This window comes from Chroicocephalus ridibundus, chromosome 4 (assembly GCF_963924245.1).
Source record: "Chroicocephalus ridibundus chromosome 4, bChrRid1.1, whole genome shotgun sequence".
In the NCBI taxonomy this organism is placed as follows: Eukaryota; Metazoa; Chordata; class Aves; order Charadriiformes; family Laridae; genus Chroicocephalus; species Chroicocephalus ridibundus.
In genome coordinates, this window is record NC_086287.1 from 73,601,267 (window position 1) to 73,732,242 (window position 130,976).

At 51.3% G+C, this 130,976-nt stretch overlaps 2 protein-coding genes across 11 annotated transcripts in view; both read right to left on the reverse strand.

Moving 5' to 3' along the window:
- Positions 1-12,671: 12,671 nt before the first annotated feature.
- On the reverse strand, positions 12,672-104,826 carry PLEKHG4 (pleckstrin homology and RhoGEF domain containing G4). 8 transcript variants are annotated; one of them, XM_063334090.1, is made up of 24 exons: positions 104,121-104,826; positions 87,984-88,181; positions 78,813-80,979; positions 73,396-73,602; positions 69,299-69,422; positions 68,104-68,197; positions 62,921-63,007; positions 60,999-61,115; positions 58,681-58,779; positions 57,464-57,612; positions 43,535-43,673; positions 40,390-40,512; positions 39,666-39,857; positions 23,072-24,021; positions 21,193-21,442; positions 20,394-20,483; positions 19,832-20,056; positions 18,751-18,921; positions 18,048-18,261; positions 17,358-17,474; positions 17,012-17,275; positions 16,215-16,411; positions 15,614-15,697; positions 12,672-14,431 (listed from the first exon to the last, which is right to left on the reverse strand). In XM_063334090.1, exons 1-23 carry the CDS (start codon positions 104,121-104,123, stop codon positions 15,656-15,658), a joined length of 6,219 nt encoding a protein of 2,072 aa, XP_063190160.1. In that variant the 5' UTR covers positions 104,124-104,826; the 3' UTR covers positions 12,672-14,431; positions 15,614-15,655. The 8 variants fall into 8 exon arrangements, with proteins under 8 accessions (XP_063190160.1, XP_063190162.1, XP_063190159.1 ...); XM_063334092.1 differs by having other exon boundaries at positions 12,672-14,536; XM_063334093.1 differs by having other exon boundaries at positions 12,851-12,964.
- A 13,274-nt stretch (positions 104,827-118,100) lies between these two features.
- The window catches only part of SLC9A5 (solute carrier family 9 member A5), a 13,486-nt gene continuing 610 nt past the window's right edge, over positions 118,101-130,976 (reverse strand). Inside the window, exons 2-16 of one of the 3 annotated variants that reach the window (XM_063334096.1) lie at positions 126,264-126,566; positions 125,482-125,645; positions 125,106-125,184; positions 124,631-124,808; positions 124,278-124,498; positions 123,902-124,104; positions 123,263-123,352; positions 123,062-123,132; positions 122,215-122,344; positions 121,936-122,024; positions 121,657-121,783; positions 121,357-121,527; positions 120,706-120,775; positions 120,367-120,498; positions 118,101-120,064 (exon numbers count right to left, since the gene is read on the reverse strand). In XM_063334096.1, the coding sequence (XP_063190166.1) occupies positions 119,598-120,064; positions 120,367-120,498; positions 120,706-120,775; positions 121,357-121,527; positions 121,657-121,783; positions 121,936-122,024; positions 122,215-122,344; positions 123,062-123,132; positions 123,263-123,352; positions 123,902-124,104; positions 124,278-124,498; positions 124,631-124,808; positions 125,106-125,184; positions 125,482-125,645; positions 126,264-126,566 (2,495 nt within the window). In that variant the 3' untranslated portion in view covers positions 118,101-119,597. Of the gene's footprint in view, positions 120,065-120,366; positions 120,499-120,705; positions 120,776-121,356; positions 121,528-121,656; positions 121,784-121,935; positions 122,025-122,214; positions 122,345-123,061; positions 123,133-123,262; positions 123,353-123,901; positions 124,105-124,277; positions 124,499-124,630; positions 124,809-125,105; positions 125,185-125,481; positions 125,649-126,263; positions 126,567-130,976 lie in introns of those variants that run through there. The other 2 variants (XM_063334095.1, XM_063334097.1) reach the window with 2 other exon arrangements.

Here is a 130,976-nt window from a genome sequence, read left to right on the forward strand (position 1 = left end):
GCCGCAGGGGTTATTTGGCAGGCGCCTCAGCCGCGGCGCCGGCACTGCCCACGCCAGGAGTGATGTGCCGGGGGCACGCGTGTGGGCTCGCTCCCTGCTGATGCGCAGCCCTGCACCTTCTGCATCCTCGCCACCTGCTTTGTAAAACGCAGGAGAAGGAAGAGGTCATCTTCTCCTGGGCTGGTTTCAGCCCCACCTTTAGTGAGGGTCCACCAGTAAGCGTCTACCAGTGGGAAGCAGGGGGTGAGGGCTTGGGGGGCAAAGGGGGGGCTGGCGTTAGCCCTCCGCTGGGCAGGTCAGGGTGAGCTGGTGGCTGGCTGTGCCTCTGAATGCTCTTCCTGAGATCAAATGTTCCTCCTGTCAAAAAGTCGCTGCCGGGGAGGGGGCTTTAACCCTTCGCCGACTCCGCTGCCCAGCTGCAAAAATGAGGTGCGGAATTCCCAGGGCCGGGGTGCCCTGCAGCGCCCCGTGGTCCATGGGGGTGCCATCCGCAGCCCTGCCCTGGTGCGTGCTTGGGGGCTTTGCCAAGGAAGAAGGTTTTGTGGAGAGGTGGGCAGGCCAGGCCCCGGGGGACGCATCCCCTGCCAGTACGTGGCTCTGGTCAGGACCTGGTGGTGGAGCAAAGCGGGGCGCCCGTGTCGGGGCAGCTCTGGAGGGGAGTTGTGGGTGCTGACGTGCTTTCGATCCCAGGAAATGAAGGCTGGGAAGGGGATTTCTGCCTGGTTTTAAGCTTGCACGTGGTGAGAGCAGCAGCTCCGGGGGCCTCAGCATCTCAGCTGCCCACCTAGCAGCTGCTGGACATCTATGGTTTGTGAGCCTGCAGGGAGGGCGGATGGGTCCTCCCTTGGAGTTACCTCCCTAAGTTCATCCAGAAGCACGTGGAGCTGAGCTGCTGCTGCTCAGGTGATGGAGCAGCCGTCAGGGCAGGTGCGGCAGGACCTCTGGCTGGACAGCCAACTCGGCCAAGCCTTGCCATCAGTGGGTTACATCCTTCTCTGTATCCTGAACAGAAGCAGCTTCTCTGCAGACTGCGAACCCACGGTGGAGGTCAGGGGGTGGCCACCACTGCCAAACCACCCAGCCTAAAGGTGCTCCTTACCCGCTCCAGCTCCTCTTCAAGTTCTCTACCGCTCGCTCCACAGCTTACACGGGAATTTCCCCTCGGACCTTCTCCTTGTTCCCAGGCAGCTCCAGCGTATGCTGTTCCCTGCATGGGGACAGGGCTGGGTGGAGAGGGTAGCAATGGCCGCACCACTCTGGCCGGGCTGGTTGGCATCATCTAGTCTGGTATCTCAGTCCTACCAAACCATCCCCAGGAGAATTCGGGCACGTGAAGACCCAACCGGGTCTAACGGTTCCAAAGTGCCTAAGATCAATCTGAACAGAAGTCACTTCTCCTGAAGTGGTGGGAACAGCTTTCTGGGAACAACGAGACGTTGGTTTGGGTCTTCACCAAAACCGGAAAACTTTCTAATTAGCAGTGTAGTGATCTCCTGGGCGGCTGCGGGCTCCCTGTGTGTGTGCGAGGCTCCCCCCGTCCATCCTTGCAGAAGGGTGCGAAGGCCCTTTAGAAAAAACACATGGGGAAACCGCAGCTGTGATCTCTGTTATGGACACATCACGCAACCCCGTGCATGGTCAAAGCCCAGTGGAGACACGGCTTCACGGGGAGGTCAGTGCAAGGAACGTGGCCTTTAAATATCAGCCTTCAGGACTAATGTGGACAGGGAAGCGGAGGTCCCCAGGACGGTTGGCACCGGAGCACAGGATGGACTAGAAGAAGCCAAGTTGGGGCGCTCAGCCCTCAAGAAGACTATAACCTGAAGGAACTCCCACGGGACAAGCAGCTCCGGCCATTTTCCCAGTGAAGCCTGAAGCGGTGCCACAGGCTGCTGAGACAGCAGAGACCTCCAAATATTAGTTGCAAAGCCGCTTTCTGTGATGAAAAGTGACACAGCCCAAACAAAAGGGCTCGCGGCCGTCTCCCCGGCGCTAATGGCTGTGCTCTGGCCAAGCGTTTGCTCTGAGGTTGGCTCCACACCAGGTCAAGAAAGACATTTTGCAGCAGAGGAGCCGGCGGGCGGATGGTGTCTCAGCCAGTATTTATGTTGTTTGCATTCATCCAGGCCCTGGACACGAAGCTTTTTTTTACTCCTTTCCATTTGTTTCATCCCGTTGGCCGCTCTCCGGCCCGGCTCCTGCAGCGGAGGAGCACTCCAGACCTCACACCCAACCCTGCCACCGCTGGCACTCACCTGCTCCACCATTTTGGACCAGCCCAGACACTCCTACGGGCTGATCTCCCAGCCTGCCTGAGACGTGCAGCCCAGAAGGCTCAGCTGAGTGGTTATGATGAATTTAGCTGTCAAATACGTTCTCTGCCCCCAAGGTCACTTCCCTAGGGAGTTTCTAAAATCATCCCAGGATCAAGTCCGTACTGAAAGAAGTCCTTCTCCCTTTGACAGCAAGTTGTGTGCCTGGGACTTGGGATCTGGCTCCTCTGAGAGGTCATTTTTCTCTGGGCTGAGTGGCTTGTCCAGAGATACTGATGAGGACTGATCACTCTGTTCCTCAAGGACGTAGATTCATTCCTAGAAGAGTGAGACAATGGATGCTGGAGCAGAGCGTCTGCGTCTTCTCTTCAGCCTGGGGGAGAGAAGGCTCTGGGGAGACCTTAGAGCAGCTTTCCAGGATCTGAAGGGGGCCTACAAGAAAGCTGGGGGGGGACTTTTTACAAGGGCATAGAGCGATAGGATGAGGGGTGATGGCTTCAAACTGGAAGAGGGGAGATTTAGGTGAGATCTGAGGAAGAAATTTTTTACTGTGAGGGTGGTGAGCCCCTGGCCCAGGTTGCCCAGAGAAGCTGTGGCTGCCCCATCCCTGGAGGGGTTCAAGGCCAGGCTGGACGGGGCTTGGAGCAACGTGGTGTGGTGGGAGGTGTCCCTGCCCAGGGCAGGGGGTGGCACTGGGTGGGCTTTAAGGTCCCTTCCAACCCAAACCATTCTGTGATTCTATGCCAATAAGCCCAGCGGGATTTTATCCTTTCTGTCCCTGTGTAGGAGCACCAGGAAGAGCTCACAGATGTTGCTCTTCCAAAGAACTGCTCCCTTGGCGAGCATCCCTCCATGGAGCATATCGCGCCGGGACAGTGCAGATCCTTGGTCCCAGGCCAGGCAAAACAGCTTCCCCGCCGCCTTCCTCAGTACTTTTCCATTTCACCGCTAGTCTGACGGACAACAGTCGGCGGAACACACAGCCTAGGCTGTAAATCGTGTTCAGATGAGATTCAGAGAGCAGATATCCCGGGTAGGGCGGGCAGTTTCTCAGCGATTTACATCTAAAGCCGGGACTAGAACTTCAAATCCTCGCAGCCAGTGCCCCGAGACAGCGGTCTGACTGGGAAGGTCACACGCAAGACTTCACCGCCAGCTACGTGCTGCCAGCGCTGTGCTGGAATACTGATTCAGTGCCGTTTTAGAGGGAATTCAATTAACTAAATTACCGTCTTCCCAGCACGGCATGGTTTCAAGATAAAATTTTATTATACTGGAGTCATGCCCACCCTTTGTTAACGTCATGGCTGTGGCAGAAGTGTCAGGATGCAGGGGGGGGATAGGAGCAGGAAGATGCTGAGAAATATATTTAAAAAAAAAAAAAAAAGAAAAAAAAGCAGGGCTTAGATTCACCAGCATTAAATACAGCACGAGGTTTTGTACGCGCTAAAACCGAAGGCAGCCCATATTTAATGTCCGTTTTGCTCCCGGTACAGCGGACGATGGGGGGATTGCTGTGACCTGCGGTACCGAGCGGAGCCGTGTGCTGGCGGCCCTGACACAGCTCTTTCTCGCGGGGACGATGTCTCCGGACTGGTGCGTTTTGTTGGGTTTTTGGTGGTTTTTTTTTTGAGCTGGAAAAGATGTTTTGTGAAGAGCGTGGCTGCTCCCTTTAGCCCATTGCTGCCGCAGGAGGGTTTGTGGACACTAAAGAACCGTTATGGGAGGAATGTCTGAGTTTTGGATCCTCCTAATTTTTTGGGTCTCCTGAAGAAACCAAGCTGCTGAGAAATGTCACGTGCTTTTGCGCTCAGACGGCTGGAAGCGTCGCAATGGAGTGCTGTGATTGCAAAAGGCCAAGAAGCCTCCTCTCTCATCCTTTTCACCTGAGACACTTTTTCTAAAAGAAGCCGTTTCCTCAGACCCGGAATATTCCTGACTTTCCGCTCACCGAACTGGCCTTTTCGTACCTTGGCTTAAAAGTCCGTGACCGGTTCCAGCCTCCTGAAGCGTACAATGTGCGCTAGCGATCACTGAAATAGCTCGGGCGTGTGTCAAAGCCCTGAATTCATCCGTTCGCCACCGGCGCAGGGGTGTCACAAGGAATGCACACGCCTGGGTACCACCTCCTGCTGGGACAGGCGAGCGGCGTGCCCTGCCCGAGACCGGCCCGTACCTCTGGCCGTCCTGCGGAACAGCCCCTGTCTCCTGAAGCCTGGTAAATTGTTTCCCTTCCAGTCTTAGAAATTCCACCTGGGAACTCAGCTGGTCATTTTTCCAAAGCAAGTCCTCTAAAGGAAACACAGGGAGAAGGCTGAGCTCACAAATACTGCTGTGCTGAGCGTCTTTCTAACACGCGAGGCTGCCCTGAGAGACACAAGGGGACTGTGGGATCCAGAGGCGGGAGGTTACGCTCCAAAAAAACTCTCCAGAGCAGCCTGTGAGGGGCTGTGGGACATTTTTTGTAACCCAAACTCTTTAAAAACTCAGGGCTGTTGGAGTGGCTAAATCGCATCCCGCAGTTCAGTGCCACCTTCCTGACCCTCTGGGCACAGAACGGTGTGGCATCCGCTCCGGGGCGCGGCAGAGGAGATGCTCAACCCTCCTTGGCCACCAAACCTCTGAGTTGGCTATCTCAGATTGCACAGCGCCTGTGAGCATTGATACCGGCCACTGAGGTGTGCTGGACAAATGGGGATGGAGGTCTGGACTGCTGTTTCCTTATTACATTACAGTCAACGCACGAGTCGACGAGCTGAGGTACGGTTGACACGCTGGAGGGAAGGGATGTCATCCAGAGGGACCTGGACAGGCTGGAGAGGTGGAACTGTGCAAACCTCATGAAGTTCAACCAGGCCAAGTGCAAGGTCCTGCAGGGGGTCGGGGCAAACCCAGGCACAAATACAGGTTGGGCAGAGAATGGCTGGAGAGCAGCCCTGAGGAGAAGGACTTGGGGGTGATGGTGGATGAGAAGCTCAACATGAGCCATCAACGTGCGCTTGCAGCCCAGAAAGACAAACGCGTCCTGGGCTGCATCAAAAGCAGCGTGGGCAGCAGGGCGAGGGAGGGGATTCTGTCCCTCTGCTCCGCTCTGTGAGACCCCACCTGGAGTACTGCGTCCAGCTCTGGAGCCCTCAGCACAAGAAGGACACGAAGCTGTTGGAGCGGGGCCAGAGGAGGCCCTGGAGATGCTGGGAGGGCTGGAGCCCCTCTGCTGGGAGGACAGGCTGAGAGAGCTGGGGGGGTTCAGCCTGGAGAAGAGAAGGCTCCGGGGAGACCTTCCAGCCCCTGCCAGGCCCTAAAGGGGCTCCAGGAAAGCTGAGAAGGGACTCTGGATCAGGGAGGGGAGCCACAGGACAAGGGGGAAGGGGTTTACACTGAAAGAGGGGAGTTTTAGATGAGATATTGGGAAGGAATTGTTTGCTGTGAGGGTGGTGAGCCCCTGGCCCAGGTTGCCCAGAGAAGCTGTGGCTGCCCCATCCCTGGAGGGGTTCAAGGCCAGGCTGGACGGGGCTTGGAGCAACGTGGTGTGGTGGGAGGTGTCCCTGCCCAGGGCAGGGGGTGGCACTGGGTGGGCTTTAAGTTCCCTTCCAACCCGAACCATTCCATGATTCTGTGATACAGAAATCTCGTTCTTCTTGTACAGTCAATCAAATCTCCCAGAGAAGGCGCGTATGGCACAGCTGGTGCTGGCACAGCGTATGGTCCCACTGCACCCGTTTTGTGAGCCTTATAACATTTACTTGACGTACCGTAGCCCATGAGGCTATCAAGGAATCCTTCCATTTTGCCCTGCCGCACTTGGGTGTTTGCTTTCTCGCCATACGATAACTAGAAGCAGCAGCCCGCTCCGTCTCCTGTAACGTAGAAGCTGACACCCGGCTCTCCTCCAGCCGCTGCACCAGATAACCCATTTGTGCTGAGACAGGACAAAAGAAAAGAAAAAAAATAATAATAAAAATCCCCCAAATCACAAAGGGTCCCAACCGTTAAGAGAAATGAAACACTTTTCTACCATTTTGCCGGTGCCTGGTAAGTCCCCGGGATCTTCTCCCCCGGTGCTGGCGAGGCCTCTGAGGAGCGATAGGTGACGATGAGCGTACGGTGGTGTGAGTTTGAGCGAACCCTTACGTCACTGCTTTGAAGGATCTGTTTGAACCGCGCTTCTAAAGAAAACAGGGGTTTTCAAAGCATTCCTGCATAGGTGTGCAAAAAAAAAAACCAAAAAAACCCCACAAAAAACCTAAACAAACAGTAAAATCCGAAACACAAAAAAGATATTCAGGCATTTTTTGGCAGGGAGCTCCGGTGATGTCAGAAAACAAATCTAAACAGAAATGTTTCTATGGAATATTTTTTTTCCTTTTTTTTTTTTTTTTTTTTGGAGACCTAATTGAAAACAGGTTTTTCGCTTTGGATTTAAACATTTCCCTGCAGCATCTGCAACGCTATCCCTACTTTAGGCATTTATTTTGGCCTCCAGGAGCAGAGGAGGGGGAGAACCCAGCACCCTCCTGCTCCCGTTATTGGCACGGGTTCAGCCAGCGGTCTGGGCAAAATCACGCAACCCGGTTCTCCTGGGGTTTTTAGCCAGTAGACCTCAAGGTAAATAACAAAAATTGAAAGAGTCCCCCTACCCACTGAGTTCTGCCTTTCTGCCCTCATAAATCCAGCGTTCCTTGCCCCGCTGAGACAGAGCTTTGAGCGCAGTGAGGAGCTCAGGGCGGGTTAACATCACACCCGGATGAGCTTGGGCTCTTCTCCAGGTGGACCACCTCGGGGACGGTACCTTGCTGAGCCCAGGCATCTCATTTCCTGATTCGGGGTGGTAGAGTAAGATCCACCGAGAAAAAAAAAAGTCCACTGGATCAAGAATCTGCCGTGTTTTGATACACCCCGCAGCCACGTGTGTGTTAAACCCAAGCTGAGGAAGGGAGCAGGAGCGCAGCTGGAGGCAACGAAGGGGAGCAGGACCTGTGACAGGCCGCGATCGCACCGAGTAAAACACCAAACCACAGCCCAAACACATGTGCAACATCTGGGAAACGCAGAGATTTGAACAATTTGGCCATGAAGGTGGCCCTGAAGATCATCCAGAGGATAAGTGTTGCTAGAAGTTTTGCTGATGAGTTGATGGACCCAGAATCTTTCCAGGGTTGGACACGAGACAAAAATGAGTCTGAACGTGCCGGCGGAGGCGGGCAGAGGAGTGTTTGCTCTTTGCTGCTTCTCCCCGGGAGCGGGAGAGGCCGCTGACAGCTGACGAGCTCCTCTGCGCGGCCAGCACGGACGGGCAACGGGGGATTTCGATGGATGAAGTTCCACAGGACCATCTAAGGATGGGACCTATCAGACAGCAAAGCTTTTGAACTGTCAACAGGTTCGTGCCGTGCAGAAGGGAGAGGACAACGGCGACCAGCCAGTTGTTTGTACGCTCTTCATTTATCAATACTATAATAAAATTATCCTTACTTTATGTTTCAGAAAACAAACTCTCCCCTTTCCCCCCTCCTCATGCCCAAACACAGCCTTGGCGGCCTTTCCTTCGCCCTCCCCAATGGATGGAGAAGCGACCGACAAAACTCTTGGGACTCTTCTGGCAGGCAAGAAAAGATGCCTGCGAAGAAGAGACGGCAGAGAACCCGGCAACCCCAAAATCAGAACCCCGACGCAACAACCTGCCTCGGCAGCAGCCTCCGAATCGCCGTCTGGGGAGATCATGAATAAAGCAAGGGAACAAAATTGTCTTCGCCCGGAATGCCGTTATTATTTTACACCTTGTTTATACAGGAATATTTGATATATAAATTATTCGTATGACAGAATCGTGTACGTACACGTGATTTATACCTTAACGCGTGGAGCCAGCCTGCGTTTGTATCGGCGCGCTTTTTTTTTTTTTAATGCCGACCTTGTCCCTAGAGAAAGCTTAAAAATATCCATGAGCGCTCCCATATCTTTATCTGAAGTCCTCGTTATGCTACTTTTTTAAAAAAAACCCCTAAAATTCCTGCATGCTAACAACGATCAGGCAAATAACGAGCTCTCATATTCCGGATTTCCTTGGCTTTTTTTTAATTCCTTGGGTCTTGCTTTTCACCCATTTCCCATTTTACCAAAGAGAAACAACACAAGCAGCAGCTAATCAACAAACTCTGTCACGTCACCGTTGTGCCGATTGGCTTTTAAAATAAATCGCGGCCCAGCCCCTGCCTCTGCGGCTTTTGGAGGCTCAGCCCCTGCAGCAGGATGGTCCCTTCCCTTGGAAGGATCCTCATTTGGGAGCTCCCTGGTCCTGGGGTTGCTGCAGAGGTGACGAAACGCTCATGGGCAGGTAAAATAGGTAAGGAAGTAACTCACGCTGGAGGGATTTTAAAACCCAGCCTCTCTACAGCACCGCTGGCCTTGTATGACAAGAGCAGCAGCGTGCTGTTCTCGACCAAAAAGCGTGGATTGAAATGGGGTCTGATCCCCAGGTGTACAACCACCTTTGGGGGGGGCTGTGCTTTCAATCCCTTGAAAGCTGGCGAGGGGCTTTTTAGGATGTCGGGTAATGGTAGGACCAGAGGGAACGGATTAAAACTAGAGCTGGGTCGATTCAGACTGGATGTTAGGAAGAAGTTCTTCACCATGAGGGTGGTGAGACGCTGGAACTAGTTGCCCAGAGAGGTGGTGGAAGCCCCATCCCCGGAGGTGTTCAAGGCCAGGCTGGACGGGGCTCTGAGCAACCTGGGCTGGTGGGAGGTGTCCCTGCCCAGGGCAGGGGGTTAGAACTAGGTGATCTTCAAGGTCCCTCCCAACCCAAACAATTCTATGCTTCTATGACTTCTGAAATTGGAATTTGCGTTTTTTTTGGTGTGTGCTCCTCCTCCTCATCCTGCCCGGAGGTACCTGCCCGTCCCAGCACCCAGGGCGGGAACGTGAGCCGAAACTGGCCACTCTGGACCAGACAGACCATCTTCATGGAATCGGCTCGCGAAGACAAGCACGGGGAGAAGTTGTAACCCCTTTTCACCTCCCGTTGTGCCTACAGCCTGCAAAGCAATAAGCTCAGGAGGAAAGGCTTAATGAAAAAAGCCCTGCTGTTCCCGTCGTTATTCTCAGCAGTAAGAGAAGAAACGAAAAGCCAAACTGGGGTGCAGCTCCCTTCAGATCCCTTCGTTATATTTCACAGCTTCAAACCCGGCTCTGTGGGCAACGGGTCTGTGGGCAACCTTGGCCTGCCGGTGCGCCCACCATCACCACAACCCCCTCAGATGCCCGCCACCCCCTTACCCCAACCACCGGGCCCCCGTCCCCCCGCTCCGTCCCCTGGCCCTGCCACCCTCACCACCACACCGGGGTGTCCCCCTGGGCCTGTCACCCGGCGGCACGACTGTGTTGGGACAGGCAGGAGGGAAGGGGCCTCCCCAGGCAGCACCCAGAGGGTTGTCCAACGACAAGGAAGGCTGTCGGCTCGCATGTGGCCAAGGATTTCCAATCCCTGGAGGTAGGCAAATGTTTCGGCACGTTCTCAACTTTATAATGCTACGGGAGCTGGTGGTACGGTAGCCTCGAACAGCACGAAACGCCGGGGTGGAAGCCCCCTCGGGCCTTACCGATACCCAGTTGAAAAGAACATCTGGTTCCCTCCTTACTGCAATAACGTAGCTCACTTTGAAATGCTTTGTAAGGGGATGGGTTAGACACCCGCTGGGGTTAGTTGGATAAAAGGAAGTCTGGAGGTGTTGTATCCTGGAGTAGAGTAGATATGGAGAGATGCTAGAACAAGCTGGTTTGGTGAAAACAAGAGTTGCAAACTAAACCGAAAGAGGAACTGAGCATGCGCGAAGATGGAGTTCAACCAGCGGACACGGTGGGGGAGGCTGTCGACCGCCACCTGAGGACCCTGCCAGACCACCAATGGACAGGGACCCGCCTGCCTCGAGGACATTTACATACATTAATAAGTTCTAGGCGATAGTACGAATACGTTAATCATTTCTGGGAAATTTAATGAATACGTATATTCTGACGGCTTATAACCTTTGCAGTTGAGCAACTCGGCGCGCGCAGCAGGTGAAGTGATCCCCTGCGCGCCCAGCGCTGCAATAAGGAACGCCTGCTCTCTAACACTCCAAACTGGAGTCTTAGAGAGCCCTCAATCGCCGGCTTACGGTAACAGTAAGACTTGGGAAAATTTGTTTTTGCCAGCTGGACTCCAGCGAGCAGAGGGCATGTGCTTCTTCGATGTCACTAGATGGCTGGAGGGGAAAGCAAGAATGGGGATTTGGGTTCTGATTGCCATAGAAATACTATCCGAAAGAATTAAGACTTTTCCTTTTAGTCCTGAAGTAAACCATTCTATCTAAATATAAATTATGGGGATTTAGTGATTGAGATATGTTTTTGTTTCAGTGTGGATGGCTTTATTTTAACGATCAATATGCCAGACACCTGTACTGCAGGGTACACAACAGCTGGGTGCACTGTGTGCGCACCTCTAGTCGAAAGGAAAATGTTTTTATTGTTGAGATCATGGCATCCCTCTTCTGATTTTTTTTTTTTTTTTCTCGGTCACTTTTTTTAATGGCAGGGCCGGCTAAATCTGGCTAATCCAGCTGAAAAATATTCCACCTGCCCCCTCTACTGGTGTTTCTGTTCTAATGCTGAAAAATATCTCTTCCAAACATTCTCCTTGCATACACGTCACTGTATTACCTCTCTCAACTTTATCAGACACCAGAGATTGAGATGGCTTAAAACCTCGGTCTCCTCGGGATGTCCCTAGGCTAGTCCAGCGTGTTTCGCTTGCCCCTGAGACTGCCCAGAAGTGACCCCTTGGTGTTACGTCTTGTAGCCATTTCCCACGGAACGATGCTTCTGCCACCACTACGTATTAGAATCATTCGCTTTCAGCAGCGAAGGCCTGCCTGGCTTCAGAAGATCTCCTGAACTGTGCCCAGCGCTGGGCCCCGCAGTTCAAGAAGGACAAGAAGCTACTGGAGAGAGTCCAGCAGAGGCTACGAAGACGTTGAGGGGCCTGGAGCATCTTTGTGCTGAGGAAAGGCTGAAAGCCCTGGGGCCGTTCAGCTGGAGAAGAGCAGGCCGAGAGGGGATCTCATCAATGCTCAGCAATATCTGAAGGGTGGGCGTCAGGAGGATGGGGCCAGGCTCTTCTCAGTGGTGCCCAGGGACAGGACAAGGGGCGACGGGCACAAACTTGACCATAGGAAGTTCCATCTCAACATGAGGAAGAACTTCTTTCCTTTGAGGGTAGCAGAGCCCTGGCACAGGCTGCGCAGACAGCACGTTCACGCTTGCGCAGAAGCGTTTTGCCGACACGGCAAAAAGGGTATTTGGTCATCCTAACGCACCTGTAAGCCTGGGTGGAGTTATGGATTCGGTAGGCGGAATTATGAGAATCTTCTGTGTATCAGTAATGGGTGAGCATCCCGGTGAGGTGTGCTAGACTTGCGGGTCTTCCTCCTGGCGCCCGAGGTCAAATAAAGCGATATCTCCTCTCTAAACTGCTTTAGGTTTTGAGGGCTTTTATTTCAGGTGACGCTGCTGCCGTCCTTGTGGCAGTGGACGAGTTACTGCCGGGCTCAGCTTTGAGCTTTCCCAGTTTTCAGTGGACGTACAGCCCCCGCTGCGCCTGCCCACCCGCAGAGGGTTTCCTAGAGCGGGCTCCTCTTTCGCTTCGGAAATGTTAAGTTCACAGAACCTTAATAAAAATTTGACCCAGCTACTTTTTGAAATGTTTTTTTATTGGTGAGAGGGGTTCACCCCTCACCTGCCCGGACAAGAAACAGCCTTTGTTTGCCCACCTTTAGCTTTGAACAGTGACTTTAGTCAGGACGTGTTGTAGCAGGCCCCTGCTTTAGGTAACGAAGGAGACAGCTCATCCTTTATCGGTGACCCAGGGTTCATCCCCCTCCTGCCGGTGCTGCAGGTTAGTTGTCACACTCAGATGACTCCCCATACCACAAAACGCTGAGCCTTATTTTGCCAAAATCCCCTCTTTATCAGGCAAATAACCAAGAGGTCTAGAGCAGTTACTTCACGTTTTATTTGAAGCACGTTGTGCAGACGTGGCACTCCGCTAGTCCTGTTTTAAAACCTCGGCAGCTCCGGGAAGCTGACGCTTCCTGTGGTGTGAACGCGAGCGAGGCGCTCTCGCTTTCGCCCTGTCTCACCACCTGAGATAAAAATAAAATAAAAAAAAAAACAACAAAAAAACCCAACCCAAACCAACCTCATTTCCATCTCCCACCGGTATTTTGAGAGAGTTTTGAGATGCCTCAGGGAAAAGCGCTTTTCTCAATGCTCACCTGCGTCCTCTTCTGCAGCCCAGCTTCCCCTGCCGAAATGAAAGCACAGTGCAAACAAGATTCATATAAAGAAAATAACCTTTATTAGACAAATCAATCAAACCCTGAAAAAACAGTGTCAGGTAAACATTACTAAAGGTTTTTCCAGCAATGCAGAAACCTTTGAAACTGAGAAATTCAGGAAGTTTCACGTTCCTCTTGTTGCATTAGTAAATTCTCTCCCTCTTGTGACACGAGCTAGTGCTGTCCCAACAGCCCATACATTTTGCATTAACTCAGCATTTATTTTAAAAGAGTGACTTCTAAAATCTTCCCTGTGCAACTGTTTCCCCACACAATTTTGTACAAAGGTGTCAAACTGTGTTCTCTTTGCTGTCTCTACAAAAAAAAAAAGAACAAGGTTTATAAAACATCCAGCTTATGAAAAATAACCAAGTGGTTTATGCACAGTACGGGGATTTCCCAGCTGGAAGGGAGATGGTCTGTACGTTGAGAGCAACTCGGGTGGGCTTAACATTCGAGATTCCATGGCAGCTCCGAGGAGGAAAACTGCAGATAAAGAAAGGACTGCTCCGTCTTCTTCCTCAGGCTGAACGGGACACCACTGCCCTCCCAGCTGGGGGAGCCCCATTTACAGCGCTCCGTAAAACCTGGAGTAAACAGGAGCTTGGCAGCAAGTAACCACAGTTTCCAAAATTGCTCATTTTTCTTTCCTGTCAGAAGAGGGTGAGGGTGTCCCAGACGCGCAGGGAGCTTTGGTGTTACTCAGGAACAGGCCAAGTTTGCCCTGCTGTTACACGGTGCCACCTCGCCCAACGCGTGGCTAAGCTTCAGCATTATAATCAAACCCCCTGCAGTGGTCTCAGGTGCCACCACCACCCAAAACTCCTCAAACAAGGCACGACGGTGGGACTGGGGTACCCGGAGAGGGGCTGAGGCAAAGCCAGCAGCCAGTCCCTGTCACCCCGGGGCCGCCGGGACAAGGACCCTGCCCCAGCGGGGAGAGCGAGACTTACAGCTTAAATTAGTTTAAATTACAGCCAGGAAATGAGGCGATTTGCACCTCCTGACCTCCAGCAGACAGCCCTGCTGGCTGCTCTGACCTCCCTGGGATGTCCCCCCCCCTCTCCTGGGACACTGCTGAGGTGTGACAGGGTGCAGGTGGCAGCTGGTGAGCGCAGAGGTTGCACAGGGAAGAGCTGGCAGCTGGTTAAGGCAGAGATAAGCTCAGCACCCGAGGCACTGCACGAACCATCTGCAGAAACAATTCACCGTAACAATGAAACTGCTTTTATTAAAACAGAAGTGTTAAGCCAAGAAAATAAATTATCGCTATGACAGAAATATTTAGAACATAAAGGAAGGACGTTAAATCTTGAGCTCCAGGTCAATACAACCCTGAAACAGTTAAGCTACTTTTCTTAAATACCTCAGTTTTAATTCATGCCCTTCCAAAAAACTTTATAAAATGTGCAGCTTACAGAACAAATAGTAACAGAGTCACTCATAACAAAAATCTGTACAGCTCATAGCTTTAAAAATAATACTTTTTTTTTTTTCTTTTTTTTTCCCCCTCCAAACTGCTATGTTACTTGTTACTCATTAAATATAGGGCTAACAAGTTTTGAACGCCCAAGGTCCCATCCAACACCAAAGCTATTACGTGTAGCTGACAGAAACCTTCTCGGCACTTCCCCCCAGCCAGAGGTCAGGGTTTGGACTGTTTAAAGAGCCTGATTATGTGTAAAAAAACCCCAACAACCCCATATCTTCATAGGTGAAGACTGTCTCCTCCTGCTGGTCAGAGGCCTGGGGTCTTCAGTGAGTTTGAAATGGCAATCAAACCTGGAACACAGCACCGTGCAATGGGTTAGACCGGCTGCACTCCCCTGATGTGGCAGGGTCCCCCAGGTCCCTCTCTGCCCCGGCCAGCGGCGATTTTCCAAAACACTTGGAAAAAAAAACATTGGTTTGTCAGAGCCGCATTTTGGTGGGGAAAGAACATTTTACTGGGAGAGCCTCGCAGGAGAAGCGCGGCTCTTCCCCCCTACCCCCGGGGAGGGCTGTTCCTGCGCCTCAGGACTCACCCAAGGCTACACGCTGCTGTCAAACCCTGCTGCTTCGTGGCCACTTCAAAGCTCTTGTCTGTGAGCCACCACCCCCCCGCCCTCTCCCCGAGAAGGGGCTCTGGATCTTAAATTTGAACCGTGGCTGGTTCTGAACTCCTGCACCTGCAGACGACAAGCCGTGGGCCTGCTTCTAACAGCCCCACGGCACCAAACCTACGAGCCATCTACCACCCTGTGCCTTGACCACGGACGGCCTAACCTGCCTCCCTCGTGCTCACCCGCCTCTGCTCAGTCCCAAGGACGGGGAGGAAAGAGCGGAGCCAGAGGCAGGCGGGTTTGAGGGGGCGTGATGTGGCTTTCCAAGGGCTCCCCCCTCCTCAGATCAGACAAGGCATCCTCCAGAAATCAGGAAATACAGGAGCAACATCTGGCAGCTCCCTCGGGACATCCTGACCATAACCCTAGCAGGTTCCTCTGCCTGGTGATGTGCAGTTTCCTTCGGAGGTTCAAAGGAAACTGTGGGATAAATCCAGCCTGGGGAGAATACCATGGATTCCCTAAGGCAAAGTTCAGAGGGACTAAGGAAGAGCAGGATTTCGGCAAACAGCTACAGGAAACAGATTAGTGGTTAGACAGCTGGGCAGCATCCAGAGAGAAGCAGCTCATCTGAAGACTGATGAGTAGGTGGTGCTCAGCCCTCTGCTACCTGAAAGGGATTTTGCTTGTTTTGCTTCTGCTCCTCCAAACCCGGAGGCATCAGAGCGGCTGTTTAAGGCGAGGGCTCTAGGGGAGCTGGTCTTCTCTAATCAGATGAATGGGAGCCTCAGAGATCAGTCAGGAACGTGTGTGGAAAACTTCTCATTGAGAAGCAGAGGGTGAGGTTCTCCTGACTCAGAGCTACTGACAAACCTGACTAACACTCAGAGCTGCTGGAAAATCCCCTTCAGGGGCTACTTACAACAACTCCACTTCCTTAGGCGGAATACGTGTGCAGAGGGGCTCACACTATTGTCGAGGGACTTATGGTGACCTGGCCTGCTTTCTGCAGAGGAGAGAAGCCAGCATTAGTACAGGGTTAGAGGACAACAGCATCAGGACACGATCTAGTAGGAAGGGAAGCAACTGAGAACTCTCAGGAACATAAGTGGAGACACACTGACATCTTAGAGCGACAGGGTCCCGCTCTTCCACCTCATTGCTCCCCGAAAAAGGCCCAAACCTTCCAGGAAAGGAGCTCAGCAGCATCTGCAGCAGAGCTCCCTCCATCCCAGGAGGTTTCGTCTGTGCCCCAGCCCAAGACAGCATTACAGCTCCTGCATGTAGCCTCTAGCACTGCAGGTCCTTTCCAGTGCATCTCCTCAGGGATCTTGGCCACCGCAGAGGCGGCCCTCACAACAGAGGAGGCCAAGTCTCTGCAAGAGGACAGGTCACTTCCCCACAGTGACTCCTAGCCCAAAAGCAGCATCTTCAGCCCCACCGTGAGAGGCAGCAGCTTGAACCGGGGAGGCAGTTGCAGGAACAGGCAAAGTGAAGAGAGTACTTTGGCTGCTTGCACTTACTGCAGAAATGTACTGGCTGTTTGCGAACCGGGGTTTCTCCTCCATGGCAGAGCTGTGTTGTGAGCCCAGAGGCATGTAGGAGGGTGAGCCCACGTCTTCACAGAAGCTTTCTTGTGGGATGCTGGAGACACAGCCACTGTCGGAGCCACTGGAGACGCTGCCTGACATGCAGTGCGATGACTCTGAGCTCTCTGTTGCTGGGAGAGGAGAGGATGGTCACTCTGATGACCACGAGTTTGGCCTATATGACCTGTGCCACACACGCTTAAGGTATCTGTTTGCAGAGGCACTGGCCACACAAGCCCACAGATAAGCCACACTCCTGTCTGGGCCTCTTTAAAGCCACCAGCAACAAAATAACCCAAGGAAGTGCAGCAAATGATGCTGGTGATTGGCACAGACTGGCCAGGGAAGCTCACAAAGGGGAAGCCAAGGTGTCACTGGACGTGGCTGGCCAGAGCAAGGGACAGAGCGCCTCGCACGAGAGGGGCAGGCAGAGACACGAGCACTGGTCTCCAAGGCCATGGCAGCCCCAGTGTGCGGCACCAAGCCTGCCACGGGGATGGCGGCAGGTGGGTGGGCACTTTATTAATCCCTGTCTCTGAGCTAACTCGCCCCATGAGAGCTGAGGCAGAACTGGCACAGAATGCCAGGGCCCTCCTTGCCCCACTTTGGCTATGGGGAAGGGATTGCCATGACCCCAGTGAGCCTGGTCCAACCGCACAAGCAGGGAACAAGGTGTGGGGACGAGCCCAAACATGCCGGGGCGCATTGCGGAGCAGCGGGCTCATACGTACTCAGTGATGGCTGGCTGCTCGTCTCGTGCTCCAGCTCGTCTTCCTCGATGCAGGTGCCAATGTCAAAGGGGCGGCCGGGGGCCAGGACGCCAGGCAGCAGGGCCTGGTCCAGGTACATGTGGAGGTTGAGGGGTCCCAGCAGGGAGGAGGAGGAAGGGCTGTAGGCAGTGGGGGTGCTGCCAGCGGAGAGCTGCGCCTGTGTCCTCTTGTACGGGTTGGAATGGTCAAACAGAGACACCGCAATTGATGCTCTGGTCCTGGCACCTGCCAGAAAACACACCAAAAAAGCCCTGAGCACCAGTCCTGCTCCACACGGAGCAAGGGGGCAGGCACGGCTGGCACTGACCTCTGCCTTTCATGATGTAATCGATAGCACGATCATTGATAGCTGCCTCACTGGGTTTGATATCCAGGAACGGCTTGTTGCCCACACCCATGGAGACCATCTCCTGCATGCGGATTTCTGGAGAGGAAGAGACCCACAGCCACATCGTGAGGTTGCTCCAACCCGCCCCACAGGCGCTATGCAGCCCCAGGCCAGAGCACGCTCCTGAAGTACTGGGATTAGATCTGTTCTCCCCTTGCTCCCCAGCCTGAGGAGTCTCCACAGACAAGCAATCATGCCCTGCTCTGGCCAAGTAGCTCAGTGCCATGCCACATACAGAAGTCCTGCCAAGCGGGAAGCCTGGGGCAGAGAGGAGGGACTCAGCCAGACAACTGCCACGCCAGCAGTGGCCTAAGACTGTGGGGAGAACAGGCAGCTATTCAGGAGCACAGCCCATGCTCACAGGGCAGGGAACCCTGTGCTAGTATCTCCCGTTTCTCTCATGGAGTCCAGGTGGGTGTCTACAGCCACAGAGAGCTTGGACTGGTCAAGTGGCCTGGGGATGAGGGGCAGGGAAGGGACATGCCCAGCCAAGCCCAGCGCATGCTCCTGAGGCTGCATGCTGGCACACAGCTGCTCGCTGCACAGAGCTGCCAGGTAACAGGCTCCAAACCTACTCAGGACAGCACGAGCTGAACCGGGCTCCCGCACCTTTTGCGGCACAGACGCCCCGGGAAGGAATCACACCTTTATTGCGGGCTGCCTGCTGCCACAGGATCTTGGCAATGTCACTGGTCCAGGCCTGCTTAGTCTCGGCTGAGCTGGCCTGGAGGATGTAGGTGTCGCTGGACTTTCGCCTTCGGAACCAGATCTCAAAGCGCAGGCCACTGTCTCCAGAGTTCTCCGTCAGACCAATGTCTGCAGTCTGCCAGCAAAAGGAAGAGCAAAGCATCAAATGGGGTTCCACCAGGAGCAGGAAGGGTAAACTCTGTCTGCACCCTGTGCCAGAGCTACCCCCAGCTCGGCAGACCCAATGGGAAGGAGCCTGAGGGTCTGTACAGGAGCAGGTACGATATGGACACAGCTGAGCAGAGACAGTCCAGGCAATTCCCAGTGCTTCATCCAGAGTCAGCACCATCTCCCTGCCACACACACACTGCCTTTCCCTCATACTCAGCATCCCTTAGAAGACCTTGGCCCCACATCTCACAGCACAGAGGGGGCCCAGGCATCAATGCGTGAAGTATTCCCTTCTAGCTTCACTCCACGGCCTGGAGAAAGCATAGCAGTGGTGGGAATAGCACTTCTCCTGAAGGTGCTCCTGCTCCCGCTCCCCATTTCAGAGCCATGTGTCCATGGGAAAACCAGCCATGGACACCTCCTGCTCAAGAGGGAGCTGCGGGGCTGCCCTTACCTTGAAGGAGCGCTTGTAGATATACACATCAAAGCCACCCTCAATCCTCTTGGGTTTGCTGAACAGGATGAGGTCCTCAAAGAGGAAGACGTGTCGCTGGCACTTCCTACGGCCCAGCCAGATGGTGAACTCGTCCTGCCGCACCAGCTGCCCCTGCTCCTTCAGGTTCACCTGGACACAGGGAACATTCTGGTAAGACCCCAGCAGGATCAGCTCCAGGCAACCCCAAGGTTGACATGGAGAGCGTGGTCCCATATGGCTGTGGTCCAGGTAGCAAAGAATTGGCAGCTACCTGTCATGTCAGAAGGGCTCTTGAAGATATAGGGCTATGTGGGACTGCCAGAGGCCACATCAGGCTGAAACAACTGGCTCAGACCTCAGGGGAGAGCTGCACCTTTCTCCTAGACATAACCCACAGATGACCCTCTCCTGCCACCCTGTGCAGATCTGAGACAAACCTCTGGGGTGCCACCTAGAGGCAGCAGCCAGAGCTTTCTCCTGGGGGAAAGAAGAGAACTGAAGAGGAAAGGAGTCCCACCACACTGCCAAGAGCACATCTGGGTCAGAAGCCCAGGCCCTCAGTTCTTCCCGCCCCAGAACCATCTTCCTCCACCCTGAGCCCTGTGGCTTCTCCTCCTCCAGTGCTAGACTTTGCATGCCTCTCCTTCAAGTCCCACCTAGCAGATTTTGGCTTACCCTTGACATCAGCTTCAGCCTGAATTCATTCTTGTAAACTGACTGTCTCATCAACAGCTCAAGACAGATGGAAGGGCTCAAGGCAGCCTGCAGGACACCATCTGCAAGGGCTGCCAGGCTGCCTCACATCAGCAGTAAGCACCTGGGAGCATGTTCATGACAAGCAGCTCACCCAGCTCAAGTAACAGCATCCAGGCTGTCCGTCCTAGCGGATCAAGGAGACCTTGCTCTGTGCCTCAGTAGTTCTGCTACTGGTAGACAGCCCCCTGATCACTGTGGGAATTTGAGGGGAGGCTCACCATATGATCCAAAGACCCCAAGTCTAGAGAAGGGGAAAAAGCGTGGCTCTGACCCACCCCAGGCAGGGGAGGACACTGGAACGTACGTCACAGTCACGGATGGCATCCATGGCCAGCAGGTCATTTCCATGCCGGAGCTGAAACTTCACCATCTCCTCAGCTGCACGGAGGTAACCCAGCTCCTGCTCTTGCGCCTCACTGCACTCCTTGATCAGGTCCTTCAGGAGCAGGGCATATTTGCTCATCCGCTGGATGGGTTTCAGCAGGTAGGAGGCCAGGTCCATCTTATCCCCAAGCTGCACCTGCTTGAACTGAGAAAGGCAGCAGAGAGTGAAAGCAGCAGGTTCCCACAGAGAGCCCTGTGCCCCCAGGCAGGCACTAACACCCACAGCTTTCCTGACTGGGTTGGCTCTCTTCGCTCTGCGGGGAAATGCAAGGCTACAGGACCAATGCTGCTGTGTGCTGGGCTCCTTTCCAAAGCGCTCACTGCACCTCTGCCCGTCTTCCCCCACATATACTTGTGCAAAGAGCTGTGCCAGGAAAGCAGAGGTAGCGCTGAGCACACCTCAAGCAGGAAAGCTGGGCTTGTTTAAACAGATTGGTGACCCAAACACCAAGAGTAACCAGGATGCAGGCAACGGAATTTACCTTGAAGAAGGTATTCCCATGGCTGGCCAGCAGTGAGTCCGACTTCGGCTTGTTCTTGCTATACAATGCATACATCCCGAACTGGTCTTTCTGCAAAAGAGATCCCCACGTGAGACCAGCGCACACCCTGGATGCAGTGATGGGCACGCCCCTGGGTTGGTTACTCCAGTACTTCTGCCTCCCCCAGGCTGCACCAGAGCCTCCTAGGATAGGAATGACTTTGCTTCAAGTTCATTAAGAGCCAGGAATGTTCTTGTCTTCCTACTCCTACAATAGCTAGGACTTTTTAACCCACAGTCCTGCTACCGCTTGCCCCTTATATACCCCAACAGATACCAGCAGCAGCAAACATGCATGGACTGCTGAGCTTAAGACCAGTGCCCCCTGCTTCTCCCTAGCAGCCCTTTTCAAGAAGAGCAGCAGGTCTGCACCTCTCGCTCACTGAAGTCATTCCACATTGACACCACCGACAGAAGACAGGGTAAGGGATGCCCCTGCAGAAGCAGGTGGGCTTTAAGGAGCAGACATTTTGCTTCCCTGGCAGCATCTCTTGGTAGCAAAGAGCAACAGGAAAGGCCAAGAGCATCTGCTGCTGCCTGGGCTCACCCTCACAGAACCATCCCAGTCCAACCTAGCATTTGAGCCGGCAGGGGACAAACCAAGCCAGCACAGGGTAGTTCTCTCCCTCCCGAAAAGAGCCACAGCCCACTAACACACAGGTGAGCAGCCAAACTGGGCAGAGGCTCCAAGCATGTGTCCAGAGGAGTCCGACCCCGGGGGGAAGGTGCTGATGCCTTACGTGTCGGAGGAAGCAGTGGCTGACCCGCAGCGGGTGGTTGCAGCAGCTCTCGAGCTCTCGCAGGAAGTACTGGCTGTGGAAGTCGTAGAGTTTCTCCAGGTTCCCAAAAATGACACTGCGCTTCCCACGCAGGTCCTGGGGGAGGTCGAGGCGCTCCATCTCGGGGAAGTAGCTATCGATGATGTAGCAAAGCGACCTCACATATTCCCGCTCTGTGGTTACCATCTCATCAATGATGTGCCGCAGCTTGCTGCAATAGGAAACACTCAGCCTTGAAGGGACCCAGAATGCAGCAGGGCAACAGCAGTCAGAGTACCTGCAAAGCTCTAGACTATCCCCATGGAAGTTCTCCCCAAGACCCAACACAGAGATGAGATGATCCCTCAGCACCAGCCAAGCTCAAGTTCACAATTGTCCTTGATAGCTCGGACCCTGAGCACTGACAAAGCTCATGGCTGATCCAAGGAACACTGTCAGCCTTTCTGTTCAGGAAGGGTGAGCCCCAGGTTAGCTGTGGTCCTGACCCAACCTCCGCAGGACACACACCCCTGGGCCCATCCAGCCCCTGCTCTGGCTGCCCGGCGAACGGCTGCGCTCCTGAAACAACAGGGACAGAAGAGGCCACAATAACTTCTGTGAGGAGGAGTCAGCCTGATGACTGGATGCTGTGGGAGGCAATGTTAACCCTGGGAAAACACCAGCTCTGGACCCAGGTGCTGTTGGGCTTGTCCCAGTAAAAAATGAGAGTGGGAAACAAACCTCGTATCACTTCATCAGCAAACAGACGTTCCTAGCACGGGTTGCTCCACATGCCTCTGAAAGGATTGCTCTTAGGTACTCAAGGTTTCCACTGTGAGGCAGTGCAACACCAAACATAACTACTCCAGCGTGTGCCTGCCTTCCCTGCCTCTCAGCTCTCCCCCAAGCCAACTCCTCTGGCCGGGCAGAAGACAGAACAGCCGGACTGCCTGAGTGCCCATGGACAGGAGGACTGCTGCATCGCTCCCTGGAAAAGCAAAGCAGTTGGCTTCCTATCTGCTGGGGTTCATCCCCTGCCATGAGCTTTCCTGACACACACTAGGCTATCAGAGGCCCCTTTCAGAGGATTTCACTGTCTCCAGCCATCCCATCCAGAGCAGAAGCAGTGGAGGGGCTCTGTGATCCCCCTGCCTTCAGCACTAAGTTTCTCACCTCTACCACTGCTACTTTTTAATATTTTTTTAAAATCTTTTCCAATGAGAGCAGCTGAAAGACCTGCCCTTTCAAGAACAGCTCTCCATAGCCTAGGCATTTTGCAGTATGACAACAAAGCTAAATTGAAAACCTCAAGGACAAAGAAGGAAGAGAACAAAAGCCAGCTGTTGGCTACCCAAACAGAGATCTCAGCCCCAAAGGGCAAAGACAAACACCTTCTGACCTGTGAAGCTGCTGCCACAGGTTACTGGAAGTGTGTCCCTACCAGTCTGGGTACAGTACCCCCCAAAAGCGTGTGGGATGATGCACTACGCTTCTGCTCTCCCACTGCACCTGTACTACTGGTTTGCTAGGTTCCCCAGTACTACATTTTTGCAGATCCTCATCCTCCACTGCCAGCAACGTTCAGAGACTCCCTGTCCCGCCTGGGAACTGTTCTTTCCCCTCCGACGGAAGAACCGTGCTGCGGGGGAGGAATAAGAGATCCCATTTCCCTGCCTCTCCCCAGAGGCAGCTGCCAGGCTGTGTGGGGACATCCCCGTGGCAGAAAAGCTGGAGCTACATCTCTATCTATCCACCCTGTACCCACTGTCAAAGTAACTGTCACCGCAGAGCTCTTCACACCTTTGCTGGCTGCCTTTTCACCACCCTGAGGACCAGAACACCGAGTGTCACAGCCACTTACCTGCCCCAGCTCTTGGATTCCGACACGGAGAGGCAGCCCCTCTGTCCCTCCGGCAGGCAGTCTGCAGCCCAGCTGTGACCAGCTTGCTGCCGCAGCGCAAAAGTCCTGTCCACCAGCTCAGTGCTGCTCACCTCCAGGCCCTTAATAAAGACACCGGTGTTGCCGTATCTTGCCGGCTCACTCAGCGTCCTCTGGCAGCCTGACCACAGGCTCTCACCGCAGGGGAGGTCAAAGCTTTGGGCCTTCCGGAGCATCCTCCTGGGAGGCAGCTTCCCAGAGGCTGGAGTGGATGTGCAGGATGGCTTCACCTCCAGGTTTTCTAATATGCTCTCCAGGTTTGGCTTTTCTTCAGGCAGTTTTGGAGACTTGGAGGCCCCGTTGGCAAAAGAAACTCTGCTCGAGTGAGAACCGGGGCTGAGAGCAGCTTGGCAGGCAAATTCCTCCCCAGCACTGCCATCGCCAGGGCAGCTCAGGGAGGGCGAGGGAGCCTTCTCCTTAGTCCACCCCGGAGAGCAGTTGGGCCTGTTGTAGCAGTGGGATGCGCTGTATGTCCTGTCCCAGTGGGACCCGGGGGTGGCCCCCTCCGAGTGCCTCCGGTGGGACAGACTGCCAGCCTCACTGCCAGCCCGGGGCTGCTCCCCCGCAGCTGGTTTGCGGTCTGACAGCAGAGACCTCCGTGTTCTCAAGGCTGCTTCGAGTTTCTTTTCAAAAACCAGCTTGGTCTCCTGGCATTTGGACCAGGCAAATTTCCACTGCTTGAGTCCCTTGTCACTCTTCAGCTCACAGGCCAGCTCCTTCATCTCCTGGAACCGGGCATCGCTGATGTCTGGGTGCTGCCCCTTGTAACTCTCCAGACACTTGATGACACCTGCACAGTGCTCGGCAGAGCTGCAGTCCTCCATGCTGATGCAGGCAAGGTGTCGCATCCCTTCCAAGGCCCACTCGTATGCCTGCAGAGAGCGAGAGCAAAAGTCAACAGCCAGTCAGAAGGATTCGGGGAAGAATAACCCTAATTTGGTGCCTAAAGCGCAAGACAAGAGAAAGGATCAGTGTGTGGCCACCACAGTTCCTCGAGTGTGAGAGGAGGGGGGGCCGCTATTGTCAATGGGGCTTAACAATTCAGTAAAACAAACAGCTCCTTATGCAGAGGGTTTCAGCTGTGCTGGCTGCTCTGCCACAGCTCCACCTCCCCACCAGGTCCCTGTGACGCTGGGCACCCACGCTGCTGGGCATATCTGTCCTCTCAGGACAGGGGGGGCCCAGGGGAACCTGTTGCCAAGAGTGCAGGAATTCACACCTCAGTGTGGCCCTGCTCAGCACAAGACCTAGAACTCGCCCTCCTCCTTTGCCCAGCTATTCTCACCACTGCCAGGCAGGACGAGGTCTAGGAGCATCAATGAACTGCAGAGAATGGAATTGCTGCTCCACATGCCGTTTCCCTGGAGCTGATGGCACACAGACGCCTGGAGCTCAATCAGAGCTGGGCTCTGTGGATCCCCGAGTGCTCTGACCTATCCTTGCAGCAAGTAGGAATCTGAGACCATATAAGCCCCGTTGCAGCTTGTGCACCTTCCATGCCTGTTGGCACCCGAGCGGTGTGCTGTGCGCTGCCTACCTGCCTGGCCCAACTCGCTACTGCACTACATGCTTATGCTGGTTAGCCAAATATCAAGCTCAGCAGATTATTTCTAATACTCCAGGAATGCTGGAAGCAGTTTCATGGGGCTTAACTCTATCAGTGGTGCTTGTGCTGGCCTTGCTAAAACAGCTCTGCCATATCGGTCGAACAAAAGGAGGGGGACAAAATGTGGTGCAATGTGACAGACGCAAGGTAAGAGTGCCTTACCAGCAGGGCAGGAAAGGGGCTAAGGAAGTACCATGCACCAAGACCTGACTTTGGTAAAAGCGAGAGGAAAGGCAAACATCTGAATTAGTCAGGCTCATAAGCCACCACTTTCTCTATAAAGCAGGGAAGATGACAAGGTTTAACTACAGAGTGAATAAGATGTGACCAGCTGCCATAAGCCTGTCCAGGAAACTTTAGTGCTCATCACTGAAAACACTGTTAAAAATCAGATGCACAAGGCAGGGAAAACGTGCAGTACAGGCCTGCCTGGCACCTTCCACTAACTGCCCAAGATCAGTGGATGTGCGGAAACACCACAGGCTGCCCTTGAAGTAAGTCAGACCCTCTCTAGCACCTGACCTCTCAGGCCCTGCGTACCTGCTGTTTCTGCACAGAAGGAACACTCATGCTTAGTGCCAGGAACTGAGTGACCAGCCTTGGACCTTTTCCCACCTGCTGAACAGCCTTACTGTGACAGCCTTCACTCAGAGAACTTAAAGCACTTATTTTTATGCAGAATAGAGCCTTAGACACCAAAAAAATCCACCCAAGCTTTATGCGGACATGGAGCAGACACTGTGTCCCCATCAGGGACACGGTGCTCAAACAGATCAGGTGCCAGGTTCACTCTCTGCTGGTGACAGAGGTAGGCAGGGCAGGAGGTGCTTCATTCACATGGTGCCTAGTCCCTGGATGGGCACGGCAATGAGAGCCAAGTGCTGCTGTTGGTACGAGAGCTGAACGCCAGCACACGAGGGGCAGCCTGCAGGCTGAGCAGAGTCACTCCAGGGACAGACGCCACAGGAGCTCCCACAGCCGTCCAACATTGCTCTTTTGAGCTGCAGCTGCACGGCGTGCGTGCAGCCAGCCCCATTACTCACATGGAGCAAGGAGCTGCTTCAGAAACACCAGCAGCTGCTCGGGGAAAACACTTCTCAAACAGCCCCATGCAACCACAGCACAGGACAATCAAAAGAGCAGCAGCCCCCGCTCCTCCCATCACCCTGCCTAGTGCACAACAGGCCCCTGACCTGCCTCTCTCTTGATCCGGGCTTTATGCTCTGGACTTGCCCACTGCTGGGGGCCGGGAGGCGCGTGCAGAGGCAGAGGACATGCCAGACCCCAGTGAGAATCTGCATTTATCTGTGATGCGGAGGGTCTTTTATTCCTTGGAGGCAGAAGCACATTAAGGTGAGGTGAAATGCTGAGTGAAGCGGAGCCCAGCAGATCTGCACAGCGGCGACAGATGGCCTATTTTGCGATGGCTTTTCGAGCTGCTCCCTCCAGCCATACACAAACCAACACCAGCCCCTTCCAGCTCTGCCTTGAGCAAGGGCTGGTCATCAGCGTGGGCTAAGGGCACGTCTCACCTCTCTGGCTGTAGTTATCCTGACCCAGGGTTGGATGTGGGTTCCCTCTCACTCACTGATGGGAAAAGCTGAGCTCAAAAGGCACACTGGGCTCTGAAGGAGGGTGCAGAGAGCAACACACAGGAGAGGCACAGCCAGCAGGGCAGCCTGGCCTTTACAGCAGCCAGTCAGGAAGGCAGCAGCCCTGTGAAGGACTTCTCCAAGGCTGGGGACCTCACTTCCACGCACAAATGGGAGAGAGAGAAGAGAGGCTCCTTTTATTTCTAGGAAGCTCCACAGATCTGCATGGGGCCACAGCGAGGAGGAATCAGGGCTGCAAACCACACAGGGAGGCAGCCCCGCCACCTCTCATCTTCATATGGTATCTGTCTGTTCTTGGCAAGGACCTCCAAGGGCTGTGCAGAAACGACTCTAAATCTTGATGGCATTTCTTCCATCCCCAGTGCCTGTCACAGGCCAGTGAATAGCTCAGCTTTGTTCCCTGCACAATGGGAGCAGCCCTCCACACCCTGCAGCTTGCCTGGAAATACGCTAAGTGGCCACCAAGGCTTTCTCCAGTCGCATCATCCGCTCCAACTGCCCCTTTTAGCACACAAAATGGCAGCCCTCTCCAGGGGCCAAGTGTGCCCTGGCACCCAGGAGGGAACATCCTCATGCAGGCAAGGGTACTGTGGTAATCTCTGTCCTGGAAAGGTTACAAATGACACTCAGCCAAGTCAGGACACTGCCCTCCAGCCGTGGAGCATTCAGGGAGAAGGCAGCCCTACAGCTTCTCTGCAAAGAATACAGGAGGAGGTACTTGTGTGCAGGGAAGCTGAATCTTTCAAGCCATGTCTGGAACCAGGCAGGAAGTAGCCTGTACCTCAGCTTTTGATCTTTACAGACAAGTTGTTACCGAAACACTCAATTACAGGATTAAAGACAAATGTGCTTCTCTGCATACACAGTGCTGACCTATCCAGCAGCTGTGTAAGGAGTCAGCAGCAGGTTGGTCATGCCAGGCTGCCCGGGGGAGGTGGGGGCTCTCGGACCCGCTGTGCCGTGAGGAAGAGCCAGGGACTTCACCGGAGCACCAGTGACCTCAAGCCCATCACCCTGTTTTGGTCCCCACTCATTTTTACATGGGCAAGGCTTGCAGTGCATTGAGGACAGAAGCTCCTGGAGTCTGTTGTCTTTGGCACCGCGGAAGTGCCATCTGCAAGTACAGGCCAAGAGAAGCTGCGCAGGACACACTGCCAGCACTGCACAGAAAGCCTTGCAGGGGTCCTGGATCCCCACCTAAGCCACCATATTACACCTCTCCAACCCAAACCTTTCACAAACCCATCAGATTCCTCTCAAGCTCCAAGACACCATCTGGGTAGCCCAAGACAGGAGACAATCACTGTGCATCTACCAGAAGGGGCAATTTCAATGGGGGCTGCCTTTGTCCAAACCTTGTTCTTCATGCCTTCCTGCAGGGAGATGATGACTACAGCTGTATTTTTCTTGTCACATAGGAAACTGGGTGTCTGAATAGGCAGCAGTGGGTGGAGTAGGCACATCACAAACCCTCCAACTTTCTGCAGAAGAAAAATGCACCTAGGTGGGTGACTAACTGCTGCTAGAAGGTTCTCTTCTGAATCCAAAGTGACTGCACAGGGGAGCTGAGATAGGGGTGATGAAAAGCCAAGACTGATCCTGATGGGAGCAACAATACAGGCAAGGATACAATATAGCTGTGAGTATGATGATTGAAGCACGGCAACATGACAGACCAATCCCCCATCCTTCTGCGGCGATGTCCCAGGACTGCAAGCCCCCAACTCCCTCGCTTTCTACAATGCGGAGAGAGGGAACAGCACAACGGCTGGGAACATCGCCAAGGGCAGGGAAAAAGAAACCGACATAATCAAACAAGCCCTGATCCAGCTTGCGTGCAGCTCCTGTATGCAAGCTGTGCTCCGCTCTGCTGTTTGTTAGTGAGACACAATTAATCGCACATCTCTGTGGCAAGAAACAACTGCACAACTCCCCATTTAACAAGACCTCCTCTCACCACCACTTCAAGTGCCCTTAACTTCAGCTGTGAGTTCAAAGAGCAAGACGAGGTTGGCTTGCAGCAAAGGAGACAGAACTGGTGCAGCCAGAAAAGGTCAAAGCAACACAGGTACCGTCGTGAGCAGAGCCAAGCACTTCCCAAAAGCTACACGTGGTGCCAATACAGGCACTGACTCCCACAGCTGCCCGGCTCTACCGGCAGCCTGAGGTCTTGGCCCTGAACCCTGCAAAGCAGAGACGCCGGTCACAGCACTCCCAGCACAAGAGCAAAGAGTGACAGGGCACTTACCAGAACACAAGTTCAAAGTAAATGCTGCTCTCTTGCACAAAAATGCCTGCTCCCAGGTGTGTTCCTCTCATCACAGATTCCCATTTGGGCTTATTCCCTCTAAAGTCCAACACAGCTTTAAGGCTGCTTTGAGAACTGACTGCTGCTCCCAACACTGACGTGTCCCTTGTCACAGGCTGCTACACGCACACTATTAAGCAGGGACCTGTGGCTGGAGACTGCCTTGTGTGCCAACAGTTCAGAAGGACCACAGTTAAAAAGCCACGTTACATCAAAATATGTTGAAAGCAAAATTATCCAGGCTAAAACCTTACTGTCAGAAGAGCTGTCAGCTGGCCTGTTTCTCTGCTAACTCGGAGACCAAGCAGCTATAGCAGAAAGTGGTCAACTCACCCCTCGCTTGGATCTGCTTTGGGCTTTCCTCAGGCTCCCACCCACCCATACTAGTAGCACCCATGGACTACTAGTAGCACTTCAGGACCTGCAGATGTCTCCCTGATAAGTCGATTAATTGGTTAAAAATAGACCTCATCCTACCTTCCCATCGGTACAGAGGGGGTCCATATCCTGGCTGCGCCCAGCTCTGTGTTGTACATTACCATCCCCTGTGGCTGGACCGAGCATCATCTCAGCTCTGGCTATTCACAAGCAAATGCTGCTAGCCTAAATGCCAGATTGAGGAGCCCTGGTAACCAGAGACAAGGCGGAGGGGGAAGGGGCTGCGCTTCACACGAGAACTACTGAAGTGTGCGGAGAACACTCCGACTGGGCGCATGCCAGATCTTTCACACAGGGCAAAAAAACAGGGAGAGAAAACATCCCAACTGACCCCAAGTTCAAGCAAAATTCAAAGCAAGCCACCACTGACACACAAGAGCTTTGGAGAAAACAGTGATCCCTCCTAGACACGGCACCTCTAAAAGCCAAAGCCCCTGCTCACTTCTAGCAAGATTTGCGTCTCTACGAGCACACAGCTACACTTAGATGCACAAGAAACCACATAATTTCAGAGCACAAGCATTTCAGCAAAGCCACCAAGTTAGGAGTCATCTCCTCTCTACGAGGTTTGCTGTTACTCTCTTCCCTACCCTGTAGCATTTGATTATTTCAAACTGCATCTGAAGCCCTGCCTGGGATTCATTAGCAGCAGAAACCAAAGTAATCAAAACCGTGTCCTACATGGGACGTAGCTGGTAAAAGCTCAGCTTTAAACACCAAGGAAAGGACTCACTCCGTTGAAATAAAAAGCTAAACCCTTTCTCAGTTGCTTTGTAGCTCACAGAGCCTCCCCTCCTCTCTCCAAGGGAGGAAAGACCACTAAAATCACCAGTTTGCCTAAAATTAGCTGCTAAGGAAAGCAAACGGTAAGTCCTGTATTTGCATTTCTGCCTGTTACCGAGTGCCAGATGCTGTACAAACACTGTGGGAGGGCAAAGGAGGAGCGACAAGCGCAGGCTACAAACTCCTTGGATTTAAGCGTAAGGCAGGAGAACAGGTAGATACCCACAGCTGGGCAGGGGAGAAGAACAAGGGGTCAGGGAAGCAACACCGGTCAGGGTTGGTCTCAGCACGCCAAAGCCATCAAAGGCGCTCATTAGAGCAACATGCTTGGAAATCCTTTTGCAGCAGCGCTCTGGGTGAACATGAACAGAGCTCAAAAAAAAAATCCCTTCGTTTTCCCTCTGGGCAGCCAGGCTTGACAAGTCCAGGAAAGTCTAATTACAGGAGAATATAATTGGATAAAATAGGATTGCACATGATTTCTGCTCTCTTGACGACAGCACGAGGACCCAAAGGGCAAATGTAGCTGGTTGTGCCGGAGCTGGCGTGCGGGACGCGTGCTTGCCCTTCTTTTCCAGAACTGCTGCAACTGCCAAGCAACACCTAAGGTAGCTCCATTAGGAGCAGGCTGACTCAACCGATGAATCACAGCAAGGCACAATAACCCCTGCTTCAGTACAATTCAGAGCTTCCACAGAGCAGCCTGGGCCAGTTTCACTATGTATCTATATACAGACACACACCTACGCATATAAGACACACACAGGTATATATTTATATGTGTATGTATGTATGTATAAAATGACTTCCGTCTGAGATTTGTCCCTCTCTGCGCTCCTCCCCACCCGCAGCTTCCACTGCTCTGCAGCTGCAGGAAACCTTCCAACAGCCACCAATGTGCAGTTTTCCCCTCAGTTTTTCCTTTTTGCTCCACAGTCGCTCACGTCTTTGCACCCCTGGTACATTCTGTACTGATTTTTCTCCCCCTATTTTTCTGTCCCACCAAGGGGATTTTTTCAACATTTAAAAGCTCCTGAGCCCGGAGGACCAGGGGTTGAGTTTGCTCCCAGTAAAATCAGAACCTTTTGCCTTTGCTGCAAACCAGCCTCCTCACATTTGAGGCACTGCCCATCCTTTCATCAGCTTTGTGCACTCATCACAAAGCTTTTTTTTGTCAATGAAATTCTGCTCACCACCCCTTCTTACCAGAATGAGAGCAGATGCTGTTTTCGCTGCTTTGGTGAGTATTATCCTCCCTCCTTTCTGATGCTTTACCAGTCACAAACCCAAACTGCATGCCGAAGTCTGCTTCGGCCACTGTCCTTCTCTCCGGCTGCCCCTGACAACTGGAATCAGGTCCTTCCTTTGGCTACAGCCTACAGCAGTATATGTCACGAAACCACCTGAAGTTTGACTTGAAAGAAGTTACACATGTTGAGTGTAACTCATTGCTGGCTGAGGAAGCAGAAGGCATGAAGGAGTGAGCATATGTATTTGTGGATGTATGACTACTGCCTAGAGGAGGAGGAGGAAGGCAGCACGTTTTCTGGCTTCTTAGAACCTCACATTACCAGCCAGATGCAAGATCAAGCCACAGCAAGATGAGTGAGTCACCAAAGCTGGCAACTTGCACAACGGCAACAAATCACTCTGTTCAGAGCTTGATGGCACCTCCAGAGGTTTTTTTGCACGCTTCACTTTTACATCTGTCCCGACAGCCACATCATTACGCTGTACAAATACCCTGTTCTAACAGTGCACCGCAGGCCAGTGAGGACAGACTGGATTGGGGTAGGTGTCTCCTGTCTGCTCTGCACTGGCTCCCTTTTAATGAGGTCCTCCATGCCCAGCTGGGGATTGCGAAACCACCAGTATGCCCTTGGGCCTGGATGGGGAAGCGTGGATGCTTTCTCTGTAGTCTTCAATTCACAACCTTCCCCCGGTGACAAGCTGAGCCAAACTCTGCTGAATTATTCAGTGACGTGCTGGGATCTCTCTGCACTGCACTGTGGGTGCTTGTGCCCTGGGAGGTGGGGAGTGGAAACTGAACCCAGACACCCAGCGTGTCTGTTGGACCTCTGTTCTTCAGAGCAGCTGAAAAGGCTAGAAATAGCCCCCCCAGTTTAAGAGCACATTAAGATATACTCATAGGATGTGAGGCCCTGTGGAGCAGCCAAAGGAGCCTGGTCGGAGGCAGCGGGTGCTGGGGAGAACCCTGTCCATATGTCCACGGCTTTGATATGCAGATGGAAGCCATTGTGAGCTTCAGCTCCATCTGTACGCTGAGGGGAGCTTCATGTCCAGATTGCTTGAACAGATCTATTTAACTCCCGTGACTAAAGAGAATTCCAGCCTCCAGGACGATCCGAGTATCCAGATGGATGCCAGCACACAAACATTCAGAAAATCTGTCACCTTGCGCAGCTCCTATCCCAAGCTCAGAGTGGGAAAAAACCACCCAAACCCAACACTTTGCACACGTGCACAAGGCTGAGGAAAGACCCCTCAGCATCAGATCTTACACCTCAAGTGCAATGCGCTCCCCTTGCAGCTCAGCTGCAACATGAGCTGGGAAATCCCTAAATCGGCTGGGAGGAAATGCTGCTTCCCTGCCATTAGCGACTGGCTGCTGGTGCTGTGATCCTACAGGAGACTTGATCCCACTCGACTCAGAGAAGGGGGAGCCCAGACGTTCAGACAACTGTCGGTTTATGCTCATGGGCAGCCAAGGGCTCAGAGGAATATTTACTCAGAGGTGTTCTGGTGATCAAGAATGAAGGCAGCAGACGCTTTCAACACATCAGGCATTGCCCCCCCTGCAAAAACAGCAGTGGCAGAACGTGCTGGCAGTCCTGGGATCAGGGAAGGCAGTTGAGGGGTGAGCGGCATCCCAGAAAGATGCCATGCACTGGCCTGGTGTCGTACCCCTCAGCTTCTCCTTCCTGCCATGCCCTCCAGCGAGGAGGAGGATTCAGCCAGCACAGTTAGAGGGAGAAGGACCCCAGACAGGGAGATGAAGGCTTTTCCCCCCTGCAAACACAACAAACACATCACACAGACCCCGTGCTGTGCTGAAGCAGAGCCTGAGGTGCTGGGGGAGGTAATCAAAAGCATCTCAACCCAAGAACCTCTCACCTTCAACTGCAAATTGTGCTTGAATTTAGCACATGAAAACCCCTAATTAATTCACTGCTGCCCTGTAACACCAAGGGACAAACTTACACACCAGTCTCACACCTTCGTTGTGCAACCAGAAAGGTACCACTTACCATTCATCTGCTGTCAGAGAGCTTGCTGGGAGCTAGGGGCACTGCTGTAATGCCAATTTGGCAATAGAGTCATCGATGAAACACAAAAGAAAACAGCCTGGGCACCAGTAGATGTAGCAGCGAATTACTGGAGAAGTCATAAAACAGAACAGTTTCCAAATAACTAATTTTGCAAGACAGAAAAATACGGGAGAGCAGACCAGATGTAAACAGTCAAGACTTTGTTTGTGCAAGAGGGCTATCTCAAACTCTGAGGCAAAGCAGAAACTTTCTGATACACGAATACCCTTTGATGGGAAAGTAAATATTAGAGACTTATTTACCTTGCAAGAAGATTTCTCCAGCAAAAACCTGTCGGGAAGGAGAAGGGAGAGATTTCATGCATTAACCTTGCACGAACTCTGCCAGAGGATCGATTTTCCAACCTCTAGGCTCGCTCCCCCAGCTGCTTCAGGCTGCGCATGAAAAAGGACACCCCTGAAAGGGGAGAGCAAACCAGACTAGCTGTCTGTCCGGGGGCATGGCTTTGCAAGCCTAACTGAGGAAGGAGAGGGATAAGAGAGAAAGAGCGATGAGACAGCTGCTGTCAGACAATGTTGAAGCCAGAGAACAGTGGCTTCCCCCAGCACAGTTTTACAGCATCAGGAAGGCACAGCGTATATTCCTTTCTGTTGTGCTACTCGGCTCTTCCTTCATCATCTTGAGAACTTGCCCCAGTAACCAAATGAAAGCTGTTATTTGGAAACGTTGCACAGCCCATGCCCAGAAAAGTAAAGCTGATCTCTGCGCAGAGGCAGAGAGAGAACAGTGCGTGCTAAATCTCTCCCAGAGACTTTATTATAAGGCACAGCAAAAACCTCATTTGCTCAGAGGTGCTGGGGGGCAAAGCCGTGTTCTGACCTGCGCAGGAGTGCTAGCAAGAGACAAGCATCGCGGCACGGTGACCTGCATCTCTGTTCATAGTTAAGTATGCTCCAGTAAGGACACATCAAATGCCTCATTTTCCACTTTGGTGCTATGTTCTACTCTCCAAATCTCCTCCAAGCACATTCCCAGAGCAGAGAATTGTAACGTCCTTTCAGTAAAATTAACTCTCAGACTGCGCCAAACAAACTGCGATAGAAAAATCGCACTTTTAGGTCACAGCCACCAGGATCCTTTCCAGCTTCCCATTCAAAACACTTCTTTCCTCAAAGGCTAAGCAAAAAGAAACATCAGCAATTTATTGCCTGAATGGGACTCTATTTCTTTTTTTCCTCAAAACCATCATCTGCAACATGATATCTGGTACATCATCAAAAACCAAGCAGAGCAGAAGACAAGATATCAGCAGGTCACTGTTCTGAATCTTTTGGGGACAAGTGGGAGATAATGACATCTGGAAGTCAGTTAATTTGTCATGCTCTGGATTTCTGCTGTCACATCTGGGATCAGACCCACCTCTCGAAGCTTGCGAACACTGTGCCAGCGGGTCCCAGGCACCCACAGGACAGGAGCCCAATAAACTCTAGGGCAGGCTCAGAGAGCAGCCCCCTCTTGGGCTGTCCACAACCTTTAACAAAAAGAAGTCCCAGCAGATGGGAAGGTACCACCTGCCCTGTGTGTACATCCAGCTAGTCTGAAGGCATGCGATCCCAGCAACAACTTCTAGCTGCAGTTAAATTATGTCCACTGAAATGATAATGAAAAAATCCTCTAATAAAGAGAACAAGGGACGGGCACTGCTGTGTTACAGCCAGCACAGCCCTGGCGTTCGGAGGGACCACGCAAAGATGCACAGAGCTCCCAGGGCTCTGTCTGAGCACACAAAAGATGCACACAAAGCACTCTGATTCATGCTGGATGCATACAGACGCACACAAGCAACCGAGTGAAAAGCCTTCTCTACATTGTTTCCAAACAATCTCAATACAACTCACACATAAGCCAGAGTGCCGGATACTTGGTACTTACAAGAGGGTTTGCTGTGGCTGTCGGCTGCCGGAGACAGGATGGGGTGGATGCGACGCAGATGAAGGTGCATGGAGATGTGCAGAGAGACTCTCCTGCCAGCAGGGCCTGGAGGGATGGGAAGAAGGGCCCCAGCCCCTCTTTGGGCCCCAGAGGCAGCAACACTTGTTCAGGAGATGGAGCGTAAAAAGGCTGGCATTCCTACAGCAGCAAGGACAATGGGGAGGGATGAGGAGGCGCTGCCATAATCAAATGCAGGCCAGCTGGCCCTCCCCCAGGAAGGGCAGGCACCTCCTTCACTTGCCAAAGGCTTTGTTTTCTAAGCCACAAAGAACAAAGTGGTTGAGGAGGAGGAGGAGGAGAGCAGAGGCGAACGGCTGTGGGGGCAGACCCACACGTGAGCACAGGTAACCCACACCAGGAGAGATGTCAACACAGGTGGAGAGGGGTTGGGCAAGACTCTGCCCACTCCAACAGAGCTCAGAGGCAGCAGCTCCTTGTGGGCAGCAGAAAGAAGCCAGGGATGGCTGGAGATCAGGAATCAGAGGAACCAGAATCAACACAGGCTAATGACCAGGGGTCCTTTGAGGGGAAGGATTCCAAGGGTGGCAGACAGAGAACACCACTGAAGGAATGGCTCATGGAGCAGAGCCCAAAGAAATCCCAACAAGGGAAACACGACTGTTTCTCACCCCAGCAATCCTGAGCAGTGGGACTCTGAACAGGTTCCCGCAGAACACAAACACAAGGCAAGGGCCCAGGCTGCAAGAGGCTCCCAGGGCTGGGCAGAGCAATGCCCATACTTTCCCTGAGCACCAAAAGAAGCAGTGTCTTGCACAACATCCTGACAAGCAGGAAAAAGCCCCTGGGGCCGCCTCAGGCCATCCTGTAATGACAGAGGCAGTTCAGCTGGGAGGCTCTGGGCACCCCAGCACCGCAGGGTATGGAGGTGCTGAGCCAGTGTGATGGGACTCTGTCCTTTCTGGTTGGGTCAGTGCCTTCTTCCAACAGAGTGACTTTTGCCAGCAAGTATCACACGCCTTCGCTACTGACCTTCTGCAGGACTAGCCGTCATCCCAGGGCTGGCAGAAATCATGCTGCGTGTGGCGGCTCATTGGACATGCCACTGCAAGTTAGGTGGCTGCAGTGCTGACAGAGCACACAGCTCTCACAGAGGCCATTTCAAGCCCATGGACACAGGGAGCTGGGCGCTTCGCTCTTCACAGAATGGTAGGGGTTGGAAGGGACCTTCAGAGATCATCTCGTCCAACCCTCATGGTAAAGCCAAGAGCACGTAGAGACCTGGGGATGTAAGAGTGACCTGGGAAATAATTTCACCCAGAGAAAGCTCAAGAGAGGAAAGAAAGTGAAGGCTAACAGGGTAAGTAAGGAGAGGGAGACTTCTCTAGCTCTTCCTGGTAATGGTGGTGTGTCTATGGCAGCATTACTGCGAGGTTAGGACAGGCAGCAGGAGAGAAGGGCAGCGGTGACCACCCTTGCAGGCACCCCAGAACAAAGCAGACATGAGTGCTTTTGGTACAACATACACCCTTGCTTGCTCAGCTTCCCAGTTCTCCCCCAAAGCACTGTGTGATGCCAGATCCCAACACAGTCTTGGAACTGAGTAAACAAGGAACAGCGGCCAGACCAGGCTTGACGCCACAGGAAGATGGCAGGTCCCCGAGTATGCCCGCGCTGAGTTTGTGCTACTGAAAAACAATCCCCTGCCCGCAGTCAGAGACGGGGAAGGCAGCTTCCTTCACCACTCCTCCTGCCTCAGCCGAGCCACCATCCAGCCCTCATCAGGCACCAAGAGCTCCTGCCGCAAAGGAAGTGGGGACAAATAGAAACATCCAGCTTGGCACCAGTCATGGCTTTGGGGAGGGAACCCTGCCAGCCCATGTGCAAGCTCCATGTGGTCTGGCCCAGCTCAGCCTGCCTCCTCACGGAGAGCTCTGACAGGCCATCAGGAGCCGCCAAGCACTGAAAAACAGAGTACGGTGTATTGATGGACCATATAGGGTTGTGCTGTCCTGTCCTGTGGCCTGTCTGGCAGCCACAGGCAGCACCCTAAGAAATAAGTCCACCACATGCAGAAGAAGGACCAGGAGAACAGAGCCTCCTATTCCCAGTAGGCAGCAAGGTACGCGAGGGATGAATACCATGATCCCCGTGGTGGGCGCTCCACTCCCTTGGCGCATGCTGAGATGTTTGGAGAGAGTGGAGCTTGCCAGCTCATTACCATAGCGTACATTGCTTACGCATCCTCAGGCTCCTTCCCCAAATCCTGGGGTCTGGCATGCTACAGGCTCTTTACAAGAAGGAAAATCAAGGACATTGCTTAGTTTAGACTCCTGCTGTTAATGCCCTCAGACATTAGGGAAGAGAGAAGGGGGTTAGGCAAGCACTGACAAGATCAGTACAGGAAGGTCAAAGCAGCTCAGCATCAGAAGAGAGTGAAATCAGTTTAGATAAAATCTGCTTTCCCCCACCTCCCAGACCACACCACTGACTTTGCTTTGGGAAGGCAGAAAGCACTCTGGAGATCAAAATCAAAGCAATCGGCACTGAAAGAACTTTCGTGCTGCGCAGCGATTTCTGCGCTCATCCTACAGCTGCGGGATGTATCCCCTCTACACCCCTGGTTTCGGTTGGCCACCGGTTCGCAATACACAGGTGTTATATTTACACCACCAGCACTGTTTATAGTTCTACTGAAACCAGTGAGATCAAAATCCTCCTCCCTCACTAAGCGAGATGCCTCTCCTCTACACCAAAGCAGTGTGCAACCACGCTGTGCCACGATCACTCAGTTTTCACTGGGGCTACACGGCACAAAAGACACAACCAAGAGAGATGCTCTCGCTGCTGCCGCCACCAAGGACTGCATCCTCAAATATCATCCACCAAAAAGACGGCGTATGAGGGGTGCTATGAAAAAGAAAAGAAATGGGCCTTCTTTGGGGTCTGTGTAACATTTGTGCCCCTAAGAACAGCCCAGGCTTTGAAAGGCTTTGAAGCTGCGGAAGGACATCCATTGCTGTTGAGTCATGTCCGACCACCCTGGCAGCCCAAGAGCTACTGCCATGATGTGGTTTCCATGCCTTGAACAGAAAACAGAGCAGCCATTAGATTCCACATCTGTGCTCCAGAGATCTCCAACTGTGGCTGGGTAGGTTCATGCAGGACCGATGCTTGGCTTGGCCACAGACTTGCCAAGATATCGAGCACGGCTTGGCACCTTTGTGTCCCTCAGCTTATCTGAGGAAATATGACAAATCGCATCCTGCCCAGGATCCCCATGATAGCAAGGGGTGTTCAAGAACCAGAGCAGCCCCTGAACATCTGTGCTCAGTGAGTGAGCAGAGCACAGGTTCTTGCCTTTCTCCTACGGCACAGAGGGCACTCGTCGCTCCCCTGGGGAAAAAACATAATGACACATTCCCACAGGAAGAGGGTCCTGCACAGCAAACTGCACACATGAGCTAGAGCAGACCTGCCGAGCATCGCCAGACTCAATCCTCCCATGTCCCGACAGCAATGTTCTGGGCTGCCTTCTCCACTTTCCTCCCTTACACAGGATGCTTCTCCACGTTTTCGTGTTTAGCTGAATTTCCTCTCCCCTCCTCTGAGCACTTCTGGCTGCCAAGGCAGCTCAGAGACAGCAACTAAGTGGCACCTACATCTGGTACAGCTTAACATTTAGTGTCTATTCTTTCTGGAATTTGAGAACTTCAATACCCAATGTTTGTACAAGTGTGGAATAAATGGAGACCAGGCTCCCTGGCCTTCTGTGCTTGCCAAAGCTGTATTTTAAAATGCACTTAGAAAATCCTATAGTTTATTCATCTGCAACTTTAGAAATTAAAGGACACCAAATCCAACTGCAGGTCTGCTGAATGGGTGCACTTGCATTAAAGCAAAGAGGTGAGAAGGCCAGGCACTCAGCACTGTCACCACACGCATCCTCTTCTCCTGCTTCGCAGATGCCTGGGCCAACCCAGTCCCCTTGGGTCCCTCAGCCACACTGCCCAGTACCCCATTCTGGTGCTCCATTTCCTCACACAGGGCCTCCTCAAGAGAGGAGCTGGGCTATGTTTAGGGCTGAGCAGCAGGGCACTATTCCTAACAGGCTGACTTTACCAGGGTGTAAGGACACCGTACGAACAAAATGCTGCTTGTCTACCTGACAACCCTGGTGGCCAAGACTGGACACAAGTAGCCAATCTTTTGGCCAGTGCTGCCATGATTATTCTGTCCACTGCAGCCACAAGAGGGGTCTGCAAGGTACAGCTCAGCAGCTCAGACAGCAGAAGACCTCTATTCTTAAGAGACACAGACTGTTTCCTGAATACACACCCACCCCTTCTTCCACATATTGACTTGAAAAAAAATTACTCCAGACACATGTGCGTGAAGGGGCTTTTGCAGGCCATAGATCCAGCCCCCTGTTGGTGCACGCACTATATTTCACACCTTTCATAAACAACCTGCTGGAGTGAGTCCAAGCAAGCTTTTTACACTCTCCTCTCTGCAGCTGATGTCTTACCTTGTCAAAGAATTCGTACAGCCTGACCGTCTCACAGATTCGGTGCCTGTTTTCATCCAGTTGATTGCAGAACTCCTCCAGTTGATCTCTGTAGCTCTGCAGCTTTACCCTGTAAGACTGCACATCCACAGAGGAGAAGTCTTCCCATCGATCCATCTTCTTTAGTGCTTCCTGCCCCCTTCTGCAATAATCCTGAAAGCAAAATGCAATTGCATATGAGTATAGAGACCTGACATGAACAGTAGATAGTCTTCAAGGTCATCAACAACTAGTACTAATTAGACTGTTTTTTAAGGTTCAAATCACATAAGCAGGGGTGTACTTGTTTACAGCAGAACTCATGAGCGTCCTGACCTCTGTTATGATCTACAAGAGCCACCCAGCAGCTTGTAAAGGCCTATACAGTAAGGCCACAGGTCAATTAGGATCAAAACAAGACAGTGCTACAAGCACATCAAGGGATTAACAAAAAATCCATCTTTCATCACAGTAGTTATTTTCCTCAAGATTGGCAAATCCCATCTACTGAAGGGTTGAGCTGGCAGCTTCGTCTACAAAAGGAGAGCAGAGAAGCTCAGCAGTGTGAAGAAACGATGCACACCTTGGTGATGAACCCTCTACCAATGCCATCATAGCATCATGGGTTTGGCTGAGCACATACAAGGCACATAAGCTACCAACTGAGGCTCTGGAGAGTATGTTTTTCCAATCAGACAACACTTACACTGGCAACAAGATCAAACTCCCTGAACTGCTTCTGTGCTTGAAGCAGCATCTCCAAAGAATCATCCAGGTTGATCATTTCCTTTAGCCGTTTTCTGCCAACATTCTCAATCCAACTGCTGACCTAGGAGAAAAAGGAAAAGCTCCACTATTAGTCACTCTGTGCTACTCACCAAGGTAGGCCTTTATGTGGAAAGAGCAAGGAATGGTTCTCATAACGCTGGTCACTTCATTACTGGAAAGAATGTGCATGTACACTTCTCCCCCCATCCTGGCATTTCAGCCTGAACCTCCTGCTGGGAGTTTTTCCACTTCAGGTTACTGAGTAATTGCAAAGCTCTGCTATTGCTCACTAGCCTTAGGCATAAACAGGGCAAGTAGCTGCTTGGGCTCTGTTTCGGGTGAGCCATGGTCTAATGCGATCCCTGCAACCTGCAGGCTGGCCTGATATTCCTATTATTGCTACCCCCAAGTGGGATAAAATCTCCCTGCTGCCAGGTTTCCTACACCACTTCCCTTTTCTGACTGGCAGGACATGAACTCCATCAGTGTGAACGCACTGGCGGATTCTCCCCATCTGCAGTGTTTCATGGTTCTGAAACTCTCAGTTACTGGTTTTCTGAAGGCAGCTCTCCACAAAGCCGTGCAGTAACTGCAGGTTCCTCAACACAGCCCAGCTACAGCTGCAGTTATAAGCTTATATCCTTAAACATGGGTAGAAAACTGACAAGAGTGTCCTAAAAGCAAAGCAGACATAGGAGGCCAAACAGGATAACACAGCATCTCCATCAACAGGGGGTTTGAAAAACAGGCTAGTAAACTTGTCTGCAACGCTTCAGGCGTAGCTGCGCCTGGGGGAAGGGACAGACCAAATGTTTCCTAATGCCTGTGCATCCTGTTTTCCTGTATCATCTAAATCCATATCCCAACTCAACCCCAGAGTCAGGGACAAACTCCTTGTCTTCTGGACCATGAGAGGGTCTGTACTCATGGAACAAACCCATGGGCAAGAGGAGGACATGGGGGTAGGTTCCCAAGTTGTGACCATACTGCAGAGGGACACACTGCTGCTGCCTAGAGCTCCTAGGCAGGCTTAAAACCAGGCATAGCTGCTGCCATCACTGGCGATCTGTAAGCAAAGTAAGCTGGGAGCAGGCAGTTTTGCTCAATTCAATCAAAAAAAGTTCAGCTTAAAGCAGGGACAGGTTGCAGAGCCTGCCTTTGTGCCTTTTGGGCATGATCAGAAATGATTTCTGTTTGGTATTAGGAACCTGTGTGTTTAAGGGAGTCTTTACTAGGTTCTTGCATCACACTTCTTGTCCTGAACACACAGCATGGCGCCCGAGTGTCTACCTCCAAATGGGAAGTCATTAAAACTCCTGGATCCACCTTGGCCTGCGAAAATAACAGGTAGGCTACAGCCTCCTTTGCTAATCCAGTTCTCTCCAGAGGCAAAGAGCCCAGAATCCTAGAAGAGCAATGGTCAAACTGGTCCTAGTACTGATCTTTAAGGATGCAGGTTCCTAAGGTGAGCTCCAAACACCCTTCACACACACAGGGTAATAAGCGATACATGAAACTTCTCATTGTTGACGAATTACAGCAGAGGAAACTATGCGACTCCATAATTTTGAAGTCAAGTTTAGGCTTAGGGACATGCAGGACTCAACATTTGGGATCTGCAACACTGAAAGACCTGATCCGACTTCGTAGGACACTCAGGCAGCCTGAGCAACTTTATGACTTTTTTAGAGGTTTCAAAAGTCTTTCTGAAAACCAGTCCCTGTTTGCTCCAGTCATCCCACGGCTGTAAAGAGCTTCAACAAGCACCGCATGAAGGGAAGTTTAAGCTCCCACAGAGGCACAGGGGGGTGGGGGGGTTGAGCATGGCTGTTCTGCCTGAAGACTGTATAAAGGGCTGCACCCAGAGGCAGCAGGAGCGTGCCTGGGGCTGCACCCAGAGGGGACAGGGTGTGCCCGGGCCTTATCAGAGAGCAGAGACCTGAGCACTGCACAGGAATCTAAACAACAGAGTGGGCAGCCAGCCTGGGGCAGGCAGTGTGGGGCTCATTCAGCAGCAGGGTGTAGGCAAACCCTGCAGGATCCACAGCCCAGAGGGGACACCCGGACTCATCATCAGCTCGTTGCCATCGCTCTCCTGCTTCTCAAGTTGAAGCATGAAGAATGGCTCCTCAGCAGCCTTGCTGGGAGGGTACTTTTGCTAAATGATGTGAAAAGACACCCCACCTCCCAGCGTACTGCTTACCAATGACCCACTACACTGTGGTCTTTACGTATGGAAAAACATGGCATATGTTTATGGGGTTTGACTGATCCACACCTAGAGACCAGGCAGGAGACTTTTACTTAACTTAATCTGTCCCTCCGCTCTGTGAGACCCCCTTGCAGCGCTGCCTCCAGCGCGAGGGCCACCAACAGCAGAAGGACACGGAGCTGTTGGACTGGGGCCAGAGGAGGCCACAAAGATGATCCGAGGGCTGGAGCCCCTCTGCTGGGAGGACAGGCTGAGAGAGCTGGGGGGGTTCAGCCTGGAGAAGAGAAGGCTCCGGGGAGACCTTCCAGCCCCTGCCAGGCCCTAAAGGGGCTCCAGGAAAGCTGGGGAGGGACTCTGGATCAGGGAGGGGAGCCATGGGATGAGGGGGAAGGGGTTTAAACTGAAAGAGGGGAGATTTAGATGAGCTATTGGGAAGAAATTGTTTGCTGTGAGGGTGGTGAGCCCCTGGCCCAGGTTGCCCAGAGAAACTGTGGCTGCCCCATCCCTGGAGGTGTTCAAGGCCAGGCTGGACGGGGCTTGGAACAACCTGGTCTGGTGGGAGGTGTCCCTGCCCAGGGCAGGGGGGTGGAACTAGATGATCTTTAAGGGCCATTCTAACCCAAACCATTCCATGATTCTATGCTTCTATACTTGGCATCAAGACATACCAGGCAAACAGCGCCTTGGTTCTCAGCACATCTGAAAACATATCTCAGATTCTAATGTTCAGTTGTTCAGGTGTTCTTTTTAAGGGTCTACAGGCATCATTCTACACCTTCATATGAGAGACCAATAGGTCCGATACCTGCTGTAGGATATACAGTCAGAGGGTGGCAGCAGGCAGTCACTGGAACTGACAATCAGGCCTTACCTCCTTAAAACATTCTTCCACTTTCTCGAACTCCATCACCAGCTCCAGTTCCTGGATGCGTTTGTTCGACAGCATCACCAGCCGGTGAACGCCCTCATCAACTCGATTGTAAAGCACACTGGCAGCATCAAGTGCGTCTCTGGAAGGGGACACATGTCTGGTCAGGGGTTTTGCATTAAGGCCTTCCCCCAGCATTTCATGCCAACATGACCCGGCTAACAGCAGTGCTTCAGTCATCCTCCCCGTGGGACCCGTAATGGCCATCTCCATATGGATAACAGAAGGAGAATAATGCTGCTCCCTGCACCTTCCTGTGATTCCCCACTCTGATCCCAGCACAGATAACCTGGCAGGAAGGACAAGGGCATCTCCTCCCAGCCAGGCTCCTTGCAAAACTTAGTGTACACTTTCAGATGGGATCCTGAGCTTTTCATAAATGCAGATTATTGCATCAGCGGGCTTTCACAAAACACAGGCTCAGGCAGCCTCAGTGTCTAAAACCACTATTTGAATTTAATTTAAATAAGTAAATAAGCAATCACTAGGAAGCAAATCTCTCCTAAATGACGAAACAACATAAAGCGCTTGATGCCCCAGTCACTCTCGGGAATTTCCACCAGCCAAACAAAAATGCATAGCATACAGCACCCCAGCTCCAAGAGAAACTGAATTTTACAACGTTGTGCTGGAAAGATTCAAAGATGGGCATTCTTGCTGCGCTGCCCAAAGCCCAACAGACAGCGCAAGGCTGCTCTCTGCCAGCTTGGCCACAGCAGAAGTTAACCTCCTCCACCCACAGGCAGGGATGGAGGGTTTCAGGAGAGAGCCCAGTGCCCTTGGATGCTGCAGCCAGGGACCCCGCACACCGTTTAATCCTGGCACGATGATGAATATTTGCAGGTTCCTTTCAGACGTCTGCAGCATCTCTCCAGCACAGGTTTGACCAAATTAGAGCCAGGATACACAATAGCATTCAAGCTTTTTCTTTCTTTGTGTCCCTAAACTTCTCACGTTTCTTCTGCTTCTATATTTCCCCTCCTTTTACAAGCATGGACTCAACAGGCACCTTCAACAAAATACTAAAGCCTTCTTCAGCTGTGCCATGACATGGTTCAGCTGCCTGAGCATCTCCTGTACTCACCCTAAACCAGCTTTCATTTTGCAACTGTTTTACAACCTCCTGGCTTATGAGAGCATGGCTTTTTTTTTTTTAAATCATATTATTAAAATTATCCAAAGCACTTGTGAAATAGGTAGCTAATAAAACTCTGAAAGCTTTGCTAAGGGAAATTCATAGAAGCAATTCAGCATCCACATTTAGTTCTGTCATAGGTTACGGGCATCTTGAACCTATGGAATACAACTGAATAGGAGCATTTAGTGGCAACCATCCTTAGTTTTTAGGTACTACTTAATTGACACAAGGTAGTACACAATCGGTCTGGACAACTATAGCTCTGCATAGCAGAAATCCACAGGATTTTTCCATTCAGAATTCCACCCAGTGTGCAACAGCCAACTCCTCAAACCTCAGGCTCTTAAGATACTTTTGTTTTTCCTTTGCAAAATGCCAATAGACTGAATGAATTTTTCCAAAGCGCAGCCAAAAAACCCCGACTTGTTTCTGGACTAAGATCAGTGCTACTGCAGTGCGAAGGAGACAGGTTCTCTACAGAGGATCTGCAGGCTTCAATGGAAAGATCTGAGCCGTAACGCTGCTCCTGCTTTTCCCGAAACCACCATAAACAAACAGTGATGATATGAGCCTTCTGGTTTGTAATCCTTTCCCAGGGACGGACCCAGACCCAGCCCAGGACACTCGCAACAGCGGAGCCATAACCACTGTCCAAGCTGAGCTCTGGAAAGCGTGTTTACAGAGCAGGTTGTGAAGGCCAGTTCCCATCAGCCACAGTGACACAGCTAGGACAGCTAATGAGAAACAGCTCGGAAGATGGCTGGAAGTTATATTTGGCAACAACATTAAATGCTGTTTGGTTTTGTGCAGCAGAGTGTATCTGTGTCCTGGGTTGAGAGACACAAAACTTACTTCTCTTCTAATGCTGGGGAGAACTCCACTTTTGGAAGACTCTAGTGTCTGAATCCGTGAAAATCTTTATAACCAGCTATGGGATGTGGGATTCAAGATCTCAGTGTTTTTGAGCTCACCAGGAGCAGGGATGAGGAGGAGCGAGACCCGGACACTTGATCCAGGCTGGCCAACAGGATTCTTTCATATCATGAACATGGCATTTTATACAAATTAGAAAGTTTGCTGAGGAGTTTCTCTCTCCCTTGATGGCGGTGGTCCAGAGAACTCCTTGCACCGGTGCCAGAGCCCTGAGCCCTTCCCTTCCTCCCGAATCCACAGCACTTGCAGGGTCCCACATTTGCTGTCCCTGCAGGGAGTGCACGGCTTCTGCTGATGGAATGGGCTGAGTGTAGTTTTTGTATATCTTATATTAGTATCGGGATTAATACTGGTTCTTTAGTATTAATGGTAATTATTTAGGTCTTATCCTATTAAATCTATTTATATTTCAACCCTCGCCTTTCCTTGCTTTTCCCGATTCCCCTTCCTGGGTGGGGAAGGGTCATCGGGTGATAGAGTAATTGTCTAAACGACAATAAATTATTATGGTTTAGAATAATTGTCTACACGACAATAAATTGTTATGGATTTTCTCAAACCATAACAATCTGTCAGGTATTAGTTTCTGAATAAGGCTCCAGCATACTGATGGCCAGACAGGCAGACACCCTTCAGTCTTACTCCCACAGGTCTGAGGTCCCTGCTGGCATGAATGCTCTCATCCACTCAGGAAAACACACCGGAACAGCAAATGGTGTTCCTACCACTGGCACCAACAAGCAAGCACCTATAACTTCAGACATTACAGGCTGTTATATGCAAACACTTGCAATTATCCTTTTGTGAGGCAAAATATTTTTCCAACCTTTCTCTGAGCTTCCATGGAAATCACTTTGGTGTTGATGCTACTTCTTTGATGGTACTCATCAACAAGCTAGATTGACCTGCTAGACCTTTCTGTAATGGGAGTCCTTATGTCCACCCAAGCCCATGATAAAGAAAGCATGCATGGCTTCAACGCTTAACGAGCTATTGCGAGATGGTGATCTTATGGCATAACAACTGGAAAGAAGAGTTCCAGCTCTTGCGTTGGCTGACCCAGCACAGAGTGTGATCCCACACAGGGGAAGGGAGCCAAGGAGTCCTGCTCTGCTCCTTTCCATACCTGATGCAGGAAACAGGACTCCAGTTGCCTCAAATTTGAGTAGTTTTCCTTGACAGGAGTCAGTCACAACCTGGGCTGCAAGGCTCTAAACACAAAAGATTCCCACATAGCAGACAGCACATTTCCCACAGTCACAAAAGATAGGATCGCCTGAAAACAACACTGCAACTACAGGAAAAAATCCCATAGTAGATGGATAGGTAGAAGGATAAGGAGGCATTACAAAACAAACATGCTTTAATTATATTTTTTTTTATGAACAGAAATAGGCCTGTCACAAGCTCACTGTGTAAAGAAGTGAATTCGCCGAGCCATTGTGGACAAGACCAGTCCCTTGGAGCACACTTGAGACCAGTATTGGCCTTATGACCAGTGTTTGCTCCAGAGAAAGGCAGGTTCAAAAATGCAGTAATAAAATCCTCCTGCTGGCCCTCGCACCGAGCCCCGAGGAGCCCACTTCAGGAGAAGAGAAGGGGCTCAACTGAACTGCTTGCTGCTGAGCTGAAGGACTGAAAAATATCCACCCTAAACAGTGCTCTTCTGGCCTCACACGCGTTCCTTCCACAGAAGGAATTATCCCATATTATTGAAAGTATTAGAAAAATAAAGAGCCAGACTCTGAAGACATCAAGATGACCAACCCTTCCTTGCATCTGCAGAAAGTGGTAGGGAAGATCCAAGCCAGAGCCTCCAGGTTAGAAGCGAGCACTCGGCCCTCTGCACCATTAGATGCGATCTGTGTCTCCGCAAATAATGCGTCAGCTACACACGTCTACAGATACTCAGTCATCTCTCCTCTATTGACCCTGATTCAATGGTACTAAAAGTAACATCCTGTTACTGAATGCACACACAGAGAACCTTTGCTTTACTGATCCACAGGCATCTCAAGCTTACCTAGAGTCAGTCGAGGATGTATTTGGAAGCAGGGACTGGACAAAGAATTCATTTCAGGCTGGAAATCAGCTCTCATTTTCCTTTTAAGTTGAGCTCTTTAGGGCACTTATCATTATCAAAAATCCCTTACTCATGCCTTTCAAGTAATTTTGTTTCCCATGAATGCTTGCAGCAGGCTAGCGATACACTTATCAAGGCACAACCCAGTACCAAGGCTACCCCTTCTCCTGGTCCTGCCAATGGTTTGCTGAGTGACTGCACACAACCACCCAGAAAAAAATGTTTCCAAACGGTCCCTCCGAGCCCCAGATGGACTTCAGGTGTGGCCTTACACCATTCCTCCTCCTCTGACGAGTTCCTTCAGCATCCCAGCACCTCAGTCCTTTGTTTCAGGGTCCAGCCATGCTGTTTTCACACGTTCTGCCTGGCTTGGCAGGCATTCATTAAAACCTCAACGTCTAGTTGTTGGTCTTCCGTTGCATCTCCAAGGTAACTCCATTCATACGCTGTCAGCTTCTGACAGTTCACTTTTACCAGCCCAACGGGCTCTCCGACTAACATCCATCTTTTACTCTCTTACACGAAGGAAAATATAACCCTTTCCACCCTGCAGGATAAAGTAGGTAGGCAAACTGAGCCGAACAAAGAAATCGCTCACAGTCCATGGGAAAGTTTGTTTTTTCGATTCACTTCGGCACTTCCAGTGCTCAGACAAAGTAACCATTGGGCATTAAGCATGTTCTCCCAAATCTCTGTACATCTGTACATCTGTTTACTTATCTACCCATCTATTTGCTGATCCACATCTTAAAAACTTCTTCCTAAATAATTTCTAGTACACTAGTAAACTCAACGATATCCTGCAACACAGAGTTTCATGGGGAAAACGATACCTTGCATAAACAACTACTACTTTTTCAGAGTCAGACTCCAGAGTTTTTTATTCCAGTCCTTCAGTACCTTCAAGGCAGCTTGGAGTAAACAAACAAAACGTTGAAAATTTGGTTGAAGAAGAAAAATTGACTTCCATTCTGCCACACAAAGGGAAACACCTGGTTGTTAAGCCCAGTAAAGATATTTTAGTAGTGGCCCAAGCAACTCTGAGGAAGAAAAGCAGAGATTTGTTTGAAGTCAGTGGAAAGTCTCGTCTAAGCTTAGATTTGTTCGGATGCATCGCAATTTCCCTGCACACGTGAGTGTGGTAATAAGAGTCTTTCACTACATTCTTCCACGGTCAAATCATCCAAAGTAATTTTGCAATAGAGTCAATATAATTTATAGCAAAAAGGAGTAGCTTGATGTCAGTTTATGTTTCCCCAAATCCTGTTTTCATTGGGCAATTATCGTTTCAGTGGAAAAGGTTCCAAACGTCTTCAGTTTTCTGGAGAAGTGCCAAGCTGTTGTATAATGGTAGGGTAATTTTAAACCTATAATTTAGAAAGACCATTTCTGTCTGAATCCATCCTTCAAAAAAAAAAAAAAAAAGCTAGCCTTGGAGAGTTACACTTTAGTTTTCAAAGCAAAATACCTGATTTGTTTTTGAAAATAGATGGTTATAAGAAGAGGCATCCAGCAGGCTTGCCAAAGCAGGTGCTGCGGAAGCCACGCTTGCCGATGCCAGCGAGACGCAAATAGAAGAGCGCAGGGAGGGAGGCAGAGAACCATTACTATTCTGCAACTTACTGTCTGTCCCTTGAAAAACTGCTCTAACCAACAGCCAGGAGAACAGATCTAAAAGCAAGGGCTAAAAATCAGAGCTCAGCTTCTGACTGACCTTGGTTGATTTTAAAAGAGCAAAAATTCATGGATGGAAGAAAACACAAGTCAAACTGCCTTTTCCTAGTGTATTGGGCATTTTTTAGGCAAGTATATGGCAGCTAACTTCCCCTGAAAACCAGATATCCCTGATCATTCTGTAATTTAGAAGAAACACAGTCAGATGTTACAACATTAGCCTCATCTAGTCTAGTCTTCCATTCCTGCTGCTGAACTTCCCTTCTGGATGTCTCTACGGGTTTTTGCAGAAAATGAATAGGATGTGGCAATTAGGAGATCTAAAGGATGGCTTAGTGCGAGGACATCACCCAGATCATCCATGCTGATACCTTGGCTACACATTGTTTAAACATCCCGAGCAATGCTTCAGGAAGAAATCCTTCCAGCTTTGTCCTGTGCGCCCGAGGGCTGTTTCGCAGGAAGAGAAATGCGTTTAAGCCATTCTCAGTCATGAATGCATTTTGGTGGCAACCTATCTGACTGCCGTATTTGTAATGATCCCATAAAAGGAGGTCAACCTCAAATGCACACACTGCTGCTCTTCAAGGTGAAAACTTCACGTGCAGCTGACGTTAAAATTCAAACCATCCGCGGTGAAGCTAATGCAGATATTGCTAAATAAAACTGTAATTATTTTCTGCAGCACACAAATAGCCACAGTGGTTTTAATTACCTATTAAAAATATTTGAGCAGCTGGGTACAGTTTTTAGAACCCTGAGGTGTCCTTAGAAAGGCACCGAGGTCAAACACCAAGTTTGGGGTTGTCTGTGGGATTCCTGCCAATCATGACGGGAACAGCGGATCTAGCCAAGGCCACGGCCTGACCAAATCCCTCCTCACTAGGTTACCTGACAGGCACACACATCAGGAGCGCCCCATCCAATTAATACAAGACACCGCAGACCATCATTGCTGAGAGAATTCTCTTCTGAAGCACAGTTCATTTAAACATGTTTTTAGCAGAAATATACTCTGAGGTATATTTAAAAAGCAAAGGGATTGATGCATACAGTTAAACAAGTGTCCAAGCGTGGTCTCAAGCTGCGACCTTTGATTCCTTCCCCAGCCTGGCTTGCGTTCAGTTACAATAAAACTGTGTTCAGATTCTGCTGATTTTAAATCCCAGTAAGATCTGTAAAACTGACTGGAAAAAAATAATTATAAAAAAAATCCCAAACCAACAAGTAGCCTACTTATGGGGAAAGATCACCCTGCAGCGGAGCCTGAGGTAGGACATGGAAACACTGTTCTGCGAACACCAAGCATCAAGCTGTAGTTTTCTACCAGCTGTAAAAAAAACTCCTACCTCCAAACCTCATCCCACTTATTTATATGGGTTATCTCGGTCGACTGTACTAGTCTTGGAGTTAGGACCACCGGGTTTTCAAGATGCCCTGCTCAAATATATGCCCACTCTCATTTCAAGCCACGTACCTATTTCCCTCATACATCCTCCTTTTGCACACCCTCAGTGTTTACAATACATATAATCGCAGTGACTGTGCTATTAACTACCCCAGCAACAGAAACATCTACCCCAACTCAGCCATATGAAAAACGGTGCTTGTGGGATGGTTTGGGCTGAGCCAGGAACTTCAGGCGGTTCAGCTAACATCCTATACTGGAAACTTTTGGCAATTTTTTCCGTAATATTTTTAAACAGATTAAAAACACACAGTGTGTCATTAACTACCTAATGCCCTGTTGGCACGACAAACATTGCAAACAAGACCAAGCAAAACTGGAGTCTTCTGGGTAAATTCCCACTGAATCCAGGAAGATTTAAGACATAAGACAGCAGAAAATAAACAGCAGAAACGGAGCTGAGGGGGATCATCTCATGAAAAGGCTAGAAGAACAGCACAAACTTACCTAGACAGAGCTCTGCAATCTTTCACCTCTCTGCAAATGCCACAACTGGCTCCACACAGCACCTTATACACTCGGAACGGCAACGGCTCCACACTCCTTTATGTGCAGAGCAAGGAGGTTTGTTTAATGCAAGTCTAAGTGCTTTTTACCAGGCTAAAACCACCACGCAAACAGAGGGAACAGGTTAGACTGTAACGAAAATGAATACCAAGCAGCACGATATGTGTTTGGATAGAAATGTCGCTGTGTGCTCCTCCCTCCACCTGACACAAACAAATAAGACCATGGAAGAGCACTGCCACCCATGCACTGCTAAAGGCCAAAGGTTTAGTGTTCGTCAGCATCTTCTGTGTCACCAGCAACAGCACAGAGGCATCTCACGGAGAAAGCCGCCAATCTTTGAGGCCAGGGTTTAAACACAGTTTTTCACGTTGCTTCAAGGTATACAGACAGCTTGTCCTAACCAGGAAATGAAGGTTTTAGGATTCGGTCCACAGAAGAAACATGCAAAGGACACCTATCAATGGAAGACGCATCTTGCGGATCAGGTCAGGAGCGTGCACTATGGAACGTGGCAGCATGAGAGGGTCCCAAAGCTCCCCAAGAGGCAGGAAGAGGGGCAAGCGCTAGTTAAGCAAACCAGGAAAATGGCATCATCGAGAAGGACACAAGCACTGCCTTCTTTTGAAGCACAAACACGCAGAGTAGCAACCATCAAACTGGCCACAGCACAGACAGAAACACACCTCTACAGCAGAAAGGGGGTGGCAGAAGACAGAAATACCTCCAGGAAGGATTTCCCCATGTAGGTTGCCCGGCCATGACCACCAGCATATGGCAGCAGCTGTCAGCCTGCAGGTACACAACTTTTACCTTCCAAACCAAGGATGACAGCCACGCCAGGCTCCGACTTACACACCAGACACCCATCTCCCCTCTACCCTTGCCCTCAACTTGTCCCATATTTTGGAAGACCAGCTTAGTCTCTCTGCTTAGGCCCCAGACAGACAGAGCTTCAGATGGTGCTTGTGCAGTCCCTTGGCAGGCCCTGCTGGAGCCCCCGAGAGCTTGTACATTATTCAAGTTTACTTCTGCCAAAAGGAGCTCGTATGCCACTCTGCAGAGTGGCACATGCCTGCCTTGGAGCATCCCAGGAGTTGTTACTAACAGGAATCTTGCTAAAAACCCACAAACCTGAGCTCCTACACAGCTATAACCCACTGCTCCATTAGCTGGCCACAGCTTCAAGCAGACCTAGTGCCTCAATACTGCGCATGGAAGCCAGGCTCAAGAGCTGTGGAGGCTGTTAGCTGTAAGATCACCCTCTTTGTTGCGGTAATTGAGTCAGGTACAGCATCAGGAACCTGGCAGCTGCTGCTCAGGAAGTCTGCTCTGGACTGCCCATTACCTCTGCGCAGCTTAGGTCCCCACCCAGGACTTCCAACCAGATCACCAAGCCACACTAAAAATAGCCAGCTCACAAAACCAGCTCTTGGCTCTAGGCACTCCACCCTCAAAGCACAGCGACTAACTATACAGCCTTCTGCAAACAAAAGGAGAATTCACTCCTCCATCTATTTATAAGCAGCTTATTCACAGCTTCCACTCACAAATTCTTTTCAGATGAGGAGCTTGGGGAAAGAGATTATGCTTTTTCTGGTTCCATGTTGCACAGAGCCCAGCACCCAACCTGGTCATTCCTTCACCACTGGAGGTTTATCTCTTCCTTTCAGCTCTCATATCTAGTCTTGTGGCTATCTTGCCCACCAACATGCAGAGCATGATGCAATCCCACTCCCGTGCCACACTGAGAACACAGGTTCGCTTGTAGAGCCAGGCATGCGCCAGGTGTATTCTGGTTCAACTAGTATAAAGCATCTTTATATTAATATAAAATGTTCATAGCTTCTTTACTCCACTTCTGACTCATAGCACATCTACAGGACGAAAGCCATCACTGGACACTTTGTCTAGGCAAGCGTTCCCAGCTCTTGGCTATGCTGGAAGAGCAGCAATAATGAGAACAACAGTGGAAAATGTCTGGCTAAAGACCAGGTTAAAAGTCTCCCTGCCTTGTTGCCCAGCCCCATGCAACTGCCTCACTTTAGTAAGAGCTCCCACTGCTTCTGGCAGCTTCTGACATTTCCATCATAAGCCAGGAGAAGTCTTCAAAATCCACCACAATACAAGCAATGCATTAGTCCACCTTCAACAACTGGCTCAGTGACCTGCCTGCAAGCCAGAGGTTGGCTGATCAATACACTGGATATCCAGAAGCCAAAGATACACCTGCTAGCCAACTCGATGTAACTTATCAAAAAGAACGTGTTTGTTAAAAGTTTCCTGTCCAAAAGTGTAAAGATAAGTATTTATAGCATTAAAGTGATGGATGGTTCGGTGGCATTTGTCCACACTTTCCAACAGGAACTTCAGCTAGGCTAACAGCTCTGCGTTTCAGTCCCCAGAAAGACTGGGACAGTAAAACCTGGAAGCTTTCAGCTAACAGATCTGGAGAAGCACTGAGCCTTCAGCACAGCAGATAGTGTGAAGGCAAACGTGCTGGCTTTAAAGCCAGCCAGCACCACCAACAATGAATAAGTGGCAATGCTGCCTTCAGCCGTCCACCTGCACCTCTGGGTGGCCAGCCTGTGCTGAAGCTGTCATTACAGCTCTTAAAGAGGTGCCACAGAGATACTGGCTCATCAGTACCACACCCACACAAATTCTTGGCCAAATTCAGCCTGGTCTTCCTGGTGGGAGAGTGGTGTGGGACCAGCTGAGCCCACCACATCCCCTTAGCCAGCTCCCTGCAATGGGATGCCTGTAGGATGTGTATTCCGGTAATGGAGCTCCTCCTTTCTAAGCTGAGAAAAGGCTGAGATCCAGAGAGACTGCTTGGAGAAGTCTTTCTTTCCCTTCATGGATAAGCAGCTGGATGGGCAAGGCTATCTTTTACAGCGGTACTTAGTGAAGAAAGGAGCATGGAGACTCTTGGTCAGCTCATACTGGGAACAGAGAGTGAGCAGAGTTACAGGTCAAAGCCACTGCTGTGATGCTGCAGCATCTCTCAGGATGGGACCATCCAAGAAAGACTCCCAGAGGCTCTCAAAGAGCAACAAATGGATGTAGCACAATGCATGTCTCCTGTACAACCACACCTCTGATGGGATGAGTTCAGTTTCTGCAGGAAAGGAGCTGTGTCACTGGCTTGGTAAACCCTCGCAAAGCCATGCTCAAACCTGAGCAGCAACGAGACCCCACTGTTCTGTGTCACAAAACACTTCAAAGGGCATCTCGGCTCTCCTGGAGTGCAGAGCAAGGAAACATGCCAAAACCAACCCCAGGGGAAGAGTTTCATTACTAAAGAAAGACTAAAGCAAGTCTTGTTTGCTATATGCTCCAGAAAGGTATTTGGCAGATAACATCTGCCTGCACAGAGCACAGGCCTGCTTCCTTGCCTATTTTAGCATGCTATCTCTAACCTGCAGTCAAGTGTTTTCAGATGGATTTGTCCATCTCTATTCTTACCATGTGGCAAAAAGAATACCAGAAGGTGAAGCCACAAACTAGCAACAAAGTCAGAGTTGGCAAAACACGTCCCCTGCAAAGAAGCAAGTCAATCTCTTGCTTGTTTAATCCCAAGGTGATGGTGCAGCTGGGCTTGTCCTCTTTGTGTCTCTTAAGAAAAATCACGTTTTGTACGTTTAGCTCTGCGCTTCTGGTTGGCATATTTTAACTAACTAGAGCACTAGGAGTCCAGAAAACTCGTGCTCTTACGATTTTTGCCTCTGTGCATAATTCTTGTATATTTTGACAGTTAGCTGTTCACAGCTGGCCTCATAACTTCTGACTAAGAAGCCTCTGCAGTCATGACTCTCTGCTTGATCAGACTTTTGCACCACAAGAAAGAAGAAAAAAAAAAACAACCTAAAACAACGGGACATGTGATTAAAACAAGAGACAAAAGGTGTCTCAGAAGAATAAAGCCCCTTGACTTGCTTTTGTAAATAATTTGATTTCAGGTATTGGGGGAGTGGTGTGAAATTAGACCATTAAGCATTGATCAAGATTTTACAATTCGAAGGTCAGAAAAGAAATACAACAGGCCCTGCCGAGTGTATGGACACAACCAATCCTGTTCCATATTCACACATCACGAGTCAAAAATCTAATATTAGACCCACATACATCAATAGCCACTCCATACTAGCTTAGTAGGCCAACTACAATATTTTGTCCCTACCCTACTTTGATTCTATTAGTTAAAGCCTTTGAAAACCAGGAGCCTTTCCAGGGTTAGGAGAGCTGAGAACCTTTGATATCTCACACTATTTTGGAGAAAAGGAGCAAGTGGAGAGCCGTGGAGGATCTAAAACCGATAGTGCTTCATACAGAGTTCTCTGGCCAAGTGACAAAGCTTTTTCCGCATTTAAAAGGATCCCAGAACAGGGAAGGGTTGACTTCTTTAGTTCCCTGTCGCAAGTTACCTGACAAGCAGGCATTTCCTCAGTTAAAATACTGCATGGATTTTAGTTTCTGCAATTACTACACAGGCTAGAAGAGGAGTAGCTTTTTCCCCCACTATATTCATTTACTCATTCTCAGGCTAGAGAGCCACATATATTTGAGCCATAGCACACACCCTCCATGCATACTGGCAGGCAACAAATATACCCTGAATTAAGCAGAGAACATGCTACATACGCTCAGCCTGCCCTTGGACACTGTGCAATCAAAGAATTTTGTGTGTATCCCCCACATCTGCCCTTGCTAAGGGCAATCAAAGCACTAAATTATCCCTAGGGGCTCTATCAGATCAGGTTTCAAAGTTGATCATTTCCCTGCACAAGAACACAGGCTTAGCTTAAAACCAAAACAAAACATAAAAAGCATGCATGTTCTCCCCATTCTCCTAAGACTCTAAAGTTGCTATGCGTTGCTTAAAATAAAATAAATTTAAAAAAAAAACCAACCCCCATTATCTGTGCTTTTTGTATCATGTCAGAAATAAGAGGCTGTACTGTACTAATTGTACCCAAAATTGCATCAAGAGCACTTCACCAGTTCAGTGAGAAAACTGTGCCTGCGCAGCCTGCCAGAGCTGCTGACAGGAGTCACAGCAAGCAGAGAAAAGAAAAAGGTTACACCTGTCCCCACGCTCCCCTCACTCAGCACCGAAATGCTGACCCCCATCTCCCAGTGACAGGTAGGAACTTGCACTGTCATCCACTCGCTGACTTTTCAAAGAGAAATGTTCTTTTCCCGGTGTTTGGGTGACATAGCCTGCCAGCTATTTTGTTATCTCCTCTCCATTCCCTCCCTTAAAACCTCCCAGCTTGCAATGGCAACAGAGAGTTTAACCAAAGCCAGGCTGCAGATGCACAGAGCTGTTCCACGCCGCCCCACCATCCGCTACACCCTCATCTGCACCCACACGCCAGCATTTCTCTCACACTCAGGCAGGAAGCTCCTGGGTGCCAAGGGCTTTCTTTCTACCTTGCTGTTTGCACAGCACATAGCACAGAGGCCTTCACACGCTGATAGGCTTCAGGTGTTTGAACAGTACAAACAGGAGTTGTGCAATGTCCTGGGGATTTCAAACAGCCGGCCTCTCTCGGTCCCCGCTTCTCATACCCATTCTGCAAATGGGCAGTGAACAGTTGTTTGTGCAAACCGTAACAATGTGCGAGGAGATCAGAGCTTGCTTCAGCCAGAAAGCATTCCTCACAGCTAAGGTCCTTGGAAATCCCCTTGCATAAGGAGTGCCTTGGTAAATCACACAGTGATAAATGCCTTGGACCTAAAACATTCATCACTGGCATCATCAATTAAGACTTGTGTTTTAGAGGTGCACAAAATATCCAGCCCTCTCTCCACTACAGAAGGTAAGTCTGATTTAGCTTGGAAAAGGAACTTTAACCATCTAAGTGTATTCACCCAGACAAGTTTTTGGACTGGGGAAGAAGCAGTCAGGATAAGAGTAAAATTTGTTATGATTTTCACCTTTGCTTTTTTCAACAAAAGTCCTCCTTACAGGAAGCTGCACCAACGATGGGATCATCTCACAGAGACCCCAGCACCTGCTTTTTCCTCATCTCCATCTCCTCTTCTCCCACTCTTGTGGCTCACCTGTAGTCGTGGGTGAGGGTGACACAAGACTCCTCCTTCCTCAGTCTGGCCAGAAGCGCTCCACCCTCCAGCTGCAGTCTGACCAGCCGCGCATCTTCAAGAACATTCTTCATCAACTGCCTGTAGTTCCTCAGCAGCACAGCTGCCTCCTGAAGGAATCACAAGAGTGAGATGAGCAGTTACTGCAACCTATAGGCAATGTGGGAACAGGCAAAAACCAGCGCCCAAACCAAAACACGCACAAACCACATCTCACCTCGGCCCACCCTAGGAAAGCGGGAGCTTGCTTCCCACAGCTGTTTCTCTCAAGCCTGACAAGCCCAAAGCGATAAACAACACTCTTTATGCTCTCAATACTTTCCCCACCAGGCTAAAATTGAAAGCAAATTCCTATCATTGTCCTTACTCCATTTGCTGGGCATAGAAAGAACAAGCTTTCCAGCCTCATTTTCCACTCACAGGTAGCTCCTGCTGTTCTTAGCACCTGGACCTGCATGGCTGCAAGCTGTGGGACAAGATGCACGGGAAGGGTTTGTGGATATACGCATGTCTGCAGGAAGGGCCAGAGAAGCCACCATTGTATCTTCCATTGTTTCACTGCCGGGACACTCAGCGCAGAGCTGGCAGAAATTTCTACTCTGTCAGAGGCACAGCCGCTTCTCAAGCATAGGGGATATAACATGTTTGCAACAACACTGTCTCGGCCTTTGTACCTTTCTCCCCTTGCCCACTTACAAACTTCTGTTCTGGAGGCAGCAAAGCTGGAAATGCAGCAAAGCCTTGTCCTCAGCAACGCCATCTATGGTGTCACCTAACCTTCTTCCAGGCCATTCAAGCCAATCTGATGTGACACAGCCTGAGGCAGCTGCTCAGTACTGGGGACACCAAAGCTAGTACCGGCGGCAGAGCTGTGGAGCTGCTAAGAACACACTCCAACGCTGCAGCAAGCACCCAGCAGCAACAAGCACAGCTGAAGAGATCACCTTTAGTGATGCTGAGGGATCAAAGAACCAGCTTCTACACCCAGTGGAGCCTCTATCACTTTATTTGGATTAGCTTCTACTCATCCTGCTGTCCCAACAGCTCTGCAGTGCCACACTGAATATGCTGCTACCACAGCTCACAAATTCAAAGCTACAGCTTTTCTGCAGCTGTTCAGCCTCCTGCTCTCTTCTGACCCAGGCCCACCTCTGACAGGAGGTAAGGGACACACTTACCTCCGCTCTTTCTGGTAATTTTCCAGATTCCACTTTATGGATGGCTCCCTGGAGGAAGACACAGGCACCTTGGCATCCTTGTAGCAAATGTTCCAGTTTCTACAAGAAGAAAGGACCAAGACGGAGATTACTGTCTCACGGCTGACAGGAAAGCTGTCTTTTCAGCTTCAAGGTTAACAGTACAGAAATCAAGAGAGGATCAAACACATTAACCCAAGGGCTCGATTATACTATTTGGTGAGGCTGTATCAGCAAAGAGAGGCCCATCAGAGCCTTCAGATCTTCACTCTATACCAAGGCTTCTATGCAGACCTTATGAACTTGCATACTCATGGCTTGTATGGGTCATGCTTTACAGAAAAGAAAATTGGTCCACTTATGTCCCACATTAGCATTTCTTGTAACTTCCCACCAAGATGAATCACTACGCATGAATTCTGGAGGAACAAAACATAGAACGAGTACTTGGAATTTCTCTACTTTAAAGCATTTCTCTTCATATTAAAAGTAGTGCAAATTAAAGATTAGGAAACCGGAAAGCTTCCACAATGAAGCACCTTAAACTACCAACAAATACGAAATCTCTCCTCTTTGGGGAAAGAGGAGGGGGGGAACGAAAACAAAACAAAACAAACCCCAAACATTTCACAGGGGTTAGAAAAGTTGGTGATATAAAGCCTAAATACTGTCAGATGCCACCCTCTAGCCAACTGAAATCAGAGAAGAGAGAAACAGCTATTCCAAAACAAGCGTGCTCAAAACAAAACACAAAAAAAAAAAGCAGCTGTTGGAATCTTTACTGAATCAAACTCCCTCCTCCCTGGAGTGCTGGAACAGCCCCAGCAGTGACAGATTAGCAGGCAGGATGCAGGTGAGATCACTGCGACAGGAAATAAGCGCTGTTTGCCACATAGCTGCAGATCTAAAAGGGTTGAGCATATGGGTGTGCTATCACACACAGCTCATCATATAAATAGGCAACCCATACAGATTGATTTCTACACTAACATTTTGCATGTTAAGATGCAAGGTACAAACAAGAAGTATTCTGATATCATGCTCCTTCCTTCAATAACTATCCTTCTGCATGGACAGAGCACCTCAGCTCTCAAGCTTCTCTCAACTCTGTCCGGAAAACTAATCCATAACCTCTTGCAAAGCTACTCCGCCTCCTCACTGCCAAATAAACCTTAAATTCAATCCCAGGCACCAAGATTAGGCTTTTGTACCTCTACTACATCAGCACGGGTTCATGCTAGTACTTTTATGCGCAAGTTTAAAAAATGCATTCTAAAATAAGTTGGAAAAGATAAGTTAACTTTTGTCACGTGCTAAGCCAAACTGCTGAAGCTTGTCACCAGCACCACAGTGGTATTAGCAGTGATATCTTCACCTGCTTCAAAGGCTGCACCGCGGGCCACACAGCACTCTGGGCAGCCAGATCCCCGCCAAAAGACCACTGAATATTTTGGAAGCAGAGGCGATGGTTCTGTGATCCAGCGGGGTGAGCAAGTCAAACGCAATGCGAAGACAGCCAATTTTTGTGCAGATTTACAGAGATTTAATCCTGTCTAGTCCCAGCATGCCAAATCTTGTCTCAACACAGCTTTTAAAGATTCAGCAAGCACATGATCTACAGGACCTATGGTCCCTCCACAGCATGAGCGTACACAGAGCTGGGTGCTGGTGCCACAGATGCTACTTTTGCAGACTTCTGGCAGCCTGCACATCCCCTGCTGCACAGCAGAAGCATCTGAACTGATTACCAGCAACTTCCAGGTTTCACTCCTGCCAGAATTGCAGTTTTTACCCCTTGGTAAACTCTCTTAGCCTGGTCCGGGGAACCTGCTCCAAAACCAACAGGATCTAACTATTGTTATTATGCTCAAGTTCTTCATTGTTAGTTCAAAGGCAATATGATACTAATACTGTCTCTTGAGATTAGCACAAGTGTCTGCCCTTAAGCCTCAGAGTATAACCACAGAGAAGTGCCACTGTCTATCACATAAAACGGGATTGTTTCTTCCTTCCTTTCAAACTATGGTCAATTCTGAATTAATGCAGTTCAAGGAGATGAGATAAAAATGAAAATTTTAGTTCCTGCAGTCATGCCAATAGGTTGCAGCATGCATCCGTTTTATAAAGACAGCATTAGTATTCTTTTGATAACAGAGATTCATTTGCATCCGTAGCTATTACAGGAACCATTGTCTTTTAATGCTTGTAGGTTCAGCTTTTGACAAGCTCCTCTTGCTTCAACTCCATTACCATGCTGTTTCTTCCTTCAGATACCAAAGAACATGAGACATCCTACTCACCATGCGAAAGCCTAACCAGTCCCGGTGGCAATAAGGGAAGGTCCCATCCAGTTCTAGAGGCAGCTGCGAGCTGTCTATATGCTTATGGAGGGATTTCATGGAGGTGAGAAGTTCAAACTGCACAGGAATAGAAGACATAAAAGCACATTTGCATTAGGGTGTGAGCACTGGAGGAGGAGGGGAAGGTCAATGAAAGACAGCATCCTTTATTTCTTTATCTATCTTGCACAGAAACAAAGCACACAGAGTATATCTGCAATATAACTACAGTTTGAAGAAAAAAAATAAATCCATTCAATCTTAGAGCAGCTTGCTGTACAGCTTAGTGGGCGAACCTTGAGGGAATGCAGGCCACAACATGCTGTTTCACCAAGCAGAACATCTGTGATGGAATTCTGGCAGCAGCCAGCCTTCTCCAGAGCCGGTACCTCCTAGTATAAGCACAGCAAGTCCCTCCTATGTTCTCACATTGTGCTGAGATTTGCATTTGTTTGGAGAGTCTGGGAGGTTAAATCCAGCCCCCAGCTTCACCATCTCAATTCCTGGAAAAACAGTCAAACAGAGCAGCCTCTGCCCTACCCTCATCCACCCACTCATCACAGCAGCTATTCGCTTCAAGTGCTTCCTGGATCTTGACCCAGATAACTTGTGTTCTGTGAGTCTGTAGGACCTCAGAGCATTTTTATACTCAACAGAGAAACAGACAAGTGCTCCTGCAGGTACATGGAAGCCAGCCCAGACACTAGGAACTCAGGTGCAGACAGTTAACCCACACACACACTGTGAAGTTTCCACCTCCTTACAAAATAGCGATGATGCTTCCAATTCCTCCCGCATGCCGATGGCTTTATTACCCTTTGTTCCGTTCCCTCCTACACACTTTGGATTTCTTCAATATGTTTAATGTCTTCTGTAGCTCTCCCTGCACACACACACCTGCAGCCCCCTTTCTCACTTCAAATTCTTCCACATGGGGGCAATCAGGAAATGGACTAATAGCATTTGTTACTCTTTAGCCTTTCAGGGCTGCACACCACACACAGCAAAACTGCTGTTATTCACAATGTCTTCATCCCCAGGAGCCAAAAGGGAGGTCCTGGCCTACTCTAAAGTCTACAGGGTTTCGGCAGGCACATAATTCCAGTCCACTCTTGTAACAGTCTTAGAGCAGAGGGAGATGGCTGAGATGCATCTATTTGCTCACCACAGACAAAGAATGGCTGAGAGCCTACATTTCTTACACAGCTATGGAATACCAAGGCAGATTTACTTCTAGTTGGGGTGTTCAGTGATGTTGTGATGATTTTCCCTCCTCCATTAGCACCTCCTGTTAGTCTTCTCAGACATTTCAGCTGCAAAGGGAGCCTCACACACATACACATCTCCTCTTCCCCCTCTTGCAGACATCTTAGCCACTGACAGCAGTGACTATGAGGGGAGGAAACATGAGATACGCAAAATCCAGAAAAGCAACAAGTACCTTCAAAGGATGGAGTTCAGGATTCAGCCTAATGAGATCTCTTCCTGACCAAGGATTTCCCCCCTTTTTACCATAAGAAGTTGAAAAGCACCTATCTCTATTACTATTAATTGTGCAGGGCTCCTCCATACAGCTATCCACACTCCCAACAAACCCCCTGCACACTGAGGGAGGGCCCCAGCAGACTGACATAATTATGATGCAAATGTCACTGGTGGAGACTCAGCAATAAACACAGCATGACAGAGATACGTTCAGCTTGCATAAACTTTACAACCCTATAAATACCACATCCGTAAGAGATCACAACCATAAAATACTGAGAACAACTACAGAGATTTCATGTAAGAATAAATGCATCAGCAGAGAACTCGCTGTTGGGAGAGTTAAATAGAGGATATCAAGAGCTCCCCAGCAACCCCTGGATGAATGGTTCCATTACCTGTCCTGCTGGTGGCTTCTCCATTCGAAAAGTCAGATCTCTTTCAACCAGAAGCAGTACTCCATGAATGCAGTGAGGATCCATGTCCTAAAACAGAACAGAGCACAAATCCATTACCTATCTGCCTGGCTTGCTAAGGAGAACGTACCATACCAGGTTTGCACACGAGATTACAATTTATCCTTCAAAGGCATTTAGGAAGCCTGGAAGGCAGTCACCAGGTACAGGGAAGGCCATTCTACAGAGCACCAAGGCTACGTCCTTAAGGTAGTTTGCTTCAGATCAACTAGTCCTGCAGTATTTAAGGAAGCAATGAAAGAGGTCAGGTCTTGGCTGTACTAAAAAAACCTTCTGCTTGTACACAGGGAAGTGTGTTGGGGGGGGGGGGCGGAAAGAAAAAAAACCATGTTCAATGTGCAAGTTTTTTCTTGATAACTTTCCTGGTCACTTCTCCTAACTGAAAGGAAGTTATTTTTTGTCCCCACAGTGCCAAAAATGTCATCTTGTCTTTACTTACTGCCAACTCACAATCAAGGACTTGCATCCTGTTGCTACTGTTAAACCGACAGAAATTCCAAATACAAGAGATGTCTGGCAGCTGTAGTTCAAACTCTGTGATCCAGGAGCAGCTCTCCAATTATAGAAGAACTCTACAGGGAAGTGAGAAACAGGCACAGAGAGCGACAGCAGGAAGAGGGAAACATAGCAGAAAGATCCAGACCATGGAGACAGGGCCCACGAAACACATGATGCCTGGATCTGGACAGCGAGGAGACAAGCCATTTGAGCTGTCATTCCACACGGTTAAATAAGAGCCATCCCATCTAGATGTCTCCTAGATGGCCTTTACCTCTGCAAATATCTTCGAAACTCTCAAGCAACAAATCTTTTCTGGTACGGCTTGAGCTGCAAGGAACCTGCCACACAGCAGGCCATGACAGCAAGGGAACCCTGTTTAAATAAATGGTTTCAGCAGCATTTAAGGTTAAATGTCCACGATGAGCAGCAGAGCCAGAGTACAGAGGCAAGTGTACAAGTAGAGACTGAGCTGCCTAACCTGACACTGGGCCCAGCACAGCAATTAAGAAACAACACCAACACAAGGAGATCAATTCTGCAAGCAAAAGCAGCAGCAGAGATTCCAGAGCAGAGGGAAAGACCTTTCTGTCATCTAATCCTAAAACATCCTTTTGAGCTGGCAGGAAAAAATCCCAACTGAAACATGTCCCAAAAATAGTGAGAGGTTTCTCAAGTCTTCCCAAATCCCTTTCTCCAAAGCAAGTGATTCATGCTTTCACTGTCATTTGAACACTGATCAAAAGAATTTATTGCATAATTAGGCTGTATTAGGTAAATACTAAAGTTCATCTGAAGAGAGGATGGGGAGGTATTACAGCTGTATCGGCAGCTCTGACTTTGTCTGCCAGAAAGTACCGAAGGATGAAGACTAGCCACAGTTTCAAGACAGTTCATGGCACTAAATAAATTTACTCTTTCACAACCCCTGTTCAACAGTCACGCGATGTGCAATATGAGTGAGGGATAAAGGTAGTGATGGTGTAACACAAAGTTACAACAACAGCCAAAACACTCACTTGCTTGTTTGTTATTGCTGAAAATAGAGACTGAAAAACCATTCACAAATAAAGCTGTCAGGAGAGAAGTTCAGAGTTTTCCAATCCAACAAACAGGCATATTTCCAAAGAAATCAAGTATTTTTCATCGTACTTTTTTTTCTTTAAACAGCTGAAGATAAGTCAGTCTCATCCAGCACTGATGGAGCAATCAAATTGCAGTAAAACAGTTTACAGGAGCGCGTCGGGAGACCGGCGGAGCTGGAGGCAGCACGATACTACTTGAGGAAGCTCTCCTGCAGCTTTCCGCACAATCTCTTACCACCTTTGCTAGCAAAACCAGCTGTCTGGAAGCAAAGAAACAGAGTCCCATGCATGTAAGCAAACTCCTTGCCTCCCAAAAGAGGGACAGTGTGGACAGAGTAGAATAGAGGGGCATCAACAGGAGCTCAGAAAGCACCAGGGTGAACATCCATCCCTTTATTATTATTCTTTAAAAAGAGAATTAGGTTCTTTCTTCCATCTTTCTCAAACTGAAGTCTCAACCAGTCTTCTGGCTTCCTGACCCAAAGGGAAGCCCATGGCCAGACTTACCATCACTGGCGCAGCCTGAAGCACAGGCTGCGAGGAATGCCCGTGCACATGGGACAGTCCCCAAATACCACGTTCGATCTCAAAGTAACCACTTCTTATGGAGTAGTAGGAGGTCCCCAGTCTTTAACGTCAGAGTAACAAAGTCCTCTGTACTTCTGCAGTAACGGGGCATGCAAATACACCTCTTGAACAGAAAGGTTTGCACATACTTTCCTGCTTTCAACTGCTACTGTATCTCTTTGTTTTCATAAACAGACTCTTCCCTTCCCCATCCAACACACAGATGCAACAGATTACAGGACTGATACATGAAATTCAAAAGAATCTCATTCTATAAAGACTCAGGTAGAGGGAAATCCTACAGATATCTCTTCGCTGAAGGCCAGCACACAGATTCCACTGTCCATACCCTGCTGCTCACTGACCAAGGGATCAGCCCAGCACTACTGAGCAGCAAAGTTCCTCTGAACAGGTCCCCCAGCAGAGAGCTTACTGGTGACAACCTGTGACCAAACATCACAGCAGCATCTACCACCACAAAAAACCTTGTTCCAAAGCATCGTTAGGCAGTTTCCCACAGGAACAAGCATGATCTATTCTTGCAGCACATACGCACTGCGCATTTCCCCTCACCTCCATACGGAGCTGACACAGTTCCTCCTTGCTCCTTTCCTGAGTTGTCTCTGCTGCAGTGCTTTATTCTGCCTCTGCTCCCAGTGCTGTCTGGGACAGAAGGATTTCCAGCACCTCCCAGCCACCCATATTCTAAAAAGGAAGGTGGAAGAAAGTCTTGCAGAACACAACTCCCCCAACTCTGATGACAGAGAGGATGAGACGCTTTCACCAGTTTACTAGAGGGCTCTAGATAAAACAATGGACAGTCTCATAGCGCTGTAGAGAAGGCCACCTGCAAGCACCAAAAGCTGTCTATTAGCACTTTAAAAGTCCATTCACACATTTATTCCGGAAAGATGGATGAGTGGAATAAGTATTTCCTCCGACTCCCAGATCTTGACCCAGAAACCTGTGGGATCAAAGTCTTCCCTCCCCAGGGAGGTTCTCCAGGGTTAACAGATCCAAGCACTGCAGGAGGAAGGGACACTGCATTAGGTCATCCAATCTGTGCTTACCCACTGTGAAGCAGTGCTCCTCACTGCTCAAGAGGAAAAGGTCCCTTCAAAATGGAACAAGCAACACTGGATCTCAATGTTTAGGAGATTCCAGACACAATATGATAGTAGGCTTCACAAAAGCCATGTAAATGAAATCCTGTTGAAGTGGGGAGCAGAACAGGAGAGAAGGGACCTCCAGAGAGTCTGCCAGAGGTAAGATGGGAGATGCGCGGGAGATGCACTGGGAGATGCGTCAGGGATTTCAGAAAGGACCCCAAGGAGATGATCTGTTTTGTGACCTTACAGACACAACATATTGACTGTGCTTCTGTATCCACTGGCCAGCAAACCTTGCTGTGCTCTAGAAAGCTTGGCTTGCCTCGCTGCAATTACAGTCAGTTTTCTGTATCTTTCTATCCTTGTTTCAGAGCAGACGAGTACTGTTGTGGGATCACAGAGGTAAATGCCAAGGATCTCCAAGAGGCTCAGAGGAGCCAGGGGATTACTCCTGCACCATAATCAGATGACGAGCTAGCTGAACAGGTCTTGTTTACAGAGTCTGCAGAAGAGTCAGTGTAAGGACCAAAAAACCACAAGCAGAGTAATCAGCCTCTGTCAGTCACTGTTACCTGGAGCACACACTCAGCCCCAGCAATCTGTCTTGCAGCACATTAATCCCTGTTAACTAACTGTTGCACCACCCTGATAACAGGTGCTCAGAGCCAAACAGCCACCACAGCAGGATATTACAGAAGCACTGCAAAAAGCTTCCCTCCCTCCCTCGTTTCAGAGGGTAAGAAACTTAAGGTTAGAATGGCTTTATTCCTGCCATGCTTGCAGGAGACTGGGGACCCAAAAAAGCACACTGTGACTCAACGCATTGCTGATTTCCAAATCATCCCACTAAGACACGACCATGCAACTTACATGGGCAATGAAATGCTCAAAAGCTTTAGTAAGCCCACTGCTATGTGGGCACAGAATAAAAGAGAAGATAACTTGTTTGTTACCTCTGCAGAACTGAGCAGGGCACCAGATTACTCCTTCACCACAGAGAATGAGCACACTGATACAGCTCACAGCACCACCCAGCCCAGGAAGCAGGAGGACAAACCTCTGACTCAGCCCCAACTCTCAGATGTGGCACCGAAGCACATAAACCACAGAGACACTAGCCTCATTAAAGCATTGCCCTGATCCAGTTTGCAGAGTTTGAGTCCCGAGAGACCAAAGCTCTGATTTAAAAGGAACACCTGCTTAAACAAGATTAGTCATCACTACAACCCAGCATCTCCTTGGCTTTCTAACAGCAGCAGATAGAAGCTATCTGGGAGCGGGGGCAACACAACCCATTTGCTTTCCAAGTGACTGATATGAAAGCCTTTGACCTGAAGCGATATAGAGTTACAGCATGTCCGATTCCAATCATTCACCGACAGACACTTCAACAGCTGCATACGCTCTTCCAGCTGGCATGACAAGCTGTGTCCTCCCCTTCCCTCCACAGCGGGCAGAGGCCTCTCTTCCTCCCTTTTCTGTGCTGGGCAAAAATCCCTTCATGTTTCACACAGCCTCTCAGTGCAGGGGACATCATCTTCAAGCATGATAATTCAGGACAGCATTTAGACTTCAGTATAGGCTGCTTTCAGCACAGAGACAGAAGTAAATCTGCAGGGGTGGGGAGGGGTGTTCTCCCCTAACTCAGACTTGCTTAGGGCTTTTGCTTTGTCTGCGTCTGGCAAGTCCAGGTCACCCTCCTAAAACAGGACTGGGTGCGCAAATCCACCTCCCAAAGCCAACTGAAAGCCAGGTGGCAGATGGAGACATAAGCAGCAGATGGAGATGTAACATCCAACAGAGACAGCAAGCCAACTAGGATCCTTTGCCCAAGCTCAAGGCTCACCTGCAATATGCTGAATGCCTTGAAGAGAGCAGGAACCGGTGAACAGCGACGGGCATCCACAAGAACAGTCAGACCCAAAGCCTGACATTCTGGTCTGCAAAAACAGAGAAAGAAGAGGTCATGTTTGTCACCAATGAAAATCAACAAGACTATGGAAACAGAACCCATACTCATGACAGGGTGAAAAAAACCCAGTACATTAGGGGCCTGTAAGGATGTGGAACTATCTGGCCACCTTCTCCTAACCAAAATATATACATGGAAACCACCACCTGGATTGCTCAGTTTTTACCTTTGCTATTTCCACCTGAGCTTCTCATTTCTCCAATTCCTAGGATACATCTCACTGATGGCAAAGGTGCTGATACCTGCTGTGTAATCCATACAGGAAAACCAGTCCTTCCTAATTGCATCCAGGGACAAGCTTGGCCTTACCCACGCTGCTTCCACAAGAACAGCCATTCTGGATCAGACCCAACATCTATCTTGCCCAGAATCAGATTTGAACGGAGAAGCATAAGAAACAAAGCATGAGTAGCAGCTTCTTTGAGTTAAGCTTGCTCCCTTTATCAATGGTTTAAAGGCTTAAAAAAAAAAATTACTAACAGAGTTATTATTTAATAATTTAAAAGTGAAACAAAGTCTCAGGAGAGCCTGAGATGAGCTGGGTGGGGGGAGAGTCACAGTGAAAGGAAGAGTAGCTGCAGCAAACTCCAGCCTGCAGACTCCAAAAACAATTGTCAGCAGACATCAAGGCAGATTTTCTCAAGCCTTGCAGATCCTCCCTCCCTCTCAGCTTGGAGGCCCAGCCTTAAAATATCATGTCAGAACACTGTATCACAGAGCTGCTGCATGACTGCCCCATCATAGCTCTCAAATCCCATTTTCTGAGCTAATGAAGGATAGCAAGAATGGCTTGGATTCATGGCAATGCATGAAAACATTCAGTACATACCTAACTCTACCACACCATGTGCACAAGGCACATAAGGAATAGCCAAAGTGCTTATTGAACACCAGCCAGTTCACCCTAGCGGGAGACCCCCACCTGTACAATTTCGGGACTGTCTGGACCAGATTTCCAGGCCAGTTTCCAGACAACTCGTTCCACTCACCGCCTCAGCTTCCACACCCCTAAAAGGCAAAGCAGACACAGGAGCAGTGTCTGCCCTGCCCGCCCTAGAGCATCACAAACCTTGGGATGCTATGCAGGTACAGAAGAAGGCGTACAAGCTCAGTGGTGTTGCAGTGGGGGTTTAACCAGGCTGTGTTCCTTGTTGTTATTATGGCCACTGCACGTCCTGATTTATCCCTCGTACCTGTAAAAAGAGGGAGGGGGGAAGGAAAAAAAAAAAAAAAAAAAAAGGTCACACAAAGAAAGTCAACAGAGCTTGATTCCAGGTGTGTATGTCTCATATTCCCCGATCACGACTCCATCACCTTCCTGGAAACACTCCACAGAACTAGATATAGCATATGTTGCAGATTGTGGTAGGCTATAAACACACTTCCAAAGTACCCAAATGCTGCCCAGAGTGAAATAGCTGAGCTCTACTTGCCTTTCTCTCATGGTAGTGTTAAATTTGGACTGCTCTCTTCTACACAAACACTTTCCTCATAAAATATGGTTGATGTTGGCTAATAATTCAACCTTTTGAGAAGAGCAAGAACCTTGAATTCAAGATAAATAATCTCATCTCCACTTATGTTACAATATTCACATTGCTGTCAGATGAGAGAATGCGGACAGGTTTGCAGAACAACATGCGCTACCTAATGAGACTGGACACACACACCAGACACTTCTTCTGGGAACAAAGCCCTGGAGCAGGAGCCCGGAGCTCATCCTCAGAGGCTGCAGAGTGGACAGCCCAGAAGCACACTCTTGCCTGCCTGCAGCTCTAACAAGGACAGAATCAGTGCCAGATTTTCATTAGTTTCAGAGCTTGCTCAGCGCCAAGGGAATCGATAAGGCACAGAATGGGCAACACAGCTGAGTTTTGATGTGTTGAGGAAGGAGAAACCCCTCTGCTTCACTTAGCCATGGCAACAGTTCTATGCCCCCTGCTTTCCAAAAGCCCAAAGTCACAGCTTATCACAGGAACCAAGTCTGCCCTATGTAAACAATAGTCTGGCTTTGGGCTTTAGCCACAATGTGCACCAAGAACTCTGATGAGGACATAACAGTGCGATTTCTGGAATTGCATCCAGCCTCCTCTTGAGATGCAAAGGAGAGGTAAAGAGCAGGCGGACACACCGCTTTGGAGACCCACAGCTTCCTCTGCCATCCAAAAGCAGACAGTGCCTCTGGAGCGAGCCTGCTCAAGTGACCAGCGCTCTTCGCTCACCCAGGTCACCAGGAATGTAAGCAATCTGGAGAATAGTAGGGACTACACCTCTATTGTGTGAAAAGTAATTCACAAGAACAGGAGCCATTTCCTGTCATTCAAACCGTATGAGAGAGGGGGAGAAAATTCCAAGCACAATACAAAACCAGTGGCTTAGAGAAAGCCATGTCTTTCTGTCTCCTCTGAACTTTATTGCTACCACAGGAGATACTGTCCTGGACCACGTCTCTCCCCATCCCAGGGACAAGCATGCGACTTGACAGGTAAAACAGACACAGATGGACAGCCCCAAGCACAGAAAAGCACCCTGGTGAGATCTCAATCTGTCGCTAAGGTGTGACTTGAGTAAGGGCCACAGACACAGATGGGAATCTCTTAGAAGCAGGGCTGTCTACCTCCCAAGGACCAGAATCGTGCCACAGGCTTTCTCCTGCTAACAGCAGGGACAAAATCTTTCATCAACTGTGTGATTCAGGAGGAGTTTTATTACTACAGAAATACTGTATTCTGTAATGTACATAAATACGGGATGCTGTATAATCCAAAAGCTGGAGAGCAAGTAGGAAAAGCTTATTAATATACCTTATTTCATAAGCTAAGGGGATCATCAGAAAGTTTTAAAAAAGCAAAGCACTCAATTACTGGAAAAATGGCTCGATAACCAGGCTCAGTAAAAGCTTTCTTACTCTGAAGCAACATCTTTCGTCTATTAAGGAGGCTGGGCATCACCAGAACCTGATTAAACCTTGAACCTCCACATAGGAGCCTGGGAATTGCCCAACTAGGTCAAAAAAGCAGCCAGGGCTGGGTGTCCAACAGCAGCGTAACCAGATAATTCAAAAACAGAATGCAGGAAGGAAACTCTCCTGAAAGGAAAATTTACTCCTAACTCCATCAGCTACTAGTTTATTAATTAGCTCTTATTCACTATTCATTCTAAAAGTTATCTTTCTAATGTAATTATTCTATCATTACCAATGTCTACCATAAAGCATTTAACTGAGTGGTGAGTGCATTCCCTCAGGTGTGAGGATTGCCCCCTGGAATCCGAAAGGAGACACATGAGAGAAGAGATGTCAGCCAAATCCAATACAGCTTCTACAGAAAATGTGATTCCTCTCTTAGAAGCAGTATCAAACCCAAACCTTGTTTGTTCAATGCATTTCAATCCCTTCCTCCCATATTCAAATGCATTTGTTTTGTTTAACATTTGTACATTACGATAGGAATCTGTGACAAAGGAAGCAACTAGAGCATTGGACCACAGTCAGGCTTCTACAACAGTATGAACTGTGAGCTTCTCTGAAAGGCCCCTCTGTCAAACCCTGTAATTTTTTGGCGGTTGTACACAGCATAAGAGTGTCTAACCTGATCAGCAGACCAGAAGATTAGAAATCCTCCTTTGGAATTTGTTCTAGCAATCTACCTCCCAGTGCAAAGTTACATGTTTGAACATACCATAACTCTGCCCTGCACTCAGTTTCTCATTTCCCCTTTTTCCAGAAGACTGCAAAAGTCTTATTTCCCTTTCCGTCCTTCCGTGCACAAAGGTGTTTTCACCTCATTCTCTATCAACTTATGAGATAAACAACCTTCCAGTCATTTGCCATAAGATACCCAACTCAGCTACAAGAAAGGGCTGTCACCCTTCTCTGCACCACCTCCAATATTCACCATTTCCTTTTCTAACAAAGGCATCAGAACAGATGAAACTATTTGAAAGGCATCACCAACAAGTACACAGAGATAACAGCACTTTCTTAATCTGGCTAGTCATCCCCTCTCCTTCACACACTTGAGGTCAAAATTGGTCTTGCAGCCCCAGCACCCAGTGGGATATCCCTGTGCTGCCTTTGCGCTCTCCTTCCTGACTTCTCCACACTGCACAGGTCGCCTCACTTCTTCTCTGCTCCCTAGCCAATTTTCAACTCATACGTGGCTCCTGAGCTGATCGGATGCAGCTAATCTTCCTGCCCCACACTGGACAGCCCTCTCCCCGGCTGGAGAAGGAAGCAAGTCCACAGGGGCTGCATACGTGGATGCTGCCAAGCAGCTGTTTCGCACTGGAGAGGTAGATCTCGCTTCCTCTGCTTTACTTGGTGTTTAGTTAAACACAAAGACCTCTTGTGTGGGCTCTGCACATCAAGCGATCCTGGCTGCTCTGTCCAACACCCTCAGCTTTATTTACCGCTCTGCCAATATCTGTCCCATGTAGAAGTTTTATCTGCAGCAATTTGATACTTGTTGCCATATCAGATGCAAACACTGAATAACGTTTGACCTACAACTGATCTCAGCAGAACAATTCTGGGAAGTCCTCCCTTGATAGCTAGGTTTTGTCATCTGCTATTTAGCTATGCTATCGTTCATCCTACACGTTGCTCATCCACGCTTCACTGGGGTATTCCTTTCAACACTACGTGTCATGAAATCAAATGTTTTCTAAAAATCTATTATATCTAGGCAGCTACATTTAATCAACCAAACTTCTAATTACCAAGAATAAAACTGGCTTCACAAGAGCACTGTCAAACAGCATCTTCTACACTCCTATCCTTTAATTATCTACCAAGTGAATCAAGTTTCTATTGTTTCGACTGGGTCTGATGTCAGGCCCACCAGCCCATCATTAGCTGCACCCTCACTCTTCTCTTTTTGAACCACCGGTATGAGCCCACAGATTTGGCATTTCTGACTCATACATGCTTGGTTAACATTTTGAGACTCCTGGGAGCAAGTTAACATTACCTTCATGAGAGGGAATTTCTACTTCCTGTCCTTCCCACCCAGAAACTTTAGAGGATTCAAGAATTGTTGCTTCTGGAGGGCTTTGGGATGAAAGGAATGGAACTGGCACCAGTCCGCAGCGCTGCAAACAAAGGCTCATCTCCCTTGCCCTCCTACAAACCACACTTCCCAGACACACTCTGGCTCAGCTACTCACCAGGCAGGCAGGCAACTCCGCTTCTGAGCACTTCTGGGTTCACATCCTTGACTATGGTAGGTGCAGACCGACCACCCCAGGCAGCTGGGGATGGCGGGGGAGTAACAGCTGTTGAGGTTTCCTCCAGGGCACTCACTTTACTCACTGGTTTCAACACATCTGTGCCACTTGCTTCTTTTCTTGTCTCTGCCCCTTCTGACACCATGCCTGTAAAAGAAGCAGCAGTGAGAAGCTGGAGCAGAGCTCCACCCAAAAGGTCCCAGGTAAGTCCCAGACTGGGGAGGGACGTGCCCCCAGCCCCAGCACTCTGCAGCTCCTCCAGTCCTCGTGTCACTAGCACGCATGTTCCAAAACTGGTTATAACATTAATACTACTGTAATTCTAAAAGAATAAACCGATTTATTGTGAAGTTTGCAAGTTACAAAATCTCAATTCAGATCAGGATTACCGCAGTCAAAAGTCATTTTTAAAGGTAACATATCAAGCTGTACATGTCTGCTCACAGCCCGAAAGCCTGGCGCGGTGCAAGTCCCTGGCGAAGCTCCAGCAGCTCGAGCTTGCTGAAGTGATAAACCAGCTTCTGACAGGGAGAGCTGCTCCATCAGAGCAGGATTACTCCCCCAACGCCACTTTCAGATTAGTTCCTGAAAATATGAAGTTAACTCGAGGCTGACAAATCAGCTGGAAATTAGCCAAAGAGACTTTGTTCTGCTCATCCAGATTTTTTTAATTAATGGTTAATGTGAAAATCAGAAACCTATTTTAAACCCCTGAAGAACGGGATGATTACACCAATCAGCTCTGTTTGAGAGATGGAGGAAATGCTTCCTTTGCCTGACACCTCAGCTTTAAAGTACAAGTTATCAGAATAAATTAATTCTAAAATTAAATATCTTAGCTACTACATGGAAACAAATGCTAGTTTTATAAAGTTTCAATTGTCATGTAACAGTACGTGGAGAGAAGGAAAAAAAAAATAATCTACCTACTGTGCAAGAAGTATTATTCCCCATTTCCCAACATTATAAGAATTGGAAGCCAACAATGTGTCTTCAACAATACATCTTTAGCATCCCAAATACACAGCTAGGCTGTCCCATTGTCTGGCAGAAAGATATACTAGAAAAAAAGGCTATACTTCACTGCAAATCCTGATACTTCAATATCTACCAACAAAAAAAATCAACCTCTCTACGAAAATAAAAGACTGGAGTATTTATTTGCTTGCTATGAAGTCAGACGTTTTAATTGCTATTTCAAATTGACTTCAACCATCCTACCTTCCTGCTGCATCAACAATGCTGACAATTGACTCAGTTTATTTACTAACAGATTCCAATACTTCATTAAAGAGCAGGACCAGGAACAAAGCAGTCCTTGAAGTGGCTTTCAATACAAGTTTTAGCAGCGAGGGTGATTTACAGGTTGAGGCTCAGCCCAAACTGCTTTCAAAATTGCTAAAGTGGGCGAGAGAAGCGCCCTGAGCAGCATGGCTCACTGCGCAAAATTATCTGACGGTGGGGGGGGAAACTAGGAGGGGCTCCAGGGCTCTGCACCATCGAGGCCATGATGGAATAGCTGCTCTTTACTCTTTGGTAACACCCCACTTGAGGGAGCATCCCTGCAACCCAGCTTGGCATCTGCTGCATTTGACCACGTAAGCTGCTGCCATGGCTTCAGGGCTCTGCATGGCTCTGGGACACATTGGAGCTCAGTTCTGTGCCTAGTGCTACCTCAGCCCCTGCTTTCCAGCGATGCAAGAGCTCATTCGTTTTGGACAACGCTGGTAGATCTTCCTGAAGCGGCTTGTTAGAGGGGCACGGATCTCCCATCGATGGGCTACCTTGCCTTAAGTCACCCCCCAAGCGTCTCACATTAAAGGGGGGCAGACTTTCCAGGAGAACATCTTCTCAAGGAGCTGTAAGGCCTGGCAATAAGCAGAACCACACAGTTCATAGTAAAGGAATCTGCATTGAATGAAGAAAGCCTGCAAAGAGGACCAAAAGGTAGTTTTTAAAGACAACTAGAAAGGGAACATAGCTACATTGAAGGTACCACACCAAGGCAAGAGAAAAACATAAGTGTACGTGGCAGCCCTGCCTTGGATCTCTTAGGAATGAGGCAGCAGATCCCAAAATCTAGAAGAGAGAAACAATTTTGCTCAGCCCACCAGACACAGTCCTGGTACTGGGGCTTTTCAGGCCCAAAGAAGCCTCACTGGAGTTGCACAGCCTCCAGACTATGTACAGCTTGCCCAAACAAACCTCTTCCCTAGGCTTTTAAGGCTCAGTTCAGATCTGCAGACCCCACCTCTCTCTGAACAGGCCCAAGCACACTGTTTGTTATTTGCAATCTGGGGTGGAGGCACTTACTGAAGCGGAAATTGTAGAATGCGGAGGATTACATCAAAAAGCAAATTGAGAACTGGGACATCTGAATTTGCCGTGTTTGCAGGTTCCACCTTTCCCTGAGGTTAAGGAAGTGGTAGAGGAGGATTTGCTTGTGTGCATTTCAAAGAGACATTAGCATTTTTCCTGCAAACTGCCCCGGCACCAGTATCATCTACACTAACATCACGTAGTAACAGGGAACGGGAACGCAATGCCCTAACAGGTGCTGCTGAATATGCCCAGTGTGGCTTTTCAGCCAATATCTTGAATATCAAGATATTTCCGCCCTCAAAAAAATAGAAGAATTCTTTCCAGAGCTTCAAAGTTTCAAAATTCACTTTCACTTGAAGTTAGTCATTAGGGAAAAAGAGCAGTCAGATTTTCTGTGAATGGAACCAGCGTAAACTTTAAGCCACCAACTCAAAACAGCTCACGTTTGACTCAAAATCTTTCCAAGTTAGATCATATTTATGCAGAAAATAAGCTCAGTTTGTGACTGGGAGCGGGAGGAAGGGGATTTAAGGGACCAGGAAAAATCTACAGACGCAGCAAACTCAGATGCCCCAGATCTGAACGTGCATTTTGACATTAGAATCTACACTGTCTGCTGTAACAAGCAAGCTCCTCCACCTCACAGAGAGGAAATCGTGTGCCTGCCTGCTACTACTGAGGTGTGAACTGCAGATCCGAATTGGCCCAGTAAAGCTTAAGCTTTGTTGTTATTTATAGTTTAGGCAAGATACCCACAGTTTCCAATCATAGCAGCAAAACGACCTTAACAAGAGACAGTGACAGAGAATTTAGCTTCCCTACAGACTGACCAGCTGGAAAAGTCCATTTGTAGGACAGAGAGTAGGACATTCGCTTCACTTTGTAATTTTATCTCTGAATTATCTTATTATTGTATCTCTGAGGGTTTAATGGGGCTAGATAAAGGGATGGCTTGTTTGGATCTCAAAGCAATCAAATGTAATTGAGTGGATTTATCTTATTACAGTTCCAGCTATAGTGTTTAAGAAATGCTCCCAGCATTAACAGATATTTGAGATGCCTTATGCCTTAAAGAGTTTAGCTCATTGGTTTGGGGGGGGGGTGGGGTGGAGGTGGGAGTGTTCTGGTGATATTTAGGTTGTTTCTTTTGCATTACAAGCTCTGACATAACACGTTGGTGGGATTTTTTTTAACTGCAATTACAAAGTTTAGCATCATCAGAATTGGGCCATAAATATGTCACTTATTTCAGACAAATCCACAGAAACAGTTAAATTGTTTTTGATTAAAACCAAACTCCACACATACCCCAGAGGGGTCTGTCATTGCCGAAATCCACATCAGCGGCCAAGACTCATCCTGTAGAGCAGCAAAAATATCACACTTATTATCTCATAGACGAGCTGGACCTGGCTAATTTTAGACAGAAGAGATGGGAACACGGAACAAGCAGCCACTAGAGTCATGAGGAAAGCGTGCACCCAGCACTCAACCAGTTTTCTGAGGCCTGGTCCTGCGCAAACATGAAGTCACGCCAGGTTCAGCTTGGTCAGGGGAATGGATACCCACTGGCGTACATCCCCCAAGAGCTACAGACAGGCAGAAGGTGACCTCTTTTTTTCTGTGCATGGTGGTAGATGCTGAGACACACACACTTCAGAGATACAAACTTTTGAGCTGACCCCTCCATTTCACAGAAGAGAAATGCTTGTCACTCCCAAAGTATCAGAAATGCCTGGCAACCACGGGCCTGCTTAATTATGGAATTAAAATATCCTGGTGTGGGTGTTAATGAAATTTCATTTTAATCAATGGACACGTTAGCTCCACTAGGAGGTCACGTTAAGGCATCAAGTAAAATGTGACTTTTGGACACTTGAGAAAGTAGCTGTGTTTGCAGCTAAATGTAGTAGTGCTGCAGTGGTGACGTAGGCTCTTATCCAACAATTCAGGCCCAGTGCAAGCATTACACTGTCAGCCCATCCCAGTACAGACCAGCTCTCAGTTTGTTCCTCCACAGGGTCAGACATGCTCTAGCAGTGTGGGTCTGTAGCTCTGACCCTTTCAAGAGTCCTCACTCTAATATTCCAAGCCGGGTAATTTTCCTAGCCAGGGGTCTCAGGGAACATGAGCTGTTGAACTGGAATGGCATGTTTCACCCGCCCCCGCCACACACGCGTCTCGATGTGATCTGCATATCTAGCTAGAGCTTTCCAGACTCAGCAGAGCTAGGCAAAGCCAACATCGTGTCTGTGCGGTTACACACCGCCTGCCTACAGTCTGGTGCAAAAGGCAGAGAGACCTGGATTGCCTCTTCAATTCCTTCTGAAGGAGACTAGCTCCAGCACAGGAAGCCAGGCAGCAAGAAGTCTGGGCACTAACCTGCTTGAACATATCGTCTGAGTTGAAGTTAGATGCTTATTTTCTCTGTGCTGTCCCACTCAAGTTAAACAGCTCCTACCTGAAACATAACTATGCTGAATAAAGCATGCCGGAGGGAAAAGGAGGAATCCCTCAACACTGCAGTTTGCTTCTTAAATCAGTTACCAGCACACATATTGTTCATCTTCAGGTCATGTTACACAGATAGTATTTTACTGTGGCATCCATTGATGCTTCCTCTTGCCACAACTATATTCCTAAAGCCAATTTTCAACTATGAAAGAATTGTACAGTTACACATTCTCTTCTCACGCATTCCTATTGCATGCATCCATAATGTGCACAAGACGCATATAATGGGTGGAGGTCTGCAGCAATCAGATTAACTGAAATTAAAAGTTTCTTACACCAGAACTTTGTTCTGTAGTGATGTAAATTTGCAAAGAACTGTTAAACAAAATACCTACAATAAACTCATGTGTGAAGAGAAAGCTAATTTCAACCCACAAACATGACAACCTACTCACTTTCCTGTAGTTTGTGCTATTATCCCAAAGCCTCCCAGCAGATGTACTTGGTGGCGGTACCTCTCGAGGATTTTGCTTTCTATCCATGTTATCGAACAGACAAACACAAACACCCAATTGCTGTACCTTTAGGAGATGATGCCCCAGAAGCTGCCTCTTGGTGCGAGTACGGACCGGTGGGCTCTGCATGCCCTTCAGCGGGTCCTGAGGACAGTGGTCCAACTTCCAGTTCCTCTTCAATGGATTCCAGTGTTTTTAAGGCTATAGTCTTTGACTTTTCCCCGTAAGGAAAACTTCCCTGGTTCTCCTCCCCTCCCTTCACGTCCTGTACCACAAAACACTCTGGGTTCAGCACAGAGTTCTCTTCACTTTTATGGCCCTGGTTTTCTGCCTGTCTTTGTGGTTCCTCACACATTTCCCCAGACCTCTGGGTTCCGAATTGACTTGAGCCTTCTGTTTGTGTATCAAGGCCCAAAGAGTCACTGTTATTTAATTGTTCTGCCGTCTGATCACCCTCTGCTGACAGAGCACTCTGGAGTAGCATGGCTTCTTCAGCTTTATTATGCTGACATGCAGAGATCTCTTGCTCTTCACCATCTAACAAGAGTCCATCTGTAGGAGCTTTGACAGAACAGTGACTATGACTAGTCCGATTCTCATTTACAGGCAATATTTGTTCAGTCTCTTTGACTTCCTCAGGGCCGTCCCTTCTTTCCAGCTCAAATTCATCTACTTCTCCTTGGTTCTGTTCTGGAGGATTTAATGGAGAACTAAGGTTTGCTTCCTGATCACTGCAGCAAGCACCGACTGCTCCTACATCTGCTGTGTTCCCTGAAGGAGAGACTCCCTCCACACCTACATCTGAACTCTCAGGCATGACAAGCAATGTAGGGACCTGGCCTGGCGCAATACTTTCACTGACAGTCTGGCAAGAAGCATCAGAACTTTCCTGCAGTGTGCAGTGTGGTCCCAAAGATCCCAGGACAGACACAGGAGAGGAATCCACCTGTGTCACCTCATTTTGATCTTCAGTCAGTGGTTCTCCATGTTCTCTCAGTATCACCTCCTCTTTAGCTGGAGCAACAGCAGCATCTAGAATTGTTTCTGAGCTCCGCTCCAATGTTTGAACACCAGGATTTCCTCTAGGACCATCACTTGCTCCTTCCACATTTCCAAGAGCACCAGGCATTTGTGCTTTGCAGTTGACACCATCACTAGCACACACATCACTGTAGCTGCACAGTGCATATCGCCAATCGATTGAGTGTTCGCTGCGGGTCTTCTGCTCTGCAGATGAATCTTCTGCACTGCAGGCAGGAGACTCAGCCACAGGAAAGCTATTCCCCATGTTTCCAGGACACCCTGACATCAGCTGACCTTCTGGAGACAGTTCTTCATGTGCTATCATTTTGTTGCTTTCCAACGGAATTACATTTTTGAGAACTTCCGTAGAAGAAGTCCTCAGAGTGTCCATTTGACAGTGCTCCTTCTGCATAAGTGCTGACTGAATTAAGTTCTTGGAGTAGGTACTGTCTTGAATGACAATAAACCTGTGCTTGCCTTTAGATGCATTCACTCGTGTTCTGGGCTGAGTTAGATAATTTAAAGCTAGCGACTGGGTTAAAGAGCCTGTTTGTGGCCCAAACCTGGGCAGTGAAACTTCTGTCAGCTCAACGTACTCCCCTTCAAGGTCACTTTTCAAGTTCTCTTGAGGCACAGGACTTGCACACCCACCGTTGACAAGAGCTTCACTCAGCTGCGGAGCTCTGCTGTTAATGACCAGGTTGTCTCGATTTGGACTTTTTTCCTGTAGATACTGAGATCCTAGGTCTGGTGAACTGCTCTCAGCATGGTCCATGGGGAGGTACAAAATTGAAGGTTCCTCTGTTATTTCTGGAGAGATGATACTGTTTTCAATTATTTTTGGTTTATTTATAAATTCAGGCTTAACCACTTTATCCCAGGGGACACGAAATATTTTATCATCAGTGGTTAGTAAACAATTTTCCAGTGCTATACCCATCCGCTCTCCATTGATAGTACTCAACCATTCCAGAGTGAAAATAGAGGTATAGGAAACTTCTGGAATTACGACTTCCTCTACATTATGCTTGTCTTTTGCCAAACATTTCAATACAATTCGTGGAGACTTCTTCAGATAGGGGACCACCTGCAGGTAGAAGTCACCAGGCTTCAAGATTCGCCAGTCAATGGAAGCCAGCTGGACTACAATCTTCTCATGAATACACAGGGGCCAGCCCTCATGGCGAAACAGCAAGCCACAGTACTGAACCTGCAGAGAAAAGAGAAAGGGTTTTCAGCATCAGGAATGGAACTCAGCTCAAGCTTTTGGACAAGAGGGATCAATGCTTCTCTTTCACAACTGTAGTGATACAGCAGATGGATTTAGGGTCTTTGGTTATTAGCGTAGGGAAGTTTCCCATACTGAGGTCTCCTCTTTAAAAAGCAGAACCAAAAAAGCTACCAACGCAAATCACCAGCATCTCAGGACCTGAATATGAACCAACCGGCTGCCAGAAGTCTCAGTCATGTTTTAAAGCTGGGTCAGCTCAGACAGAGGTCTAAGCCTCAGAATCCCAGCGCAGGGAAATCAGGTGGTCTCACCTCCCAGCACTCAAACTGGGAGACCCTGTCTCTACTTCATTTCTGACTCAGTAGGACAACTGGACTAAGAAAGTGAAAATTCAGACCATACAGCATCCCTAACCAAGCGCCATTAGAGAAACGCAGACAGACAACAGCCTGCTTATAATGCACTGACAAAACTCACTGTCCTCAACTAAAGACCATCCACAGCCTTAACAGAGAAGGTGGCAAATATTACACATCATTTCCAGAGCGCACACAGTGAGCTCTAGTTTGTACCAGGTACACTCAATACCAATCTGCCAGAAAGGGGTTGTAGATGCAGAAACCTCATTGCACAGGATGTCACTAGTCATCCTGGCACCACAAAATGTCTTTTGTCTGATGAAGTGGTGTTGGGTCTGCTGGAAGGGAGGTAATGACCTTTGCTGATGAGGAAAGGCAGAATGAAAATGCCAAGGTCCGTCTGAGTACTTGTTTTTATTCCCTAATCTGCTCTACTGGAGTATGCAGCATGTTCCACCTAATTTTGGTTAAGCCAAATTGAAGAGCATGGAAGCAGGTAAAAAGCATCACTCATCTGGTACTATCAGGAGCCTATGCAAGACAGGTAAAGTAAGATTCAAACTGAGCCACAACATACGCCATCAATTTCATGATTAATTTCATCTTTCTCTGTCTTAAGAGATGTTTAGATAGGATTCACCTGTATCAGATGCAATACTTAAATTAGAAAGCTGCCCTCTGGAAGCCCAAAGACTTCAGCAGTGGCAGCATTAAGCTCCAAACATTTTATCTTCCTTCTCTTACATGGTCACATGGAAAGTCTTGACAGAGAAAGCAATTTATAAGAATTGTGTATTCTGCAGGCCAGACAAATGAAAAAAAAAAACTTTAATTCAAATATTTTGCCACATAGCAGAGAAACCACAGAACTGGAAGGAACCTCTTGGATCCTCATACAGCTTGAAACAACAGGTAATGGCATTAAGTAATTTCTTTCCTATGTTCACCAAGCTTTACCTTCAGCCCAGCCATGTTTCTTATCCTCACTGCACCTGATGCAAAGTTGCTCAGAGGCTTGAAAGCCCAAATCATCCTTCAGATTCAACAATTCCTCCTCCTCAACCCTGGAGCTTATTCTCTGGATGTGCTCCCATTGCTTAAAATTATTAAGGCACATCACATCATCTTAACACGTCTCCCTTGATCACTTCTTAGGCCTGCTTGAAATGCCTCCTTAGTGAAGCCTTTCTTTTTTTTTTAAATACATTTCTTTGTTACACTTTTTCACTGTGTAAAGCACTGCAAAACACTGTGTATAAAGGCACCAACACTTCCCAACTGTGCTAGAAGCATCTCAAAGCTAAGATCACACTTGTTTTCCAGTCATGTCCCTAAGGTAACCCAGTCATCTGCTAGTTTTTCTTTCCAAACTGATGAACCCCAGTTCACAACACAAATTCTGCCTATTACTTTTATAGAGGCACACGCTTGCCCTCTGAGTCTACCATTATGAGAACATAAGTACAAAGTTTTAGAGTTCATTTTGTGTAATACATTTATCACCTTCCTCCTCCTTTAGGTTATTGCCATCTCCCAGACTGGTTTCATCATAAGTATCTGTCATCTGCATACTCTTTATGTCAAGGTCATGGATGAGAAGTAATGTGCATCTCATGACTCCTGTCTCCAACTCAGTTTTCACTGCAGTACAATCACCCTCCCTTTCACCAGTTTGTTACCCATCTTGCAATACTTGCATAAACCTCCATCCCTTTGACACAGTAATTAATTTTCCATATGACTCCATAATAATCCTTTATGGAAGAGATTACACAACAAAACTTTTCTCTCTAGAGAAAGCTGGTTTATGAAAAAGGCTAGTCTTACGCTACCTGCCATGGAACAGACCCCATGAAAAAACAGTATCCAGTTTTTAATGGGTCAGTTAATTCAGTCCTTGCTCAGTGCCTGCTGTTGTACACTCAGCTTGTTCTCTGTATTTTGTTACTGGGTCTGACTTAACAGATTCAATAAAAATCCTTGTTATCAGACATTGAGCATTACATGGTAACTTCTTCCGTATTCCAGGATTGATACCAGACAGTCCCTCTTTCCTTCAACGCAGTCAATTCCATATCCATTTCAGTCACAGCAATTTTATTTCTGTTCACTTAGTGCAACTGCCTTCCTGTTGTATCTACATGCTGTATCACTCCTAAACTGAATCTTACTTGTCATTTGTATGAAGGATCATATTAAGATTACCTTTATATTCTAACCTTGAATGCAGAACAACTGCCCCCTCCCTTTGTTTCTTTAATAATTTAGAATTAAAAAGGCCTAAAATCTAACGCAGTTTCCTGTACTTCCCTCAAAGGCACAGGGAGCTAAGTTTTGCAGTCGTATGTTCTCATGCTTTCTAATCTCCAAGACACAGATGCTTCTACACCAACTATTCCCTTTCTCGCGTAGCATGGCTGAGTTCAGTTCTTGCAAACCAAGACCTCCTCTTATAGCACACAGTTTGCAGAAGTTGCTACTGGCTTCAGCAAGTCTCAGGCCATACATACTTCACTGACTTTTCCGTCAAGCTCAAGACCCACAGAGCACCTTGGTCAATACAGATTACACCTCTTACAGAAGTGCTTGATCCAAATATTTTGTAAACAAGGTTTTAAACAAAAAATAATGTGCTATTTTCCAGAAAAGACTATACAATTGCACCCTACACCAGGCCATATCAACACTTCTGCCATTAGAGTACTTCCTAGTAGATACATTAAGGCCATCTGGACCGAGGGCCTCTGAGGGGAAGAACAGGCAGACAAAAAAAAAAAAAATCAGTTCTCAAACTACCGCAAATAGTTTATATGACTGAAAAGTGAGAGACACCATCAGCAGTAGCATAAACATAAAACTGATTTCCATCTGCACCTACCTGACATGGAGTTTCTGTTAAAACCTGGATTTAGAGTAACCATTACATTAAGAAATCCAAAACTCAACTTCACTGCTTAGATGACCTGTCTAAATCACCACCACCAAAATCCAGAACGCGTTGAAGTTCCTGAAAAACCCTACAAAGCCCCAGTCTGAATTGCAGCAAGAGCTAGAGTAATGTCCAAGCAGGAATGCAAATCCTTCAATAGCCTAAACATTTCAGAGTTTTAGAACTTTAGAAGTGGAGCATCCTCATGCTGCTCTTACTCCAAAAAGCACCTTCAAAGGGAAGATTACATGAAGAGGCTTATTTCAGGTTTTTTTAACATTTAATTTTGAGGCTCAAGTCTTTGCTCCTCTCATGTCCAATCACTACCGAGCCAAACCAGACTCATAAGAGGAGTGCCAGGAGCAGACCCTACGCCCAGCCTGGCTGCAGCCAGGAATAAAGCTGCCTCTCAGGAAACAGCTGGGCACCAACAACAAAGACAGCAGCTCCTAAAGCTACAGCGATGGCTGAGGATGTCATCTGAAGGCCAGGGACAAAATCTGGCTTCTTACTCTGTGCTGAGCAGAGACAGATCCCTTGGCACAGCCCCCTCCAGCCCCTGTGGATCACATACAGGCTATTGATTTTAATATGCCAAGCTGAAGCCTATGACTTTGTCTAATACTTCATGAAGCCACTTACACTTTTGTCACTGCAGCGGCTGAGAAGGCTTAGCACTCTCAAGATTTCCTACAGTAGCCATTCAGACAGGAGCTACTTTTTTTTCTCTCCCTTAGAAAAAGCTCACACACACCAGCTGAACTACAAACTAGGGAGGATATATTGCTTTTGCTTAGACTCTCTAAAAAGCAGACAAAACTTTTAAAGAACAAGTAACAAGAAATAGGTCCTGTGATTTCAGATAGCGAACACAGAAAGAAGGGGCACACAGTGGAAGTTTGGGGTAAAGGAGTCCACAAAAAATGAAAGAAATAACTTTCAGCAATAAAGATTCAAACAGGCAGACTTCTAAATGAAATATAGAATAGCCTGAGCTCACCTCTAAAGATAGTACAAGGTACCTAGAGCTTTCCTTGGTCTCCCTATATAAGCCACTCTGAAAGTACAAAATCATGAAGGGATCAGAAGCAAAGAGGAACGGCTCAAGGCACCCAGCTATGCTCTTTGAGAGGCCTGTACCTGCACTCTGCCTCTTACTTCCCACTCTCCCAGACATGTCACACCTCAGCAAAAGCACCCCCCCATTGCCAACGCTGAGACCTGGGCAGCCCTCACTGCAGGTAGCTGCCCCCACCAGACCCGCACCTTGTGGCTCCTGGGCAGGCCAGGGAGCACCAAGCAGGCCCAGAGCTCCCTGCCATTCCTGGGCCTGTGACAGGAGGGTGGCTCCAAGCACAGCTCCTGCCCCTCTACCACGTCCCCCAACAGTGCTAGTGCTGCATGTGTAGGACAGCCTCACCATACTGGCTTCCCCTGCCAACAGGACACCTCAGCCACCACCAGCCCCCTTGCCTCCATGTCCCTTAGCCCCACGCTCCAGGCCAGCCTGGGGGTCTGCTAGCACTCTGAGCCCCTCCAGGGCCTACTGTCCTCACCTCTGCCACCTCAGAGACTCTCAGGGCCCACCACTCTCACACCTCTCCCACTCCTCAGGGCCCACCACTCTCACACCTCTCCCACTCCTCAGCGACCCCCACCCTCACCTGTCCTGCCTCAAGGACCCTCAGGGCCCTGCACTCTCACACCTCTCCCGCCTCAACGACCGTTGGGGCCCGCCGCCCTCACCTCTCCCGCCTCAACGACCGTTGGGGCCCGCCGCCCTCACCTCTCCCGCCTCAACGACCGTTGGGGCCCGCCGCCCTCACCTCTCCCGCCTCAACGACCGTTGGGGCCCGCCGCCCTCACCTCTCCCGCCTCAACGACCGTTGGGGCCCGCCGCCCTCACCTCTCCCGCCTCAACGACCGTTGGGGCCCGCCGCCCTCCGCCCTCACCTCTCCCGCCTCAGGGCCCCACAGGACCCAGCGCCCTCACACCTCTGCTGCCACAGCACTCCCCATGGTCCACCACCCTCACACCTCTCCCGCCTCAGGGCCCACCGCCTCAGGGCCCACCGCCTCAGCACCTCCTGCTCCAATAGCCCCTGGCTCAGCCAAGCCCCACCATGCCCATCAAGGCATCCCCACGCTCCTATTGGCTGCTGCAGCCTCAGCTGTCCTCCCATTGGCTGCTGGGCAGCACAAGGCCCTCCCTGCCACCCCATCCCGGTCCCCCAGGGCCCTCACCCCGAGGGCAGCCATGGCCCGTGGTGGCTGCATGGTCTCACGAGCCCCGGGGACAGTCCCTTCACCGCCCAGCAGAACCCCTTGCTGGCACCTCCTGCAGGCTGCCCCAAACACCTCCCCTTTGGGAGAGCAGCCCTGTGGGCCTAGCTGCCCTGCCAGCCATGGCGGGCAGAGGGCCCTGCTCCGCTGGCAAGGCAGGCTGCTCTCCTTCCCTGCCCTCCGCCACCTCACGTGCCCAGGCCACCACCGGGAAGCTGCCGAGATCCCAGGGAGCGCGAAATTGTTCCCTCGTCTCCTTCAGTGAGAGAGGCGGATTGGGGAAAGCCGTGAAACGTCTTGCAGTAATTACCTTTTGTTTCTTTAAAGGGGAAAACCACACTATGCACCATTGCATTAGAAACTGCAGCTGGATAAACCAATGGAATAACTCCTATTCAAGCGTTCAGGGTGAGAGGGAGCAGCTCCCCAAAATCCGCACGCACAACCCTCGGATGTTCCTGTTACATGCTCACAAAGAGAGGGTTGGCACCACGGTGGAGGCTGGTGACAGCACGGCGTGACAAACATGGCACCAAAACACTTGGAAGGTGACCAGCTCCCAGGGGTTGTTACGTGGATCCATCATATGTGATGAGTGTTTCCCGCCTGCTTTTCACCTCCTCGAGACAAACAAGTAACTGACTATTTCAGCTTCTATTTCATATTTTTCCTTGTCCCAGACATCCCTTGCCCTCCACCATGAGGAGTTCTATGGAAAGCCTGGCTGCACACACCCTCTAGCTTTAGAAACAAAAAGGCTAGAACAAACCCTAAGTTTAGGTTGTTGGTTTTGGTTGGGGTTGGTTTTTTTCCCCCCCCATCTTGCAAACTTTGAGCCAAGTTTGTGATGGAGGCATTTGACTCATCGTTTCTAACATTTTAGACTCCCAACAGTAAAGCACGTTAATCTTGGACTCGTTCTGGCAGTAAATGTAACGTGACTCCTCGGGGCTACTGAGCCTTGCGACCGTTCCAGCAACCATCAAAGGGGAGCCAGAGTTCTGGGAAAAACACCGACTGGCAGCATTTCACCCCGCACGTCCTCCTGCCAGTGGCAGGAGCCCGACAGCTTCATCCACTGGGCCAAGGAACGGCTGGGGTTAGAAGCCACCCGAGTCAGCCATATCCAGCAAACAGGTTGCAAAGACTTGGCTAAACCTTCCCCTCTGAACCCCTTAAACCTTCTGTTTGGTGTTCCTGGTTATAGAAAGAGAGGGTACCGCTCCACATCTGATCTCTGCACAGTTTAGCTTCAATACCAATTTCTCAACTGTTTCCTAACTGTCTGCCTGCCCTCCCACCTAGGCAGCTGTACACATGCAAGGACTTTTTGGCAGCCGTTTTACAGACGAAAGAAAGCAAGCTCTCCAAGAAAGCCTTTACAGGCTTTAGAGAGAGCATGATGTACTCACACAGGCATCCTGCTGAATGCACTGCAGGATGTGCTTGGCTGGAATCAGGAAGTCTATGAGGTAGCGCAGTCCATCCCCACGGTACGTCTTCTCCACCACATCAAAAACTTGGCACAGAACAGTGGCTGCAGTAGCCTCAAACGGAGGGTAGAGTGCTGATAACGTACTCTGAATGCAACCGTCCAGCGACTCCGAGTCCTGCCAAAAGAGAAAGCGTTAGCGGTACCACGGCACGATACGCCCCGGTGCCCTGATGAGTCCTACACCCAGGAGCACAGCCATCTCTGTCCGAAAGCAGGAGGAGAGAGGATCAAAGTGCCGTCCTTCCTAGTTTCTTTTGGCACCGGTGATTCCAGGTAAACAAAAAAAAAAAAAAAAAAAAAAGCAGCTCTCTCCCAAAATGTGAGCGGAGCGCACACCGAGCGCTGTGCACAGCGGCGAGATTTCCCAGCTTTTGCTTACGCAGCAAGTCCTTCTCCTGACTGCGCTGGGTGGGGCTGCTATTAAACCATTACCGCAGCACGTGAGTGCGTGCAGGCGAGCGAAAGAGACTATCATGGGGTGGACAGATTGGCAGGCCCCGTGTTTCGGGCACCCGGGGCTGGAGATGCCAGCCAGCACTTGGGTACATTAAAGCCTGGTGTTAGGCTCCTCAGCGGGCCGAGGGGAGTTGCAGGGGCAGCAGTCGTGCTGAAGCTCCTCAGGCTGCTGTGCTCTGAAGTCCCCACGCAGGACAAACTGCCGGAGCCGTTTGGTACTGGGGAAAGCCGCTCACCAGTCCAATTCCTCATTATTCAAAGTTGTTTGCCTCTCATGAAAGGCTCACTCCGGGAGCCAGGAATTTTCTGGACTGAGAGATGGCTCATAACAGGATCCACGTGTGAACAGGGTTGCCTTTGGTGCCTGAGCACATTCATCAATACGTAGGATGCCCGTTTCCTGCCCAGGGATCAGAGGCGATGGCTTCCCTACATCCACATTCACTCGGGAGAGCCTGCCAGCCAGGGCCAGCCCATGGTGTCAGAGGCCAAATTCTGATCTATTGTAGGGGTGTAAATCAAGAGAGCTTGCCAAAAAAATAATAATAAAAAAATAAAACTGTACATATCTGCAGAGAGGATCAGAATCCCTCCTTTCCTTTCTATTTTAGAGGGGACCCCTCTGGCTAACTTACAGCCAGTGGGAGTGAGTTTTGCTACAAAACCAAATGAAAGTTTACTCAGGTGTCTGGCCAGATCCTCATCTGATGTAAATCCACCTCCCTTCACTAGAGACAAGAAAAGCATCTCGGCCACTGGCCCAGAAGCCCTACAGCCTCCTGCGGAACAGGAACAGCTGCATGGACATGCCTGAAAACATACCTCAGTCCCACAGCAAGACTGGGACAGAAAGTTAAACAAAGCAGTGCCACAACAGCTTACACCGCCACCGGGGAACAGTAGGATGAAGAGACAGGAGGAAGCAAACCGTTTTGCTGCTTCCACTCCAAGGGAGCTCATTCACCACTCCAGATAACCTCCACTGGCTTGGGAAAACGCAACAGTCGCAGAGCAAGCCTGAACCGACCTGCAGCCACGGCAGAGATGATGCTCCTCACACGAGCCGTCCCACCTCTCACAACTACCCAGCTCAATGATCTTTAAATTCCTCCTTTAGAGGGCTGGGTGTTTCAAGCACAATATAAACTCCCTGCTCTGTTGCAAAGCCTGTGGGATTGCACAGGAGAGATGAGGACGCCCAGGCAATACCTCCGCAACCCCTGCCTGCACCGAGCTGGCAGAACACGAGTGACAGGGAAACCACACGCTGCCCATGGCGCGGCACTGCTTCAGGACTTCCGCCGTTTCTCCTGATGTCAGCAACAAGCGAGGCTAAATGGCAGCAGGCTCCTGAAGTGTTTGCAACTCTGCTGAGAGACCAGCTGCCTCCTGCAATACCCCTCAGGGTCAATACAACCAGATAAACAGAGGTTAAGGAGCTATTTTTCATATTCTTAACCCAAGGACTCAAAAAGCAGGAGGCCTATGTGCACACTTCCAAGAGTTGAATGCCAGGACCAAGCATTTAACCCCAATCCTGAATGGGAGAAGGCTGTTTTGAATAAGTTTCTTCCCACTCAGAAAAGAATGATCTAAAACCTCAATTTTTATTCTATTAATTGAAATGGAAAGCCTGGAAGTTCCCAGGCACTTCCTTCTCTGCAGGAACAGGTCTTCAGAGAAAGTCTTCTACTAGAGATTGTGGAGGTCAAGAGCAAACTGCCGAGAGCTGACAGCCTGCAGCTCTCTGCCCAGTTCTGGTCAAGACCACCCCATGCAGGGTGTGAGGGGAGGACTCAGCAGAGTTCAGGAAATACAGGAAGAGAAAACGGACTGATAGGAACCATGGGATGAGTTGTATGGACCCAAAAGGACAGCCTAAACAAGAAATGTTCCCTTTACATGATACCCTGGACCTGCTAAAAAAGGCACAGAGGGGGGGGCTGTAGGTAGGGAAATGTGTACCAAACCCAACATGAAGCCTGTCACAATTGGACATACTAATAATATTGGTAAATATTGATATAAGACACTGAACATTATACATCATTCTTCTCCCATGCTCTTGTGAAATGACAGAGATGGGCCAAGTGCAGCCAGCTGAAGACGAGCGCAGCTCCAGTAGCCTCTCTTGACACCAACCTGTCCCAGCAAGTGTCTGTGCCCTTGTCAGATAAAACTGGCCTTGACACAGGTGCTCTCCCACCCGGCACCAGCCACCGCAAAAAGCCCAGCCAGGTGCTTGGATATTATCACAGTAGCGTTACTGCTGGTAGCGTTTGAAAATCATTTCCCTCAGTCCCTCCACAGGTTCAAAAATCTCAGTCAAAACCAGCTGGGCTTGGTTCTGTGCCATCTTCTGCCCCCGTGCCCTGCTTGAGCAAAATTCTTTCAGATATCAATCCCCCCCCAAATTAAATTTGTTAAGTTTACTATCGCAAATAAAACAAAGAGTCAAAATATTTGCACAAGTCAGTGCATCGCTCTAAGGTTCTCACACCATTCCTGCTGCCTTAGCAAAGCCTTCACGAGACAATTATTAACATTGGCACCGAATCAAAAATCCTTTATATGGTTAAAATAAACCAAGTCATATATTATCCTTCCTTTAGTAAAATACAGAATAACCGTAGCCTGTAGCCGTTGCAGAGTTCAGTGCTAACAGTGAACTCCTCAGCAGAGAGGCTTTATCTCTCTCTGGCTGGACTACACCATGAAGGCACGACAGCTGTGCAGGCTTTGAAGGCACAGAGAGAAGGTTTCAGCTCCTACCATTTGGTAGAAAGAGGAGATGCTTTCACTACTCTCTGCTAATTCTATACAAAAAGCCCCAAACAGGGAGCAAATGCCCACATCCCAGTGTGCTGCATGGGATTGTGGCACCAGCATCCCTGGGCAGCTACAGAACGAGGACGGATGCAGCCTCCATGTGCTGCAGATGAAGACAGAGGCAAGACTGCTTTCCGGTGCTCCCACCCACCCAGGGTGGTCTCCCAGGGACAGGTCCTGCACGGGTGGGGGATGAAACATGGTGGAGCCTCAGAAGCCACCTTGAAACACTGAGGGAGAAACATGGCAGAGCTCGGAGCCTGCAACAGCAGCAGATTCACCTCCGATCACGGACTCATTAAGCTAACTCACAATGCTAGGGATGGGGCTGCTTATTTGTACTAATTAACTCTCAGATTGCAGAGTGGCCTGAGGAAAAGCCCTCAGAGCAAGGGCTGCAAGAGGCTGCATGGTCCTGCTGTTTAATGCTGGAGCACAGATAGCCAGCCTCACACATCCAGCCTGCGGGCAGTGCCTGCCTCGTGGAGGAGCCATGGTTTGGAGGCATGGGGAACTCATACAAACCATCTCAGGACAGCAAGAGAAGGGGATAGCATCCTGCGCTCCAGAGGCTGATAAACCTGAAGTCTAGAGCCCATCCTACCTACCAACAAACCACATCCCTTATCTCAAGCAGGTGACGCAATCCCCAGCAGGCAAAAGGAGAATCCTCTGCGACCCGGGATGAGGGGACAGTGACCAGAGAAGGGGAGAACAAGCTAAAGCCAGCAAGAATACAAGGAGAGGGCACTCCTGCCCTAGCACACTTCCAGTTCGACCCATGCCTGCCTGCGTGGCCAGCCCACAGCAGCTCCCGAGAGCTGGCAGAGCCCAGCACAGAAGCCTCCTGGAGAAATTCCCCTCCAGGAAGTCCCTGCCTTTTGCTCCACCATAAGGACAGCATCGATATAGCTGCGCACTAGCTCGAGGCTTGCAGGAGGTCACGCTTTGCTTTCAGGGGAGTCATTCCTCCTCCTGCAAGTCTCAGGCTTCCCTGCCTCCAACAGTATTGCCACATCCCCCTCACGGGAAAGGTCCTGAACACTTGCTCCTTTTCAGCCACCCAGCACAAAGGCAAACAGGAGCGCTTTCCAACCAAGCCAGAGAGCGTCTGCCCAAGCAAAATGTGTCTTGGGACTCAAATGCTTCTTTGTCAATAGCACGGGAGGACCTATGAACTCCAGCTCACTGCCACCACTTCACCAGACGCTCACCACACCTCCCGAAAGAGAAACACGCTTTTAAAATAACTCCTCTATAAATCAAGCCGCTAAATAAAGCCCAGGTTAAGGTCACGTCCGGCCATACCGGCTTTCACTGCTCCTCAGCTGGGAGCCAGCTGCCAGTGCAGGGGCTGGATCACAGCGAGGGAAGAGGCGCACGGGGACAGGCTGGGCTCTGTGGGCAGAGCCGTGTGATGGGAACAACCCAGCATGGTGCCAGCCAGGAGGGCTAGGGAGAAGGGAGAGCCCAGGAGGGCTTCACAACTGGCAGAGACTTAGGTCTGAATGGGGACAGAAGTGAGCGGGGTGCCCCCCTCCAATATAATGGGAGACACAGATGCTGTGAAATGAACACAGGGATAAAGATAGCTGTGGCAAAGCTCTGCTGCTCAGCCCTGAGAGCCCCTCTCCCCATCACAAACTGCAGCAAGAACCAGGAGTCAGGGACAGATGAGGTTACAAGTGCCAGGGCAGAAGCTCCAAGCCAGGTCTAACAAGCAGGCAGCAGGAAGAGGAGCCCGGGATCAGTTACAACCCTGCTCAGGGGACACATCTGTCTCTTCTGGTGCAAGCAGCTGCTGCAGGACAGGAGAGGAGCCTGCCCAGAGGCATCTGGAGTAACCAGGAGCTTCTTGGGCTTTTCTAGGTGCACTGATTGAATTTTCTGCCTGAACTTTGTGGGCACAGAGGGAACTACATAGCAGCTCCAGCCACTGGGAACTCCTGCCATGCTACATTTCTTTCTGACTCAGGACTTGACTTCTTCCTCTTTGGGACCTGCTGCTCAACAATTAAGTCTGAACCCTGAAGAGCCTCCTATGGGTTTGGAGAACAGGAAGTCAGCCTGCCCTGGGAGCAGAGAGAAGATCCCTAGGGGTGCACACCTTGCACAGTGTCAGAACACCTGCGCTCTCCCAACAAGTGCCTGGGACAGCAACCCAAGTGGCTCAGGACAACGCAAGTCAGTGCAGGGAAGGGCTGCAATGCTGCTGGACCCACCTGGGCCCACAAAGCCCCGTCAGCATTTTCCCTACAACTCACACAAGCACCTTGCTAAGAAGTCAGTGCCTTGCTCGAGAATTTTGTCTACAAAACACTGAGTCTTGGTCAAGGAGAACATGAAGAGGCACAGATCTTCCCTGCTGACAGCCCAGATGCTGTCTGAAGACTCCTAAAAACCATCAGTATGGTGAGGCCAGACTAACCAACTAAACCCATGACTTACGGCAGACAACGCTCCTTTCTAGCGGGCCGGACTGGCCCACGTAACACACTGAGGATTCATCTTGCAGCAGGAATTTAGCTAAAGGATTTGCAGCTCTGCTCTGAGAAACCTGGACCCCCATCTGAGCAGCCAAAGAATGAAACTACATATCCCAACGTGCCCCAGTTAAATCCAGCGCTTGCCATGGCTTGGCAGAGCAAGGAGCGTTGCTGGGTGGTGGAGCAGAGCCTGAGAGGCTGTGAGCACAGCAAGCGGTGCCCGTGGTACGCCCAGCTCTGAGTCACCAAGCGTCTCGGCTCCCGCTCAACAGGGAGGCTTTGCCAGGAGCTCCCACAACTTTCCCCTCCTTCTGCTGGCTGCCCGGAGCCTGGCCACGTCCTGCACACTCCCATTTTCTTGCCCAGGTACTGACGGACAGTGTGAAGGCAGAACAGGGGAGAGCAGACTCTGCCAAGGTGAGGGGAGGAGAGATGACCCAACCCTCCCACACCCCACAACTGGAAAGTCGAAAGAACAGTGAAACTGGGAAGAGGCAGAGCTCCAAGCATGGCAGCGCCGCGCCTGCCCGTGGCCCCCGGCCAGTATGGGGACTGGGGGAAAAGGAGCACGCAGCAGGCACTGAGCAGGGCTGGGTTTTGCTGGTCCCTCCGCCAGCAAAGGCTGCCGTGCTGCGCCGCTTGGCTGGGGCTGCTCAGCTCTCAGCTGACATGAGAAACCTCATTTCCAGTAAAAACAGACCTCTGGGCTTTCCATGAAGCCCTTCCACTCTCTGACACAAACTGGAAAACCAGGCCGCTTTGCCTTTAAAAAACGAGACGTTTCTCCGTTCAAAAAAGTCTTTGGCTAAAAACAAGGCTTGTTTTTCTGACAAAATTTGAGATTTCCCACTCCATTTCTGCAGGGAGGAGAACCCTCCCAGCCCCATTTCCTGAGCCGCTCTAATCACAGCGGCAATGAGTTCAAGGGAGAAAAATCTTCCCAGAGCAAGTGCCAGCTCCCCCCTCCGCTGCTCCCTCTGAGGCGCAGGGGGAGGCAGGGAGGAGGGCGCCTGCCTTCGGCACCCTGCCTGCCTCTGGATGTTTGCACTAAAATAATGTACTATTAAGTGGTGCAGCTACAGAGGTAGGCATTCACACTGCTGTAATTACCCCACCTTCCTGTGAGATAACCAGGAACAGCTCTACCTGCTCTTTGGGCTATTGTTTTAGGCTTTCCAGGGAGAAAAGCACAGCACCCAGTTCCACTTGGGAGGAAAGTGTTTGCAGCCTCACCCAGGCCGGCTTCACCCGCAGGCTGTACCTCCAAAAGCGAGCTGCTTTCTGCGTGCCACTATGGGATCCCTTGTGAAGGGCACAGCATAGCCCAACTTGGCTCCCCTGCCGCCGGGGCGGGCAGGACGGCTCCACAGCCTGTGGATAAACCAGCTCCTACAGCCTTGCAGGGAGTGGTGCTCCGCAGACGGAGCTCGGAGAATCATTTCCAGATGCCTCCCTCTGTTCTCCCGGCCCTTCTCCGGGTTGATGCGGCTGCGGCAGCCAAAGCAGCTCCTACTGGGCAGTGCGCGGGATTATCATTCCAGGCACTGCAGGAAAACAAGCGCTTGGAAGCGATTAACTCATGATCTCTCATTTAATTAAACAAAGGGAAAAAATGATGTATTTGCTTTTCAGCTCTGAGGTCCTGCTTCTGCGCATGCTGTAGGTCTGGGCATGCTCAGCCTGGGAAAGGCAGGCCCAAAGCTGGGCGATCACCCCGCCTGCCCAGGGGTTGTTTGTTTTCACTCAAGGGGGACATCCTAGATTGCTTTGAAAGCAAAGCGTGACCTCCTGCAAGCCTCGAGCTAGTGCACAGCTATATCGATGCTGTCCTTATGGTGGAGCAGAAGGCAGGGAACAGTAGAGAGCAGAGGCAACCCAGTACAGGTACATCCCTGGCTCTGTACCACAGTTCAGGTGGCCAAACATTAGCATATGGCAACATGACCAGCAAGAATCACCTGAGCTCCCCTGCCCGAGAGCCCTGCAGACCAGCAGGATGTTTACATGGGTCTGATACAGCGACACAAGAAGCAAACCTCCTCTTTAACGTACCCAAACCCCAATATTCATCCTTGCCAAAGACATATCGTGGCTGCTCCATCCCTGGAGGTGTTCAAGGCCAGGCTGGACGGGGCTTGGAGCAACTTGGTCTAGTGGGAGGTGTCCCTGCCCAGGGCAGGGGGGTTGGAACTAGGTGATCTTCAAGGTCCCTCCCAATCCAAACCATTCTATGCTTCTATGATATCCTGGTGCGGTCCTTCAGGGAGGAAAGCCTGTGCACCTGGAGAAGCAGGCCCTTCACCAGCCCTCCACTTACACCTGCCCCCAAGGGAAGCCAGCCACACGCAGCATCTTGCACAGCAAGGTCTCTGCTTTTCGACCATCGCCTGACCAAGCGCTGCTCCCCAAAGGAAATGGCATCATGTCTATACGGACACAGCAGTCCAGCACCTCTTCCCACCAGAGCTCTGTATTCACGTTATGCCTCTCTACCCTTTCCTTTAGGTTTTCATACTGCAGGTTCTCTGGAGCAGGGCTTGTGGCTCTCTCCTTTGCCTGTGCAACACCCAGCACATCAGAAAAGCTGCTGACAACTGCTGAACAGATTAGAGAGGCCAAACTGGCGATGAAACACTAACCCACAATCCAAGAAAGTCCTCTTATAGCCAGAGGGGAGCAGAACTGGGGAATGGAGATAAGCCTTACCATGCAGGGATGTGTCCCGCTCATAACTGAGCTCTCAATGAACCGAGCAGAAGGTAGGTCTTATCCGGAGCAAGGAATGAGCCCTGCTGCCAAAGGCCTGTTACTTTCTATTAGCAACAGATCAGGGAGATGATATAGGTGTTTAAAGGGCATGTGAGAGAACGAACAAAAGCTCTGTCCTTAAACAGACATGTTCCATCTGAAATGAGGGCCTGCAAGGAGATGAGAAGAGCTGTGTATGAAACAGCATCCTACAGCTGGAGACCAGCTTATTTTGGTTTAGTTTAATCAAGGGATTAAGTCCTTAATCTGAAATAACTGTCTAAGCACAGATTTTTTAAAAAAACATCACTGGCATAGATCTAACCACGCAATTAATTAACAAAGCTGTACTCGGTGTGATGCGAAGCTTTGGGTACTTTTAAAAACACCCTTTGCAGCAACACACTCATGCTGGAAGAGTGTGAGCACATGGCAGCTGTGGTTTCATTGCCCGGCATTAGCCACATACCCCTCCATGCCTCCTTGACACCCTGCGGGGCAGAGCTGCCCCCCTCTTCACTCCCACCACCAGATTCCATGGGCTGCCCTCGCTTGTGCGCCAACAGCCTGGCCACAGCACCATTTGCCATGGTCCAGCCAGGGATCTCCACATTCAAAGTGTCATTTTCCTACAACAGGCTCAGACAAGGCTTGCTAAATCCCATCAGATATCACAGAGCGAGCCAAGAGTTTCCCCGGCCACTTCTACACAAGACAAGTCCTGGGACGTTGCAGCAGCCTCCCTTTCTTTACAGGGCTCTTCTAGGAAATGCACTAAAAAAAAAAAAAATAATCTTTCTCTCTGCTGCCCAAGAGAATTGCTTGAGCTCATTCATCTTATTAGTTACAGTATTTGCTCCACTCTCAACTTCAGGTTGGTTTGCCAGATGGATGCCTGAGCAACAGCATCTTGTACCGTTTGTGCCTAACGCTAACGAATAATGGGGCGCTCTAGGCAGATGAAAGATTTGTTTCTACCAGCCAGCTATAAAATACCCTGAGTAAGTTCTTAGCCAAGCAGGTCAGCTCATTTTAACACCTTTTAGTCCAAGGCACGAGGCCATAGCCAACACCTTGTGTTCAGACACCCATCTGGGGGCATCTTACAACAGATGGGCAGCCTCCTGTGCTCAAAGAGAAAATTATAATCCTTCAGCAGGACAGCTGACGAGTGCCAGAAACAATCTTCACAGGGTCAGCATTTAGACTATTACTTATGGGCCAGCTTTGCACGCATCCTGAGCTCGAGACTATGGCTGGATCCCATTCAGATCCCACCACATCCTCTGGAAGGTGCACTAGCTGCTGGACAGACCCCCGAGGCAACTGGGGGGCTTGCTATCTCTTGCAACTTCCATAATTGAGCATGGACACTGCAAAGAAAAGATCATGTTTTAGTTAAAAAAAAAAAAAAAAAAAAGAGCTCCCAGACTTCATGTGGGAGCTAGCTAACACTGTGTGGTCCCAGTGTCCCATAACAGACGAGCCATAGTTCCTTTTGGCCTTAAGCACTCCATATTCCCACATGCTCATGAAATACAAGTCCTGCAACATCAACAGGGAACAGAAAACACTCTGAAGCCGTGTAGCAATTCCAGGAGGGGCCAGCCAATCGCATAAGAAAACAGTAAGTGCACAAGGACCTTCCTTGAAGGAGCACATCCCTGCACACCTTTGATACAGGGCTACCAAGATGATGAGGGGACTGGAACATCTCTCTGATGAAGAAAGGCTGAGGGATTTGCATATTTTCAGTCTGGAAAAAAGATGACTGAGGGGGGATCCTATCAATGCTTATAAATACTTAAAGGATGGGTGTCAGGAGGATGGGGCCAGGCTCTTCTCAGTGGTGCCCCGCGACAGGACAAGGGGGAACGGGCACAAACTTGAACATAGAAGTTCCACCTGAACACGAGGAGGAACTTCTTTACTGTAAGGGTGGCAGAACCCTGGCACAGGCTGCCCAGAGAGGTGGTGGAGTCTCCGTCTCTGGAGACATTCCAAACCCACCTGGACGTGTTCCTGTGCCACCAGCTGTGGGTGACCCTGCTCTGGCAGGGGGTTGGACTGGATGATCTCCAGAGGTCCCTTCTAACCCCTATCATTGTGTGGTTCTGTGATATGAGAAAGCAGCTCATATCACATATTTCTAAATGAGAAAACAATTAGACGTCACCTCTGAGAAAGGATCAGCCAGAAGGACAGAGCAGGCACCCTAGAGATGGCCGTGGCTATGCCAGCTCAGCCCTGGTCCACCACAAGAAGTGTCGGTCTGTGCCCAGCAGGGAGAAATGCTCCTGGTCAGAGGGACCCAGATTTGCTTCAAGACTCTCCAAGCTCACTGGGGAACATGTGCTCAGGCTCTCCCAGCCTGGAGCAGCCAAGTCTGGGACTTATAGTCAGATGAAAACATTTCCCCTATATTCAGATACAGCACTAAATGCATACCTCCCGGAAAGCTAAGTAAATCAGTCATAAATTCAGGGCATTACTTTTACTAAACTCGTGAGTTAGAAAGGAGTAAGCACAGGCTTTTAAAGCTACTCCCTTTATAGATTTTTTTTTTCCAAACAGAAAACAGTCTCACGTGTCCCATTATTTCCATACATATCAAAGGAGGGTGGAGATTTAACTAGCGATTTCTAAAAGACATCTTTGTGCACAGAAGGGATATATGCCAAAACGTGGGTGGTTATAAGCCCAAACACAAAGGAGAATACATCCACAGGCATTTTTCCCCTTGATCCATTAACGGGTCTGCATACCAGCCTCCCGAGCATATGAGAAGGACCTTGTTCAAAAGGTAAATGTATTCAGAAAGATGACAACAGACAGCAAATAATCCACATCCTTTAACCATGTTGGAGGCTCGGCAGTGCTAGGTTTTTCTTGGGAGTCACTGAGATTTGACAAGCAGCCTCAGGGCAGGTATCCTCCTGATGGAACCTGCTCAGGAAGCCTCGTAACTCCATCTCCTGTGAACACTGCCACACCTAACGCAGGCTGCAAAGCTCAAGGTGGACACCTAGCTCAGATCACCAGAACTCCTACAGCTTTTCTTCCCTGCACCACGCAAACCACCATCCAGCCACAGCATCACATCCCATTGGGGGTGACCATAAGGCCCCATGGACCTTAAGGTGTCCATAAGGCTCCTTCACCTCCACCCATGTGCAGGAGTCTTCATGCAAGTCTTCCTCTGGTCCCCGTTGCTGGAGTAGTGGTTCATCCTGGGCATCCCAGGCTGATGGCAGGATGGTAAATTTGAGCAAAAAGAAAGACTTTCAGATTCATGCTGTGCTGCTTTGATCTTGGAAGTTTCACCTTGGTATCCGGTGATGCAACAAATGGGACACGCATGAAAGCAGCCAGGAGCACGTTAACACAAGAATGCTCCCGTTTCGGTTTTTTTTGTTCGTTTTATAATGAAAGACTAAGCCAGCCAACAGAGTTGAGGCACTCCACGCAGCAGAAAGATATTAGTATGGTCAAACCTTCAGAGTCAACAAGGGCATGTCCATTGACTTCTCCGAGTTGAAAGCCAGGTATCATGAGTGGTTAGAAAGCATGGCACAGAGCATCCCACCACCAGAAGCAGGCAGCTTACCCTAGCAGGCTATCCTTGCTTGTTATTGCTCTTCGGTCAGCACCGTATCTCATATTGGTGCTACTACCTGCTTTTTCAGACCTTGGCTACATTGAGCTCTGCAGGACAGGAACAGGGGGTTCCTTCACGGATAGAGAGCCAGGAATAGGAACAAAAGGTGCTCGGATATGTTGAGTCCCCACAGGTGGGTTGAGTCTATAGCTTCTGCAGAAGACACCTTGACTATTTTAACAGAGATCTTTCAGTACTTTAGTACTAAAGGGGCCTGTAGTCCCTGTGTCCATGACTTCCACCCTCACTCAGCACCAATGCCCAGGTTTACGCTTTGCCCACAGTCTGTAGGGCGGTTCAGTTTTGCACAGCTCTGTCGCAGAAAGGGTTATGTTTGAGGTGAAGCTAGAAAATTAGGCTCTAGGAGCTGAGAGGCCATGACTGTGCTCTGGTATTTAGGAACAGACATGCCGGCTGGCCATCTTTTCTGAAGTGACCAGCAGCAAGATGCTCACAAGGCTCTCACGTTGTGATCTCTCAGCCAGCTTTCCGCCAAGGAGGAGGGTGCACTGAGCAAGGTGTGATGGCCAGCAGCATGGCCAGAGGTGGTTATGCTGCAGGATGATGATTTTTGGAAAATAAGCACTGACACTCAGCACACGCTCTTCCTTGGACACCTGCCACGTCTCACCAGAAACACTTGCTTTCTTGCATTCCCACCTGGTACTAGAACATATTCGGTGATCGCTGGGCAGAGACACAAGGATGCAGCTGGCCTGTCACCTGCATTTAACCATTATTTTCATTGCTACAATGAACAGCGTGTTCACCTGCCCAGAATTCTTGGAAAGAAGCAGGGCATTAAGCACAAATTGTCATCCTTGTTACCCCAGAGAAGATGCTTTCAAACTGCTTCCATGTGCTCAGGATTACATCTCTGGGCTTTGTCTGTGTTCCAAAGTCTTGCTCATGGCTTTGGCACAGAAATAAAGAAAGAAGATCCCCAATGTTTAAAGCTCATTGTGATTCCCAGACTCATTTCCTTCCCACCCCAGGAGAAGACATAACCAGAGGATAAAAGAAAGACTATATTTTCTGCTGAAACCCATCCTCTCTCCTGCCAGCACAGAGATGCCACCTGAACTTCTCTGCAGGAAGACACCAGCCTTTGCACATCTTGTGATACACACAGGTCCTGCTTTACATGTCTGCCTGATGGCTAGAGACCGGGAGCATGCCACCATGTGAAAAGAGTAGCCCAGGCAAGACCAAGGTGCACAGCTGCAGGAGCCTCACTGAACTCATTTGCTGGGTCCACAGTGCCCCAGCTACCATTGAAGAGCAGCAGCAATCACCCCAGCAAGGATGGAAAAGCAGCCCTGGGCTCCCTGGCCAGCCGCTGCGGTTTGAGCAACTTCCCAGAGAGGAAGTTGTCCCTCACAGCCTGGGGACAGAGCCTGGGAACCAGGCCCCCACACCATGTGGTGGAGGAGTGGGGCTATTGCTCACTTTGCCTCCAGCCAACCCACCCAAGAGCACAGGGTTTTGAACCTGCTTGGGTGAAAACTGTTCCTCAAGTGGGGCACTCTGTGGTCTGGCCACATGCCCTGACCATCTCCTGTGCCCCATCCAGCAACAGGCACCAGGCAGGTGAAGCCTGCTCCCTCTCCCATGAGAAGTCCCTACCAGGGAAGAAGGGCAGATCCCCAGCCACAAAAGCCACAACGGGACAAGCAGAGTTGAGAGAGCCCAGCCAGGCTCCTGCCTTGCTCGCACCACAGGGTTTTCACAGCTGCAAAAGTCAGTTCTAGTGGAAGTGCGCTACTTTGGCCCAAGTTATCTTACACACATGGTGCTTCAGGCATCCCCCAGCTGCAAGCACCCTATGTACCCATATGTACCACAGCATCCCTAACACTAAAGCACAGCAGACATCCTGTGAAGAAGAATCACCTGCCTCACACAGAAGAGGGCAGCCAGCAATTGCACCAGCATGATGCGACTCTCATCAGGAGCCAAGCCTCTAAGAGTCCTGCAAACTGCCAGAGGCTATGGGGAAGCCTCGGGCAGGCCAACAGACTGACCCACATTCACTTAGATCCAAATCTTTTGCCTGCAGGGTTTGGTTGATTCACCAGGACACCAAACAGTCAACTGTTTGAACAGCTTAGAGCTACGGTCACAACTCAGCTGCTCACAGATCACGCCTCCCGAACTGCAGACTGGTCTACCACAGCACTGAGAACAGACACCTGCCACGGAGCACAGGTGACCACAGTGTGGCGAACACCCATTGCCAGGTGTGTGGCAGCTTGGCCTCTGGTTCCTGTTCCTTGCAGCTGCCAAGCCTGAACTCAGCACCCAAGAGGCACATGATCCCTCCTCAGCAGTGATGCACGGTCCCTGCATGCCCACAACCCACCATGGCACCTGGCCTGGCCATGGCACTGCACTGCGCAAGGCCCCTGCTTCAGAAAGCTTTGGCATCACACACTAGAACAAGGTGAAAGACCTGAACTGGGGTTGAAGCACTTGGGAATCTGAACGTCACCTCCAGTTTGCAGGAGCAGAGTAGCAGCGGCCAGTCGCTGCCTCAGGCCTACCGGAGCAGAGCTTTGCCAGCCCTGCTCCAGTTCCCATGGCAAAATGCAGCCCATGGGACTGCAAGGGATGGCACCGCAAGGGATGGCACCCACCCTTGCACAGCCCCAAACAGTGTTCTCCTTTGATTTCAACTTCATACCATAACGAGTAGAGACCAAAAATTGCTGGGAACACACTAGGCATGGGGTGAGGGAAAGAGGTCTCCTGACTGGAGTGGAGAAGTGGAAGAAGCGCAGGCCTTCACAGCAGGCTAGGAGAGGAGAGGCCATCGCCGCTCTGACATAGGCATATGAGGGCACAGAGAGCCACAGGGTCCTTGGCAGAGGAGCTGGAGGGTGGCAAAGTGAAGAGACATGGGTCCATCAGCTTAGCTCAGGTTGAAGAAGCCGAAAGTTGGGCAACTCTTCCTTCAATGAAAGCTGAGTTTCTGTAAGCCCAGAAGCTGAACTTTTAAGAAAAAAAAAAAGGCAGTGCCAGGCACAACAGAAATGCAAGCTGCTTGTCCCCCTTGTGGACTTTGTTCCCTCTGCTGTGGAGAAGCAGCCTGTGATTTATTCCCAGCACAGCCAGACACATCCAGGAGATTTAGGGCTGCTGGGCACCCAGATCCCATCCTGAGCCCAGGAACAAACCATCAGAAGCCAGACTGGTGCTCAGCAGGATCTCACCACAGGGCTGGCGATGCCTCCAGCCTCTGCCACCCCAAGGCCAAGCACCTCTGTTTGCAGGGCAGCGCCAGTGTGGCTGGGCAGGGGACTGCCCTGCAGCCGCTCCCACGGAGACTGGGTGCTCTCCTGGGCTGGGCTCCCCACGCTCTCCCCTCCCAAAACAAGGATCCCCACATGCAGAACTTGACACCGAAAGGGAGGGATCCCTGTCCAGCTCCAGGGGTTTCTCTGAACCCCTGGTTGCCCACCTTGGGCAGGAGAAATGAAGCAGACACTCTCCCTTTCCCCAGGCTCTGCAAGGGGGCACTGCCCACAGCCCTGGAGCAGGACTGGCAAATAATGAGGCAGGAGGAGAGCCCAGCATCCAGGCAGCCCGAAAGGCAGGGCCCTGCCTGACCAGCCCCTCACTCTGGGGCTGCACCCCGACAGGCACCCCATGGGGGACCAGTGCCAACAAGAGCCCTGTGTCCCTGCAGCCACCGTCTGGGGCTGGCACCGCAGGGTACAGCGTGCCATCCGTGTAACGGGAAGTGCCAGAAGAGCCATTTCCCACTCCCGGCATTAGCGCCGTGCGCTGGCTCCAGACAGGCTGCCCTGATAGCAGCTCCATCCCGCACAGCCTTGCTCGTGCCCAGGGCAAGAGCCCTTTGCAGAGATTTCCTTACCATGTTCCCGGCCTCCTTTATTCCCCCTCACTTCCAAGTGCAGTGGTTTTTCTCTTTTTCCTCCATGTGTGCGACGGGGCGTCTCCTCTCCCCTCCGACGTGAACCACCGAAGCACTTTGAGTTCTGGACTGTAATCCAAGCCCTCACCGCCCCCAGCACAGCTCCAACTAATCTAACTCATGACACTACCGGGGCTGAGCAGGGGACCTCGAAGGTTTCTCTGACAGCCAACTCCAGCGCTAGACGGCGGAGGGGCATAGCGAGCGCAGGGCGCCGCGTTCCCCAGCCCTGCAGGGACCTTATGGACACAGGCAGAGCCAGCAACACTCGCAGGCTGCTTGTTACAGCATTGCTGCTATCTGCATCCCTCAGAGCACTCCTGGCCCTCCGCACAGACCTGCTTAATGCGGATGCCCCGTGGCCGGGAGCTGCCTTCACCCGGGAAGATGTGAATAGCTGCTAGAGCAGAACAAGCCCACGGCAGGCATCCTGAGAAGATCTCCAGCTTCCCAAAGAGGTTTCCAGCAAAATCTTCCCCTCGCCTCCTCTTTGCTTGCTTTTCTCTAACTTTTCGTTCCTCCGCTCTGTGAGATCCTGAGGCAGCGCTGCAGGTTAAGCAAAACGCCGAGAAATACAAGAAGAGTGCTCTGAAGAGCTTGTTTTTCTAACTTCTAGAAGGAAAACAGAGAGGCAGTGACCGCTTCAGGCAACAGCAACAAACTGCATTGGTATCAGGCGAGAGATGTGGAGACCTCACCCCCTCCCAAAGGAGGAAGTAATTTAACATGGCAAGTTTCTCCACCCCTCCATTAATTGTTTAAAATGGCCAGGGGCCAAAATACTGCCCGAGCAGTGGAAGCAGTGGGGAAGGTCACCTAACAGGCAGGCAGCAGCCTACAGAAGTGACAACGGGAAAGGGCAGAGCCACAGAGGCAGAGAGGGAGGGGAGAGGCAGGTGCCGCAGGGCATCCCAGGATCTGCTGACACACAAAGGCTTTGTCTAACGGGAAGCGGGGCAGGAAGCGACACACAGGCGAAGCTCTGGAGCCCTGGACACAGGGTGCAGGGCCTCACAGCAGGGCTTGGGACTGGGAGCTGCCTCCCCAGCCTTGGCCGAGCACGTCTCAGCAGTCTCGGTGGGGACTGACACTCCATCAAGGAGGCCATGGTGCTGGTACCTGGCTGCTGTCCCCCCTTCTGGGAGAGGTTACACAAATCCATCCCAAGAGGAAAGGTGACTCAGGCAGGACCTGGGGACCCACAGCAGGAGGAAAGATGTCCACTGTAAGGGCAGGTGCAGTGGAGGAGCACAGGGCTGAAACTGGAGAGACTGCTACCAAACACACCTGCCGCCTTGGCTCAAGCCTTCCCCGCAGCCTTCCCAAGTCCTGCTCCACAGGGCCAGCAACAGAGCTCACGTGGGCTGGTCCAGCTCAAGAACACCTTCAGATACTTCTCTCCCAGGCAGGACTGACAGGGCTGCCAACAGTTGGCCCTAAAACCCATTGCATCCGACAGCCTCATGGCATGTTTTCAGACATAACCAGCAAACAAGGGTTCGAGCAGTCCCAAAGCCAACCATTCAATACACCAGCTGCCCGTAGTGCACCACAGCAGTGAGAACCTCCAGCCCATGTCAGTTAATAATCCCAAGACAGGTGAAGCAGAGCATCCCTGCCAATGCATAGGGTATTAACAATCCAGCAGAGGCAGAACCTAGTTGTTGTCCTCCGCAGCAACTGAAAGAATTTGTGATCTTGCCTGTGGATGCAGGAGAGCCTTTCTTTCCCCCTCATATTCATAGCAGGGGGATGAGGAACCTGGCATACTTCCCCAGCAGAGCCTCCAGCCACAGATTTCACCGTCCGCACAAGGCTATGTTTGCAAAGTAGCTTTGCCCTTCATCTATTCCCCAAACACATCTCAAAGCCCACAGACGCGGCCACACCTTTGCAACATCCTCCTGTGGGTGCTGGGAGTCTCCCTACGGACTGATGCTGCTCTGAGAAAGGGAGCACAGAGAGCAGTATCCCTCCAGTGCACGCATGGCACGCAGCTGGCTGCAACAAGCCTCATGCTATCAGAGGTGCTGAGCTATTTCTGTTGGCGGCTCGGCCCCTGACGCAGAGCAAAAGGAGTTAGAAGAGATCCACCATGCCTCTCATGCCCAGGTGTTTTATGGAAGTCTCCTTGTGATTTCTTCAACTTCAGCAATACATGCAGGTGCCCTTTCAGGAAGCAACAGCTGCCCAGGGCTAACCCAACTCCTCACATGCAGCTATTTTTATTCAGCAAACAGGTCTCTGCAAGGGACCAGCCTCTGAGTAGAGATCTAAAGCCTCCAGGCACCCTGGGTACCGAGATTGGGCTCCTCAGGGCTACTCCAGTAGCAGGCCAAAGCCCTGACCAGTTGCATACAGCCCATTTGAGAGTCTGCTGCGAGACTGGAAGGGGCCCCACAGGCTCTTGCACAAGCCAGGAGCTACCTCACTTTTTGGAACCGAAATGTGTGCTCCCCAGGCACAAAGGGCAATGCAGACCCAGTTGGGGCAGGGGCAATGCAAGAGCCCATGAAGATGAAGGGGACGGAGCTGAGAACCTGCTGTCACACTGTTACTGAACCAGTCAGGTCTCCCGCACCCAGACCTCTGGCAGCAGCTCCAGGACGAGAGCAGCTTTCAGCTTTCCTCATCCCTTCGGGTGGCATGCGCAGGCCTGGGAGCACAAGGTTGCCTCCTCCTTTAGCTCTGAGTCGTCAGATAAAACACTGTCAAGCCACCTAATTCCTGCTCTTTGAGGGCCAGAAAGAGAAAAGCGGCACTTTCAGGTGCTGGTGTAGGAGTTTGCAGAACCCCATGAACCGACGAGGAGGGTACCATGTAAGCACACAGAGCCCATATCTGGTTCCTATCCCATTTTCCACCTCTGTGACTGGGGACAGAGCCAGGTGCTCCCTAGACCATTCAACCAACACTCTCTATCCAGGTCCTACTCAAACTATATAACCGTTACCACACACTTTTTGCAGCACAGCAGCCAGCTCGGTTGTGGACATGACAATTGAAAGCTCTCTGCAAGTTCCCAAGCCACACAGGACAACGCAGGAAAGTCGAGGGCTGTAGGTAGACATTTACAGAAGCAAGGGGGAACGGGTTGTCAAACACAAGGGCAGCTTAGAGCCCAACCTCATGCCTCCTCCCTTTTCGACGCAGTGCTCAAAGCTCAGGAGCACCTTCCCCCATCAAGGATTTCCAGGCTGGAGATCCCGAGTTCAGCTCACCCCCATCCCAGTCAGAAGCAGTGACGTGATTTCCTGTGCTGTGGCACTGCACTAAGGGGAACATCACACTGCTGTTTACTCATGGCTGGATCCTAATATAGCTTTTTTTTTTTTCCTTTTTTTTTTTAATTGCAAAGCAGCCTTTCCCTCCTCTCCCGCATTGTAGATCCATTTCCCTCACAAGCACATGGGAGACAGCTGTAGCCAGCACTTCAGTGGGTGTTAAAAAGCCCCTCTTGACGGAGGCTGACAACAATGCTGCCCTTGTTTCCCCACACAGTCTTGCACTGTCTCCTCGCAGGAGCAGCTCCTCGCTCTCGCGCGAGGTCTGCGCTTTCCTCTGGGTTGGTTTAATTGCTGAAGCCAGTGCAAAAGGCTGCTGTCATCCAGCGCTGCCGGCAGAGATCCGGGTGCTCCAGCTTCTCATCCAGCAGACCCAGGTCCTTTGCATGCACCGATGGGCAATTTTACCCTCAAGGAACCGCTTTGGTACCCAGCTGCAACAGCAGCTGAATATTGCTAAGCACAACCTGTCCCAGAGGTAAAAGCATGGCAAAAAGCAGCAAACGTTGACATCAGGAAGGATGAGCCGAACTTTGAAGGTTGTGGGGCCTCTCCAGAGTTGAAAGAGGAGTGGGTGGGAGAGGGGTCAGTACATCAACCGTTCTGAAAACTTGAGGGGTCATAACTTCAGACCCACGTCTCTTACCCTCCCCTGCTTCCCCTTTGTTGGATCTGGTTTCTGGAGCAGCAGTATTTCTCGAGTGCCTGCTGAAGCAGTACCACAACCTAGAGCCCTGTAAGAGCTAGCAAAGAGCACAGGCAGAGGCAGGAGGCAGACAAGGGACCTCTGCCTTTGAGCCACTGCTAGCAGAGTTCTGCAAATCAGGGAAAGCTCAATACTTTTACCAATAGGACTCAGCTGTGCTGGAAGAAACACAGGACAGATGTTTTAGATGCCAGATAAGGACATCTTCTGACCTAGGGGAAGTTGTGCAATATGCATGCGAGCTAGACGATTGCACTACAGCAGCCAAAAGCTCCGAGGAAAACACCCCCACACACTCCATGTTAGCTTAGCATAATTGCTGGTGTAGTCCTCAGCACAGCATAGGGAACTTACTATGTCCATAGGGGCTTCAGAAGGAAAGCAGAGCCCAGGAGCGGGCTGTGGCAGAGCAGTACTCCAGGACCTCCAGCCCCTGCTAACCCACTGATCAGTCAATGCTTCTGAATTTACATACAGGCATCTCCTCATCACCAGACCAGGGCTCTCCACCAGCTCCCGTGTCCACGCACATGGCTATGCATATGTCCTGTGGATTAAGCTGTGCTCTGAAAGTACAGGTTCCCACCAAGGTACCCACTCCATTCCCCTTGGCAGCCTATAAAAATACGGGAAACCACCAAGAAGCAGCGTTAGACCCTACTCAGCACAAGCCGCTGCCGTAAGGCCAGTGATAGATGTTTGCTCAAAGCAGGTTTCATCAAATAAAAGCAACAAGTGCTGCAGCAAGTTGAGCTGTAAGCAGCCCTTTGTACCAACACCACCGTTTCAGAAAGAACTAGTTCTCTCCCCATTAGGGAGACAAGAGGGGGTTGTACGCGGTTTAATAATATTTAAACCTTTATTTCACATCACAAGTAAAGCAGGCCTTGGCTTCACAAAAGCACATCTTGGTTTAACTAATTAATTTGATAATCCCCTATTTGCAATCCTCAGGAGACATTCAGCTTCTAAAGCAAGTAATTACCACTAAGTGGCAACCTCTTTGTGAGGCCCAGTCTGATTAGGGAAAAAATTTCTTAAGCCAGAAATATAATCGTGGTGTGATTTCCCAGAAGGACTGGAAGAGAGACTACATAACAACAGCTGGTCACGCTCACCATTTGAAGGAACAGGAGCAACTCAATTACTATGTCTCTAGCTCCACTTCAAGATGTTGTTCAGTACCACTTGCAAACTTGGCATGCAGTTAACCATCAGGAGGCTTTACAGGAGATGTTTTATAGGCACACAAGTCAGGAAAGTCCCACTTAGGGCTTTCAAATATCCACATGTGCCACAGGGGGAAAGGAAAATGAAAAAATCCCATGTCAGGCCTGCTGCAGCACATGTGCAAGTTCGTAGTGCGCAGCGCCACAGTGAAGCAATCCAAGTGGGGCAATGCCAGCCTTTCAGCCTCTCCACACAGACACGAAGGCACACCTTGATGACACACGATGTCTTCCCCAGACAAGCCAGCTGGGCTCAATATATGCAGAGCACTTGCTAGTCTAATGCCTGCTTCAGGCACCCCCAAGTGCCCAGGGTCTCGCCTCAGCAACGGCTCTGTGCTAGCATCGTTTGCTGCCAGAGCCCACAGGACAGTCTTGCTTCTGCGTACACCCAAGGCACTTGTCTCAAGCTGAGCAACTTTGGGCTGTTCTTGGGAGGACACAAGTGCTTTCCAGGCCTTGTGAAGTGGCCACACTGCACCTGGGTTAATGCCTCTACAACAGCATCCTCCAGAGACTTCTTATGTGAAAGTCATGAATGTACCCGGTGTGGATAGGAGCAAGGCCTGGATGGAAACCAGGCCTCCTGCCCCAATCAGGCACATTCCCAATAGGCACGTTTTCCCTACAGCACACACTCCGATATATTTCCCCGCTGGGGTGGGCCTCCCCTGTTTGGGTGCTGGGTCTCAGCATGCCAGTGCTCTGAGCACCAGGCAGCTGCACCGGTTGGCAGGACAGGACCAGCCCGGAGAGAAGACCCCAAACCCCTCCGAGAGCCTGGAACAGAAACCCATAGGACACAGAGCCTCTGCGGATGCAGACCCAGTTAGGAGAGCTTAAATCCTTTAAGAGGAGCTACTTGTTTGTCTCCCAGGAGTTCAGGCACTGCCTCCCTTTCCTGAGGACAAAGTGCTCTTGGCTTAGAAATCCAGCTGTGGTTTCAGGACTGCTGCTTCAAAACTCACCACCATCTCTGGTTAGGGAAGGACAGATAGGCTTTCTCTGAAGACCAGCCTAAAACTGACCTCTCTCTCTCCAGATCCCACATATTTAATGGCACAAGACAGTCATCTGTTTACCTTCCCTGCTGGCAGTGATGTTGCATGCTATTTAGTCCCTGCGACACATGTTTACTGTACTCTCCGAGACAGTACGCTCACCTCCAAGCCAGACCTACGCCCTTCCTGCCCCAGCCCAGCAGCCACCTCTCAGCCCCTCTCCCACAAACACAGGAGACATGGAGCACAGGGTCTCACAGCTACCACAAATGCCATCCTCAGTCGCAGCTCCGAGGGCCTGCTCCTCTTTCCATGTCTGCGTGACAGAGCAAGGGTTGTGAGGACAGACAGACATCCCCTTTTCAGGCCTCTGCACCACCAGGAGCCCCCCGTCTTGTGTCCCTGCTCTGTGCCCAGCTCAGACCTGAGCAACCAGCACCCACAAGATACCTGCCCAGCCCACACCAAGAGAAGCAGATACAGCCCTCAGCAGACACCCCAAGTAGGTACTAAACACCAACCGTTACCAGACAAGGGCCGGGACACACTTCTGAGCTGGAGACCCATCCCTTCTCTTCCCAAAAGCAACCTAAATCCAACTACGCCCTGCTATGAAGAGGGCTATGAGCTCTAATCACCCCATTCCAGGGGAGCGGGGACCACCCTCAGACCACTGCCTGCAGCCCCTACCCCACAGGTTGCAGAGCCAGGGCCAGCACTCAGGTCCTGCCAGGGACCGCAGCACGTCCTTCACTCTGCTCCAGGGGCTCTGAGCCCCAGGATTGCTATTCCCAAACCCCCAGCCCCTTGCAAACCCCACACTTACAGCCAGCACTTGCAGAGCCTGTGCCCAGCAGATCCCAGCAGATCCTGCAAACCATTCTCCCATGGCAGTGCCTCTCCAGAGAGAAGGAAAGCTCTCACCTGCCTGCAGTTTGCTCCTCCAGATCAGGCAGGCAGAGAAGCAGCTGGGTTAGCTCAGCACTGACTGGGGCAGAGCAGTAGCCCGGAGGTGCAGCTCCAGCTGTGGGCATGCAATCAGTGCTTTATACAGCCACATGGGCGTTCCCTGGGACCAGCTCTCAAGTTGCCCGGAGCAGCTGGGCTGCGTTGCCCACTGAACTCAGGCAGCCCCATTGTGGGTCTTCCAGGTGCTTCCCAAAGCACTCTTAATCCTGCTGGGATTTCCAGCAGGGAATGGCAACCTGCTCAGAGCCAAGCGACAGTCTTCCCTGGTGCAGGCATGGGCTTTGCCCCCATCCAGCCTTGCCCAGCTGGTAGCCAAGGGGAAAGAGCTGGTTCCTCCATCTCACAGTCTCAACAGAGCCACTGTGCAAGGCTCCAGGCTGAGGTTCGAGTCATTCTGCAGTGGGCAAACAGCAGTTTGAGGTCAGGGTCTTCTCCCCAGGAGATTCTGGAGACAAGTTTGCTGTCTGCAGATCCAGAGCACAGGAGGTGATGGGAAGGCTCCTCAGATGCCACTGGGAAGGGCTGGTTTGACAGGGATAGGAGCAGTCTGCCATGGGACATACATAGCTGGCAATTAGAGGAGTGAACCTCAGGGAATGCCTACAGCTAGGGTGCCAGGCTGGAAGTCAAAGCAGGTGGGACACAGGGCACAGCGGGTTCCCAGAGGAGGTGGCGTGATGGGGATCATGGGTCCTACACCAGGGACCCTTCATTCACAGTGTGGGTCTGAGGGAGAGGACCCTGTGCTGGGCACAAGTATGTGACAAGCAGGCTGTGAGTGTGGTGCCAGCCAGGGTGGGTACCTCCTCTCCATGGGCTGGAGGGCACCAGCAGGAAATAATGGATTCAATCCCATCAGCAGCAATAACAATGTGTCTCCTAAAGGAGATGAGCAGCTTCCTCTCAGCCCAGCAAAGGCAGAGCACTCATGTCTCCTGCCATGGGTCGCTCCTGCCTTCCTCTCGCTCACCCTTCTTCCATCACCGCTGCCGATCTCTCCCTCCCTGCAGAGGGATCTCTGCTCCCAGATCCCAGGGTAAGGCCAGCCACCGAGCAACCACGGGAAAGGACCAGGAGGCTTAGATCCCTCTAGCATTCACGTAGGACCCGTGCTGGCCTATTGTTAGACCGCGGCCACATCCCTCTGGAGGAACTTGGCAGTAACTGGGACGAGCGGGTGAAAAGCTATGGGACTATTCCAGCTATCCCTGGAATATCCTCTCCGGGTACCCTCATTCCTTCAGCAGCCCAGACACAGCCAGCAGTCCTTGGCCCTCTGAGTCCAGCCAGCAATTTCCTCACCACTACTGGGTCCATGCAGCTCCAAGCGTGTGTTCTTTGCTGCTTTATTTTTTTTTTCCCTTTAAAAAAGGCTTTGGTTTGGGGCCGTACTTCGCCCCGGACGAGGCAGCCCCTGCCTGCGTTTGCCGCCGGGTGGGATGAAGGTGTCCGAGGAAGAGCGTGGGCTGGAGGCTCACCGAGAGCACTGGCCACACTGCGGGCTCTTCCAACAGGCAGGAGCAGGCAGCTGCCTCCACATCCCCCCCACCCACCCTCGGGCCAGCGGCGGGAAGCCGAGGGGAGCAGCTCTCCCCGCGGACAGCTGCTCCCCTACCACACCGAAAACGACCTCAAACTACCACATATATGTTATTTCCCCCCCCCCCCCCGCTTAAGACTACCCCTTCGTGACAAGGCCTTGAGTCCTCCTCGCCGGGCTGGGCGGCGCGGGAGGCCGCTGCGGGGAGCGCGGCCGCCATCTTGGCGCCGGGCGGGCGGGAAGGGGCGACACCCACCGGCCGGGCCGGGCAGCGGCGGCCTCCGCGGCCCCCCGGCTCCCTCAGACGGCCGGGGGAACGAGCTCATCGCGGCGGGGACGCTCCGGCACAGCCGGGCTCCAGCCCCGCACGGACACAGCCCGTAGACCCTTTGGAGGGGAGATGGTCCCCCTCACACCCCCGCCTCCTGAGGCAACAGGCCCCCGGCCCAGGGGGGACACCGCTCCCCCGATTTCTAGCAGTTTGGGGGCAGTTTGGTTGCTTTTGGTTAAGCAACACCCCACCTGGAGCTGGATTTGTAGACAAATCCAAGCGTGGTGAGGTAGCTGCTAGGCTTTCTTTACTCTTTATTGCGCTCTCTAGTCTTTGTAATTTCCTGTTTGCTTCAAACACTGCGGGGAGGGCGGGGGGGGTGGGGGGAAAGGAATCAAACATTTATAACAATTCTGCCTGTTCCCTAGCAGGAGAACACAAAGAAGCTGGGGTCACCAGTTAACTGTTGGCCACCAGCCTCACTAACCAGCTTGCCCAGCAATCCCTTGGTCCCAGCAAACACAACCTTGTGCTCCTTCGCCAGCCGGCTGCCATCAGCCAAACCCACACCACAGCGTGTAAAAACAATATAGTTCTGGGCCTTTATAGCTGTTTCCTTTTTTTTTTTCCTTCATCTTTCTGGGGTACCTTTCCGAAGCTTTTGCCAGCTTTCTCTGTAAAGAGGAGAGCGTAGGGAGGACGACTGAAAATACGTGTATCTGCACACGTATATGTGGTCGACAAGAAGATGTTCTGGCCCTGGGAGATGGGGCTTTTCCTGAGGCCACACGCAGGACCCTGAGTGTCCAGGAGAAACCTGGAGGGGGTAGCCCCTGCATGCTGTCCCAGCACCAGCCATGCCTAGAGGAGGGCTCTCCGGGCAGCTCTGGGTTCTTCCAGCTGCCTCTGAGAGCCTTAGAGTCCCCAAAGCCACCGGGAACCCGCACATGGTGAGACCCCGGTGTGCGAACAGCCCGGAATCCAGCCTCCCCCCAGCCGGAGAGGAGCCAAAGCAAAGCTTTACAGAATCACAGAATCAGAGAATGGTGGGGTTGGAAGGGACCTCTGGAGATCATCCAGTCCAAACCCCTGCCAGAGCAGGGTCACCCACAGCAGGTGGCACAGGAACACGTCCAGGCGGGGTTGGAATGTCTCCAGAGACGGAGACTCCACCACCTCTCTGGGCAGCCTGTGCCAGGGCTCTGCCACCCTCACAGGAAAGAAGTTCCTCCTCGTGCTTAGGTGGAACTTCCTATGGTCAAGTTTGTGCCCGTTCCCCCTTGTCCTGTCGCGGGGCACCACTGAGAAGAGCCTGGCCCCATCCTCCTGGCACCCACCCTTTAAGCATCTATAAGCATTGATAAGATTCCCCCTCAGTCGTCTTTTACCTGGCTCTCTGACTTCAACAGCGTGGGGCTTAGCTGGGAGGCAAAGCTGGTGCACGGGCAAAGATGGCCCTGTGTCACACAGAGAGAGGGAAAGCGCAAATACCTATCTGCAGAATCCAGTCTCTATCCCACGGCAAGGAGATGGGGCACCCTGGCCTCTTCAAGCCCTTCTTGATGGGTTGCCTGCAGGCTTGGGACCACCTGTGGTTCGATGTAGACCAGACCAGACCAGACCAGCTGGGCTGGTGGCCACCTCCAAAGAGCATCCTCAGCACCCTCCCTCTCCAACTAACCCATGACAGGTTTCATTTACCTTTGGGGCAGCCTGGCTGCGCGGCGCTAAATGCCAGGAGAAGGCGAGGCGAGAGGAGCCCAGGTGGCTTCTTCAGGGATCTTTGCCTTCCCCGCGGCTGCGAGGAACAGCTCTGTCTGGCTGCAGGGAAGATCACAACTCTAGGACCTGGGGTACTCATAAAATCAAAGCCCCCGCCGTGTCGACATCCATTCTGGCTGTTTTGCAAGAGTCCCCAGGAGAAGCAGCCCGGCCACGCTGTCCTCCAGGGCAGGGAGCCCCACAGCCGCGTTTGCTCCTCCAGGCAAAAGCAGAGAAATCTGAACCACGAAGGGGGGGTGTGGATCACCCCACCCAGCTCCTGCTGACCTCAAGATCCCACTGATCTGCTCTGTCCTCAGCCCGTCCACGCTGCAGCTTGTTCCTCTGTGCAGCCAGGGTGCGGGGAAAGCCTCCTCGCCAGCCCTGTGGCCTGGTGGGTGGCACAGCCACTGGAGAGGGTCCCCAGCTCTGCAGGGACGCTCACCGCCGGCCGCCGGCAAGGAGACACAGGCGAGCCAAGGGGCTGGCTCGACACGCGCCTGAGGGGTGCAGCGCGAAGCACAAAGGCTCTCCCATCCTGGCCGCTCTGCCCTGGAACGCAGCATGGGAACCGCTGCCCAGCACAAATCTGTTCCTCATTATCCATCCCGGCTGCCGACTGATCCCGGCTCCGTCACCAGCCGCTCGCCGTGCGGCCCTGGCCATCCTCACATCCCGTCAGCTGAGCAACTTCTGCATGACTGCACCAGCCGGCGCAGTGGGGCAGACCAGGGCCAGGGCTGGCATCCACCCCTCCAGAGGTAATGCCGGAGTGAAAATGAATTGTTCCCTTCACCAACGGGCAAAGGAGGCTTCCAGTGAAAGCAGGAAGAAGAGATGGCTGGTTTATGTGTGGAGATCGGGAAGGCAAATGCAGGAGGATTCAGGAAAGATGTTCCGTCTGATCATATCCAGGTGAGATGGATGCCTGGACACACAGGCAGGAGCAGGAAGGACCAGAGAATGGACTGATGTGTCTCCAAAATGTGTGTACCCTGATACGATCAGTCTGAACTCCTGAATTCTCCTGCCTTCCCACTGTTCTCCATGAAAACATGAGCGTGGCCAAAGCCTCTGCCACGCTTTCTGCTTGCTGGGGCCAAGGTAGAGGTGAGAGGCTGGGCTCCCATTCACTAACTTCTCGCCACTTGTGAAAACATCACACGAGGGCATCAGAAGTGCTCCAGAAACAGATCAGAATGAAAAATCACGCAAGGTTTCCCATGAGTCAATAGCACCCGTGCTGCAATGGAGAATGTGAAGGAAATAATTATTCCTCTTGACTTGGGAGCTGTGAGACACAACTGGGTACTGGCTCCACTTTGGGCCTCCCTAGGACAATGTATATATATATATATATATATATATATATATAAAAGAAAGACCAGCTTTAGAAAGACAAGGCAAAGAGGGGAGCTACCTACAGAGGGACACAGAAATCAGAGCCCAACTCTTTGCAGAGACACACCTGGAAGGACAAGAGGCAAACGGGGACAAGCTGCACCAGGGGAAATTCTTGCTGGCCATAAAGAGAAAAATCATTCTGCGCAAGAGTGGTGCAGCCATGGTGTGGTGTGGCTCTGTCACAGGGTGACATCTCCATCCTTGGGGACTTTCCAACACCAATCCATTGCCCACGGCTTGGCTCTTCCATCCAGCTGATGACCCTGTTACCAGAGCCGCCTTACATCCTCTGCTGACTTCACAAGTTCGGGTACCACGGAGAAACTGGAGGAGCCGAGCATTGGAGAAAGTAAATCGCTGTGGAAAAAAAAGTGCAGATCTAATGGCAGGCTCTAAGGAGAAGCCTGTGTGCAAAATGACGGGTCTGCGATAGTCAGGCAGCTCCGGAATGGGGTTGCTTATAATAACAGAGGGTTGTACGTTCTGGGATACAGTCTGACAAGGAGCTCCTTGGGTTATGCCTTACTCTGCACTGGAGAAACAGAGGTTTGGGCACATGTGCTCGTGGTTTGGCCCAGTTCTTGTGTTTTTCCACTGAAGCGCTTCAGTATTTTTAGGCTGAAAGAGACAGCTCTGTGCTATGCTGGAAGGATCAGAGCGATCCTGTGCAGGAAGGACGCTGCCTGCTATCTTTCCCTGTAAAGTGGAAATACAGAGAGTGAAGTATGAGAATAAAAACTGAGAAAACCCTGCAGGGATGGGTGTAGTAGGAGCCACCATCCCTGGTCACAACATGGCTGGGGTCAAGGGTGGGAAGAGGAGGCTCCGAGCTGGTGGCATAGAGAGCCTGCACACACATCAGCTGTGAGGCTCAGATAAACATGTGAGACAGCCGCAACCAGCTCCAGCATTTCCTGAAGCTGAGACATCTTACTTTTCCTCCTCTGAGGACCCGAATGCTGCAGACCCACCGCTTCCAGGAAAAGAGCCTGGCCCGCGCAACTTGGTGCACTGCCAAGGCGATAGTGTCTGCAGAAAATGCCGGCGCTGAGGTCCGGCACGCAGAGCACGGCTCGGCCAGCATCACTGGGTGGTGGGATATGGGACAGACGGGAAATGTCAGGAGGAGCAAGGGCTTCCAGAGGGACCAGTGCAAAGCTCTCGGGGCTAGGAAGTTGGATAGGGACCTTGCCAAAAAGGACCTGCGGGTGACGGTAGATGCCAGGTTGAATATAAGCCAAACATCCATCTTGCGAATCAGGTAAACCACATTTACTCTCCTTGAGGAGAAGTGGGGCCAGCAGATCGAGGGAAGAGCAAAGTGAGCACACAGCAATGCAGGGAGGTTCCTGTGATGCAGAATACCCTGAAGCAGACCCATTTGAGCCATATTTTTGGCAAAGAGAGAGAGGAAGCATGGACATGGGAAGATCTGGGCTCCCAGCACTCTGCTGCTCTGCGGGCAGCTACGACAGCGGGCAGCAAGGACCTGGCTGCCTGCTGGCCTCTTGCCGGCTGCTCCCCGAGGCATGGCCTAATGACGGCTCCAAGCAAGCTTCTGTTTGGAAAGAATTTCATATTTTCCGCAAACATTATCAAAACTAGGAAATCCAGTTTGGTGCACGGAGTCTGAGAGGGGGGCTGTGGCCTTGGGTGGAGAAGAGGGACTGCAAGGGAGAACCAAAGCAGGAGCCTCAGGAACCAGGATGTGCAGAGGTTCCCAAACAGCAGAGAGAACAGACCACGACACCTGCTCCAACTCCGATTTATTGAACATTACAAAATACTCTGCATATATTTTCACATTAAAACAATATTCTTGCAAATAAGATATTAAGTCTTGAGTCATTTGTGGTGCCCATGGCTACAGAAAACACTGACCCAGCTAGAGATTTAGTATGGCCCAATATCAGAAATCAATACCAGAATAAGGCATACCAGAAATGCAAAACTATATAAAAATCTCTTAAAAACCTCATGCTCATCTGGTGGAACAGGTACAGAGCAGAACAGCCTTTGCTGAGCCTTGCTGACTGTACCAGGGGGTACCGCCAGCTTGCCCCACATTGGGCTCACTCACCCAGTGCATCTAAGTGTCCCCCTGACGCTTGCTGTCCCAGCACACCCATCCAGCTGGGACAAGCAGTTATTTACCTGTTTGGGGGCACTAACAGCCCAAATCCACATTCTTCCCCAAGAGAAGCATCCCCAACCCTCCCACGTTGCCGGTGCCCAGCTGCCGTGCTGAGCTTTTGTGTGCCAAGCAGTTCTTGGGGAGGAATTCTTGGCCCTTGGGGGTCACATGAGGAATAATTCATTGCCACCGGGTCCCACCGCCCTCTCAGGAGGGACCAGGGGTAGCTGGGAGGCAGGTGGTGGGGACAGACTTTTGAAGATGCACTCAGCTCTCACCCATCACCCCTGCTCCTGATGTACATTCATACCTGCTGCTCGCTCCACTCCTCGCACCACGACCAGCCCTCCCAGCTGATGGGCCCCAGGCAACTGGAGGGACTGGGAGGTGGGCAGGATGAATGCCAAGGATGCTGTGCAGGGCAGCTGCCTCCTAGCAAAGCCAGAAAGCTGAACACCGCAGCTACTGGGAACACATCCAGACAAAAGGCGTGAGGCTGGCACAGCAGGTTGGCTGCTAGAGGAGTCCCTGTGCGTACAGGTTCACTAGTCCGGCTCCTGGTGGAGCCAAACCCCAGGAGCGCTGCTCCCAGGCATGAGAAGGTCATGGCCTTGCCTCTGTGGTACCTCCATAACCCGTGGAACACAGAGCTGCCATGGCAAGGAGCATATCTCTGGCCTCCTGGCTGGGCTCCATGCATGCTGTGAGGAACCACCTTGAAGTAGCCAGCACATCCACACCTCAGAGTGGCACAGCCACGATGGGATCGAGTCCGGCTGGGATCCCAGCCCTGGCAGGAACATCTCTGGCCTCCCAGCACTGTGAAGATGAGTAGGGACCAGAGAGGAAGAAAGAGGTCTGGGGTCTGTGCCTCCCTGGGTGGACGGAGGTTGGTACCTGCTGTTGCAGCATGAAGCCCAGTTATCGATCAGTTTTCCATCAGTAGATACATGGGCAAAGCCCACCCTGGAGTGCCACTCCGGGAGGAGTACTGGCCTCTCCTGCCACTCCTGGAGTTTATGGAGACACACACAAGCTTTACAAAGCAAGACAGCAGAGCGGTCAGTGGGATGCAGCCCATCCGCAGCCCCCAGCCCCTTCCCCACCCGCAGTCTGCCTCAGAGGTGGCTCGCTCTGTTGAACATCAGCCATCTGGGCTCTGTGGTGGGCAGCATCCTGCCCTGCTCCTCCATGGCCATCAAAGGCTGCAGCTCCTGCTGCTCAGGGCCATCTGGGCTGCTGTCGCTCTGCGACCTCCCACTCTTAGAGACATGGCTGGGGAACTGGAAGCAGGAGCTCTGCTCCGGCATCGCCTGGCTCGCAGACTGGGGTTGCTCCTCCAGCACAGGGCAGGCGAATCTCCTGTGCTGAGGTCCGCTCTCGATGCCTGGGGGGGAAGCAATGCTCTCCAGGGAAGAAATACTTTGGTTCCATGCCTTCTGCATATCCACTGGCACAATTTTGGTGGTCTCCGAGGAGACGTAAACAGTCAGATCAGCCTGGTCTCCTTTCCACGGCAGTTCCTTCTCTGCCAAGGTGGGTGATGGTGGGATGATGCAGGGGCTGGGGCAGACATCCAGGCTGCCTGGGGGTGCAGAAGGAGGGACAGTGAGAGGGATTTCGCACAGCTCTTGCTCTCTCCCTGGGCCCTGCAAACACTGCAGAACCAACAACTACCAGGTGGCCAGATGGCCCAGGGATGCAGGAGCCACCAGGAAGCCCAGGGAGGCTCTGCCGTCCTTCCAGAGCCACAGAGAAGAGTGATTCTCCCATTCATGCTCTGCTGACTTTGGTTTTCCCCAGGTCAAGGTAACTTTGGTCCCCAGGTGGAGGGAAGGAAAAGCCACCCAACAGCAGCTGCCCTGGCATGGGAGCCCCAGTGCCTACCAGGAGTCGTCTTTCCCTGCAGGACCTCATCAGTGGCTCGAGCGATGAATACGATCCCTTCATCGTCCTCTCTCTCTGTCTCCGAGCTATCGCTCTCCTCCTCCTCTGAGCTGACCATCACCAGGACAGGAGCTGCAGCCAGATGGAAGGAGTTGGTTTGGAGGATGGGGCACCCAGTGGGGGAAGGACTGCACTCATGGGAGAGGGACTTGGTGCTAGTGCAACCTTGGGTGCTGTCGTGTACTGAGGTGGCAGTAGGCAGGCACAGTGGGCTGCTCCACCCCACCCCACCAGGTCCCCTTGCCAGGACCTTCAAACCTCACCTGCCATCGGCCTTACCTGCCTCCTGCCAGGGGACGTTTCTGTGCGTCTTCCCATTGGATGCGTCGCTGGTCAGAGAGATGTTCTTCTGTGAAGGAAGAGGGACCAGCTGGGACCTGCCTTGTGCAAACCCCCAGCCCCAACGCAGGTGGCCCTGCAAGCCAGGGTGACCCCAGGGACGCAGATTCCACCCTGGCTAGACAGCAGCTGGCAGTCAGTGGTTCCTAGTCCTTAGACATTGCATCTTCACGGCCCTACAACAAACAGCTCAGCTGCATGGCTTCAAGAGCCTCCAAACAAGAGAAGACACCTAAGGCCCGCAGTGTCACACTTCTGAGCCTGGATCTGCACCAATGTCCAGGCTACTTTATGCTGAGTGCTCTTGGAAAACAAACATGGGGCTCCTCCAGGGCTTGGGACTGCTTTGCCCAGGGAAGAGACACTCCACGGCACTGGTGGCATGGTAGGGACACATGGACGTGCGACACCCGCATGCTCACACACAGCATACGCAGGACTGAGATGAGATGAACTGCTCTCCTTGCTGTCTCTGGAGCTGCCGATGCCCTGCAGCACCTCAACTAACCCCCAAAGGGCCTCACTCTCTGCAGCCTGGGGGAGGCTAAATCTCAGAGCTAGGAAGGGAGCAGGCGTTTGGGGAACACTTGCCTTTTTCCTGCCCTTTTCCTTCAGCCTAGCCTTGCTCTTGGAGGAGCAGACGTTGTGCTTTGTGGACTTGAAGGTCTCCAGCCGCCTCTTCATGTTCTGCCGGAAGATTTCTTTATCTTGGCGCTCTTGTTTATCTGGAGAGATGAAGTGACGGCTGTAGCTGGCCTTGTACTGGCCGAGGGAGAGGCAAAGAGACACAGGGTGAGCAGCTGGCCCCATGGAGCATCCTCCATCCCTGCTCCTCTTGCGGGGGCTGCTACCCTCGGGGTGAGCCGCACACCACGGCCAGGGAGTGCTCACCCGCCGGCGGGGCTTGTAGAGGCTCCCTCGCAGCACATGGTGCATGGCAGCGTCCTCCTTGTCCCGGCGGCTCCGCACCGTGTCAATCACCTGTAGGTCCAGGCATGCGCCGCTCCCGCTCTCCCTTCTGGGGGGAAGATGGAGATGGAGATGCTGGGCTCCATGCCTGCACCCTACCAGCCCCCTGCCAACCCTGGCACAACCCACCCCCAGGGAAAGGGTTGGCTGGGGGGGTCCAGCAGGGTCTGCCCCGGAGCTTGGAGGGATGCTCATACTCACAGGAGGTTTGTGACCGACGACTCCGACATGGATGTGCGGCTGGGCATGGAGGGCAGTGCCAGCTTGGCAGCCGAGAGCACGTGGCCACCCTGGGAGGTTGGGAAGGCAAGGCTGGCAGCAAGGCAGCAAGGACCCAGCTGGGCTGTGAGGGTCCCCATTGCCTGGCCAGAGGGGACACGGCGTGGCCATACACGGGGTAGACCACCACCGAGGCCAGACGAGGCCAGCCAGCTCCTGTCGGGGCCATCCCACCACCCATCCCCTACCACGTGCCCCGACCTGGTCGACGAAGCTGATAGCATCACGGATGTTCAGCTTGTAGTAAACATCCCAGATCTCGTCCCGCAGCCTGTAGGCAGATTTCCGCATCAGGAGCTGGCTCAGATACTTCTTGTCGAACTGTTCCCACCTACCACGAGATGAAGACATGGGCGGTTTAGCTCCCACGGGGTACCACAGCCAGGCACCCCCTGCCCACACAAGGTTGAAAGTGTCCAAAGCATGGCGAGAGCAGGCTAGACCCAGGGACATGCTGCCAGGGAGGGCAGGAGGGGAGGGGACACGCTGACCCTTCGTCCCTGCCCAAGGGGAAGCCGGAGACCGGCGGGTCTGCAGGAGGCGATGGGAGTGAGACTGGGGCCGGCACGGCTGCCCCGCTGGAGCACTTCCCCTCCAGGAAACCAGCTTTTCTCATCCTTTTCCTGTCGCCGTACTGTGGATAAACACTGCTCAGGCTTACTGCTCAGGCTTTAACAGGGCTGTTCCCTCCTCAGCGCTCAGGGCAGCTCCATCCGTGGGGAGGCACAGGGCCATTGCCACCATCACGGACACCCCACAGGCCCCCAGCAGCTCCAGCATGGGCAAGCAACGCCAGCTGTCGCAGCATCTCCAGCTGCATTTGCCTGACGCCTCTCTGGGATGCTTTTTGGACCTCGGTCTGCTGCAGAGCAGCAGCCAGATGGTCCCCCTTCCAGACGGACTGAAGGACAGCATACAGCCTTCCTAGTCCTGCTGCTCTGCCTACAGCAGGGGTGTCCTCCAGCGGGGACCCTGCCATGTCCCCATGGCTGGCACATGTCCCCCGTCCACCTGATGGCCAGCAGAGGATCCTGGCTAAGACACTCACTTGTCCCGCCAGTAATGGTAGCCGTGGTGCCCCACAATGTCTTCCACCGCTGCCAGGATGTGGTCAAAGGCCTTGAGCGAGGAGAAGAGGGTGAGAGCAGTGGCAAGGGTGCGGGTGCCCCGGGGGTGCCAAGGCCGTGCATCGCCCTCGCCCAGCCCCGGCAGCGCAGGGAGCCAGGCAGCCCCCGGTGCCAGCACCTACGTGTTCATGCAGCTCCTCGTTCAGCGTGGGCTTGTGGTGGTCACTGCGCTTCACCTTCAGCCACGTCACCAGGGGTTTGATGGTGAGGCCCTAGAATGGCAGGAGAAGGCAAGGGAAAGACTGGGAGGATAAGAAGGTGTGTGGCTGGGGCATGGGGAGCAGAAGCAGCAGGAAGTGACCAGGGACAGCACACCCCTACCAACCCATCTCCCTGCACCCAGGACCTGGGCGATGGTCCTGTGTCCCGGCAGGCAGCAACCATGTTGTACCCCCCCAGCCCCCTTCCCCTAAGCTCACATTCATCCACCATGGACCTCCCCTTCTGGGGGCGCAGGAAGCCCAGAGCCATGGGCCATCAGCAGCTTTTAAGAAAAACAGCCTGGCCAGGCACACACTGTTCCTGCTTTCAGACCCAGTCCCAGAACAAGACGCCAAAACAGAAAGAACGTGGGCCGTGGCCTTGCCATCGTGACAGCTGCCACGGCAGTCCATCATACCAACCTGGTGGTGCCAGGTGGCACCAAGGACCAAAGGTGACTTGAAAAGAGGTACTTCCCCCAAGCACACGTGCCCAAGTGCCCGTCTGGCCCCCCTGGTGAGCTCTGGGCAAGAGGAGGAGGGCACGGTGCCCACCCTCACCTGCACAATGACAGTGAAGAACACCACCACAATGGTCGTTGCCACAAAGTAGTCCTTGGCTTTCACCTTCTCCCTGTCCAGCAGGATGACCAGGGCAAAGGCCACTGCTCCACGGAGGCCGCCGTATGACATGACCACCTGGTCGATCCTGTCCAGGGGGATGAGGCGGAAGCGGTTGAGCACGCAGGTCTGGAGGACAACACCTAGGGAAGGAGAAGGAGAGCGCGGGATGCCGTCAGAGCCCTGCGTGCTCCTGGAGAATGGGACAAAACCCCAGCCAGGAGCCATGGCTGGACTCATGTCCCAGCCTTTCTTGGGGAATACCACTTTTTGGCATGAAAAGGGCTGGGTGAGAAGCACAGCAGGACAGACTGACCCACAGCTCTGAACAGCAGGATAAAGAACAGGGTGCCCAGCACCAGCGCTGTGTCCCATGCCCACTTGGAGGTGTCCACAGCCGAGATGCCCAGAAACATGAAGATGATGGTCTCTGAACTGCTGGCCAGTGTCTTCATGGTGTACTTGACTGTTGTGCGGGATTTCTGGGAGATGTTGGCTTCCACGTACTTCTTGCAGCAGATCCCACAGAAGGTGACTCTGCAGAGGGGCAGAAGGAGCCGGCATGACCCTACAGGTGGGATGAGGAGTGGGTCTGCTCACCACCTCTTGCTGCCCAGCACTGCACCCCTGATTTCCTGGATGCCTCCCTGGAGACACCCTGGTACTCACGCCAGGATGGAGGAGAGCGAGACCATCTCAGCAGCGAGGTACGCGACGTAAGCCAGGAGGAAGACGAAGAGCGGCTCAATGATGCGCACACGCTTGGTGAACCGCGTGATGAGGGCCAGGAGGAAGGCAAAGAGCAGCCCCACGGCTGTGCCCCCAAGGCTGACCAGGAAGAAGGAGGCTGGTGGGCAGAAGACTCGTTTACACCTTTGGGACTCACCATGAGTGAGTGAGCCCAGATCCTGTGCCCCATGGCCATGCTGGGCTGGGCTGGCCAAGCTCCATGCTCCCACCTATGTCCCCAACAAAGCATCCCATAGTGATGGCCAGCATATGCCCGCTCCAGATGACAGGTGGGATGGAGATGACAGAACTGTGGTGCTCAGTGCCCACCCTACAGTACGACAGCGCCCGTGCTCACCCCCTACAATTCTACACCAGAGGAAGAGTTGGAGGGGCTGGTGGGGCATATACTCACCTACCCCCTTCACGTAGTCGGTGGCATGGATGTGTGCTGGACCCAGCTCCACAAAAGAGTTGAAGACCTTGTACAGCACCTGCAGGCAAGGCAAATCCCTTGGGGAAGGCAGGGTATTGCCCTGCCTTGAGAGGGGCAGCCCCTGCAGGCAGGATGGACCCTACAGAAGAGGCATTGCCTGCCCCATATCTGCCAGGTGACACAACTCATCTCGGCAGGCAAAGCCCCCCAAGGCCAGGAGAGTGGACCCAGAGAGCACAGCATGGGTCTGCCCCCGGCTTAGGGATGTCACCTGCATCCTCTGCCCATCCTGAGAGACACCAGTACCCTGGCCCATGTCAGGCTCCACTTTAAAGTCCCCCAGGCTCCAACTCACCACGGTGACAGCATCATTCAGGAGGGACTCGCCAAACACGATGATGAAGAGGGTCTCATTTACATGGACCTCTTCAAAGACAGCCAGCACTGCCACGGGGTCCACAGCCGAGATGAGGCTGCCGAAGAGCAGGAAATCCATCAGCCCAGCTTTGACGCCTGGATCTGCTAGGACAGAAGAACCAATTCAGGCAGATCATCTGCCTCAGAGCCCAGATCACCAGGCTGAGACAAGCCTGCCCCGCATCTGCTCCCAGTCACTTGGCCACAGCATTCCAGACCTCAGAGATCCCCCAGGCGAAGTGGGGCTCATCACATCCTCACTGCAAGATGAGGGGAGCAGGATTTGGATGTCCCTCTTGGCACCCAGGTGCCTCACTGCTCCTCTGGCAGGTATGCACTCAAGGAGGCTCCGCAGCCCCACCTGAGGTCCAGGCATCAAGCAGTTCCTTGGGGCTCAGGAGAGCTCCAAACATGGCCCAGGCCAGCCAGGGCCAGTGGCTCCAGCCAAGGACAGGGAACACGACAGCGAGTGAGCGAAGCTAGCCAAGGTCGGCGACAAAAATAGCAAAGACATGAGTCAGCCCAGTGCTGATCCCATTTGTCCTGCACGCTTGTTGGTCCTGCCAGAGCACCATTCCCAGGATGCCAGGACCCTGCTCCTGCTATGCTTCCTGGGAATCCACAGCAGGGCCGGGCAATGGGCTGACCTTGGGGGTGCTTTGCACCCTCAAACCCATCTTTTGGGGATGCGGTCCAAGCTGGGCAGCCCTGTGCACCCACCCATGAGCCCGGCCCGGTGCAGCCCCCAGAGCGCAGTGCCAGTGGTGAAGGAGTTCCAGAGTGTGCCCACCACCGCGTAGGTGAGGATGGCACCAATGTTGTCGAAGAACAGCCGGCTGGGCATGAAGTAGCCTGAGTCGAGGACGATGGGGGGCAGAAGGAAGAGGAAGAACATGTTGGGCTCCAGCTGGTACTCGGCTTTCTTCGCCACGGCCAACACGATGCCCCCCAGGCCCAGGCCCAGCAGGATGAGGAGGCAGCTCTCCGGGACGACGGACGTCACCTTCCTTGACAGATGGAAAACTCGAAGGAAAGGAAGAATGAGAGCATCAGCCAAACAAGCACATGGACAGAGCATCCCAGATCCACAAGCCCCACAGAAGGGTTGGCTGATGCATGACGGACCCCAGGGTGGACAAGGGAACACCTAAGGCTGCTTTGGGGCCATGTGTGGGCAGAAGATGTTCCAGCTAGCTCCCAGGTCAGGATTTCAGGTCCCTGACTCTTTGAGATCTCCCTCTCCTCCCCAGCCACTATCTAATTAGCCATGCAGACGAGCATTTTGCTTTTATTGGCCTCTGGTATCTGCATTTAAAGAATAAAAGCAGCCAGCGAGCATATTCATGGTGTCACAAGCAATGCCAGCTGCTGTTCGAGCGAAGGCATCCAGGTTCACTGGGACACGTTACCCAGCTCAGAGACGAGGATGCTCAGCCCTGGTGACGGGGTGACCTTGGTTGCAGCCGTCTGAGGAAGCAGACGGAGCAGCATGCAAAGCACTGCAGCACGAGGCAGTCGGCCGGTCTCCGTGCGGGAGCACAACCTTCCTCAGCACCGGCTAACCTACCTGCATGCAAAAAACAGGCACGCAGGAGCTGCAGATTTAGCGATGCTTTGAATAATCAGCTTATTCCGTGCGAGGTTTGGAGCAAATCTTAAACTGCCGTGGAACAGGGTGTATTTTTTTTTGAGCAAGGAGAGTATGCCCTGGTATTCATCCATCAGCAATGTGGCAATGAGCCTGCAGCTCAGGCACGAGCCAGCGGGATGTCACGCCAGCCAGAACAAGGGAATCGCTCCTCCAGGCAGCCTTGTCGCCAAGGCCAGGGCATCCAAATCATTCCAGCTTCCAGGTGGGCAACGCCCCGTCCCTGCAGATTTCTCCTCCCTGGCACAGGATGCTGTATTTTTCCTAACCCCCCCCAAAGGGCAGTACTTGAGGAAAGGCTGTCGAGGGTCACAGCAGTTTTGGCCCTCCCCCCGCCATCATTGAGTTCTGCCATCACTTGTGACGTCCAGCCCAGTTCTGTAGCATGACTTGGCCGTGAGACGAAGAAACCTTCTGCTGGGGAGTGGGTTCCTCCAGGCACTTCCAGAGCCACCTCTGTCCTTGAGCACCCCACAGGTACAAGGGACATCAGAGCAGCCTCTGAGCTGTCACTTGGCTGCAAGCCCAGCCCTGCTGCCAAACCCCAGGCCCTAAAGTCCTTTAGCTGGATTGAAGGTCCCCATTGCTTGTGCCAAGTCATCCCGCCAGAAGGAAAGCTGTGCTATGGTCACACATCAACCTGTAGGTCACTTGACTTCTTCCCTCCTTAGGATCCCCCATGGACAGATCACAGCCCTGCCGAGCCCAGGGGCCTGTCTCCAGTGGCACAGACCTGGAGAGGAGCCCAGGAACAGGCAGTGCTTCATTAGTTGGCTTCCATATCTCTCTGCCCTTGTCATTCTCCTCTGAACCTCTCCCAGTCCTGCTCTACCCCTTCTGGAACCGGTCCCAGTGTCCCTGAGATGCGGACACCCTGGGCGCTGAGGTCATGGACTCCTGATATTCTTCCTTTCTCCTTTCCTAGAACCTTAGTTCATTTGCTTTCCTTCACTGCAGCCAAGCACTGAATTAGAGGAGATGATAACTCAATGTCAAAGATCTGGTTCCTAACCAGAGACAACATCTTTGAGCTCACCACCGAACGGGCAGGCAAAGGGACGCTTCTCCCCTCATTGAGACCTTCACAGTGACCTGTGCTGCTCCTTGGCACAGCAAACCCTATCCGTGCCATCCTGGCGAGCCCCGGCACTGCTCCCCTGCAGTAATGCACCGGGAACACTGCCACAGCCAGCAGAATGGTGAGCACCGGGGCGGTGTGACCTGCAGTTCCATCACCAACCACCTCAAGGGGAAAGAGGTGCAGGGCACCCAGGGCCAAGCTTCTGCCATATTTCTGCAGCCAAGGGCCCTGGCCGCAGGGGAGGGCTAAGGGCCACCCTCACCCCCCGCTGCCTCTGCTCACTGCCAAGGGCCGCGATTCAGCCACAGAGGCGGTGGCAATACAGACTCTACAGCCTTCCCAGCAAACTCGCTGCCTGGAGAAGGGCTGACCGAGCTCCAGCCCAACCAAATTCCTGCTAAATGACCGCAGAAGCCGCGGGGAGAGCCCTGTTCACCCCACGCAAGGCCGGCGAAGGCAGTGCTGGTGGGTGAACGGCACTTGCTCAGCGCCTGCGGCAGGTTGCGAAACCACTTCCCACCCACGGGAACAAAGCTCTGAAGTTTTTCAAGAAAGGAACGAGGCGTCCAGCCCCTTTCGGCGCACTCGGGAACATTGCCAAGATCCCTGCTCCCTGCTCCAGCAACCCATCTGCACTCCCCGTGCTGCGGAGGTATGTCCTTGGCTGGCTGGAGAGACCCAGGAGAGCCCCGAGAGATGCTATGGGGACACAGGGACACGGCTCCTGGCTGTCACCCATCTTTCTTTCCCCCAAGCCAAAAACTTGGGCAAAGAAGGGAGCAGCATCGATGGGAAAGACCCTGCTTGTCCCAAAATCCCCTGGCTGAGGGGGGATGCTGCCACTCTCCCAAGCAAATGGCAGCACACGAGCTCCTCTGCGCTGCAGGGGAGCAGCCCGCGGGGATGGGTGGAACGAGCTCTAATTTTACACGCGCCAGTCAAGAATTTCAGTGTTAAAGGTTCCCACAGCAACAGTAACTTAGCCACATGTGAATTAACTTCGGAACCATAATCCACACTCAGGCATCCATAATACAGCATTCGCCATTGGGAAGACTCGGGGCCAAAACCTCCTCTGCTGCTTGAGAAACGGCAAAATACCTAAACCAAGACACAAGGAGCTGGGGACAGAGGTGATGATGCGAGGAGAGAGGGTTGCGACCCGTGAGGATGCCGCTGGGCTGAGAAACGTCCGTTTGCTAGCAAATCTCCGCCCACGGGCCAGCTGTGGGTGAGGAGCATGTTTGGGGCAACCTTCTTCCCTTCTCTCTTCCCCACATCCCCTTCAAGCAGACCTGTGCTCTGACCAAATACGGAAAAGGCAGCAAAGCCCCCTCGCTGTGCAGGAAGGCAACACCCAAGCCAGTTTGTCCCCGCCCTGGGTGTTTGCAGGCTCAGGGGCACCCTGGCATCGTGACCGACTGTGAGAACAGAGCCCGCAGTGTCACTTCCCCATCACCCGGCCGCGAGGCCGCTTCCTCCCCTGCAGTCACAGGGCTGTGAGCTGGCAGCCCAGCGCCGCAACCGCCACCGCTCCTCTGCTCCAGCCTACACCAGGCATCCACAGCCCCGCTCCGCTCCCCGACACCCCCCGGCTCCATCTCCTCCATGGGCTCCCGTGCGCCCTGGGGACCGCGTGTGCTACCTCTGGGGACCCCCCCCGCCAGGGTGCTGCCCACAGCCCTGTCTCCAAGTCTGGGCTGCGAGTATCCATCGGACCCATCGGATGCGTTGAGGCAGGCAGCCCAGAGCCACCCACCACCGGGGTTGTGCCACCCAGAGGGACAGTGAGGGTGGCCATCAGCTCTCCTCAGGCCTGGGAGAGCATGGCAGGGCTCTGGGGGCAAAGGGGAGCACATCAAGGGAAACCCGCACAGGGAGCAGCTCCGAGGAGACGTTTGAGAGAAGAAAATAAAAGCCAGGGAAAAGAATTGTCTCTCTGATCTTCTGCAGGTAGGAGGGACGCGCTCGGCAGCTGGAGGTGGCACAGCTGCAGACAGAGGGTTGGATTTTTAAGCTCACGACGCCCTTTAATTCATTCCTCGCGATGCTTTAGGTCTCCCTTGCAAGAAGGCCAAGGAAAGACAGGAGCATGAGGTCCGCGGCACTGGTTTCGATGGGGCTTGGGACAGGCAGAGGGCAGCTGGTGGTCACAGCTGTAGCTGTCCCTTGTGTACCAAGAGCTACTGCTGTTCCCCAGCTGCTTGGAGACTCCCCTGGCTACCTCCAAACCCATATTTCTTGAGCCAGCTCCAAACTAAGAGGGTGCCCATGCCCCCACAATGGGGGCTGTGCCCACAGCGGGGCCCCCCAAGGAGGAAACCTGCCTCAAGGTCACAGTCTCATCCCCTGGGCCCAGCAGGGACACCGCTGGGGACCAGCCCCTGGGGACTCTGCTGGGCACCCGCACACAGGTGTCCCCTCCCCATCACCCAGGGTGCTGGTGGGGGGCACAGCCCTGCGGCAGCTCACACACATCCTCCTTGCGCTTCCCCACGCGGCCTCCTGCAGCAGAGCCATCCCCCGCCTGCCTGGTCCTGTGCTGGGGAGCAGGAGAGCCCGAGGCCATGCGGATCTGGGGTGACCCACCGGAGGGGACCACAGGCACGGACCCATCCCCAGCCCTTCCCAGGCCTGGGGGGATCACACAGCATCCAGCCCTGATGGTGGCATGTGCAGTGCCAGCCTTTGGGGCATGGGACAT

Excerpts from the sequence above, each read along its gene's own strand:
- PLEKHG4 (XM_063334086.1), bottom strand. Across the intron at positions 68,198-69,298 it reads TACCTGCATAGCATCCCAAG|ACCAGAATGTCAGGCTTTGG; the intron begins GTTTGTGATGCT and ends CTGTTTTTGCAG. Across the intron at positions 20,484-21,192 it reads GCCACTGCTTCCTCCGACAC|AAAGACCAGTTCGGGATGTA; the intron begins GTAAGGCATCAG and ends TCTCTTTTGCAG.